The sequence below is a fragment of the Desmodus rotundus genome, chromosome 9, assembly GCF_022682495.2.
Source record: "Desmodus rotundus isolate HL8 chromosome 9, HLdesRot8A.1, whole genome shotgun sequence".
NCBI classification, from domain to species: Eukaryota; Metazoa; Chordata; class Mammalia; order Chiroptera; family Phyllostomidae; genus Desmodus; species Desmodus rotundus.
In genome coordinates this window covers 101190699-101327814 of record NC_071395.1, presented here as the reverse complement: position 1 = coordinate 101327814, position 137116 = coordinate 101190699, and the positions used below count along the sequence as shown (strand labels likewise).

At 55.3% G+C, this 137116-nt stretch overlaps 6 protein-coding genes across 10 annotated transcripts; 3 read left to right on the top strand and 3 right to left on the bottom strand.

Moving 5' to 3' along the window:
• The first annotated feature begins 22541 nt into the window (after window positions 1–22541).
• ITGA3 (integrin subunit alpha 3) lies at window positions 22542–51534 on the top strand. 2 transcript variants are annotated; one of them, XM_045182371.3, is made up of 26 exons: window positions 22542–23166; window positions 30183–30310; window positions 30636–30715; window positions 32929–33178; window positions 34493–34579; window positions 34937–35144; window positions 35603–35799; window positions 37422–37510; window positions 37639–37775; window positions 37940–38026; window positions 39131–39198; window positions 39275–39411; window positions 39988–40137; window positions 40234–40331; window positions 40700–40847; window positions 41065–41133; window positions 41732–41811; window positions 41925–42002; window positions 42537–42639; window positions 42794–42976; window positions 43175–43297; window positions 44021–44134; window positions 45354–45452; window positions 48847–48972; window positions 49336–49477; window positions 50179–51534. In XM_045182371.3, the coding sequence occupies exons 1-25, from the start codon at window positions 22961–22963 to the stop codon at window positions 49444–49446; spliced, it is 3156 nt and encodes a 1051-aa protein (XP_045038306.2). In that variant the 5' UTR covers window positions 22542–22960; the 3' UTR covers window positions 49447–49477; window positions 50179–51534. The 2 variants fall into 2 exon arrangements, with proteins under 2 accessions (XP_045038306.2, XP_053766993.1); XM_053911018.2 differs by lacking the exon at window positions 22542–23166 and adding an exon at window positions 23220–23281.
• A 3718-nt stretch (window positions 51535–55252) lies between these two features.
• Window positions 55253–71803, top strand: PDK2 (pyruvate dehydrogenase kinase 2). The gene is made up of 11 exons (XM_024572874.4): window positions 55253–55518; window positions 57313–57454; window positions 66852–66923; window positions 67306–67490; window positions 67761–67850; window positions 68014–68091; window positions 68893–68969; window positions 69083–69181; window positions 69370–69477; window positions 70095–70208; window positions 70733–71803. The coding sequence occupies exons 1-11, from the start codon at window positions 55401–55403 to the stop codon at window positions 70871–70873; spliced, it is 1224 nt and encodes a 407-aa protein (XP_024428642.1). The 5' UTR covers window positions 55253–55400; the 3' UTR covers window positions 70874–71803.
• Window positions 71804–73381: 1578 nt separating this feature from the next.
• Window positions 73382–88112, bottom strand: SAMD14 (sterile alpha motif domain containing 14). Of its 3 annotated transcripts, none has more exons than XM_024572876.3 (10): window positions 87459–88112; window positions 84032–84086; window positions 77520–77686; window positions 76742–77030; window positions 75911–75998; window positions 75731–75805; window positions 75467–75626; window positions 74809–74928; window positions 74567–74722; window positions 73382–73755 (listed from the first exon to the last, which is right to left on the bottom strand). In XM_024572876.3, exons 2-10 carry the CDS (start codon window positions 84072–84074, stop codon window positions 73600–73602), a joined length of 1254 nt encoding a protein of 417 aa, XP_024428644.1. In that variant the 5' UTR covers window positions 84075–84086; window positions 87459–88112; the 3' UTR covers window positions 73382–73599. The 3 variants fall into 3 exon arrangements, with proteins under 3 accessions (XP_024428644.1, XP_045038061.1, XP_045038060.1); XM_045182125.3 differs by having other exon boundaries at window positions 73599–73768; XM_045182126.3 differs by lacking the exon at window positions 77520–77686 and having other exon boundaries at window positions 87459–87927.
• A 2914-nt stretch (window positions 88113–91026) lies between these two features.
• PPP1R9B (protein phosphatase 1 regulatory subunit 9B) lies at window positions 91027–107574 on the bottom strand. The gene is made up of 10 exons (XM_045182124.3): window positions 105686–107574; window positions 101587–101719; window positions 100189–100309; window positions 98197–98301; window positions 97019–97154; window positions 96300–96452; window positions 96139–96192; window positions 93212–93441; window positions 92801–92897; window positions 91027–92626 (listed from the first exon to the last, which is right to left on the bottom strand). The coding sequence occupies exons 1-10, from the start codon at window positions 107057–107059 to the stop codon at window positions 92573–92575; spliced, it is 2457 nt and encodes an 818-aa protein (XP_045038059.2). The 5' UTR covers window positions 107060–107574; the 3' UTR covers window positions 91027–92572.
• Window positions 107575–119888: 12314 nt separating this feature from the next.
• Window positions 119889–129997, top strand: SGCA (sarcoglycan alpha). 2 transcript variants are annotated; one of them, XM_024573271.4, is made up of 10 exons: window positions 119889–120047; window positions 120870–120989; window positions 121093–121247; window positions 121427–121499; window positions 121805–122003; window positions 123319–123481; window positions 124302–124510; window positions 124732–124758; window positions 129348–129540; window positions 129805–129997. In XM_024573271.4, exons 1-9 carry the CDS (start codon window positions 120011–120013, stop codon window positions 129526–129528), a joined length of 1164 nt encoding a protein of 387 aa, XP_024429039.2. In that variant the 5' UTR covers window positions 119889–120010; the 3' UTR covers window positions 129529–129540; window positions 129805–129997. The 2 variants fall into 2 exon arrangements, with proteins under 2 accessions (XP_024429039.2, XP_053767946.1); XM_053911971.1 differs by lacking the exon at window positions 119889–120047 and adding an exon at window positions 120098–120148.
• LOC112316407 (histone H1.9-like) lies at window positions 125066–126140 on the bottom strand. Its single transcript, XM_045182576.2, has one exon. The coding sequence runs from the start codon at window positions 125972–125974 to the stop codon at window positions 125447–125449; it is 528 nt and encodes a 175-aa protein (XP_045038511.1). The 5' UTR covers window positions 125975–126140; the 3' UTR covers window positions 125066–125446.
• Window positions 129998–137116: the final 7119 nt, after the last annotated feature.

Here is a 137116-nt window from a genome sequence, read left to right as displayed (position 1 = left end):
TCATATGGAAAAAGTTGTCTTGATCCCTACTTCACACCATGCCAAAAATAAATTTCAGATCAATTAAGATTTAAATAAAAATGATAAAACCACTAGATGAAAATGTAGACTATCTTTATGACTTTGACATAAGCAAAGATTTCTTAAACAGAACACCAAAAGTACTAACCATAAAGGGAAAAAAATGTGATGAATTATTCTTCATTAAAATGAAGAACTTCTGCTTTTCAAAAGTCATCATTAAGAAAGTAAAAGGGGATGTTGGCTTCCAGCCAAGGTGGAGGTGTAAGTAGATACGCTTTGCCTCCTCACACAACCAAAAGAGGACAACAACAAATTTAAAAACAAAAAAACAACCAGGACTGCCAGGAAATTGAACTGTACGGAAGTCTGACAACCAAGGAGTTAAAGAAGAAACATCCATCCAGACTGGTAGGAGGGGCAGAGATGGGCAGCTGGGGCCAGAGAGGACATGCAGCAAGGTGGTGGGCCAGGCAGGTGAGGTGGCAGCTGGCACTCCCACATTTGTCTGTGGATAAGCTGGGGAGCGAGACAGATTGCACAACCCAGGGTTCCAGCATGGGAAACTAAAGTCTCAAAACCTCTGGCTATAAAAACTGTGGGGGTTGTGGTGGTGGAAGAAACTCCCAGCCTCATAGGAGAGTTTGTTGGAGAGACCCACAGGGTCCTACAACATACACAAACCCACCCACTGGGGAATCAGCACCAAAAGGGACCAACTCACTTGTGGGTAGCAGGGGAAGTGATTGAAAGTAGGGCAAGAGCCCAGCAAGTGCCAGTGTTCCTTTTTGGACCCCTCCCCCCTCCCACAGCACCACAATGCAGCGACATGGTTACCCCACCCTGGTGAACACCTAAGGCTCTGTTCCTTACAATGTAACAGGTGCACCGAGACAAAGAAAAAATGGCCCAAATGAAAGAACAGATTAAAACTCCAGAAAAAGAACTAAGTGACAAGGAGATAGCCAAACTATCAGATGCAGAGTTCAAAACACTGGTAATCAGGATGTTCACAGAAATGACTGAGTATGGACGCAAAATAGAGGAAGAAATGAAGGCTGTGCAAATTGAAATAAAGAAAAATATACAGGGAACCAACAGTTCAAATCAATGGTTTGGAACACAATGAAGAAACAAGAATTCAAAAAAGTAAGGAGAGGCTTAGGAACCTCTGGGATGACTTTAATCATTCCAACATCTGAATTGTAGGGGTGCCAGAAGGAGAAGAAGAAGAGCAAGAAATTGAAAACTTATTTGAAAAAATAATGAAGGAAAAATTTCCCAATCTGATGAAGGAAATAGATTTCTAGGAAGTCCAGGAATCTCAGAGAGTCCCAAAAAACTGGACTCGAGGAGGAACACACCAAGACACATCATAATTACATTAGCCAAGATTAAAGATAAAGAGAGAATCTTAAAAGCAGCAAGAGAAAAGGAAATGGTTACCTACAAAGGAGTTCCCATAAGACTATCAGCTAATTTCCCAAAAGAAACATTACAGGCAAGAAGGGGCTGGAAAGAACTATTCAAAGTCATGAAAAGCTAGTATCCAAGATTACTCTGTCCAGTAAAGCTATCATTTAGAATGGGAGGGCAGATAAAATGCTTCCCAGATAAGATAAAGTTAAAGAGTTCATCATCACTGAGCCCTTATTATGTGAAATGTTAAAAGGACTTATCTAAGAAAAAGAAGGTCAAAATTATGAACAGTAAAATGACAACAAACTCACAACTATCAACAGCTGAACCTAAAAAACAAAAATGAAAACAAACTAATCAAGCAACTAGAACAGAAACAGAATCACAGAAATGGAGATCACTTGGAGTGTTATCAGTGGGGTGGGGACGGGGGGAGAATGGGAGAAAAGATACAGGGAACAAGAAGCATAAATGGTAGGTACAAAATAGACAAGGGGAGGTTAAGAATAGTATGGGAAACGGAGAAGCCAAAGAACTTATATGTACAACCCATGGACATGAACCAAGTGGGGGAATGCTGGTGGGAGGGGTGGTGCAAGGCGGAGGGGGATAAAGGGGAGAAAAAATGGGGCAATTGTAATAGCATAATCAATAAAATATACTTTAAAAGATTAAAAAATACTAAATAAGATAAAGGAGAAAAGAGAAAGTAAAAGGTGCCTTGACTGGTGTGGCTTAATTGGCTGGGTGTCGTCCCTGCAAAGTGAAAGAATGTCGGTTCAATTTCTGGTCAGGGAACATATCTAGGTTGCAGGTCTGGGGACAAGAGGCAACCAATCGATGTTTCTCTCCCTCTCTTCTTCCCTCTCTTCCCCTCTCCCAATGAATAAATAAATAAATAAATATTTAAAAAGAAAGTAAAAGGCAAGATACAGAGTTGGTGATGATATTAGAAATACAAAGAGCTTGTATCCAGAATATATAAATAACCCTTACAGATCAATAGGAACAAAATGGACAATCCGACAGAAAACAGGGGAGAGACTTGAACAGACATTTCACAGATAAGGCTTTCCAAACAACCTGCCAACATATGGGAAGATATGTGATATCATCAGTCACCAAGGAAATGCAAAACCCGCGTGAGCTAAAATGAAAAAGACTGACACCACTAAATGTTGGCAGGAGTGTGAAGCTTGTAACACTCTTGGACCCAGCTGGTGGGAGTGTAAGTTGGTACAACTGACTTTGGAAAACTTGATGACAACATCACCTAAAACTGAACATATTCGATACCCATGCCCCAGCAATTCTACATCATCTGGGCATGCATCCAACAGGAAAGCAGACATTGTGCTCCAAAGACACGCATGAGAGTGTCCGCCATGGCATTGTGGTCGGCAGCCCCAAACGGAAAGGAATCGGTGTCCATCAGCAGTAGAACAGATAAATAAAGGGAGGCCCAGTCACATGTCAATATACTGTACAGCGATGGGAAGGAGCAGACAGCAGCTACCAGAACAGCACAGATGGATCTCACAAGCTTAATGCAAATACGAAAGAACACGTATTATATGATTCTGTTGATAGAAAGTTCAAAAACAGGCAAAACTACTCTATGTTGGGAGAAGTCAGAATGGTAGTTACCTTCGGGGAAAGCAGAGATTGGGAGGAGGCCCAAGGGAATTTGGGGAGCACTGGAAATATTTTGTTTTTCAGTCTGGATCTGGTTATACAAATATGTGTGTTTTGTGAAAACCCACCCACTCCTCTGTCTGCATGTGACATTTCAATAAAACCTTCATAGCACAATAAAATAAAATAAAATAAAATAAAGTAAAATAGTGGTCCAGAGAGACTCATTAACTTGCCTAGAGTCTGACACAGCTCTTAGACAGGCAGTTAAAAGTCCCAGATTCTTATTCCTGCTTTGTCCCTCACTCTGTAAGGCCCTTGGCAAGTCATTTTCGCTTTGGGGGCTCAGTTTTCCCATCTAAGTGGAGTGGGAAGAATAAAAAATCACATTTGCTATTGTAAGAGCTGGCAGCAGAATTCCTCTGGGGGAGCAAGCTCTGCCTGGGAAAATACTTTGCTGGGCTCTCTCTGGATTTGAAATGAAGAGAAGTGTGTCTCCAGCTAATAGCCTGGGAGCACTCTGGGTTTCAGGAGAGAGTTCTTGGTGAAAGATGTGGGAGGACAGAGAGTGGAGTGTGAAGAAGAGTCAGACAGAGAGAGAGAGAGGGAGAGAGAGAGGGAGAGATGCTGAGGACCGACAAGGTGACAAGATGGTAAGCAACCTGGGTGAGATGAAAACATGTCCCTGAGAGGGCAGGGTGCTGTGGTACTCGAAGATCAGTGGTATCTTCTATTCAGTAGGCCTCCTCCCTCCTCCATCACCCCCACCCCTCAGGAATGGTCCTCTAGCCTCACTACCTTGGGTGAACAGTATTTAGGGAGGAATTAAAAGGGGGAGGTTGCATTCCACACTTGGGCTGACAAAGCACAGAGCCAACAGCCCACAGGAGAGAGGCAGAGACTTGGAGAATTCAGCAAAAGCCAAAACCAGAGGGAGAGGGGAGCACCCAGGGCCCTCAGTGTGGGGGGCTCAAGCTTAAAACCACATATGGTTTGAATACAAGAGGGGAAGGGTAAGCCTGGAAGTTTGGAGAATTCAAGGTTCTGGGTGACTGACCCTTGGGTTTCATGTAAAGTGAGCAGGGGAGATTAGACACAGTGGAGGGCCAGTCCCTGTCAGTGAACTTCCCTCAAGCCCCTTCCTGCACTGGTGCAGGCTGCAGAAGCTCAGCCCCTCTCAGCCAGCCAGACACAGATATGTGGCCAAAGGCCAATGTCATTGGAGGAGGCCACAGAGATTCACCTCACTGATATCCAAAGGCTGGAAGGAGAGATTGTTAGGGTGGTGGGTGACACAGGCTGTGAAAGAATTCACAAAGAGAAGAAAGTGCAGAGAGCGAAGTTCTTTAATTTTTACTTTCCCAAGGGAGGGAAAGGGCTAGGTGTGGAGATGTGCACCAGCACCAGCACTGAGGGGTTAGGGCTTTGAGTTTTTATCAGGTAATGATGTTTCCATTAGGCTGCACCTTGTTTCGATGTTATCTTTGGGTGCAGGGTTTGGTGGTCATTGCGGCCTGGTGTGCCCTGCTTCAGGGGTTCCCAGAGCCTTGGCACCTTCCGGGCACTTCCAGTAAATTTCTAGTCCTGAGCATAAAGGCCCATAAAACAACTAGGGTCAGTCATGCTTTATGGGGTTCAGCCAGCACTGGGAAAGAGGACCTGAAAAGGAGGCTTATGTCCTATTATTCCCTCCTCTGGTTTTTGAGATGAATTTATTCTTAATGACCTACACCTGCTCTGGTTGTGGGGAGTAGGGCTGAAAGTCCTTTCTTCTAGGACTACTTCCTGCGGATCATGGATGTAGAGTTGTCCCTGCCTGTGGATCCAGGTATGGGTCATTAAGAGAGAGAGGGTGTTAAAGAGTCAGGTGAAGAGGCAGAAAAGCAGCTTGAGTTTAACATGCCACTTTTTTTCTCTGCATTGTGAGGCAGGTCCAATTTTTCCCAGGATTGAGCAGCTCCCAGGTCTCCAGGGAGGGAAGTCAGAGTGTTTTACAGTCTTGGAGGGGGAGGGTTAGAGTGAAGCAAATTTGAACAAGAGGCATAGCTAGGAGAAAGAGGCCTGGAATCCTTGGAATCCCTGCTGAAGGTTAGAATCTTGTCTGCTCTTGAGAATAAAACCAAAGTACGGGGTCAAGACAGCAACAGTAAAGGTCAATTTGGAGGATAGTATTAGAGTGAAGAAATCCGTTCCTGGGCCAGACCTCCTGGTCACCCAGTTTGTGGGAGGCCAGGCAATGTTGCAAAAGAAAATCAGGTGCTTGGGCTTCAGGGCAGTAAGTCCCAGAGCCTTCAAGTTCTTAAGCAGACATTCCATTGGGGAGTCCTTGGGTGGGGCTGACTGAGTGTTGCCCACGGTGAGAACTACAGGAAAGAAAAGGGGAGGATATCTCAGGGATGAGAACAACCAAGTGGAGGGGGAGAGGTTTGAGAAAGGCATCCCCAACTCAAATGACCTAGAGGTCTGTGGCCAGAGCTGAGTGTGCTCGAGGCTGAGGGCAGATCAAACATGAGGTTCTGCCACAGAGACAGGCGTCTCTGGGCCCCAAGAGCAGACAGAAACTACAGGGAGATGGTTGGAGGTGTCCCTCCCAGCCGAAACCCTGCGAAAGTGATAGTCCCAGTACCGGGGTTTAAGACGACAAGAAAAGGGGATAAGCTATCCCTTTGACAGGATGTTTTCATCCTATCAAATCTCTATCAGTTCTCCTGAGATTCAGAGAGACTTACCGACAGCTGGCTGTGAAGATGGGTGAGGAGGAGGAGGTCTGCAGAGTCTGGAGAGATGGAGAAGGATTAAAATCCTCTCTCTGAACCTCACAGAGACAGGGTTGGGGGTTATGTCCTATTTGAGACCACCTTCTCAACCCCCTTCCCAGGCCTGTCCTTGGGGGAAAGGATTCAGATCCCAAAGAAACAAGGGTTTAAATGCCCTCCAGGAGAGAGTCAGCCCTGAAGTGCTAGGAATAGTGACCTTGACCTTGGGGGCAGCTGGTGATGGGGAGCTGAGACAGAAGGACAGGTGTCCTCAGCTCCCCTAGGATCAGTGGGGAGAAGGACATTTACATACATTTTCCTCTCACAAATTGGAATTCCCAACCCTCTGCTGTCTTTGCTTCATCGCTATGGGCCCAGTGTCTCCGGAGGGGTTACATTAAGCAGGCCTCACCTCTCACGGAGCTGTCGGCAGCATGACCCCAGTGCATCAGTAGGAAGACCGTGAGAGGCGGTGTTTTACTCTATTGCACAGATGAGGCTTGAGAGGTTCCATCACGTACTCCAGGTGCACGGCTGGGAGGCACGGTGCAGGAGGTAGGGGCTGCAGAGAACAGCCAGTGCCCTGGATGAGCTGGCAGGAGGGGGTGGAGCATGCTTTGCTCCCAGTGGTTAAGGAGGCTTCAGGTCAGTATGGGAGTGAGGGGCCACCAGGGGTGGACCTAGACGCCAAGAGAGAGGTTCCTCCTCATCAAGGCCCATCTCCAAAAGCCACCTCCTTTAGCAAGCCATCCCAGATGCCTTCCTCCAAGAGGCTGTCCCTCTTTTCATCCCCACCCCCCCAGCCTCCCAGATAACAGGCCACACCACCCCCACCTTGAGGGGGGGCCTGTTCTGCCTTGTCTCCCCACTTAATACTGACTGACATCTGAGCTACAGAGGTGGGGGCCCCTCTGGGTTTCCCCCAAGGTGCCCAGTGCAGGCTTGCCCAGAGTAGGTGCTCACCAGCATTTTGTGAGTCATCCAGAGAGGGGTCAGCTCCTCCTGGAAGACTTCCTGAGGGGGTGGGGAGCCTTTGGGTTCAGGAGAGGTGGGAGGATCTTCTAGAGGTTGGGGAAGAAGAAAGGAGAAAAGAGGGTGCTTAGCCTAGGCCAGAGTGGCTTGGTGGAGTGTCATCCAGTAAACCAAAAGGTCTCAGGTTCGATTCCCTGTCAGAGCACATGCCTAGGTTGCAGGTTCGGTCCCTGGTTGGTCAGGGCACCTGCAAGAGGCAAATCATCAATGTTTCCCTCTCTCTCTCCCTCCCTTCCCCTCTCTCTAAAATCAATAAGCAGGTCCTCAGGTGAGAATAAAAACATAAAAATAACTTTGAAAAAATTTTTACAATGAAAGAAAAGAGGCGGCTTGGTGCTGGGAAGAAGTACTCCGCTCTCCAATGAGAGCCACATTTCCCCCCACACACCCTGTTTCTAAGGTGGACCTGCCCTTGCTACCCTGGGCTGGGAGCCCCCAAAAAGGTGTAGAAGGACCAGCCCGCTCTGCTGACCAGTCCCAGCCAGGGAAAGCCAGGTCTGGGAAAGGAGAGGCCTGATGGGGGAAAGCCAGGTCTGGGAAAGGAGAGGCCTGATGGGGGTCTAAAGGAGGGTCCACCCTTTACTGGACACCTTCACCCCACCCTCCACCCCGACCCTAGGGTCTGGAGTCTCTCAGGCCAACAGCCCCTCCTCACACTGGCTGTGAGCAGAGAGAAGTCTGCAGGAGATAGGAGGGGCAGCCTCCCTCACAGTCCTCAGGGGAACTTGTTGGGAAGTGTGGCCTTGGGAGAGAGGGGAGCAGATGTTTACCTGGCTGGGAGAGGCTTGGCTGAAGTTCAAGCTTAGCTGCTTAAACCACACCAAGAGGGAGAGAAATGCGGTTTGTTCCTATGTTGCCGCCCCAAACCCTCAGGGCGCGGGCGAGGACTGGAGGGAACAGAGAAGGCTGATGGTCTGGGCTCTCAATAATATAGGAGGACCACAACCACTTCTCCCGGCCTAGACCCCCTCCTCCCACCAAACCCCTTCTAGGTGGGCAGCACCTGGATTCCTTCCTGTCCCAGCCTGTCTGTTCACAGATGAAAGATAAGGGGAGAGAGGACAGAGAGACAGAGGGAGACAGGACAAGTGGGCAGAAGTGGGGTGATGGGAGCAGAGGGCCCTGGGAGTGGGGCAGTCTGCCTGTGTCCTGCTCCAGAGGGAGGGAGCTACACAGGGTGTCCCCTGTAGGTTGCTCGGACAGTATCTTAACTCTATGCCCACGGGTAGTCCTGGGTGTGTGTCTAAGAGCTGCTGTGTGTGTGACGCGATGGTGTGCTCTGGGAGGTGGCTGCTTGTCAAGCGAGGGAGTGACAGGCCCAGGGCAGAACCCCCACCCCTGTCAAGCTTCTTGATTATTTTTTCCTGTCGGCCCTGCCTCCAGGGACTGCTTCCCGCCCAGGATGTCAGGCAGGCCACAGCTTGTCTGACCCAGCCTGGACCTGGGGCAGTCCAGCTCTTGGGGGGCTGGATAATCTGAGCCAGGGGAGGAAAGACGAGCGACTGCTCCCACCCCCATCCTGGGCGCCTGGGAGGGCTCCTCCCTGCCTCCAGTTTCTCAGCCTCCCCTCTGAGAGCAGACTTGAGCCTTTGGGATATAGCCAGATTCCTGCCAGGCGGGTGGGCTGTGGGAGGGATCAGCAGGCAACGGCTACTGTTCTGCATCGCCCATCCCCCAAGCAGGGTGAGCCAGGCTCCCGCCTCCTCCCGCCTCCCCTCCCTGTGTCCAGGGCCTGCTTGCCTGAGTGAGACAAGAGTAATGGATGCAGTCAGGGCCTGACCCCAGGGCCTTGGCTGTAGGCCCAGTGCTAGGAACACAGTCCGTAAATATTTGGGGAGTGAATGGTGCCCACCCCTCCGTACACAGCCGACTCTTTCCTGCAGGCGCAGAAGGCTCGCAGGGGGTGGAGAGGGGAAGGAGGCCATGACGTCCATCCCTTCGCCACTGAGCTGGGATCAGCATCAAAGATCCTGGGGTCCAGCTTGCTGGGCCCTCAGCCAGGCCAGCCGCCGACCAGAACACCGTTTCTTCATTGCCCAGGGCAGCTCCGCTTTAGCCACCCCCCTACCTCTAGTGTCAGCCTGGGGACCTCAAGCGTTGTCTTTCAGGCACAGAACCGATCCTCAGGGAAGTTCTTTCTGCAACGTAGCTTCTGTCCCGGCGGGAGCCCTGTATTTGGCATTGAGATGGAAACAAACCCTGTCTGGCTTTCGGAAAATTAACAGTGGCCCTCACCCTGCTCTTCTGGAGCGTTGTCCACGGCTGTCACCAGTTCTGAAGCACTCAGCTTGGGGGTTCACTTCCATGTCCCACCAGGAGCCTGGAGGAGGACACACAGCCCTTAACCTTCCCTGATTTTTCCACTCTCCTACGGGCTCAGATTGAGACAAGGGCATCTTTTGAGGAAGTCTGAACAGCTCGCACACCAGGGAGCTGGGAATCTGAGGGAACCACCAGCTGCCTGCTGCAGGGGGATGGCTGAAGTAGCCTTCTGCCCCCCTTCCTAGGGCCTTGAGAGAGGCTGTGGAGCAGGGAAGCCAGGGCTGGGGCTGGGAACCACTTCTCGAACCCTGCTCCCTGCTCTACAACTGGATATCTGATCTCTTTTCATGAGAGTCCTGTGGCTTGTTGTGTAATATCAGGGCAAGTTATTGCAATCTTCTGGGGCTCAGTTTCCTCATCTGTAAAGTGGGAATAATAACAGTACCCAGTGCACACGATTGTTTGAAGGATTGGATGGGATGATGCACGCGAGGCACTTAGCATGGGATAAAGCAGAGAGTAAGTGCTCAATAAATGTTAGCCTTATGGCGAAGACCTTTAAGACTTAAAGGTCAAGTTTTCCAAGTTCTCTTGGCCCTGAACTCTGAGTGTGTTTCTCAGTGCCTGCGGGAAGGAAGGATGTATGGGAATAATGTGCTTTGGGACCAGATAGATCCTGCTTCAACCTGCCTGGCCCTGATCAGGCCAACCTGCTCCCATCCTCTGTTACCCTCCCCACTGGGTTCTCATGGGCCCACCCCGCTTCCTCCAGCCTGGCCAGGCTGGTGCCCATCCCACTTCCAGGAAGAGGGAAATAAACACAACGCACACAGCTTGGATGGACGAAAGCCCGCAGCATCCTCTCCGGAAGCACCAGGGTGGTCAGGGCTGCTGTCTGGGTTGGGGACAGAGGCTGGGAGTTCCTGGGTCTTAGGTCACAGAGCCCAGGGAGTGGGGAAGCCCCCTGCTAGAAGCTGTGGTTGGAGGGGGCAGGGTGGTAACCTTGAAGTCCATGCCCAGACCCCTGCCATCCCTGCCTGCATACCTGGTGCATATGAAGCGATCTCACTGTGGTTTTGATTTGCATTTCCCTGATGACTAAAGATGCTGACCATCTTTTTAAGTGCTTATGGGCCATTTATATATCTTCTCCGGAGAAACGTTTATTCAAATGCTTTTTAACCACCTTGCTGAAATCAAAGCACTGGGCCGCCCCCCCCCCCCCACTTCATTCTCCCCGCAGCAGCTTGTCTTCCCTCTGAGTGCAGCTGCGGCCAGGCCCTTCCCCTGCTCAAGCCCCCAGTGGCTCCCACGGCTTGCGGCCAAACCTGCCCAATTGGGCTCCGTGGACAATGTGCTGTGAGAGGTTAAGAGAGGTTCCTCTGAAGATGGTTCCATGGTCAAACGACGGTCAAGGTTTGGGGAAATACTGCATGTTCTAGTGCACTCCAGGAGTTTGTCATTGCGTGTAGGCCCAGAGAAGTCCCCCCCCCAAAACAATCCCCTCTATAACCCAGCATTTCCCAAATGAACGTGATGATAAAGTCATACCCCTCCCCCTGTATCTGCTTTTGCACAGCTTTATTGAGATATAAATCACATATCAACAATAGACTCATTTATGGTGTACAGTTCAATGGTCTACGGTATATTGGGAGTCAGGCAACCATCCCTGCAAGCGATTTTAGAACATTTTCATCATCCCCTACCCCCAGACTCCACACCCTGTAGCTACCATTTCCAACCTGTGCCCCCTCCTGCCTCCCTTTCAGCCCCAGGCAACTACTAACCTGCTTTCTGTTTGTATTTGCTTGTCCTGGACATTTCTCATCAATGGAATCATACTATAGGCAGTCTTTTGGGAATGGCTTCTTTCACTCAGCAAAACGCTTTCACCGTTCATCCATATAGTAACGTGTACCAGTGCTTCATCCCTTGTTTATGGCCAAATAATAGTCCATTGTGTGAATCGGCTACATTTTGTTCATCTGTTCATCAGCTGGTGGACATTTGGTTGGTTTTACTTTTGGACTATTGTGAATAATGTTGCTATAAATATTCATGTATGAGTTTCTGTGTGGTTACATGTTTTCATTCTTTTGGGTGTACACCTGGGAGTGGAATTGCTGGGTCACACAGTGACTCTGTATTTAGCCCTTTGAGGAAATTCCAGGCTATTTTTTTTAAAGCAATTGCATCATTTTACGTTCCCACCCGCAGTCAACGAGGGCTTCAGTTTCTCCCGCCTTCACGTATCTGACTGCTTGGTTCCAGTCATCCTGGTGGCTGCAAGGGGTATCTCACCGTGGTTTTGATTTGCCCTAAAGATTAGTGGTGTTGAGCATTTTTTGTGACCTTATTGGCCATTTGTATGTCTTCTTTGGAGAAATCTCTATTCAGATCCTTTGCCCATTTTTAAATTGGGTTTTGTTTGTCTTTTTATTATTGAATTGTAAGAGTTTTTTTAATGTATTTTAGACACAAATCCCTTATCAGAGGTATGGCCTATAAATATTTCATTCCCGTCTATGGGTTATCTTGGAGCTTTTTTGGAGGTGTCCTTTGAAGCACAAAAGTTTGTGTTTTTTTTTAAGCACGATAGTTTTAAATTTCAATGGAGTTCAAGGTCTTAATTCATTCAGGCTGCTATAAAAACTATAGCTTATAAACAACAGAAATGTACATCTCACAGTTCTGGGGGCTGGAAGTACAAGATCAAGGTGCTGGCAGGGCTGGGTGAGAGCCTTCTTCTGGGCCTCGAACTTGAAAATTATATACATATAAATATATATATAATTTTTTTGCTTAATCCTTTCACCTTTTATCCAGTCCCCCAACGCTCTTCCCCTCTGACAGCTGTCAGTCTGTCCCACGTATTCACGCCTCTGTTTCTATTTTGCTCATTAGACTCCACAGCACCAACCCCAATCCCTAGGGCCTTGCTCTCATGATCGCATAACCTCCCACAGGCCCCATCTCTCAAAACCATTACCTTGGGGATGAGGACTTCAACATGTGAATTTGGAGGGGACACAAACATTCAGACCATAGCGTTCAGTTTATCTATTTTTTCTTTTGTTGCTTATGCTTTTGGTATCATATCTAAGAATCCATTGCCAAATCTGAAACCACAAAGATTTAGCTCTATCCCTGGCCAGGTAGCTCAGTTGGTTAGAGCATCAACCCAATACACCAAGGTTGTAAGTTCGATCCCCAGTCAGGACACATACAAGAATCAACCAATGAATGCATACGTACGTGGAACAACAAATTGATGTTTGTCTTTCTCTTCCTTCCTCTCTCTCTCTCAAATCAATAAATACAAATTTTTAAAAATTAGCCCTATGTTTTCTTTAAAGAGTTTTATAGGTCCAGTTCTTGTATTTAGGTGCATTTTGAGCTCATTCCTGTATGTGATCTGAGGGAGAGAACCAAGTTTATTGTTGTGCACGTGGGTAGTCCTCCCCGCACCGCCCTTGTATGGTTACAAACCTCCAGTAGCATCTCATGGAACACCAGCTGGAAAACACCAACCAACAAGATCAGGCCCAGGTTTTTGGTCTAAGCATGGCCTCTCAAGATCTGTCCCCAACCATCCTTTTCCCAGTTTGTCTGGACAGGCTTCTTGGTGTTCCGTAGACTTGCCTTGTTCCCTTGCTCCTTACCCCTACCCCCGCCCCGCCCCCGCTGCCATCACCCGCCTTCGCTTGATGAAATCCACTATCTTCCAATGACTAATAATAGTTTTCTATGTATCAGACATTTTCATAAGCACTGTATTTGTATTATCTCATTTAGTTCTTATGCTAACCCAGGTGTTATGTTCTCCTATTACCCCCATTTTACAGATGAGGAAGTTGAAGTTCAACATGGTTAAGTAACTTGTTCAAGGTCACACAGTTAGCAAGTAATGGAGGGAGCATTTGACGCCAGTGTCCCTGCTCTTAACAAATCCCTACCCTCCAGTCAACATTTGCTTTTCACCACCACCCTGCTCACCACTTCATTGGTAGCAAAATATATTTACTGAGCTCTACGGTGTGTTTCACTGAAATAACAAGTTAGCAAGTGAGTAAAAGAATTAATAGAACTGCATTGTTGGGGCTGGAAAGGACCCAAGCAGAGGCACATTCCAGGGTAACAGCTCAATCTGATGCATAGGGAGGCTCTGTGACTTCTCTAGGGTCGCGAGGTGGTGCGGGGACCATGTCAGGGCCGGGTTTCTCCTCCTGCCTGGCGGTTCTGACACCCCGCCTGCTGCATCTCCATTCAACTCACATTTATTAAGTAGCTTCTCTGTGCCAGGCCCCAATCTAAGCTCCATCTGAGGCAAACAGAACAAGAACCCTGGAACTCTGCCCTGTCTCTCTCTTTAGGGACAGTAGGCTTAGGCCTGGCAGGATCCTCCTGGCCTACAAGACCTTCCTGATTTGTCCCCCATGCAGGGCCATCCTCTGGGCTCCAGGGACATCACTGTTCCCTTGGAAGGAGCACTGGGAATGGGAGGCAGCCAGCAGCCGGCCAGGGGCACAGGGCGGGCCTGGAGGAAGGGCCCTGGGTAGGGTTCATTTCCTGGCACCCTTGTTTGCCGCGTGCCCCTGGCTTCTGGTGGCTGTTTCCGCCCCGCCCACAGCCTCCCTGGCTGAGTGGGCAGCTGGCCTAGGACTGGAATTCCCCACCATCCTCAGTTTTAGCTGCCTCTCAGCTGGGCCCTCTCCCTGGAACCCAACAGACCTGGGTGAGAATGCTCTCCCCACCAGCAGCTGTGTGACCTTGGGCATGTCCCTTTGCCAGGCTGGGCCTTTCTTTCCTCTTTAGAAAGGGGGTAATAGACTGACCTCCCAGGCTTGTCATGAGGAATAAAGGGCATAATTTATATAAAAGGCTTGGCACAAGGAGACTCCCCATATAAACGTTATCCTTTTTCTCAGCCTAGCTCTCCCCATTTTCCTCCTTCAGGAAGTCTTCCAGGATGCGCATTTTCCCCTCTCTCCCCATTCCTGTGTTGGGTCCCAGTGTGAGCGCTGGGGGACACCTGTGATGGAGATGATATAATGGGATTCCCCAGGTGCCGATACTTCCCCTAGCGCTTGGGTGTCCATTTCCCTGACATAGACATGCCATGTCCCATGGTGAATGGGACCGAAGGGGACCCTCAAGGACCCTCAATGGACCAGATTCAATTTGATGCATGACACTGCCCTCCACTCCAAGCAGAGCACTGTAATGGGAGCTATTGGCAGAGTGGAGAGAGGGGGTCTGAGCTTGCTCTTCCTGGAGAACAGGGCTGTGGAGGCTGTCTCTGTAGCCACTGCCACCCCCACCCGCCCTCCAGTAAAAAATAACAGTGATTGCGCTATTGCTATGTGGCAGGCACTGTGCAACTTCTCCTTTACTCTCCACAATGACTCTATGATTAGGGTACAATTAAAAAAATTAAAAAAAAATCCTTATCCGAGAATATGTTTGTTGATTCTAGAGAGAGAGGAAGGGGAGAGAGAGAGGGAGAGAGTGAAACATGGATGTGAGAGAGAAGCGTCCATTGGTTTCCTCTCATATGTGCCCCAACTGGGGAGTGAGCCCACAACCTAAGTACGCGCCCTGACCTAGGTATGTGCTGCAATATTTTGGGTGTACGGGGTAATGCTCCAAGTAGGTGAACCACCTGGCCAGGGCTGGGGTACAATTTTTAACTCACGTTTAAAGATAGAGAAACGGAGGCACCGAGAGCTTAAGCAACTTTGCTGGAGCTAAAAAGTGGCATCTGGCCAAATGTGACAAATGTCCTATCAGAGGGAGACGCAGGGTTATGCAGGAGCAAAAAGCACCTGTTGAGACCGGACACCTGGGAAGAGGGAAGAGGAGCTGTCAATGGACAGGAAGAAGCTCGAGCGTTGTTTGCAGGCAAAGATCTGGAGAAAGGGGCCAGCAGACATTTGGGGGATGATGGCCCACCCCGTGGCTGTAGGGGGAGGATGCGGGTGTGGTGGCAAGGGCCGAAGGTAAGCAGACAGTCACGGAGGACCTCAAGCCGTGCACTAAGGAGCTGGCCAAGGCATGCAAGGTTGGGTTTCGGGTGGAGTCAGATCAGAGGCAAGCAGGAGAGCCTCCTGGGGCCAGGCGACGATGGTCTCAGGGAAGACAGGGAAGGGCACGGTGTGCAGCCTGGTGCCTGCTGCTTCCTCATACCATCTCAGTTAACCTTCCAGCAGTTCTCAGGGTTGGGCACCATCATCACTGCCTTACAAATAAAGAAACTGGGGCTCAGATCTGACCAGAGGTGAGTTGGAGTCATTGAGGTGGGAGGACCCCACTGTCTGGAGTGGGGTCAGGGCCCAAGCCATGCTTGCACACTGGCATCGAAGGTGATCATACAGTGCTATGAGGTCCTCTCAGTGCATCTGTGGCTGCAGAGAGGAGGGTAGGCATGGGGTGAATGAAGTGGGGCCCCTGGGGCTATATCCAGATCACCAAAAAAGCTAGGGCAACAAGGGTGCTGAAATGAAGGAGGGAAGGAAGGAAGGAAGTGAGGGAAGGAAGGAGGGGAGGAGGGAGGGAGGGAGGAAGGAAGGAAAGAAGGAAGGAGGGGAGGAAGGGCAGAGCTGAGGGGCTAGAGCCCAGGTTCAGGTGGTGGGCAGCCCATGGGAGTTGGGGCCCTGGGGGCTATCTTGGGTGAGCCTGCTGTGGGTCCAGCTGGATCTGGGGGCAGGCTGGTGTGTTCTGGTTGACATTAAAGCCAAGGCTGGTGCTCCTGCTTGTGGGTTAGGGGGGCATCACCTTGGGATCCCTCCTGGGCTCTGGCCTCCTTATCTATCACCACCCTTGTCCTGGGGCCTCGGGCAGTTTACCACCCAGACTTGCACCTCCACCCCGGAGGCCCTAGAAGTCCCAAGACTTACCAGGATGCTCACCTGTCCCCTGCATCCAACAGCCACCAGCTCCTGCCCCCAGCCCTCTCCCACATACCTCTCAAGTCCATCTATAGCTCTACAACAGGGCAGACCTCCCTCCTTCTCATTTGCATCCCTGGATCAGTCCCCAGATGGGTCTCCTTGACTCCAAGGGAAAGCTTTTGAGCCCACACAGCCTATCAGCTCACTCTTGGGTGTGAACCCACAGTTCCCTCTGTTCCAAGGCCAGCAGGCTGAAGCCCTAACTCCTGGCCCTAGGGCTTTCCTGAGCTGTTCTGCACCGCTGGCTGCGCTGTGATTGCTGCCCCACTGCCCTCGCATCTCATTGCCCCCTCGTGCCCTCAGTGTATCTGGCTGTCCCCTCTCGCTCTGGAGTTCCCTTCTCAGCAGCAGAGGTGGGCTGCACCCTCACTCTGCCTCGCTGCCGTGCCTGTCCTGGGCTACCCAGAGCAGTCTGCCACTGAAGGAATGGCCTGACACCCCCAGCCCCCTGACTCCTTCCCTTAGAGGAACCCCTGATGTACAGGACAAGCTGGGGGAAGGGGACCCCCAGAGGGAACAGGCCAAGACCCTGGGGGTTTGTTTCACAGGAAAGTGGAATGTCCTTCATGTCACACCCATCACGCTCACAGGGAACCGTGCAGGGCCAGAGGCCTGTCTGGACCCCTGCCCGCCCCACCCACCTGCACTAAGTCATTCTTCGGCCAGCTCCTCCCTCAGCACCCTTTCTGTCCCCGCCCCCACCTTCACATCTGCCTGAGTCATTTATACCTCAGGGCCCTGGCTTCTATGGGTGATGCTGTTATAGTCTCCCCACCCCTGCCAGGTAGGGCTGCCTGCGTTTCAATAGGAACATTCTGGAGAGGAAGCCTTAACCTTTGGAGGGCTGGCCAACCATGAGAATTTCTGTGGTTCTGGCAGGAAAGGAAGGGGTAACTACTGCTGTCCCCCCAAGATCAAATTCCAGAAGGGTGCCCTGCTTGCTCATCAGAGAGTGGAGCTGGTACCTCCCCACCTGCCCTGTAAATTACTGCTCAGCTCACGAGCAGGTTTCAAATTGGTGGTAACTGGCTTTACTCCCCTTCTGCTGCTGGTGCCTCAGAGGGGACATCTGCAGAGAAGGGGGGGGGCCAGGATGAGGAGCAAGGGTAGAGAGGAAGCTACAACCTGTGTTACTCAGGGCCCTGGCCCGTCCGTCCGGAGCGGGTGGGGAGGAGGAAGTGAGTCAGTGGGCACAGCAATTCATGCCTCAGAACCCTGACTTTCCTTTTCAACCCACTGAGCCAAGACATTTGTCCCAACAGGATCCCATGGGGGGCAGGGGGATGGGAGCAAGAAGCTATTACAAGGCAGAGGTGGCCTCCCACTCACCCACTGCATTCCCCTTTTTAGGAGTATAAAGGGTATGTGGCCAACTGAATTCAGCTGGACACACAGTAGTTGCAGACCTACTGTGCAGGAGGGCATGTCACAGCTGCTGGAAATACAGGTGTAATCAACCCTGAGCATAACTACGGGGTCCCAGTTCTCTTTCTCAACATACCTGTAGTCTGCCATCTTTAGGCCCAATCTACAGTGAGGAAACAGAGGCTAAGAGAGGTGAAGGGACTTGTCCAAGGTCACAGACCTGCCAGTCTACAATCACACTAAAAGCCCAGGTTACAAGTTAGTGCAAGGCCTGGAATATTCAAGAGACACTCCGTGCAAAGGGTAGGAGTGGGGGAGTGCAGGTGATGTGGGGGGTCAGGAGTGCGGGAGGAATATGAAAACTCATGAGAGTTTTCAGAGAACAAGTGGATATTTCCCAAGTACACGAGGGGGTAAAGGGCACTCTAGGCAGAGGGACCAACATGTGCAAAGATCATGTGACATGACTGGCCCAGGTGTGTTCATGGAATCCTGCTGGAGACGAGGTGCCGCTATCGGAGAGGAGCCTTTGGGGACAAGGAGGAGATGCTGAGCCCGTTCTAGACACTCAGAATCTGAGGAGCCTGCAGGTGACAAGTCAAGTGGCTGGTGAGAGCTGAACATCAAGGCTGGATCCTGGCTCTGGCCGGGTAGCTCAGTCGATTAGATCATTGTCCCGATATGCCAAGGTTACAGGTTTGATCCCTGGTCAGGGCACATAAAAGAATTAACCAGTAAATGCATGAATAATTGGAACAACTCAGCTATTGGCTGGCAGGGAAGTTTACTGATATTTGGAGCCTGCACACCAGGTCACTGTCACTGCCTATTTACTCCCAGAACCCCTCTGTTCTTTCCCTCTCCCACCCCCTACATGCCCTACCACACCTATACCTGAAGTCCAAGTCAAATCTGACCTGGGGCCTTCTCACGTACACTCTCTCCCTTCACCACTTGCCCGAGTTATTACAGCAGCCCCTTCCTGCTGGCTCAGTCTCTCTTGGCACTGCTAACTACGTGCTGTAGTCAAAATGTTCTTTCTAGCATCATCCATTGCCCCACCAGCACTAGCCCTAAAATACAATGTAACGTGGGTCTAGCTCCTTTAAACTTGAGAGCTTTCAGAATGTGAGGCCAGGATGACACCCCAGCCTCTGGAACATGCTCTGGTTCATCTCTGACGTCCCTGGGAGTCCCCAGCTCCTTGTTGGTAGATAGTAGCTTGTCAGTGAGTGTTTGAGGTTGACAGATTCTGAGCAGGGAAGTTGCCAGGACTAGACACCTGCCCCACCCACCCCGGGCCTGTATCTGGGTCACTGGAAAGAGGAAATCTGATAAACCCATTCAAGCTTCACACTCCTCCTTATCTCTTCAGTTATTTGCATTTTCAATTCAAGTCGGAGATAGAGACCCGAGTCTTAGTTCAATAGAACTTATTTGGTCCACTTAGTTCAACAAATACAAGGGGACTTGGAACACAAAGGCACCGTTAGAGAAATAATGAAAAAATGTCTCTAGCCCTTTCCTTTCACTGATGAGAAAATCGAGGCCTAGAGGAGGAAGGCAACCTGCCCAAGGTGAGAGGGCAGAAGGTAGCCCGCATTTGACCTCCACGGCGCCACAATTCCACACTGTCACTATCTGTTTGCTAACTGCCTGTGCACATCGCATCCACGCCCTGGCCTTCCTGTGAGAAGTGAGTGAGCAAGTGTCATGGCCTGGGCTCTGGGAGAGCGAAATGGGGTATATGGGGGAGGCAGGCAGAGGCAGGCTGGTGTGAACACGGCAAACACTGAAGAAACAAAGGTGCCTTTATGGGATTTTGACGTTGTTGTTGCAACTGGGAAAACTTCACCCCAAACAAGGCCCCAGCTCCTCTGGTTTCTTCTTTCCTGTGGCTCCCTCTTGCTGGTCCTTTCCTTCTCCCTTGTCCAGATACTCCCCCTCCAGGAAGCCTCCCTGACCCCACAGCAGAATCCACAGTTGCATGTTGCCGTGCTCACCTGCAGAGGTAGATAGAGCCCATCCAAGATTTGGTTCAATGTCAAGACTGATGACGCCACATACATACCAAGAGCGTATGACAAGTTTTATTTACATAACTGAGGTCTCTGGGGGAGCAGGGCCAGCCTCTCCAGCAGGTCTTAAGTGGCTGGACAGAGCCAAGAAAGGAGATTGGCCCAGGATTTTTGTTGTGGTTAGGGAATGAGGTCAGGGTGAGCATTTGTGTGGGAAGGGCTTGCAGGGTTCTAACCTCCCATGGATGCCAAAGGAGGGAGCACAGCACCCAGGCCCCATCAGCTTTGCCAGGTGTGGGGCACAAGGGGAAGAGGGAGAGGCGATGGCTTAAAAGCCGTCAGCAGTCAAACATCAAAAACTGGACTGATACTTCTCATTACATGTGTTATTCACGTGCCTTTATTTCTCTGTGTGTGTGTGTGTGTGTCTACATTTCTAGGTGAGTCCCCCGTCTGTGGGGAAGAGTTGACAGGATGAAGACACTGAGGGATGACATGAGGGATGAGATTCAGGATGATGTCACTGAAACCAGAGCACTTTGGGTGTTTGGCACGAACTCTCCAGACCAGAGGCCTTTCCAGTCTCGAAGTCTCCCTCCGCCATCCCATCTCCCTCAGATTGGTCCGATGCTCCCCCACATTCCTTAGCTCCGGCCCTCCCCCTACCAGGCGCCTGAGCTCCCGCTCCCACATTCCCTCTGGACACTCCCCTGGAGTGGAAAAACCATCCCTCATCCCTTTCCTGCTCCCGGCCCTGGGATCGGACATGCTGGCCATTCCTGTTGAGGATGGCCAAAGAGATAAGGCTTGGCATGGAGCCCTTCGTGTCATCACAGGACTCGCAAGGCTGTGTCAGGCAGGACCCCTGCCCACACTGAGTGTCCACCCTGGCCCCCGAGCTCCTGGCCCTGGCTAACTCCCTTTCTCCTGGGACAAGGTGGAGGACCCGGCAGCCAGCCAGAAGGAGAGCAAATTAACTTTTCAGCTTCCAGCCAAGTCAGCTTCCTGTTCCTTGACCCTCAATATCTCCCAGCTCCTGGAGGCCCAGCCACAGGTGGACAGTGGAGAAAGGCTGGGTGCTTCTGGGAGTCACAGCTTGGGGACAAAAGCTCTCTTAAGGGCAGAAAGGGACCTCAAAGCCACAGAGAACACTTAACAGCTGCTTTTGTTCAGGCATATCTGGCTGTCTGATCAACATCTGCCTGGAGTTTGCCCCTTGAAGACACAGCTGTGGAAAGTGGCTTCCCGCCCTAACTGCCTCCCAGGAGCCTCGTGATCTTGGACGTCTAGGTTGCCTCGTAAATCACGTGAGGATGATAATCCTGACTTCACAGGGAGGCCGGGAGGATGAAAAGAGAGTCTGCGTGTGAAATGAGTCATCACATTGGGCCCTAGCCCTTCCTGAGCTCCGAATCTAATTTTGTACTCTTAATTCTTTATTCTTTTCTTTAGAGAGGGCTCCAAATTGTACAAGCCCTGAGTATTATACAAAAACGTTAATTATTAGCTTAAGTGGTTGAGAGAAGCTCTGGGGTCAGATAACACGGGATTAAAATCTGGGCCATGTGGCCTTCAGCAAGTTGCTTAACCTCCCTGAGCCTCAGTGTGCTCCCCCTACAACAGAGATAACACCTAAGCAGTTGCTGTGAGGAATTCATTTAGTCCTATTTGTAAAGCAGTTGGCATAGTTCCGGCTGCATAGGACACCACATGGGAGTTTCTCTCTCTTTTTATTTTGAAAGTATTTTTTAAAAAGATTTATTTATTTATTTTCAGAGAGAGGGGAAGAGAGGGAGAGAAACATTGATATGTGAGAGAAACATCAGTCAGTTGCCTGTCGCACACTCCCAGCTGGGGACCTGGCCCTGCAACCCAGGCCTGTGCCCTGCCAGGGAGTTGAACCAGAGGCCCTTCAGTGTGCTGGCCGGCGCTCAGTCCACTGAGGCACACCAGTCAGGGCGGCGTTTTTCTTATGATTGTAAACTCTCAGAGATAGGGGTACTAAACTGAATTTGAAGGGAATGAGCGTGGAGGGCTGAACTCCTGGACCAAAATAAGGCAGCTCCTTTAGCGTAGTGCAAAGAATGCCCCCGGGAAATGGGTCTTCGCGCTGCGATAAGGGAAATCTGAGTTAGACCACACGGTGACCGTTTCAAGTTCCCTTTCCGTTGATTCTTCGGTGAATAACCTTTAGGCCCTGCCCACCTAACTCCAACTGGCACCACCCACTGCACACCTGTCGGGGCTGGCATCCCGGCCTAATCTCCACTCAGTCTGAGCCCCGGTGGGAGAAAGGCAGCTTTGGGATTCTGCTGGGCTAGTCTCTGGAGGCAGGGGTGGTTGAGAAATGGCTGCAGTCTGGGTCCAGCTCCCTGGCCACGCAGGGCACTCTTAGGAGAAAGGATTCATTTCCACACCGATAGGCTTACAGGGATGCCAGAAAGCGGGGTCCTTTGGAGGAAACGCTGTCTTGTTACTAACACTAGGAATGCTTGGTTATTTACTACTGCTAAATATCAGTCTGGCTTTGCTGAGGGACCGTTCCCAGCTGGGATCAGGGTGGATGGGGGCGGGTGGGAAAAAGAAAAAAAATCTCGACGAGGACAGAGAAGGGGCTGCGTGCTAGAAAGAATGCCCAGAGACCGCCAGCCGCCTCTCAGGGACTCACAGCGCGGCAGAGGCGAGTCGGGCATTCTAGGCAGCGGTGCGCGGAGCTCAGTTCGCCCGCGCTCTCCAGCCAGGCGGGCAGAGGTGGCCGCGCCTGGAACAGCCTTTGCAGCAGCAGTAGCTGCCGCAGCAAACCGTCTGGATAAATACCAATCCCAGCCCCGCCCGTCCAATCCATCTTGCTCAAAAATGCCACGCTTCTCGGGAGACGCAAGGGGCGGGGAGAGGAAATCCTAGCCTTTGGGGGCCCTGGACAGGTGTTTGGGGGAGAGGGCGGAGCCCTTTGGGGGAGGATGAGAAGGGAGGGGCAGTGCTGCCCCTTTAAGAGGCGGCGGCGGAGCCGGGACCTTTTCTCTTTCCCCGGAAGGAGAGCGGAGCCGCGGCTGGGCGCGCAAGGTGGGGAGGTGCGGAGCTGGGCGTGGAAAGGCGGGGCGGGAGCGGGGCACCCCTCCCTCCCGCCCTCCTTGCGGTCTACCGGTCTGCCCGCCTAGCCAGATCCGCCACCGAGCCAGGATCGAAGGCGACAGTGCAGCCAAGGGGGCGCGGCCGGGACAAGCTGTGGGGCAGGGTGTCCGGGGCGGGGGCGCGGTGACTCGACGCAGGGCTGGCGGGAGAATAGATCCGCGGATCTCGGAGGGGAATCTGAGAGCGCAGACCTTGAGCGGACGTGAAACCGACCAGGGCTGAGTGCCAGAAACTATCAGCGTTACGGGGCTTAACGACGCGGCGGGCCAGAGTGTTTTCCAGTAGTGCCGAGAGCAGGTGAACAGGTCCTCACTCCCGCTCCACGTCCTCACGCTCTCTCGCCCCAGCTCCGCTCCCGCTCGCAGCCATGGGCCCCAGTCCCCGCGGCACCATCCGCGTCCTGCGCCCGATGCTCTGCGCGCTCGCCTTGATGGTGGCCCCTGGCGGTCACGTCGCCTCCGCCTTCAACCTGGACACCCGATTCCTGGTGGTGAAGGAGGCCAGGAACCCGGGCAGCCTCTTCGGCTACTCGGTCGCCCTCCATCGGCAGACGGAGCAGGAGCTGCGCTACCTGTGAGTGAGGCTGGAGGGGGTGGGGTGAGAGAAAGAGACAGAGACAGAGAGAGAGAGACAGGGAGAGAGACAGAGAGAGCGAGCGAGCTAGCGAGCGCTGGGTGCCGATGCGGAGGTGAGTCGCGGGCTGCCGGCTTCTGTGAGCGAGGATTAAGGGGGCGGGGACCTGGGCGCCCTCCTGTTGCCGAGGCTTGGCGAGAAGTGGAGTGATTACGCGTGGGAGGAGGAGGCGGGGGGCAGTAATCATTGGCAAGTGCTGACCCAGCCAGAACCTGCCTAGACTCAGCCCCTCTGGAGAGCAGCACTGGGGTCCCGCTTTCCCGAGCCCCCTTCCATTTTCTGAACTGAGTACCTCTTCTCTCCAGGGATGGGAGCTGGGGGAAACTGCAAGATAGACACATAGTGGCTCCCCCTTACCCGTTTCCCGGGAAGAACCTATGGGCACGTGCATTTAAGCTCTCTCCCTTTACACCTCGCATTTAGTCTGCGGCCACGTCAGCCACACCCTTTGCAGAGGCAGACTGGAGGGGTTCTCAGCCCTTGGCGGTTGGAGGGTGAGGTGATGAGTCTGGGTGTTTGGAGCTGTCCAGGGGCTCCCTCGGATCCCGGGGGCAGGGGAATAGAAGAGAGAGGAGGGGCTGTCCCAAATCCTGCTAGTCTCCTGCCCCTCCAACCCAGCAGTGACACCTCCCACCAGATAGCTTTCCTGCATTCCACAGATTCATGTTGGATCTTCAACCCTGAGTGTGTTTGTTTGGTTTGAAGAGGGAAATGGTGTTTTTCTTCTGTTCTCCTTCCCCAACAGCTGCACGAAGGAGGGGAAGAGCTAGGCATAGGGGAGCGAGGGGAAGGTGACTGCATCCAGCTGCTTGTGTCCCCTGCCCCCGACTGCCATCGGGCACACTTACGCCTGGAGGGGTATGTCCAGGTGTCAGACGTTCTGTGCCGTAGACTCATGAGATCAGCAGTCCGGGAGAAAGACAGCTGGGGGAGGTGACGCTGTCCCTGGAGGGAAGGTGGTTAGGACAGGTCAGGCAGGCCCTGTCACTTTGAGCTGGGTGACCTGCCAGCTGTCTGCCCCCAACTGATGTCTGACCCCCGCTGAGCAAGAGGACATGGTCAGAAAATGGTGTGTTGAAACCTCTCCCGACTCCGGCTGGGGCCTACAGAAACTTGAGGAAGGTTGGAATGCCCAAAGTCCAAACTTGGCTCCTGCTCTGCTGGCCCAGCCCTGCCCAGTCTACCTACCTGAACTTGGCTTCAATTCCATCCAGCTTCTGCAGAGACTAGGGCCACCACACCCTTCCCAGCTTGGCCCCAGGAGCTTCCGTCTGGCCTTGACCAATCCTCCATCTTTTGGAGGCTCTAAGTAACCATCAACACAAGTTCCTATATTCGTGCTCTTTCTGCGCCCTTCCAGAAAAAGATGTTCCCTGCTAAGGCAACATAGTGTAAAGAGAAGATCAGGAAAGGAAGAGGAAGGGGGGGAGGGTTGGTTTTGCTATGTGACCTTGAGCAAGATACTTCTCTTCTCTGGGCCAGTTTTCCCCAAAGAGGGGTTGGACCTGGGTCTATACGCTCCTTCCTGCCTCAGTTGCCCTATAAGGGGCAACTTGGCATTGTGGAGAGAGAAGAAGCTTCAGCGCTCCATTGCCAATTGTCACTAATACCTGAGCCTTAATTTCCTCACATGCCAGGGCAAGGGGAACAACACGCCTTCTGCATGGGGCGATGGTGGGGCTGCAGTGAAATAATGTGTATAAAACGCTCTGCATATGCCAAGGCACAGCAGAGGGCTCTTGTGCCAAAGCCAGGACCTGGATGTACCCTCACGACCCATGGGCCTCGCCCAAGACGGCTGAGCAGAGAAGTCCTGCTTTTCTTCCTGGGCAGCCAGAAATGGCATTCGGCCTGATAAGAGCCCAGAGGTTCTGAAACTGAGGAAACTCAGAGAGGCAGGCAGTTCTAGACAGACTTCTTCTGGGTCACTCTCCTCGGTATCCTCAGTCTTTCCCAGGGGCGGTTCTAGACTTTGGCTCACTTCCTCGTCTCACTGAATTCTGCTCCGTGGCCCTTTGGGAGAGCCAACTGGCCCAGCTGGGCTTCGCTGCAGCCAGCTGCATAGCCAGATGTGAACAGCTGCCTGAGTGCACAGCTTAGGGGAACCAGCAACTCAGGTCGCAGTCGGATACCTCTTAGCCTCAGAGTCCCCTTTGGGGAAAAGGGCGAGGATTCACAGCCCGGAACACACTCTTAGCCTGGGGCTCACAGGGGGTTTTCTGGCTGCGTAGGGACCCCTGAAAGCATAGGTAAAATCGTGTGTGTCTGTGCATGTTCCGGGGGCGGGAGCAGGGGAGAGCAGAGCTTTCAACATGTTCTCAAAGAAGGCCTCATTCCAGAAATGCTTAAAAGCCCACGTGTGGGCCTCGTTTGTTCCCCATCACCCCCATCTCTGCACTGGGGTTCCCTGCCCACAATATCAGAGGCTTACCCCACCCCAGGCTACAATTTCTCTGTCTGTTGACATGAAGGATGGCGAGTTGGGCTTCTCGGTGAGATGCACGAGGACCCCTGGGGAAGCAGAGGGTCTGCTCCCCAGGGAGATGGCTACTCACTGACTCCTGCACCCCCAGGACCTGCTCTTTATTCCCTCCTGGAAATCCAGGTGCCCTGGTCTGGCCTGACCTTGCTGTGAGAGAAGCCTCTGGGGCCCTCTCTCCCTTTCACCCTGGCCTGGCCATGAGGGTTTCTGGGAAGTCTGCGGTGGGGGGTGGCTGGGGCTCCTGGAAGATGAGGTCATACCCGAGGGAGGCAGGAACCAGGATTACCTGTGCTCTCCTAAAACATGTTTCCCTGGGCGGAGTAGCCACCTGGCAGCCTCCAGGGCTTGCGTCTAAGGAAATGGGCACAGTAGCTGTGGCTGCAGGCAGAAGGCCTACAATCATAGTGGCCTTTTCCTCTGACACTCTCCAATGACCAGTCCAGGCCAAGGGGCTTTAAATTGGGCGGGAGGCAGGGGAAGCCTGATCTTGTAGAAAAAGAAAGGGGCTTGGTCAGAGCTAAACAAAGGAGGAAGAGGGTGTCCATTGCAGCAAGAGGAATTGAGGTTAGATGACATGAAGAATGCCCTAAGGGATCAAAAATGGAAAAAATACTAAGGAGCAAGGGAGAGGGAGAAGCAGTGAGAAAAACAGCCTTGTTCTTTTTTATCTGAGGCTTCGGCCAAGGCCTCTTTCTCCTGTTCTCTCTCATTCTATCACTTTCTCCAGCTTGTTGCTCTGGTTCTAGGGCTGAGTCACCAGAGGGGAGAGGGGGCTGGGTGGGCAGCATGAGAAGTAGGGGGAGGACAGAAAGGGCTGCAGTTTCAGCTACCACAGGAGCAGCCTCTGGGGAGATGGCTAATTTGGGCAGCAAGATTGGCACAGAGCTGGGATCCAGGCATCTGGGAACTGCCACCACCCCACCCCTGGGCTCTGAGCTGGGGTAGCCCCTTCCCCAACCTGCTCCGTATCCTGAGGTGGAAGGGAATCCTGAAGAGTAAGGCATGGGGGCCCATTGGCCTGAGTGCTGGACCCTCTGGGCCTCTCTAGGTTAACTGGAATCTTCCCACTGGAGCCTCACCAGTGCCCCCTGTAGGTTAGGAGTCTGGGAGGTTAACTCTTACAGGCTGTTTCTCTGAGCATCACCCCACCCCTGTGCCCCCAGGGGTCCTTCTGCTCTTTGGGGTGAACCAGCCTGCTGCCCTGACCCCCACGGGCCTTGTACCTCAGCCCCTTCCCCTTCTACTGCTTTCTACATGGCTGTTACATTAACCTTGAACTGAGTGATGGGGCCGGGGAGAGGAGGTGCTTTTCCAGAACCTGGAGCTCAGTGGGCCCCCCAAAGGCCAGGAGGCGCTGTCTGGCTGGACTCAAAGGAGAGGGTGATGAGGCAGCTGGCAGTTTGAAAGCCCTTAAGAAGTCATTTTACCCATCCACCTACTTCCCACAGGGGCTCCCTGCCCACCTCCCCGGCCCTGCAGCTCAGCCTGACTCCAGGAGAGGTTTGGTCTGATCTTTCTTCCTTGCTCCAAGAGCTGGGCAAAGCCTCCCACCTAGCCGCCATACTTCTGACTGCTGCTGGGAGGCTGGGCTCAGTGGTGGTCTAGAACAGGTCAGCTTTTGGATTCTCTGATCTGGACCAGATCTGACAGCAAGCAGGCTCGTTTGCATATTAATTTTCATGTCAGTAAGGTCTCTCCCACCCTCTGGGTTCTCCCCACACCTGGCTGTGGCTAGAGGCAGCTGGACCTGACCCTCCACACACCCATCTTCCCCCATTCACTCCTAGCCCTCTGGCTATAGACCCATTGGATCCTGGGCTGGGAGCCAAAGGGCCTTAAAGGGCCTCTGAGCAGGCCCAGTCGGAGCTAAAAATACTCCAGGAGGGTGGAGGGGGGCACTCCCTGTGGAATCTCTGGGGAGGGAAGGGCTTAGGTTGGGGGCCTGGGATTAGGGCATCGGCCCTGCCCACTGCCCATCAGCAGGCACAAGGCAGGGGCGGGGTGGGTTGTAGACGGTAAGGGAGTTTATTTCAATCCAGTTGCCATTTGTGCCCAGCTCTGTCTGCTTGGTTCCCCAGGAAGCTAAGAGGAGGGGTCCCTCAGCCCACACCCTCAGACATCTTGGGCAGGCGGCAGTGGGAGCAGCAACACTTCCATTTCATTGCCTGCCCTGGGAAGCAGCCTGGGCGCCTCTCGCCCTCTGAGGCCTGGACCCGCCCCTTCACGGTCACGGCAGCAAGCCTCTAGCCTCTACCTCCAGCCAACGCGCAGCTCTCCCTGTAGAATGACTCTAGCTGCCCGGGCCCCACGCTCACCTTAGTGACTGCCTGGTCTCCTCTCCTTAGGCATTGGAAGTGCTACCGTGTCCCATGCCCTGCTCCATCTAAATAACCAGACTAGTCTGCTGTTTGCCCTCTGCTTCAGGCCCCCTAACCTGGTGGGGCAGAAATTCCTGGGTGGCTGGAGGGGGACCCAGGGCTGTGCTTAGGGCTGGTCCTGGTGTCACAGGAATCAGAGTGACAGTGCTCATGTTGACCATGACTTTTTGTCACAAAGCCCTTTCAAAGAAAGAACCCATCTGCCCCACAACGGCCCTGTAGATTGTAGGGACAGCTGCTAGTCCCACGTTACAGAAGAGGCACTCAGGGCTCGGAGAGGGAAAGGAAAGGGCCCCTTGAGGCAGAACAAACCTTACAACCAGGTCCTTAGGCTTCCAGGCTGAAATGTTTCTTTCCTAGGTCTTCCCTCTCTCCCCTGTCAGGCTCCCCAGGGGTGGCTGTCCATGGCTGGTCAGGCAACCACTCACCAGGCACCCTCCTGAGCCTCGAAGAGGGTGACTACCTGGGCCTGGCTGCCACACTGGCCCCCTGCCAGTCTTTCTGCCTAGCAATGCCTAGCACCTCCCCAGGCCTAGAGTGAGGTCTGAGCAGAGGTGTAAGGTACAGGCAGAGGTCCCGCCCCCTTCCCTGCACCCCCAGGCCGTGCATTCCTGACACCCAGTGGGCGGAGGCACCCAGGCCCTGGCATGCCTAGGCCCCCGCCCTGCCCACTCCCTGCAACCTTCACTCCCAGGTCCCAGGCAGGAGCAGCAGGCGGGGTATGGCTCGGCACTTCCAGACTCTGGCAGGCAGCCTGGAGCCCGAGTTCTGAGCTGGGAGCCTCATGGTGATAGCGTTCCTGGGGCCAGAGGGAGGGGTTCTTAGGAGGTGCCTGCCACCAGGAGGCTGGGTCCTGCAGGATCAAGGAGGAGGTCCTGGCAGAAGGTCCAGAGGCTGCCAAGAGAGGATACGATGCTGGGAGAGCAAGGAGTGGTAGACCTGGGATCTCAAACTGGGTGTGCCTGCTAAAAATGCAGGTGTCAGAGCTCCACCCATATTCCATTTAGATGGCCTGTAATGGGCTGAAGACTTTGCCTTTTTAACACATATCCCAAGGATTCCTGATGCTGGTGGTCTAAGGACTCTCTAGAGATATTATTCCAAGGCCAGCCCCCTTTCTGTCCTCTGACCACCTCTCTGGTATGGGATGGGTTGCCAGGACCCTAAGCACCCTTGTAGGAACTTGCAGCCAATGTCTCTAAAGATGGGCAGGCTGGGGACAAGGTGATAGTCCTTGCCCATCCCCTCTCTCACACCCACCTTCCAAGAACACTGCCTTGGGGCCACATTGTCCAAAATGTCGGGCACCCAGTCCCACCCAATACCTATGTGCCTGTCTTAAGGTATCAGTGTGGGGGGTAAACATCACCCAGGTCACTCAGGGGTCCATGTCTCCTAGATATAAGTCCTCAGGTGGCTTAGGGTGGAAGGACCCAGGTTCCCAAGAACACCCCTGCCCATCCCTCATATGTCGTCCCCTCTGGCCGCCTAGAAGTTGAACCCTGTGCCAGGATTCTTCCAGTCTCACTCTATTTCGGTCTACCTTCATCTCAGAGACCAAAGCATTCCTTCCAAAACCCAGATCTGACCATATCGTACCCTTGCATAATATCCCTTCAAGGCTCCCCCGAGGCCCTTCCTGCCCTGCCCTCTTATCCCTCCCCATGTTCCTGGATTCCAGCTGTATCCGGGCCCTGCAGATCCCTAAGTCACCCTGCTTACTCACGCTTTCTGGCCCTTGCTCATGCCATCCATGAGCCCTAAGTGCCCTTCCTCCCCTTTTAACCCAGTGGACCCTGGTCATCAGACTCAGGCCAGGTCCCCTCTTCCTTGACTGCTCCTTATGCAGGGGCTGGGCTGGTTGGTTCTCTGCTTTCCTCTCAGGAGGCACTGACTACGGAGGTCTGCTTCCTTGCTGGCCTTCCCCTACCTCGGTGCTCCTGGAGAGCCGCAGCTGGGATCCGTTTACCTCCCAACCCCAGAGCCTGGCACAAAGCCTGGCAGAGCAGATGCTCAGTAAGTGCATGTTAAACAGCAAGTCGTTTGAAGTGGGCTTTGGGAATCTGAGCCCTGCCCCCTACCTCCTTGCCCCCCAGGCTCCTGGTTGGTGCCCCCCGGGACCTCGCTGTGCCTGATGGCTATACCAACCGGACCGGCGCTGTGTACCTGTGCCCGCTCACTGGCCACAAGGATGACTGTGAGAGGATGGACATCACGGAGACAAGTGAGGGGAAGGGGCTGGGGATCACTGACAGATCAGGAGCCTGGGGCATGCAGGTAGTCGAGAGAGAAAGGACCGGGAGGGGATAAAAGGCTCCCCCCCCCCCCGGGGCAGTTTCTACTCACTTCTTGAACAAATGGGAAGAGGGGGTCCTGGAGGAGAGGGGGACTCTATGGGGTTTGTGGAGCTCAGACTATGAGGGGCTGGAGAAGGGGAGTAGGGTCGGCTGCAGTGCTGAAGGGGAGGGTCCAAGAGGGACCAACCCCTGCCCTCTGGAGGCTTTAGGCACTGTGGGGATGGGTGCCCTGGCTCATGATCCCTCCCACAGGTGACCCTGACCATCACATAATTGAGGACATGTGGCTTGGGGTGACTGTGGCCAGCCAGGGCCCTGCAGGCAGAGTCCTGGTAAGTGGGCGCTCAAGTTGTCCCCCTGCCCTGCTCCAGCCCTCTCCTCCATCTCCCTGGGGCTGGGGGGAAAGCGGAGGACAGAGGGGGTCCTTGGTGCATGAGCGAGGGTTTTGCAAATGTCCATTTCTGTGGCTGTCTGTGTTCCTCAATCCTGCCTTCATGGCGGGGGGGTGGAGGGTGGGGGTTCTGGCACTCTGTGAAGACCCAGCATGGCGTGGGTCCTGCCTGAATCACACTTCCTCGCTGCCCCACCCCTGCTACCCGTTGAGTTGTCACCCTTCGTTGGAAGGAGCTGAGCTGAGCTGCTGGATCTGCAAGAGTAAAGGGCAGATCAGGCCCCGGGCTGTGTGGCCTGATTTCACCCCTTTCTGGGAGGCTGGCCGGCGGAAGAGGCACAATCCTGCTGACCCCAGCTCACTTGGATTGGGTTTGAGGGCCACTTCCAGTCATCAGTTGTCACCTCCTGCCCACATTTTTCAGTGCTGGCCCCTGGGGGGGAGTCTCAATTTCTGAGTCCCAGATAGACAATTTTTAAAAATTGATGTAAAATTTACATACAGCGAAATGTACAGATTTTAGGTTTCAGTGAGTTTTGAAAAGTATACACCTGTGTGACCAAGATCCATGAAAGAAATAGCATATTTACATCACTCTAGAAAGTGTGCCCCTTTCAATCAATCGTCACTCCCGTAGCCATCGCTGCTCTGCTCTGTCGCATTCGAACACTTTTAAGTTCCGGGTTTGCATCGATTCACTCAGATACCTTTTCAGGCCGCTGTTATGGATGGTGTACGTCTAGGACCCATTGAAGGCAGTTCTAGATACTGGGTCCTTCAGCATTGTCAGCTCATTCCTTCACAAGTTGCTTTTTTAAAATTTTTTAAAAGATTGATTGATTGATTTTTAGACAAGGGAAAGGAGGGAGATAGAGAGGGAGAGAACCATCAATGTGTGGTTGCCTCTCAAGTGCCCCCTACTGAGGACCTGGCCCGCAACCCAGTCATGTGCCGTGACTGGGAATTGAACCAGTGACCCTTTTGTTTGCAGGCTGGTGCTCAATCCACTGAGCCACACTACCCAGGGCTCTTCAACAAGTTTTTAGTGAGCATCTACTATGTGCTATGCTCGGTACCAGCACTAGGGACTTAGTGGTGATGGGTCGGGCTCGGCTGCTGGGAGTGAAGGTCACAGTTGGAAGGGACAGAAGAAGTAAGCCAGCAAGAACTAGGCCTGGTTCGGGATTTCTGCTTGGCCCTTGGCTGTTTTATAAACATTCTATTCTGACCGATTTGCACAACAATGATTTATCAAGCTCCTCCAGCGTGCAGGGAAAAGTGCGAGACAGGCAGCCCAGCCCAGTGCTGAACAGCTTAGACTTCAGAGCCAGGCGGCCTTGGTTTGAACATTCTCTGCCTCTCTCTAGAGGTGAGATCTTAGGCAGACTTATTCTCTGTGCCTCATTTTCCCTGTCCAAAATGGAGAAAGTAATCATCTGTAGTCCATAGTGTTGTTAGGAAGCTTAAAAGGGTTAATATGTGAAGAGTTTAGCATTGTGCCTTGCATGTAGTAAGCACTCAGTTTTAGCTGCTGCTGTTGCTGCTGTTGTTGTTGTTGTTGTTGTTGTTGTTGTTAGTGGTCCTTTCATTAAGAGGGCAGAGTTACGGCCCCGCTGGTGTGGCTTAGTGCGCTGAGCACCAGCCTGCGAACTGAAAGGTTGCTGGTTTGATTCCTGATCAGGGCACATGTCTGGGTTACGGGCCAGGTCCCCAGAGGCAACCAATTTCTCTCCCTCTCTTCCTCTCTCTCTAAAAAATAAAATCTTAAAACAAACAAACAAAAAAATAGGGCAAGGTTATTGGGAGACAGCAGAGAAGCAAGTTCCTTAATTCGTGGGGTATCCAGTTCCTTTTAGACCAGAGAGCCTGGACCCACGTTCCCTCATCCGTTCCCATTTTGTTTCGCCAAGATCTCCGAGCCCCTCTCCAATCCAGTAACTTCTGTCCTCCCAAAAGGTGTTTCCAACTCTCAGAGCAGATTTCTAAATTCTGGAAAGGAGATGCAGGTCCAGGCATCACTGTGGGAAGACAGAAAAGCTAGGAGGCACCTTTCAACGCCTCTCCCACAAAGCCAGAGGTGCCCAGGGCCCAGGAGACAGCTGGCCCTGCGTCCCTGCTGCGGGCTCAGGCTGCCTGTTGGGGTGGGGCCCCCAGGTCTGCGCCCACCGCTACACCCAGGTGCTGTGGTCGGGGTCGGAGGACCAGCGGCGCATGGTGGGCAAGTGCTATGTGCGGGGCAACAACCTGGAGCTGGACGCCACCGACGACTGGCAGACCTACCACAACGAGATGTGCAACAGCAACACCGACTACCTGGAGACTGGCATGTGCCAGCTGGGCGCCAGCGGCGGCTTCACCCAGAACACCGTGTACTTCGGTGCTCCCGGGGCCTACAACTGGAAAGGTGAGGACCGTGGGGGAAGAGGAGGAGCAGAGACTGCCTACCCCAGCTGGCCACTGGAGCAGCTGGCCGAGACTCTCCACACCAGGGGCAAAGGAGACGGGACCCTCTTGCCAATGTCAGCAAGCACCACGACTTCTATGACTTGAAAGCACTTAATCGGTGCCAGAGGCTTTACACGTATCATCTTATTAATCTTAAAATACTCTATGAGGCAGGTATTAGTATACCCATTTTGCAGAAAACTGAGCCTCAGAGAAGGGAAGTAAATTGCTCAAGCCAAGAGCAAGTTGTGAAACGTGAGTTAGAACGCAAGCCCACCTGACTCCAGGGGAACCACTAGAAACTGATGTAGAGGGTGAAACTCGCTCCTGTAGGACTGAGGTAGGATGTGGTGAGATAAAGCATAAAAGTGCCCCTCTTCTCACCCTTGCCTTCTCCCTCCCATCTCCACTGTCCCATCTTCCAGTGTGTGTTGTATCTTGTGGCTCATCCAGAACTTCCTTTAGAATACACAGGGACCTTTAAACACACACACAGAGAGTCACGCAGGACGTGCTGTTCTCCTACTTTCTCTTTTCACTTTTCAATAAACCGTGGGCCTTTTTTTCACGTCAATGCTTACAGGGCAGTCTTTGGGGAGCTGCGAAGTATTTCCTTGTATCAAGACCCATGCTTTTTGTAACAACCACAGCACACGCACCTGAGGGCCCTCGCCCCTCCGTCTCTGCCTCTCTCCACCACACAGGTTGTAGCCACAGCAACCCCTTACTGCACTCTGTTGTAGAATCAACAGGTAGAGGGAGCCCAGAGCCTCGCCCTCTTGGTGTAATCACAGCTCTGGGTTCACTTGAGGCTGAGGCCTCTGCTCGCTCCAGTGTCCTGCCTCCCGCCCCGGCCCTTTAGAACCTTGGCAGAGTGGCAGGTACTCTACAGCAGCAGCCCCGGGGAGCAGGGGCAGCTAGGAGGCGGCCCGAGTGTGGGGGCATGTCCAGGAGATAATGGCCTGAAGTCTGGCCTCAGTGTCTAGAGTAGGGTAAGTGTCATCTAGCACCCAGGAGCCTGGGTGACCAGATTCCAGCCGTGTCTCTACAGCTAGCTCCCCCATCCCTAGGCCTCACTTTTCTCATCTGCAAAATAAGGGCCATGATTCTACCTCACCAAATTGTTAAAGGAAAGAGGAAGTGATTTGCACATGGCAAAGTGCTCACAAATATTTAAAGAGGACATTAATATCCTCCTCTGGGGGGAGGGGCCTGGACATGGTGGAGGAAAGGGATGGTGACTGACACTCCCTCTCCCCAAATCCTTGTGAAGGGAACAGCTACATGATTCAGCGGAAGGACTGGGATTTATCTGAATTCAGTTACAAGGACCCGGAGGACCAGGGAAACCTCTATATTGGTGAGTCCAGTTGTGGTGGCCCAATGGGTGGAAGAGGAGGGGGTGCTCAGTCCCTGGCATGCTGGCTCCCTCACCGTCGGTGCCTGGTGGAATAGTGAGGCCAGGGGGGCAAGTGTGAATAGCGGTGTTTAGTTCAACTAGCACTTAATGAGCATCAGGATGCAAAGTCCTTACCCTCATGGAGCTCACAGGCCAGTGTGCAGAGAGGACTGGGGATGGGCATCCAGAAGTCACTCTTTACCCAACTTAGAATGGAGGAGAAGAGGATAAGGGGGTGGTGACCTCAGGGGCAGGTCCAGAGGAGAAAGCAACAAAGTTCACTAGCGCCTTGATTGACTGCCTTTCCCCCCATCCCAGGGTACACGGTGCAGGTGGGAAGCGCCATCCTGCACCCTACAGACATCACCATTGTGACGGGTGCCCCGCGGCACCAACATATAGGTGCAGTCTTCTTGCTGAGCCAGGAGGTAGGCGGAGACCTGCGGAGGAGGCAGGTGCTGGAGGGCACACAGGTGGGCGCCTATTTTGGCAGCGCCATCGCCCTGGCAGACCTGAACAATGATGGGTGAGAATCCAGGCACGTTCTCTGGGGCCAGGGAGAATGGTGAGGGGGGCAGGCTTGCCAAGGCTGAGATAAGGAGGCTTGCGTTAGTGCATTTGTTTGCATGCTATTGCAGGGATTTGCAAATCAGTTGTGCTTGTTGATTTGCCTTCAGACTCTATGGGATTCTGGATATTTGCATGTCGATTGCATGACACCTGCATCTCTGTCTCTGTCTGTCATTTCCGTGGCCCTAGTGGATGGGGGCTGTTTGGGTGTGATCTGTACCTGCATGGTTTCCCCCCTGCGTTTTCTATCAGATGGTTATGTCGGCATTTCCTTGGCTTTCCCGAGACCTGTGGCCAGAGGTGCCGTCTGTACAGCCGTGTGCCCCGGCACAATTGTACCTGCTAAATAAGAGTTGTGCTGCCTGTTGCAGGCTCAGCTCACGCTCCCATTTCCCCTCCTCCTCTCCTGTGCAGGTGGCAGGACCTCCTGGTGGGTGCCCCCTACTACTTTGAGCGAAAGAAGGAGGTAGGGGGCGCCATCTACGTCTTCATGAACCAGGCAGGCACCTCCTTCCCTGCCCACCCCTCCCTCCTTCTTCATGGCCCCAGTCGCTCCGCCTTTGGCTTCTCCGTGGCCAGCATTGGTGACATCAACCAGGATGGATTCCAGGGTATGAGTTAGCACTCCTTCCCCAACACCCCCCTCCACTGAGTGCCCGCTGCATTCCAGGCTTGACAAGGCCCCGAGAGGAGAGGAGATGGGACGGGGCCCAGGCCCGGGAGCTCACAGCAGTGTTAGAGAGAGGAGGATGTGTAGAGGGAGCCCCCACAGGCGAGGAGTGAAGCTACTGCTGGGCCTCAAAGGCCGGGCTGAGTGTGCACAATGGAGGGGAGCAGGAGGGGCACGATATGAGGGTGGGGTCCTTGCCCGGTGTGCCAAAATCTAGCGAGTGTGGGGTGTTCACTTCAGAGATGAGGCTAGAGAGGGAGTGTGGGGGTGGGGTGGATGTTTTTGAAAGCCAGGCAGGGGAACTGGGGCTTTCTATTTGGGTAATGGTAGAGGGGTGTCCAGAGACGGTTTGGGGGCGAGGATGTGATATGATACCTTGGTGTGCTGTGGTACACTGAAAGATCATTCTGGAAGGAGTTGTGGGATGGATGGGGGGAGCAAGGCTGGAGTGGTAAAATCAAGGATATAGGTGGGGGAAGTTACGAGCTGGGACAAGGTGGGAGCCCTGGATATAGAGGAAGTCATCAGAACTCTGCAGCACTTAGGGACCAATCAGAGAGAGGGACAGACCAAGGGGTCGGGACTGGTTGCCAGGCGAGCACCTGGCTTATCGGGAAGTCACTTCTCTGGCATCCTCAATTTCCCGGAACGTAGTGGAAAACCGAAGGGAGGCAGCGGATCCGCTGAAGAGTCAAAACAGGTGACAGAGTTTAGTTCATGAAGCACCTTCTGCCCCAGCGTCATCCAGTTTCCACTCGGGACCTGCCTGTTCTTCCCAAACATACTTTTCTAACAAGCTTGGCATTCTGGTTATTTAGGCCTTATCAGATCAAAAGCAGCAAACGAAGAGTTGAGTAAAGTTCAAGAAGCTAAAACATTTTGGATTTATGTGCGAAAATAATGGTTAGAATTGTAGAAGTCTGGACATTTTAACCAGTAAAGTTCCCTATAGTGTTTTGATTAAAATCGCAGCCCCCCATGTTCGACAGACAGGGGTCTCAGGAGCCTGTCCTCTTACTCACTAGCTGTGTGACTTTGGGACTTCCGAGTTGTTGCCTCACCCATAAAGTGGGGGCGGCAGTACCTACCGCCAGCACTCTTGTGAGGGTTAAACGGGAGGGGTACTAGACAGCTACCTGGCAAAGTCACCAATGGGGAACACCTGCTTTTGTGCCCCTGCTGGTATAGGACACTGGGAGAAACAGGTGTTTGGAGAGGAGATTGGTTGGGGAGATGGCAGGTACTATAATAAGAAAACAAACACCAGCCAGTGGTTAGGAATCTGGAGTGGAGGCTGCCTGACACATTAACCTGCTGTGTGACTGGGTCACTTCCCTCTCCTGGACCTACTTTCCCACATATAAAAGGAGGCATTTGGGTGCCCGATGGTCCCAGTTTTAATCTGAGCCATAAAACTCTGTTCCCTGATGGTGTGAGTACTGCCTGGCATGGTGAGGTCAAGGGTGTGCTGGGCTTTGTGGCTGGAGCACAGGGTTTGGGGAGACGGGGCCCATAGTCCCCAGTGGTCCATAGTGGTGACCCCCTTCTGCCTCTCCTCCCCAGACATTGCTGTGGGAGCTCCATTTGAGGGCTTGGGCACAGTGTACATCTACCACAGCAGCTCCAGGGGTCTCCTCCGACAGCCCCAGCAGGTATGAATGGACAGGAACTGGGGGCCTCCCCTCTTTTGGCTCACTTACCCCCTCCTTCTTCCCTATGGGCCTTATTCCCCAGAGCTGCCCTAGAGCCTGTCTTCAGTGCTTCCCCCCCACCCACCCAGGTAATCCACGGAGAGGACCTAAGACTACCTGGCTTGGCCTCCTTTGGCTACTCCCTGAGCGGAAAGATGGATGTGGATGAGAACTTCTACCCAGACCTGCTAGTAGGGAGCCTGTCAGACCGCATCGTGCTGCTGCGGTGAGCCAAGGCGACGGTGAATAGGGGCCGTTCTCTCTTCCAGCCCTGCCTGCGTGGAGCCCCATCTCTGTCCACCTTCGTCACCAGGTCCATGCAAGCCTGAGCCCTAGCCTTGCCTGGCCTGGGGCAGGCAGGAGGTGCTGATATGTGTGTTTTCTCTGCAGGGCCAGGCCTGTCATCAACATCCTGCACAGGACCTTGGAGGCCAGGCCATCTGTGCTGGACCCTGCGCTCTGCACAGCCACCTCCTGGTGAGACTCTCAGTCCTTCCTTTGCCCACCCATTCCTCCTTATGTATGGACAGGCCAGGAGGCGCCCTGGCTCCCAAACCTCTCCCCTGGCAACTCCTGGTACCCCACCATTAGGGGGTTGGTTCTTGGGGTAAGCATTGTCCAGCCTACCCAACCTCATTGAAAAGCAAAATTCCTTGCAGGAGGTAATGGATGAATGGGGGGAGGGCATGGCGGTTAGGAGTGGGAGCTCTGGACCTCCTGCTGTGCCCACTGTACAGGTACGGGTGGGCTGTGGGGAGTGAGATCCCAGGGGAGGAGGAACAAGGGAGACCCTTAGGATGTAGGGAAGAAGAGAGCCACTTTTAGCAAATGATTAATCTTTCTGAGTCTCAGATTCTTTTTCTTTTTTTAAAGATTTCATTTATTTTTAGAGAGAGGGGAAGGGAGGGAGAGAGGGAGAGAAACATCAGTGTGTGGTTGCCTCCCATGTGCCCCCTACTGGGAACCTGGCCTGCAACCCAGGCCTGTGCCCTGACTGGGAATCGAACCAGTGACCCTTTGGTTCGCAGGCTGGCTTTCAATCCTCTGAGCCACACTAGCCAGGGCAAATACTGTGCCTATAAAACAAAGTTAATAATAACCAACTTGAAGGACTGTTTTGGTAATTAAATGAGATAATGTACCAAAAGCCCTTAGCATGGCACCCTGTATACCTTAAATGCTCGAAATGTGTTGGTTGCTAAGATGATGACTCAAAGCCTCTGTGCGAATGAGGATACTGGACTAGAAGGCAGAGGGAGACAGAGCGGTGGGGTGGTAAGAGGAGATCTGGACTGGAGATCCAGGCTGGGCCACAACTTCAGGCAACTCCTTCTGCTCTCAGGGCCTTGGTTTCCCCGCTGGTGACCTCTGTCCCTATTTTCTATGGCTCTAATGGGAGTGGGGAGGGAAGAAGCCAGGGACACCCCAGACCAGTTCTGTGGACTCCCCAGTTTTGCCCCTGCCTTTCCCCTGAAAGGCCCTGTTTCCCCTTGCCCAGGAAAGGGAGTAAGAGCTAGGGGCTGGATATCTGAGTCCCACTGTGACCAGGTCCTCCTGTATGTCCCCTGTCCTCCCCAACAGTGTGCAGGTGGAGCTGTGCTTTGCTTACAGACAGAGTGCCGGGAACCCCAACTACAGGCGAAACATCAGTGAGTGCCGGGGTGCAGGGTGAGGGGGGGCATGCTTACCTGCTCACTTGCTGACCACCCTGTCCTCCACCTGCAGCCCTGGCTTACACTCTGGAGGCCGACCGGGACCGCCGCCCACCCCGGCTTCGCTTTGTGCAGAGCCAGTCAGCTGTTTTCCACGGCTTCTTCTCCATGCCTGAGATGCGCTGCCAGAAGCTAGAGCTGCTCCTGATGGTGAGTGAGCCATCCCTCCTAGACAGCCAGCATCCCCCCAGGTCAAGGATGAGGGACTGGATGGAGTCTCCCCAGGGGGAGCGATGGGGGAGGTTGCCTGGAAGGCCATAGATCTCAAGGGGGAACAGTGCATAGCATCCAGCATGTGGTAGAGGAGAGGCAGAGACCCTTGGAGGGGGGATGGGGCCAAAGGGCTCCTCGCCTCTGAGAAGAGTGAGGGTTGTGAGACTCAGCTCAGCTCTGGGGGAAAAGGGTCCACAAGTGGGGGCAAGCTTAGCCACTCTGGGACATCAGAGTGGAAAGGGAAAGTTCAACGTGGGGATCCCTGGGATGCAGGGAGACTCAAACCTCCCCAGAAAGATCTTTGGGGAGGACCGGCCCCATCTCCTCACTTGTAGATCAAGGTGATGGGAAGGGTGTCAATTTGGTAATAGGACAAGAGGAGGTTCAGCCATACTGGGGGGCTTTCAAGGTGGAGGGGTCCTAAGCTCTTCCCTGGGGGCTCAGGATGGTATGAGGATTCAACTGGACAGGGAGGGCAGGGCAGAGATGGGCTCAGCTTGCCGTCTTTTCCAGGACAACATCCGTGACAAACTCCATCCCATCGTTATCTCCATGAACTACTCTTTACCTCTGCATTTTCCGGAGCGCCCCCGGCTGGGGATGCGGTCCCTGGACGCCTACCCTGTCCTCAACCAGGCACAGGCTCTGGAGAACCACACCGAAGTGGGTGGGGCGGGGACCGGCAGGACGGGGCTGGAAGGGCGGTAGGAGGAGGAGGTACTGTGGGTGGTGCGCTCCTCACACCTCTGGCCACCCCAGGTCCAGTTCCAGAAGGAGTGCGGGCAGGACAACAAGTGCGACAGCAACTTGCAGATGCAGGCAGCCTTCGTGTCGGAGCAGGGGCAGCAGATGAGCAGGTGCACTCCGGGCCGCACCGATTGGCCAAGGGTGGGACGGCCTTCATTGGCTAATGGGAATTGAGGGGTGGAGATCTGAGGGGTGGGGCTTCATTGGTCAGGGGCGGGGCCTCAGAAAGAGGCGAGTCTAAGAGGTTGGACTTTAATTGATCTGGTAGGATGTGTAAGGCTGACCTTCACTGACTAGAAAAAGGTGTTTTGATTTTTGTTTGTTTGTTTGTTTTTTACCAGCTGAGACTTGAGGGCGAGGCCTGGGTGTCCGGAGAAGGGGCTTTCCTGACCTAGTAGACCCGAGGGGTGGGACCTAATTGATCCTGGTGGGTCCGGGGCGGGGCTTTGGGCTCAGTCCTTGGCTCCTCTCTTTCCAGACTCCAGTACAGTAAAGACCTCAGGAGACTGCTCCTGAGCATCAACGTGACCAACGCTCCAAGCAGGGAGCGGGCCGGGGAAGATGCCCACGAGGCGCTGCTCACCCTGGCAGTTCCTCCCGCCCTGCTGCTGTCCTCAGTGCGCCCTGTGAGTGCCCAGCTGGGCTCCGCCGCCTATTTGCATCCTTGTCTGCGTGTCATTTGCATGTGTTGTCATGTGTCTTGTGTCCCCTCTTCTCTGGCCTGGGCCCCTCAGGTGCCTACAGCATCAAGCCTCTAGGGCTTCCTACAGACACTGAACCAAAGGGAAGGGGAGGGTCAAGCCCTACTCTGACCACCCAGACCTGATTATCTTCTTTCCTCAGGCTGGAGCTTGCCAGGCCAATGAGACCATCCTTTGTGAGCTGGGGAATCCCTTCAAACAGAACCAGAGGGTAAGCCCTGGCCACACCCGCTCAGACTAATTCTTCTTGCTCTGCCTGCCTGCTTCCTGGCCTCCCTTAAAACAAAGAGTCAGAGTGGGAGGGAGAGGAGGAGGACTTAAAGTAAGGGGTGGGGAGAGATCCAGAGAGTGGGAAAAGTGCAGCCGCTAGGAAGCAATACACAAAACGAGAGGAGGTGGAGGTGGGGAACCAATTTTGCTGAACACCTACTATATGCCACGCCCCAAGCCCAGCACTTTGCTTCTTCTATATGATATGATTCTCACAACCTTCTTAGGTGGTAGGTGCTGTTTAACAGAAAGTAAACACAGGCTTAGAAAGTTTTAGTAACTTGCTTGAGGTCATGCAACTCAAAAGTAGTAGAGATGTTATTGACAGAGAAAGGGGAGAGGGAAGGTAAGATGAGACCGGGGAGGTAAAATAGTGGAGATGGGTGGGAAGGTGGAGACCCCTCACCCAGAATGAGGAGGGGGGGAAGAGGAGGCCAGAGAACCAACTCTCTAGCATAGTATTCAGCGCCCCCTGCCCCATGGCATCACCCCTGCCTGGCCCCAAACTCCCCTCCCGACCTCACTGGCCCTCATGGCAGATGGAGCTGCTCATCGCCTTTGAGGTCATTGGGGTGACCCTGCACACAAGGGAACTCCAGGCGCAGCTGCAGCTCTCCACGTAAGTGACTTTGCAAAGCCAGTCTGTGTTGGGGCTGAGGTGTCCTGGGGCCTCCTCCAGTCCCAGCCTCAGCTGCCACATCTCCTTACCTACTCCCTGCGCTTCCTTCCCAGGTCAAGTCACCAGGACAACCTGTGGCCCATGACCCTAACTCTGCTGGTGGACTACACGCTCCAGGCCTCACTCAGCATGTGGGTACCACCCCCACCCCCAGCCCACCAGTCTGCTCTTCCTGAGCTAGGGCCTCCCTGTCCTCAAGGTATCTCCCAAGCTTCTCTGACACACCTCTCTTGGCCTGGTATCCTTACTCTTCCACTTCCCCTGGGTCATGCCTCCCCCGAAAGCCAACCATCACTGTCATTATTGTTATTATTGTTCCCCCTGTAAAGCTGGCAGCAGTGGAGGAATCGGCTGCTCTGGGGAACGAGGTGTTAGTGTGGACCTACCGTCTCTTGACAGCTCATTGTGCTAAGGGTTTCACATACATCCTTTCCTTGACTTTTCACAACAGCCCACAATATAGCAATGATTATTAAATCCCTTTTACAGAGAGGAAACTGAGGCTCAGAAAGGATAAATAACTTGCTTGGGGCCGCACAGCTATGGCGGGGCTGGGATGTATCTCAGGTCTGCCTGATATCAGATGTAGTTAACCAACTGTGGCACCCACCCCTCTGCCAGAGCCCCTCCTGCTTCCTATGACTCCCGCGTCTTTCTTACTGTAGGGTGAGTCACCGGCTACAAAGCTACTTTGGTGGAACAGTGATGGGTGAGTCTGGCATGAAAACTGTGGAGGACGTGGGAAGCCCTCTCAAGTATGAGTTCCAGGTAAGGGGACCTCTGGAGGCCTGGGCTGGAGACTCCTGGGAAGGGTGATGGGGCATTCTTTCTGGGCTGGGGTCTTAGGTTGTAAGGTTGGGGGTTGGTGAGATGGAGGTGGTTTTCGATGAGACAGTAGCCTTGACACCCCTTGTGCCCACAGGTGGGCCCAATGGGAGACGGGCTGGCATCCCTGGGGACCCTGGTCCTGGGGCTGGAGTGGCCCTATGAAGTCGCCAATGGCAAGTGGCTGCTGTACCCCACGGAGATCACCATCCAAGGCAATGGGTCCTGGCCCTGCCGACCACCAGGAGACCTTATTAACCCTCTCAACCTCACTCTCTCTGTAAGGACACCACAGGGATCTTTCATTTGCATCTCATTTGCATTGTGTCTCATTTGCATGCTGCAGAGCAGAAAGGCCAGTGTCTTCCATCCCTCCCCTCAAGCCCCTAGGGAGCCTGCCTCTCCCTTTGCCCTTTCTTTCACTTCTCACCTCTGCTCTCATTCCCTCCTCCCAGCAAAGCTCCTCTCCCCTCTTCAGGTCCCTGGGGACAGACGGCCATCTCCACAGCGCAGGCGGCGACAGCTGGACCCAGGGGGAGGCCAGGGTCCCCCACCTGTTACTCTGGCTGCTGCCAAAAAAGCCAAGTCTGAGACCCAATTGGTGAGTGGCCAGGTTGGAGAGGATTACGTCCACACACTCAGGAGGCACACAAAGCAAGGGGATTAGGGACTACTCATCAAAAGACCCCAATCTGATGAGTGGGTGTGCCTCCTGCCCTCAGGGACCCCCAGCCAGAGTGGGCAGGCTCATTTCCTGCCCTCAGAGGGCACCTCAGTGCCCTTGCCCTTGGGGAGCAGTCAATACAATGGACCAAAGGAAGAGACACCGGCTCTGTTCCCAACAGGAGCCCCAACCTGTTGGGGTGATGTAGCTGTTCAAAGCCTTGGACATGAGGGCTGGGGAATGGGGAAGAGTAGGCAAAGTGAGAGAGGAAGAGGCCTGGGAAGTAAGTTGAGGCCTAGCTGGGTGGAGAGGTAGGAGTCAGACAGTATCCTAGGTGGAGGGAGCTGGCATGAACATGGACCAGTCGGGGAGGGGACTGGGAAGGGGATGTTGCAGATTGGGCCCCATTCTGTGAGCAGGGGTCAGATTTTATGTTATCCATGTTCCTGGCATCTGTATGTACTTGGCCCAAAGAATGTGCCTCACATGTATAAGTATGGGGGGGAGGGACATGTGGCTGAGCTGAAGGGATGAGGTCAGGCTCCCTGGGGTCAGCCATGGGTGAGACAAAGCCAGGGGAGGAATTGAAGGCAAGGGGCAAAGCGTGAAGAATCTGGAGGCCCAGCCTGTCTCATGTGCTGTGCTCCCCGCCTGCCTCAGAGCTGCAGCAGTGTGCACGCCCGCTGCGTGTGGCTGGAGTGCCCCATCCCCGATGCCCCCGTCATCACCAATGTGACAGTGCAGGCTCGAGTGTGGAACAGCACCTTCATCGAGGTCAGTGCCCGGGTCGGGAGGTCTCCCCCGCCACCACCTGCGTGCAGAGAACAGCGGGGAGAGGGGAGGCCAGGGTCGCAGCATGGTCTCATGCATGTGTGTGTGTATGTGTGTGTGAGGGACAGCATTGTGTTTTATGCATGACAGGTTACACACCTGTCACTTGTGCTTTGCTAGTTTGTGTGCCTGTGTGCAGACGTGACATGTTTGTCTCCAGCCAAAATGGCCTTCTCCCATGTGTCCATCGTTCTGATGTGTCCACGACTTTCCCACCCCTGTGCCTTTGACATGCTGCTCCTTCCCCCTAGAATGCTAGATCCCCCTCTCTTATCTCTCCATGTAAACTCCTATTCGGTTTCTTTTAAAAAAGATATTTATTTACTTTTAGAGAGAGGGGAAGGGAGAGGAAAGAGAGGGAGAGAAACATCAATGTGTGGTTGCCTCTCGCATGCCCCCAACTGGGGACCTGGCCCACAACTCAGGCATGTGTCCTGACTGGGAATTGAACGTGCAACCCTTTGGTTCACAGGCTGGTTCTCAGTCCACTGAGCCACACCAGCTGGGGCTCCTATTCAGCGTTAAATGTCCCCCTGAGGTGCTTCACCACCAGTGAGGTCTTTTCTAGCTGAAAATGATCTCTCCTCCTAGATTATAAATCTTTTCAGCTTTGTGGGCTGTACAGTTTCGGTTGCAACTGCGCTGTTCTGCCATTGTAGCACAGAGCTGCCATAGACCATAGTCAATGATTGGGCATGGTTGTGTGCCCAAAATACTTTATTTACAAAAGGAGGTGGACCCTGGCCTGGTAGCTCAGTTGGTTAGGGCATCATCCCAACATGCCAAGGTTTCGGGTTCAATCCCTCATCTGGCATATACAAGTATCAACCAATGAATGCATATGTAAGTGGAACAGCAAATCACTGTTTTTTCTCTCTCAAGTCAATAAATTAAAAAAAAAAAAAAAGCAGACGGTACGCCAGATTTAGCCCACCAACCTGACCTAGACTGTGACCTTCATTGTCTCTGTTGTCCTCAGCATCCAACATAAGATCCAATGTGCAAATGAATGAATGTTGTGCATTTGTGTGTGGGGAGGTGGGGAGGTCTGGCTGTCAGATCTTTTGGGATGCTGCTTAAGGATGCTGTGTGGTGGGAGGGTACCCTGAGGGTCAGGAGGGAGGCTCAGCTGCTTCTTTTGACCCACCCCTTTTCCCTCCAGGATTACAGAGACTTTGACCGAGTCAGGGTAGCCAGCTGGGCCACCCTGTTCCTCCGAACCAGCATCCCCACCATCAACATGGAGAACAAGACCGTGCCGGTGAGTGAGCGTGTCAACTGGCCAGGGCAAGGGAGCGCAGGGTGTCTGTTCAGAGCGCCATCACACACTTCAGCTATGTGGTTCTCAGTCTCGGCAGCACATTGGAGTCCCCTGGAGGACTTCTGGTGTCTAGACCACAACCCGGAGTGATGAAATCTGAGTCTGTGGAGCTGGGACCCAGTACTGTTGGCTTGTTTCAGAGCTTCCCTTACTCCGATTCTAACGGGCAGCCGTGGTTGAGAACCTCTGCTTGAGCCTATTTGATCCACACGACATCTTCATGAAGATGTCCCGTCTCCAAGGCAACTTGGAAAAAACCTTCCCAAACTTGATTCTGAGTCATATCTGGAAGAATAAATATGAACAAAGTTGCTAATAATTTGTTGTGAAAAGGATGTAAATGTAGATACATAGGAAATATATATAGAGGATGAATGGAAGGTTGGTTAAATATGTTATGGTACATTTCCTAAAATAAGGTACTGGAAGAAGGGCCAGAAAAATTGATGGAACAGCAGAGAAATTAATTTTATTATACAGGTGGCATTTTTTAAAAATTTTATTTATTTGTTTTTAGAGAGAGGGGAAGGGAGGGAGAAATAGAGGGAGAGAAACATCAGTGTGTGGTTGCCTCTCATGTGTGCCCCCAACCCAGGACCTGGCCCACAATCCAGGCATGTGCGCCCCAGCTGGGAATCGGACTAGCGACCCTTTAGTTCACAGCCGGCACTCAATCCACTGAGCCACACCATCCAGGGCTACAGATGGCATTTTTAATCAGTAGAGAAAGGTAGATTGTTAAGTCGTGTTAGGAGAACACATTTGAAAGGTAAAGACAAACCCCTACCTCACACCGTAAACAAAACTATATTTGAATTAGCTTAAATATTTAAAATAGGAAGTGAAACCTAATATACCAGAAGAAAATTCAGAAGACAATTTAATGATAATCTTTAATTATGTGGAGAGAGGGTTCTTTTACTAAACCCAGAAGTCCCAAAGGAAAAATTTGAAAAATGAGACTATATGAAATTCTCACGCTCTATACAGACATACCTTGGAGACATTGCAGGTTTGGTTCCAGACCACCTCAATAAAGCCACTGTCACGATAAAGTGAGTCACGTGAATATTTTGGCTTCCCAGTACATATAAAAGTTATGTTTACACTATTCTGTAATCTATTCAGGGTGCAATAGCATTATACCTAAAAACCCAGTGTACATACCTTAATGAAAAACTACTTTACTGCTAAAAATGCTAGCTATTTTCTGAGCCTGTTGTAAGAATGGTGCTGGGAGACTTCTTGATGCAGGGCTGCCACAAACCTTCAATTTGTAAAAACTCAGTACCTGCCAAGTACAGGAACATGAAGCGCGAGCAAACCAAGTGTGCCTGTGTAGCACGGAGATGGTAAGGAGACTCCCAGGGCAAGTGATGTTGCTTTTTAAAAAACCTCCAGCACATATGACAAAGTACGGATACATATTTAACACACAAAGGGCAACCTGAAAATAAACAGGCATCGCACCTGTTGTAAAACACAAGTGTTTAACTCAATAGTAAAGAAATAAAAATGGCAGCAACAGGGCGATTTTATCCTATCAGGCTGGCAAATGTGAGAGAGAGTGATGCCGTCTGGTGCTGATGAGGTGGAAAGAAATGTTTTTCATTGGAGCGGAAATTGACAGATTCTTTTTGGAGATGAATTTGTCAATATCTATTAAAATTTCAGATGCCCATTTCCTTTGACCAGCACATGACAATGTATCTTAAGGAGCTAATAGGACAAGTATGTGAATATAAACATAAATACATGGGGATATTTTAAAATATTGTTTATAATGGCATAAAATTGGAAACAATATAAGTGTCTTTCAGTGGGTTGGTTCAATAAATTATGGTACATATCTAAATGACTATGCAGATATCAGAAGAGATTAGATTGATCCTTATTAATTGGCATCAAAAGATAATGATATTAAGTGAAAAGGGAAGCAGGTTGCAGAAGAGTGTATACAGTATATATAAATCCCATTTATGTGGAAGAAAAACATATGTATTTAACATGTGCATTAAAAATACGGAGAGAGCCCTGGCTGGTGTGGCTTACTGGATTGAGCGCCAGCCTGTGAACCAAAGGGTCATTGGTTTGATTCCCAGTCCAGGCACAGGCCTGGGTTGCAGGCCAGGTCCCCAGTTGGGAACATGTGAGAGGCAGCTGATTGATTCAATATTTCTTTCTCTCTCTTTCTCCCTCCCTTCCCCTGTCTAAAAATAAAATAAATAAAATGTTTTCAAAAAATATGGAGAGAGATTCACTAAAATGTTGAAGGTAGTTATTTCTCAGGACTAAAATTACCAGCAATCTGATTTTCTTTAATGCATCTGTATTTTAGTGCTGGCTGGTGTGGCTCTGTGGATTGAGTAATGGCCTGTGAACCAAAGGGTCACTGGTTCAATTCCAAAGGGCCTCTCATGCACCACCTACCGGGGACCTGGCCCACAATCCAGGCATGTGCCCTGACGGGGAATTGAACCAGCGACCCTTTGGTTTGCAGGCCGGCGCTCAATCCACTGAGCCACACCAGCCAGGGCAAGCATCTGTATTTTAAAAAATAGCAATCAAAATAATTTTTAAAGAAATAATCGTGAATAGTCAGAAAAAACTTTCTATGTATATATAAAGGACATCATAGTATATGTAATATGTAAATATATTTCATGTATACCCCCAGTGTAGAGGAAGAAAAAAAGTAGTGCCTATGCTGTGCGTTCTTTCTCTTCTTGTAAATATTTATGGACTGCTTTGCTGTGTACCAGGTATTGCTCAAAGCAGTTTACTCATATTAAATGCATTTAATCCTCCCAGCAACCTATTAGGTAGGTATTATTATCCTAATCCCCCTTTCACAGATGAACAGAGAGGTTAAGCAACTTACCCAAGGAAACACAGCTAGTGAATAGCACAGCTGAGACCTGAACACAGATAGTCTGGCTCCAGAACACATGCTTTTGGCCACTCGGTTATATATTATGAAGCAGGCATTATGATTCCCTTATCAGAGACCACGAAGTGGAGATTCAGAGAGGTGAAATTACTTGTTCAAGGTCACACAGCTAGTCAGGGATGGAGCTGGTACCCAATCCTAGAGGTCTGGGTCACAAACCCAGGCTCCAGGCTGCCTCTCAGGTCTGAGGCTGCTCCTTCAGAGAAGCAAGAGGGTAGATTAATCTACTGCTGTCAGTGGTCAGATGAGCTTTTTCCAGTTCCTGGGTACCCCCTACTGGCAGTAGGTCAAACAGCAGTGTTGGGGACCAAGCTGGGACAGGAAGGAAGAGCATGGGGTCTAAGGCAGCAGACACAGGGCTGAGCCCCTTCTCACCCCCTCCAGTTCTCGGTGGACATTGATTCTGAGCTGGTGGAGGAGCTGCCAGCTGAGATCGAGCTGTGGCTGGTGCTTGTGTCTGTGGGTGCCGGGCTGCTGCTGCTGGGGATCATCATCCTCCTGCTGTGGAAGGTCAGGACCCAGCCCCCCACCTGACCTTCTGCCAGCAGACCCTCAGCAACTCTCCATCCCATTCCTCATATCCATCCCACCCTACCCTTCTCCCATGTCCTCCCGCTCTCTCCCCGGCTTTTAGTCTCACCCCCTGCCCATTGTCACCTCACCCACTGGGATGCTTCTGCCTGGGTTGAAGGGGGTCCTGCAAGCTGGAAAGGGGAATTCAAGAACTCTGGCTCCTGGCCACACCTCCCAGCTGGGGCTGGAACCCAGGCCTCCAGGTTCCCCAGCCCTAAGCCCCAGTCCATGAGTGTTGCTGGCAAGGACCCCCCCAGCAGCTCCCCCTGATGGCCCCTCCCCACCTCCTCCCCTCCGTAGTGCGGCTTCTTCAAGCGAGCCCGCACTCGCGCCCTGTATGAAGCTAAGAGGCAGAAGGCGGAGATGAAGAGCCAGCCGTCAGAGACAGAGAGGCTGACCGAAGACTACTGAGGGGGGCAGCCCCTGCCCCCATCCCACCTGGGTAACTTGGCCTCTGGGCCCTCTTCCCTGAGCCCCCCAGCTGGCTGGGGCCTCTGACTGTCCTGTATGCTCCTCCTCTTTTATGAGACCTCTCTGTACCTCACTCTGTCCCCAGTACCACCCCAGAGAGCAGGCCACTCTGTCTGCTTCCCCTCCACACCCTAAGAGCTAGGGGTGTCTTCTCTTAGCCTCCCCACTGAGCTCCTCCAAGACTTAGGACCCCAAGAGGCAGCCATAAAAGCCTCCCCGTGCTTTCTGGGAATGGGAAAAGTGTCAGGACCGAGGCTAGACCCCATCTCTGTAGTTCAGAAGGCAAATTTCCAGAGTGCTTCCACACCCCCACTCCCACCTCTAGAGAAGGAGGGGACTAGTAGAGTCCTTCCTCCTGGGAGCCCCCACCAGGGTGAAACGGACCCCTCCCCACACTGGTCAGGATAGATCACTGCCCACCCTAGCCATCCCATCAGCAACCTCAGCGGCTGCCCCCTACCTCCATCTGCCTCTCCCTCTCCTCTTGGCCTTCCTCAACTCCTCCTTCCTCTGGGGACTGGGGTGCGGAACCTTGTCCTCCCTGTCTCAGGCATGTGTGTGCATCAGGGGTCCTGGCTTTGAGGGCCTCTGGGTTGGGGAGGAAGGAGCTGGGCACATCTTCCCACTGGCTCCAGAGCCAGATGCTGATGTCTTTTCTCCCCCCAACTGCAGTGTGACTTCTTTAAGCGGACCCGCTATTACCAGATCATGCCCAAGTACCACGCGGTGCGGATCCGGGAGGAGGAACGCTACCCACCTCCAGGGGGGACCCTGCCCACCAAGAAGCACTGGGTGACCAGCTGGCAGACATGGGATCAATACTACTGACGTCCTTCCAGATCCCACCCCTGCGCCCCCAGTGTCTCCTTCTTCTGTTTCTCATAAGTTATGCCCCGACAGTCCACAGGGGCCACTGCCTTTGGCTGGCACCAGTAAGTTCTGGCATACACACCTCTTCGAGTACACGCACATGCCCCCTGGCCACGGGCGTCCCCCCGCAGGAGGGCTGGGGCCGTGGCCCTTGCCGTGCCGCGCACACCGCAGCCCTGTGTGCTGGACACGTGTGGACAAATGTGGGTCCCAGTCTTTGTGGACTATGCTTGTGCACCACAGGTGGTGTGTGGACACGCGTGTCCTCGCCGTGGCCTATGCCAAGACCAAGCCAAAGGGCCTCTGCCAGAGCCAGGAGGAAAAGGCCTCCAAAGTGGCGACACCTCCCCCATTTACACTGGCCCCGTCTTGAGCCATAGTCACTGGATGGACTCTGCTCTCGGGAGGGAACTACTGACGCAGAAGAGCCCTCCAGGCCTCCAGAGAACAGGGGTAGGGGTCTGCCTGCGTCTGTCCAGGACCTGGCCTGCTCAGACTCGAGAGCAGGATGAACTAGAAAGAAGGCCCCCAGGGGGGCTTTGTTTCATGGATCGCTGTGAAGCCTCTGTCCTCAGCCACACCATGCACTAGTGGGGAATGCAGCCTAAAGGAACAAAGAGGGACAAACCGCTAGACAGCCGGGACATGCCGCCCTGGGACCGCCCTGGGAGCACAGTGGAATCCTCACCAGAGGAGGGTACTGGTCCTGGGCCAAGGAGATGTTGGAAGGATACAGCGGAATACCACTGCTCACCTACCACTGTCATCCTGGCCTCTGTAGGGCCTGGAGAGACCCCCAGGAGATCACAGAGGGAGCGACACTTGAATGTAGGACAGGGAGGGAGCCCTGTCCCTGCCCTATTGGCCAAACTCCACTCTTTCCCCACCGACCACGGGTTAGAAGCCTAGAAGCAGGATTCTTGGCTGTCCTTGGCTTTCATCACCCATCGCCTCTGCCTTCTCCCCAATGGGCAGAGTCCTGAGGCCCATTCTAGAATTTGAAGCTGGTTCCAGAAACCCTCTCCTGCCCGCTGCCTGCTGGCGGGCCTCCTACCCCTTCCACGGTACTGTAGCAGGGGAGCTCCCCCACCCTCGTGCCTTCTTTGTATATAGGCTTCTCACCTCAACCAATAAACAGCTCCCAGTTTGTACACACTGCATCTGCCTGCACCCCTGCGCCCCTCACCAACCTCATTCATTCTGATGGATAATGACATCTGGCTGACCCCCAGGTGGACAAAGCCTGATGCAGGGGCTTAGAGGTTGGGAGGGTGAAGATCTATGGAGGAGGTACCGGCCCCTGCTCTTGGGGATGCCCCAGTCTAAGGGCTGGTAGTAGACAGGGAACATAAGATGAGGGGAGAGGCCTGAGTAGACTGGATGGAATCAAAAGTGGTTTCTTGGTGGCCAGTGAGCTGGCTCTGGGGAAGGAGGAGGGGAGAGGGTGATATGAAGGTCGGGAAGAGGCAGGGAGCTACTTGCTGTAGAAACAGGGAGTTCTGCATAGTGGTGGAGGAAGACTGGGTGCAGGGGTGGGGAGCCAAGAGTCCCGGGCTGGTGGCTGAATTCTGGTGAGAACTGACTTTTCTGCCTCAAAATTTCCACCACCACCTACAGGTATGGTGAGTAGACAGTTAATCATAAGGTGACCAAGTGCCTCTGCAGCTGGAAGGACTGAAAGGTCACAGTTCCATTCCCCAGCCTCCAGGCCGGAGTGCCTCGAGCCCTAGTCTCTGGGAAACTCCCGCAGGGGAGCTTCAGTTCTGAGCTGACGGAGTCCCCCACAGCATTGGATCAAGCCTTCCATTTCCTCCTCTGTGCTGAGGTTGTCCCCTCCAGGCCTAGGGAATGGGGCAAGGCTGCTACTCCCATGACTTCATCCTAAATAGTGGCACAGGTCCTTCTGTTAATTGTCCCCAAGGCTGGGACCTTTGGCAAGATTTTATTACCCAGAGATGTCTAGAGGCAGCTCTTCAATTAAGCTCCTCCGAGAGAGCCTGCAGACCCAGACCAGTCTCCCGGAAGCTGCTCTTGATGTCTGCCCGGGTATCTCCCAGCCCGCCTCAACGTGGCCGCTGCCTGCACTCCGGCCCCTCCAGAAGAGCCCACGTCACACAGAGTCGTAGGCCCAGCGCCCCACTCCTCTTGCCGTGCTGGGATCCGCTCCTCCCCAGGTTGGCTGACAGTGGAACGCCCAGTTCCTCTAGGAAAGGAAAACCTCAGCCCCAACCCAGAGCTCTCAAAACCAGTCATAGGAGGTCTCAGTCTGTTTTCCAGAATCTGTGTTACTCATTTGGTCAGCAATAACCCTCCATGTAGGTCATCAAAGTCCAACTCTGGCTGAGCCAGCTCAGTCCAGTTCTTCGCAGCCACCTTCTCTTAAGAAAAAGGTGAGATCTATATATATCCCTCCGGCCAGACTCAGAGGTCCGGCCCCAGTCTCCTGTGAGCAGCTGTTTGGATGAGAACACACTGTCGCACGCGTACACATACCCTCTCGTGAGAATAAGTATTCATTTTCAGATTTGGTGCCGCTAGGCTTTTATGCCAAAAACATAATGGAAGACGTGCAACCATGCCCACTTCCTACAAGGACCCTCTGTGACGCCAAGCTTGTTGAGCCCCTTGGAGCTGCAGCACCGCCCCGCTGTTCCAGAAGAGAGTCTTGGCTCTTGTATCACTAAAAGGCCTGTGCTGAGATAAATCTTCTGTCAGTCTGAGTCCCAGCCCACGTTGTACACGTAGTCGGGAATTTGGGGTTGCGGAGGTGATGCTGGTTACCTCAGCATCACCTAGCCCAACTGACCCACCCACCACACCACACCACACCACTTCCGTTAGCACCCTGCAGCAATCTGCAGAAGGAATTGTGATCCAAGCACAGGGCCCACCCACATCGTGGGAGTCTAGCTCTAAGGGGAGGATCATGGGAAACCTCTTTCCCTCTCCTACACCTGGCCTCAGCGATTACTGCCTTTTCCTTGTCACTTTAGTTTTGACAATAATAGTAATAACTGCCATTTATTGATTGTTTACTATGAGCCAAGCACAGGGCTGGGCTTTTTATATATAGTGTCCCATCTACTCTTCAGGGCATCTTCAAGACTGCACTCACTGACATCATCGATGACCAAATTGCTAGCTGGAGGGATGGTTGGTGGTCCTTCTGATACCTCTGTGGCATGTCTCCATGGTGACCCCAACTTTTTTTTCCACCGTCTTTGTCCTTCTATGTGCTAGGTGCAGTGCCCGATGCTGGAGACAGTGCAGTGAACAAGACAGACACAGCCCTGCCCTCCCGGAGCTTAAAGTCTAGTGGGGCAGACAGATCAGTTGGCAGATGATTACAATTCAGTGTAATGAGATCTAAAACGGTGCTAAGAGGTCTAAGGATCCCTTGGAGGGAGCCCATAACCCAGGCCAGTAGGGTCAGGGACCTGAAGAGTGGGAAGCTGAAGGCGAGAAAAAAGAATGATCCAGAAAGGAGAGACAGCATTTTGCAATAGCTTGGAGGTTGGAGGCTGACTCAAGGCAGTAGAGAAGTATAGCCTGGATCTGAGCAGGGGAATGTGGAGAAATGAGGCCGGAGAGTTAAGCCGAAGCAGATCATGTGAGAAATTGAAAGGCTCCAGTAAAAAGTGGAGAGAGAGAGAGAGAGAGAGAGAGAGAGGGAAAGGGGGAGAGGAATCATTGAAAGGCTGTCAGCAATGGAAACTAACAAGTTCGGATTTGCTGTTTACTGAAGCCTCACTTCCCTCATCTATAAAACGGAGATACTAATAGCACAGTAAAGCTGCCTGGGGAATTAAATGAGAAAATGCACCAGTGCCTGGCATATAGGTTATTACTCATTCAGTTAGAGTCTCTTCCCTGTGAAGCCTTGAACATAGCTCAGTGTTGTCTATAATCACATTCTGTTATAAGTATTCGTCTAATAATTCACTTATGCAGCTATTTCCAAAATGAGAAATGACAGGATCGAAAGAAGAGACCGTGTCTTAATCCTGTATGTATTTACTGTTCCCAGCACAAAGCCTAGCACGCGCTAGGATCTTGGCAAGTGCCCGCGGAGGACTCAACAGTGAAACAGCAAAAACAGCAAAAGGGAGTCAGAGGACGAGACATGCCACGTCCTACCGCAAGAGGGCGCACGACGTTCCTACCAGAGAGCAGGTGCGGCTGGGGAAAGGGGGACTCCCAGGCCATCCGCACAAATCACCTTTTAGGACCTTTCTCCAAAGGAGCCCAGTGCGGAGAAGGTAGTTTTCTCAGGTCAAGTGAGCTAGGGAATAATAAAACGTGTTTGGAAACTGCACTCGTAGCACTGATGGTACAGGCTCGCTCCACCTTCCTTTGTGAGTGGATCTTGTGGACTGAGTGGGCTGAGAGTCTATATGAGAGAGTACATGGGCTTGCATCCTGATCATGAAGTTAGAAACATTTATAGTCAACTGTCATTCGTACTGGGAACCCACTGAAGGAGAGCAGGTAGAGGACCAGGACAGGTGACACAGGACCCTCTGGGAGCACAGGGATTCTTTGAAAGATACAGGATGATTTAAGGGAAGGCAAGTGATGGAGATTCGGGGAGGGAGCGAGGAAAGGAAGAAGTGTAAAAGGAGGAGGAATAATAATAGGCTTCTGGAAGGGAGGGGTTAACCCGGTTAGACCCTAGGCTGGGGTGGGGGGGAAGAGGGCGGAGTGAGCCGAGGGGGGCGGGGCTCTCCGCTTGGTCTCAAGAAAACAACAGGCCTCCCGGAGCCAACCCCGGTTAAGGGGGCGGGCCCCAGGAAGCCACGTGCCGGAGCGGGAGGCTATAGGCTGTCCCAGAGTTGTTTGTGAGCGGCCATTGGCGGTGTCAGGGAGCCACCTCCAGCCGATTGGCCAGGTCTTGGAGGACGGCCAGGGCCTGGAGGGGAGGAGGCGGTGGAACCGCTAGGCCGGGCGAGGCTGGGCCGAGCCGAGCGCGAGAGCCACCCGCGCGGGCACCCGGACCCCGAACCCGAGCGCGCGGTTCCGCAGCCATGCGCTGGATCCGCGCGCTGTTGAAGAATGCGTCCCTGGCAGGGGCGCCCAAGTACATCGAGCACTTCAGCAAGTTCTCCCCCTCCCCGCTGTCCATGAAGCAGTTTCTGGACTTCGGTATGGAGTGGGCAGGGGGCGTATGGACGCTGGGACCCACGGGGGCTTGGGTGGGGCGAATGTAGGGATCTCGGCCGAGAAGGATGAACGCGGAAGTCACAAGGAAGGGTTGCTTGGAGGGGAACAGGCAGGAAAGGGTTAACTGGGAAGAAAGGATCCCCGGGCCTGAAACGGTTTGGGGTACCCCGGCTGGAGAAACTCTCCACTAGACTATTAATGGGAAGTGAGGAGCATTGCATAGGAGTATTCCGAGGTGTCTTCCTGGGCTTTGTGAGGGGTCTTGAGAGTGAGGGGCCGCGAAGTGGTGATACTAAGGGCAGGAAGGGAGTAGGACGTGTCCAGGCATGACGGGTCCGGTGGACTCTAAGAGTGGGAGACCCAGGACGTAGGGGGATTGCTGATGGGAGTAACAAGGCAGCCTTGGGGGTGCAGCCACCTGGAAGGAGACCTGGGCTGGGCCCCCAAAGGGTCAGTTGGGGAAAATGCACCCAGGAGAGAGGCCCTGACCAGGACAACTCCACCCATTGAAGGAGTCGGCCCCCAGCTGTCACAGTGGGCAAGGACACTTGAAGATCAAATTCCCTCAGTCCTGACTGCTTGTCCTCAGCTGGGCAGGGGCCCAGGGCACCATGAGATAGAGTCAGGTGGCTCATACCCACCCTTGACTGCCCCTGGGCTCCTGGGGCGGGACCACCCACCGTCAGCGTCTTGGGGGTGGCTCTGGAGCAGGAGCAAGGCTGTGCCAGTGTGGTGACTGACACAGACATTGTGTGCGCCCTGTCTGTCCACATGGCATTTTCGTAGTGCCACCTGGGGATTAGGAGGGGGTGCCCAGGACTCTCCAGAGTTGAGGAGACAGTGTCTGGCTCAGGTTACAGCTACGTCATTGATGGGAGGGGGCAGGGAGGCAGCAGCCGGGACACAGAGTACCTGTTTCCCTGGACTTGGCTGCCTGCCTCTTCCCTCTTTGAGCTGCCCCCATGTAGGAAAGCCTCTTGTGCCCACTCCCAGCAGCTGGTTAGTCCAGATTGGATGGGCCCCAGTTATAGAAATGTCACAGTTGGGAGGGGCTCACAGTAGAGTTTGGTCCACTTGTAGTACAGTGGGAGATACTGAGACCTTTAGAAGGATAGTGACATGTCCTGGGTGACAGAGTTGGAAGCAGAACCTGGGCTAGAACCTAAGTGTCCTGACCCTGGCCTGTGGCCTCATTCAATCCATCACCCTCTTCATCCTGAAGCCAGGCTGAGGGTTACCATCCTTTGGCCCTGTCTGCCTCACAGGTGGGTGGGTATTAATACAGGGTGGGCAGCTCACCATGGGCATCAAGACCAGCCTGGATGAAGATGGGCTGGGCCAGAGATGATGCTGAGAGCCTGCAGCTGCAGTGGTCCAGGGCTTAGCCCCTCAACCAGCACTCAGCCCTGGGGAGGGATGGATTTCCCAGGCTGCTCTGCTCTCCTGGATGACCTCGCCCAAAGGGGATGTCTACTAGGTGGGAAACAAAGAGAAATAAGGTAACTTAGGGCCTGGGAGTGGCCCTGCCCCCTAGGGCTGCAGGAAAGTGGGGTTCAGCTGGGAGTGAGGAGAGGATGCAGCTCCCCAAAGGGTTAGACTGGGTGGTGGGGAGGTCAGAACACTGTAGGGTATAGCTGCCTGCTCTGTGCCCCGGTCACTTCTCCTCTGAACCCTCAGGAAATGAAGGATTTAATCAACCTGACCCCTGAGATGTCCTCTGGCTTTGATGGTTTGCAGCTATGTGGGCTCACCCCTCTCCCCCCTCCCCCCCACCAGGGTCCAGTAACGCCTGTGAGAAAACCTCGTTCACCTTCCTCCGGCAAGAGCTGCCTGTGCGCCTGGCCAACATCATGAAAGAGATCAACCTGCTTCCTGACCGGGTGCTGAGCACACCCTCAGTGCAGCTGGTGCAGAGCTGGTGAGACCCCTGGCTAGGGCCCCCCACCTCCCACTCCATCGCCAGATGCCCTGGGCTCAGAGATGGAGTCTTCATGCTCCCAGCAGCTTTGACAGAGGCAGGGACAGAGGGGAGGCCCAGGACTTCGTGGGGCTTGACTCAAAGTCAAGCAAAATGCCAGGCCAGAGCAGGGACGAAGATCATGCTCTTTGCCTTGTGTCTGGGGGACGGCCCCATACTCACCACCCTCCTTTCTGTGAAAACTCTGGATCCACCTAGAAAAGTGTTCTCACAGCCAAAACCCCAGAGCAGCCTCGTGTCAGCACATTCGCCCCCAGTGCTGGTCCTGAAAACCCAGCTCCTGCGGGGTAGTATTTACCTGAGGCCACTTTGTGGGGAACAGAGAGGCAGGAAGAAGCCAATCTTCAAACGTTACAATCCTGCCTATGGGTCAGACTGTTTTGGATGTTAGAAAGCACTCAGACAGACAGAGGACCCACGCCCAAAGAGTTTCCGAGGGCAAAGATCAAAAGTTTATTGCACACAGCGGCAGTAGTGGAGGAAAATTCTCAGTAAAGCTCACTCCAAAACTCTGTCCAGGGTTAAGTAACTGGATGACATTAGCCCGTGCCAGTCACGTGAAAAATAAACACGTTTACTCTGTAACTGGGCGTGCTAGTGGCTAATCATGGTGGGGCCGTAGTGGCACCTGTGCGGAAACCTTTTCCTGGTTCTGGCTGTCGTGGGTGTGTCCTGGCTGGGTTTCATTCTGGACTCAGGACGCCACACCACCTCTGAGCCCAAGGGCAGACTGGGGGAGCCCGCGGTCTCTGAGGAAGAGTAAAAGAAGGTGAATTAAGTGCTACGTGGACAGTGGTAGGAGCAGTGAGCTGTTGAAGAGTTAGTTTTATTTAAATTGAGAATGAAAGTATTATTTAAAAGTAACATTGATTGGGGATTTTCCTCCTCATTGAGGAAGCGTAACACGTTCGCTTTGACATTTGGAAAACACAGAAAAGCAGATAGAAGAGAATGCCAACACTACCAGCCAAACACTGTTAAGGCTCCGTAAGGTTTTGTTGGTGCCCTTCCAGCATGTTTTCTATGCATGGGTCTGTACGCGCACGGCATGCTAATTAAATGAGATATGGGAAGGAGAGAGTTTTGCGTGCAGTGAATGCGAGCTGAACCAGAAAGTTGTGGGGAAGCTGAAACGGATGTGAAATACAGAGGGGAGGCGATGTGTCCCTGGGACTGACGGGGTGCCTCGGTGAGCATAGACCGGGAAGGAAGGGAAGGGCATTCCAGGCCAAAGGAACTGCTTGTGCAGAGGTGTGGAGGCAGGAAAGTGCCCAGCCAGGGCATCGGAGAAACTACTTTGTGGATGACAGCTGTGAAGGTGGGGTAGGGGGCAGAGATGATTTTCATGTAGACCACCCAGGTCACCCCTTGCTGAGCCCTGCCCCTCACAGGTGCAAGACCTCCGCACTAACCAGCTTTCCCCACCGTGGGGCGGTGCGGCAGTCGTGGGAAGGAGACAGAAGGTGCCATCTGTTCTCCCTACCCCTTCTCTGGCTTTGTCTGGCTGATTGACGTGGCTGCCTCTCCAGCTGGTCCCTGACTCCAGGACATGGCTTCTCAGGCTCCTCCGCGGACACTGTGTTCCTGGGAGAACCAGGGGACTGCGGGGAGGGTGGGGCAGGGAGCTGCCAAACTGCCCATGATGTCCCTCAGCCCCCACAAAGTCCCTTCCTGAAAATGTTACACGTGTGGGGGCTCGGCCTGACTTATTCCTCTCTCAGTAATGTCAGCCAGCAGCAGGAGGGAGTGAAGTTAGACAAGAGAGAACACTTCCCAGTGGGAGACTCTACTTGGAGGAGAGCAGGAGAAGGGATTGCTGGAGTGTCCGACCCGCTGAAGAGACAGCCAGCCGACATTGTTTCCAGAATGGGCATCAGCTGCAGCCAGAGAGACTGAGGTGTGAGGGAAGGAGGGACTGCCTGACAGGGACGAGGCAGTTGCCCTGAGAGAGTGCAGACCTCCTTCTCCGGGAGAACGCCCTGCCAGCTTGGGTGATGGAGGCAGTGGAGGTGGGCAGAGTGTGCATTTGAGAGGGGGGATGACCTACTCGGGAGTCTGGCAAGAGGGCCACTTGGCTCAGAGTCCGATGAATAAGGAACAAAACCTCCCCTTTGGAGAATGGGAAAGTCCTATGCGACTGCCAGTAGTAGTGGTGGTTAGTAGTCAGGATGGGTAATAGCTCCTGCCGTTCCTGCTCAGCTGGGGCGGGGCGCTAGGCGGGAGCCACTGCAAGCAGGTGGAGAATTCCTGGGTGTAAAGGAACCTGATATGTTATCTCAGCGGGCAAACTTGGTGTAGGGGGACCCTCCTTTAGAAGTGACTGGAAGGTGGTGGAGAGCCCTGGGTGTGGCATCAGCATGTTTGACTTTGAGGCTTGGCTTTGCTGCTTGGACACTAAATCCCTGGCCAACCACGTGGCCTCTGTGAGCCTTGGTCTGTAAAATGGGGATCCAGGCTGTTTCCAAGGGCCAAACACCACCGCTCGATGTGAAAGTGTCGGGAAGTCTGTAAACACAAGTGATGTCCCCAGCAGCACCTCCAGGCCAGAGATGACGTGGTCGAGCAGAAGTTGCCTTCCACGATGCAGTAATAACGACGATGACGAGGACACAAGCAAACATACCTGCAGGGCCTGCTGCGCATCAGGAACTGTCCCAAGTGTGGCCACATATTAACTGTTTCACCTTCACAACAGCCTGATGGAGCAGGCCTCGCTATTATCCCTGTTTATAGATCAGTGACTGGTTCGGAGAGATTAAGAGCCTTGTCTGAGATCACTCAGAGAGCCGGCAGGGGGCCGGGATTCCAACCCGGGCTGTGTGAGCCGGAGGGCAAGGCAGAGCACTGCATGCTGGGCCAGTGGCCTGGAGTCAGTCACCCCAAGTCACAGGTCCGTGGGAAAGTAGGATTCACGTTACAGAATTTCGTGTGGTGGCTGGTGTCTCTGGGGCATGAAGGGGGTGACTTTGACTCCTCCTAGGAGAGAGAGACAGCCTCGGGGAGGGTGTGGACTCGGTGGGGATGTGCTTCTAAAAGGTGGATGGCTGAGGGAGAGTTGCAGAGTAGAACCCAGTGACAGCGAGTCACTCCTGTCACTAATAAGAGTCTCTGCAGGGGTTGTAGGGAGAGGGTGGGGGGCCATATCACATGGTGGGTACCTTCTTAGGAACCTTCTTTGCCTGCCTGCAAGATGTATGGACCCCAAGCCCCACCGAGGGAGGACCCTCACCCCACCCTGCAGGAACGAGTCCTTGCCCTGAGAAAGAATAACCACCATCAGCACACAGGCTCCCAGCATCCAGAGCTTGCTCCGCCAGGCACAGAGCTGGGGTTTCAGCCAAACCCTCCCATTGGCTCCCTCAGCCACTCCTTACATAATCAGAGTGGAGCCTGGCAACGTGCATCGTCTCCGCTGAGCGCCGACTGCTGTGGACCCCATTTTACACATGGGGACCTGAGTGGCTCAGGGGCCTCTTCCGGGCCCAGTCAGCTGTGGGGCACAAGTGTGCCCGGCTCAGGGTCCCCTTCTTCCCTTCTACACCACCCTTCTACAGTGTGGCTTCCAGATGCAGGACACATCTGTCCCCTTCTTGCACAGCCATCGCCTCGTCCACATCCTTGTCCCGGTGGCCGTGGACACTAGTGCATGGTGCACACATACTCACATACACCTGCGGGCACACAGCTTACGCACATTCCCCCAGTTACTCATTGCTCCCTCCTGCTTCCATACAAACCTCTGCACACCTCCTCCCTGCAGTCATACTCATTCCAACATTCCTACACACACACAACACACACACACACATACACACGCTCCCTCCTCCTCCTCCTCCTTCCTGGAATTTCACCCCTCCTGCCTCCCCAGTCCAGGGCTCTGGACTGGCTCAAAAGCCTCAAAAGGCAGGGTTTAGGGGGTGGGCTGGGAGGAAGCTCCAGACCTCACCAAGGGAGTCTTGGGTGGCCTTGCTCACTACCAGGTTGGCAGGCCCAGGCCTTCCCCACGCACACTCATTGTTATGGCCCCACTGCCTGCTCTGCCTGCCCAGGGCGAGTAAGCTTGAAGTGACTCATCTGTCATCGCGCCACTGCCCTCAGGCCTCCCGTGTCCGAGTGCTGTTCTTCCTCTGGCCCTCAGCAGGCCACGCTGCCCAGTCAGTAGGGCTCCAGCCCCAGTGTCTCTCCCCTTACGACCAAGACCTGGCCCTCATCCTGGGGTGTGCCAGGCCCATGGCGGGGCTTCGGGCCAGGACTGGGGTCCCCTGGGAAAATCCTTCTCATCCTCTGCTCCCCTTTCCAAGAGGACACCCAGAACTACTCCCATCAGGAATGGCCCTGTGAGGGAGGTAGGCTAGGATCCTAAACCCTGCTTCACAGTCCAGGAGCCCAAGGCCTGAGGCTGGCAGCTCTCCCCATACCTGCACTGGTAGGCACTGCCCGTTGCCAGTCCACCCTGGTGCCTTTTGCTATACTTCACTGGCCATGTGACCAGGCCCTGTTTCTGTCCTCTTGGGTTCATTAGGCAGACACGGAGGGGCGGTGCTAGCAGCTAGAGCAATTACTCACACACAACCTTGGGCGCTGGGACTTCGACCCCGCCCTGCTCCCTGCACATGGCCAAGCACCAACAAGCTGGTCAGGGCCTCCTAGCTCCCTCCCCTCTCTCTCTGCCTGCCCTCTGGGTCTTAGGAAGGGGTTCCAGGACCCCCACTCTCCAGTTGGTGTGTTCCCCTTTCTTTCCGTACTTGCCTTCAGCATTGCACACTTGCAATTCCTCTCCCCAAACCCCCTCTCCCTCCAAGAGTCACGGGAGCACAAGCTTTATCCTGGGCACGATTAGGGAACAAGGCATTGGAGCCACACATGCCTGAGGGAGAGAATCCTCACTTTCCAGGGTAACATCCTCATCTGTAAACTGGGGCTAGCCATAGCACCCACCTCGCAGGGTAGTGGGGGAGCAGGGGAGCATGGAGCAGAGCCCTGACACAAGGCCAGCGCCCAGTAAACGCTGCCTGCCATGACCATCGACATCAGCATCACTGTTAGGACCAGTGCAGATGGCCACGTGGCTGTAGACTTGACATCAGACCGACCTGGGTTTGAATTCCAGCACACGGCTGCTTACTGTGTGGCCTGGGGCATATCACCTGCCCTCTCTGAGCTGGTTTCCTTGTCTGCAGAAAGGGGGACATACTGCAGGTCTTCAAAAACCATTGCTTCATTCTATATCATTTCATTATAACATTGATGAGATGCTGTAGGAATTTAACTCTTGTTTATGTCAGTTAGCATGTGGTAAAATTGGTTTTGCTCTCACATTTTGCTTAAAGTCACAGACAATGTAACCACATTAAGTGAAGACTTACTGTACTGTACGCTCATCAAGACTACCCGGAACCCTGGCTGGTGTGGCTCAATATATTGAGCGCTGGCCTGCAAACCAAAGGGTTGCTGGTTCGATTCCCAGTCAGGGCACATGCCTGGATTGCAGACCAGGTCCCCAGTAGAGGGAACCACACATTGATGTTTCTCTCCCTCTCTTTCCTTCCTCCTTCTCCCTCTAAAAATAAATAAAATCTTTAAAAAAAAAAAAAAAAAAAAAAAAAGAAGAAGACTACCCGGAGATAAGCGGCCCAGGGCAGCTTCTGAGACGGGGGGCACTAATGGGCGCTAGATAAGTGTTGGCTGTTACTATTCTCCAGGGACACGAGGTGAGGCTCTCGGAGTGCCACTCTGTCTGCTGGGGCTGCAGGGAAGGTGAGGGGTGCCGAGGGGAACCTGATCTCTTCTGCTGTCTGGGCTTCCCCCCGTCAGTGCCTCTGCAGCCCCCTGTGAAGCACAGGGTGCACCAGGCCTGGGACAGCGCCATTCCTGACATCGATGGCTGTCCAGAGCTTGACGGATTAAAACATGGTGTGATTCACTGGTCAAGTAGGAGGCGTAGGTAGACAGGTGCTTCACCTCCTTGCACAACCATAGAAAGAATTACAACTAGATCTCAAAACAAATAACACCCAGAACCATCAGAATATTGAGCTGTATGGAAGTCCAAACACAGCCAAGGATTTAAGGAAGACACATTCATCCACATGGGTAGGAGGGGTGGAGTCATGGAGATGGGCAGAGGGGTGTGGAGGCCCCGTGTGGCGGAGAGAGGCAGAGGCGGAACGGATGATCCCACATGCACGTGTGGTGGGTGAATATCAGGAGAGATACCTTGGGAACGAGCAGTCTCAGCCCCAGGCCAGAAGAAGAAGCTGACAGATTTTCAGGAGACTCAGCTTAAAGAGCCCGCACAGGCTTAGAACATATGCAAACCCACCCACTCTGGGATTCACCACCAGGGCAACAGCTGGAAGTGTGCCAGTCGCATATGGAAAGTGGGTGAAGTGACTGGAAACGGAGTGAGTGCCGGGCAAACCTCCAGAAGCCAGGCAGCGGCACTGTCCCCTCTCCAAGTCCTCCCCCTACACAGAGCCATAAAGTGATGAAGCGGGTTGCTCTGCCCTGGTGATTACCTAAGGCTCTGCCCCACACAATTTACAGGTCCCTTTTCTACAATAGGCCACGCTACTCAGACAGGGAGTCAAAGCAGCTCTACCTAATAACACACAGAAACAAACAGGGAGGCTGCCAAATTGAGGACACAAAGAAATATGGCCCAAATGAAAGAATAGAACAAAGCCCCAGGAAAAAGAACTGAACAAAATGGAGCTAACCAACCTGCAGATGCAGAGTTCCAAACACTGGCGATCAGGAAGCTCAAAGACCTCACTGAGTACGGCAACAACATAGAGGAAGAAATGCAGGTTACACTAAGTGACATAAAGAAAAATCTACAGGGAAACATCAGGGGAGGGGAGGAAGCAGAGAGTCAAATCAGTGATTTGGAACATAAGGAAGACATAAGCATTCAACTGGAACAGCAAGGAGACAAAAGATTTTTTTAAAAAACGAGGATGGTATGAGGACCCTCTGGGACATTTCCAAACATACCAACTTCTGAATCATAGGGATGCCAGGAGAAGAGGAAGAGCAAGAAATTGAAAACATATTGGGAAAAATAATGAAAGAAAACTTCCCTAATTTGGTGAAGGAAATAGACATACAAGTCCAGGAAATACAGAGAGTCCCAAACAAATTGGGCCCAAAGAGGATCACACCAAGACACATCATAATTAAAATGCCAAAGCTTAAAGGTAAAGAGAGAATCTTAAGAGCAGCAAGAGAAAAGCAGAGAGTTACTGACAAAGGAGTTCTCGTAAGATTGTCAGCTGATTTCTCAAAAGAAACTTTGCAGGCAAGAAGGGACTGGCAAGAAGTATTCAAAGTGATGAAAAGCTGGGACCTACAACCTAGATCACTCTGTCCAGCAAAGCTCTCATTTAGAATGGAAGGGCAGAGAAAGTTCTTCCAGGACAAAGTAAAGCCGAAGGAGTTCACCATCACCAAGCCCTTATCATATGAAATGTTAAAGGGACTAATTTAAGAATTCTTTAGAAGATCAAAACTATGAACATTAAAATGGCAACAAATTCACAGCTATCAACAACTGAATCTAAAAAAACAAACTAAGCAAGCATCCAGAACAGGAACAGAATCACAGAAATGGAGATCATTTGGAGGTTTATCAGCTGGGAGGGGGAAAGGGGAGAGTGGGAGAAAAGGTACAGGGAATAAGAAGCATAAATGGTAGGTACAAAATAGACAGGGGGATGTTAAGAACAGTGTAGGAAATGAAGAAGCCAAAAAACTAATATGCATGACCCATGGACATGAACTACAGGGGGCGGGGATTGCTGGAGGGAAGGGGGGGGTACCAGGTGGAGGGAGGCAAAGGGGGAAAAATTGGGACAACTGTAATAGCCTAATCAATAAATATGTTAGAAAAGAATAAAACATGGTGTGATTCAGAGCCTATGCCCAGTACAAGCAGGAGGAGGGTGTCACATGCCACATGGGGACTTGGAGGATGCACTCGGCTATTAACGATGTTTGAACCACACCATTCATAACAAGAGCAAACATTTAGAGAGTGCTCACTATGTACTAGGCACTGTGCTGCTGATCACATTCAGTCCTCACCAAAAAGCAGTGATAACAGTAAGTCTAAAACCCTCCTTTTTCCTGATGAGGAAACAGGCCCAGCGAGGTTCCATGACTTACCCAGGGCCACACAGCTCAAGGTGGAAGAGCCAGGACTAGGACCCAGCAGAGCCAGCTCCAAAATGAGCTCTCTCACCCTCTTCTCTCCTGTCTTAAGCAAGAGAGGGTAGGGCCTTTTCCAGAGAGACTGGTAAACCCCAGGGGCCCGCCCTGCTCAGGGCTGCAGGCAGCCGCTCCTTCCTATTGTCTGGAAGTGTTTCTGCCAGAGAGGCTCAGCTCTCTGGCCTTCCGCAGTAGATCAAGCTGCAAGCTGGGCATATTAGCAGGGAAAACTGGGTGTCCTGGCTCAGGAGGGCAGGGGACAATGGCTCCAGGTTGTCACCACCAGCTGCTATGGGTAGGCCTGACTCCCTTGCAGAAGGTAGCTTCCTGCTGTCCATGAGTCAGGGCTTCCTAACACTCCCTTTGGTTAGCCAGCTCTTTTCTAGATCCTGGGGAAACTGGCCTCCTGACCAGGCCTACCGAAGGAGGGGCGCAGGGGCCATGCCTATTCTCGCTGGGTCCTTTGGAGTAGAGTGAGCCCTCCGGCCTGTCAGGGCTGGGCCTGCCCACCCCACCTCCTGTTCTTCCTGCCTACCATTTAACCCAGTGCCCTAGGCAGACGGCACGACTCGGGTGCCCAGCCCAAACCCGCCCAGTCCAGAGTCAGGGGTGTGGTCTGCCATCCTCCTCCCTAAGCCTCTGCTCTGGGGGAGCCCTGGGCTGGCCACTCCGCCCACTGTGCCCATGGCATGCAACAGCCTGTGGGACAGATGGTGAGATCTGTCTCCCTGACGGGGAGCAGGGAGCTAGAGTGACTGGCCTTGGCCTTCTCTCACTGCCAGCCCTCGGTCAAGTGTCCCCTGCCCCATCTGGACCTGTCTGCTACTCCCTGAGACTCCATGGTTGGGATGGTCTGCAAGGCCCTTCCTTCTAAGATGCCCATTCTGGGATTCCAAAGCAAGGGCACTGTAAGGGGATGAGCACATTGGAAGTTTTCTTGCCTACCTCGCTGTGTTGTCAGGGGAACCCACATACAGATGACACGGAGAGAGAATTTGTGTGCAGCCTGTGATCAGCTGGTGCAGCTCTGGGTGGTGCCCACAGGAGGGGCACAGCCAGAGCGAGGGCAGCCCAGTCAGGTGGGCAGGGGCCCGCTCAGAGCTGAGGTGATGTCTCCCTCTGCCCCTAGGTATGTCCAGAGTCTCCTGGACATCATGGAGTTTCTGGACAAGGACCCAGAGGACCGTCATATCCTGAACAAGTGAGTGAGGGCCCTGCTTGGGGACGGGAGAGCAGGTGTAGGCGAGTGGCATCTGCGATCACGGTCCCAGGGGCAGAAGTGCCAGCAGGATGAAAGAAATGACCCCTGCCCTCAGAGATACCCAGTCTGATGGGGCAGACAGCTCCTGTCCTCGGTGTGCCCTGCATGGGATAGGGGATCCAGGCCCTGCCCCTGGGGAGCCCCCAGCCTGTCAGGCAGGCAGTGGGAGAGTCAAGGTGGACTTGGGGGGGAGTGGGGTGGGCGCTGTGTGATCATCTTTGGTCGGGAAGGGTTGAGTGGGTGAAGACACTGTGCAGAGGGGGTCCGAAGTGGAAGAGAGTTTGAGGGGTGCCCCCGGACCAACATCTGCTCTCCCCCGCAGGTTCACTGAGGCCCTGATTACCATCCGGAACCGCCACAATGACGTGGTGCCCACCATGGCACAGGGTGTGCTGGAGTACAAGGACGCCTATGGCGACGACCCCGTGTCCAACCAGAACATCCAGTACTTCCTGGACCGCTTCTACCTCAGCCGCATCTCCATCCGCATGCTCATCAACCAGCACAGTGAGCTGGGCAGGCAGTCTCGAAATTCACTGTTTTCACTGTTTTCACAGAATGCAAAACTGTGTCACCTCTTTAAAAAGTGTTCAGTGTGGTGGTCATAAAACTCTCATTGGAGGGGTCAGGGTTGGAGGAGAGAGTAGGAGGGCAGGGAGGGGGTGTCACTTGGGGTCAGAGGCGTTAGAAATGGAGGTGGACAGGGTAGAGCCCCGGGGCAGAGGGAGAGTGGGGTGGGCTCTGCAGCCCTGGCAGAGCACCTCCTTCCCACCGCAGCCCTGATCTTCGACGGGAGCACCAACCCAGCCCACCCCAAACACATCGGCAGCATTGACCCCAACTGCAACATCTCGGAGGTGGTGAAAGGTCAGCCGTCCCGGGTGTGCCTGGCCAGGAGGTGGCCCATTCTTCAGTGGGTGGGGGCCTTGTCCCCATGGGCTTAGTGTTGGTGATGCCTAGTGGTGGTGCCCAGAGGACTGCCTGCTGGGTGGGCTACCCCATTCCCTGAGTGGCCTCTTTCTCCTCTTAGATGCCTACGACATGGCTAAGCTCCTGTGTGACAATTACTACATGGCCTCCCCTGACCTGGAGATCCAGGAGATCAGTGGTGAGTGAGCAAGGCTCTGTGTGTGTGTGTGTGTGTGTGTGCTCGTTGACACAGTTAGACAGGTAGGGCCCCCTGTCCCAGGTGCACCTCTGTATTGCACTGTTGGAATTACAAGGGACCAAGACTGAAGGGCAGAGAGAGGCCACTTTCTAGACTTGAATTTCTAAGAGGGTAGGGCTGAATTTTGTTGCCTTTATGTCCCGCCCAGCACCCCTGTGATTCTGTCACTCACTGATCGGTGGCACATGTACTGAGCTCCTGCTGCCTCCAAAGCTCTGTGCCAGACACCAGGAAGAAACAGTCTCTAACACGAAGAAACTCCAGGCTAGACTGATTCCTGGGGAGCAGGAGCCTGGGGTCAGAATTCCTTGCGCAGTACCCGTGCCCTCTCCCCTCAGGGTGCAAAAGCTCTCCAGGGGATTCTATTGCCCAGGCGGACGCTAGGAGGCTGCATATAGTATATTGGGATGTATAATGAATGGACATTGGATGGTTGAATGGACACTGGATAGGTAGGTAGAGGAGTTAATGGATGTGGAATGGACATGACGGGCGGATGGATGGACAGACGGACACACAGATGGACATTGTATAATGGATAATGGACATTGTATAATGGATAGATGGTTGGTGGACCCCGAGTGAGTGCATAAGTGGGCGAGTGAATGCCGGGTGGATGGGATGAGCCGATGGATAGCTAATAGATGGTGGTTGAGTGCTGGGTGCTAGATGCTGAGTGAGCGAAGGTTCATTGGTGACCTCTTGCCAATTTCCTGATCATTGGTCTTGACTTCCCGGCAGCGTCCAACTCCAAACAGCCAATTCACATGGTTTATGTCCCATCCCACCTCTACCACATGCTTTTTGAACTCTTCAAGGTGAGGAGGCTGGGGGGTGGTGCTTAGTGGTGGGGGGCAGGGTGGGGCAGGGTGGGGGCGGGGCAGTCAGGGTGGGGCTTCTGTCACTCCTCTCTTACCCCTTCCCTCCACAGAATGCCATGCGAGCAACTGTGGAAAGCCATGAGTCCAGCCTCGTTCTCCCGCCTGTCAAGGTCATGGTGGCCTTGGGCGATGAAGATCTCTCCATCAAAGTATGTGGCCTTTGACTTCAGGGGCCAGAGAGAAATAGGGTGCGGGGGTGGGGGGTCTTCCCTCCTGCCAGGAGATGGACTCAGAAAGACCCTGGGGGTTTGGAAACCCAGGAGAAGGTCAAGGGTTGAGGGGTAGAGCTATGTGGAACCCAGAGATGAGAGCCCCTGATGCATCTCCTCTCCACCAGATGAGTGACCGCGGCGGGGGTGTCCCCTTGAGGAAGATTGAACAGCTCTTCAGCTACATGTACTCCACAGCACCCACCCCCCAGCCTGGCACCGGGGGAACCCCACTGGTGAGGTGGCTTCCTTCCAACTCCCTTCCTGCCTCCTAAAGGGTGCCCGCCTGTCTCTTCATCTCTTCTTTTCAAATTGTCACTCTTCCCTGTCTCTTGCTTCCTTATCTCCTGTGGTCTCTCCATTCTCATGTGGCTGTGTGATGTCAGTCACCTCTCCCCAGCTGGGCCTCCCTGCTCCTCCTAGCCTCTGCCCAACCCGCCCCACCTGTCTGTGGGGGTCTGTCTCTGACCTTTCCTTAGCTCTCCCTCTCCCCTCTCTCCCCAAAGTCACTAATAGTTGTTCATTAACACCTCCCTGTCTGTTCCCTGTGGAGTAAGCAGAGCTGGGTCTGGGAGCTTGAGACTCAGAGGAGCTTGTGACCCTCCCGCCCGCCCGGATGCCCTCTCCCTGCCCTACTAATGCCCCCCACCCCCACTGTGCCTCCTCAGCTGGCCTCCCTCCCCCAGACTGACCTCCCTTACCCCACAGCTCCTGTCTTGACTCAGAGCCTTCCCTTCTTGTGTCCTCTCCCCCCGCCCCGCCCAGTTCTGGGAACCCCCCCTGCACTCCATTCAGCGTATCCATCACTGCAGCGCCAGCCTCCTCATCACACTCTCTTCCTGTCCCCCTGCAGGCTGGCTTCGGGTACGGGCTCCCCATTTCCCGCCTCTATGCCAAGTACTTCCAGGGGGACCTGCAGCTCTTCTCCATGGAGGGCTTCGGGACGGACGCTGTCATCTATCTTAAGGTGAGGGGCCCTGCCTGCAGCCAGTGCCGTTTGTTAACAGGTCAGGCAGGGTCAGCCTGCGGGCGGATTTCCTTTCCAGCCCTCCGGCCCCTTCCCAACTCTAGACTAAGACTCAGAGCAGAGCTACAGTCCCCAACCTCCAGAGGTTGGCAGGCAACTTTGGGGAGTTCACAGTCCATGACTCAGGCCCCTGTTCTGGGGACCCAGAAGGAAGGGGGAACCACGGAGAATTTGTCACTTGGCTCAGGAGGAGATAGAGGTGCAGCGTTGGTGACCTTCAGGAACACACCACCCGGCCTCCTTGCTTTCCCTCCTTGACCCTGTAAGTGAGCAGCCGCCCTGAGCGGGCGGGAGCAAGACTCAGAGGGCCAGGGTTGGTAGTCTCAGCCAGGGCCTCGCACTTGGTTGGGCTGCCATATGGGCCACAGTCAGTGGCTGCCACAGCCCACCTGGGGGCCAGGAAGCGTGCTGAGGAGTGGGCAAAGCACAGGGCCGTGGGCGAGGCTGAGCCTGGTGCTCCACAGGCCCTGTCCACGGACTCGGTGGAGCGCCTGCCCGTCTACAACAAGTCAGCCTGGCGCCACTACCAGACCATCCAGGAGGCGGGCGACTGGTGTGTGCCCAGCACGGAGCCCAAGAACACGTCCACGTACCGTGCCAGTTAGGAGTCGTTCCACTCTTCTGCAGCTGAGAGGATGGACTGCTTGCTGTCCCTGGGACCAGCCACCACGGTTACCCTCCCCACCCCACCCCAGGTGGGGAGACTCCCCCTGATGACCAGCGTCTGTCTGTATGGAAATCACTGCAGTGACCAGTCTGTGGTGGCCCCTAAGTGCCAATCTGTGTCTCTGTGGAGATCCTTAGGTGGTCTCCCCAGTGTCCAGTCTCTGTGAGCAATCCCTGAGGACTCGGGGATGTCTCCACCCTGCCGCGGTGTCCCAGAGATGTGTTCCCATGGCAGTCCCCCTCTCTGAGACCAGCGCTGCCACTTTTCTGCCAGGGGTCCTGGGTCCCCCTCACTGCCTTCCACATCCTGGCCTTCCAAACAGATGCCCCTACTTGCCTTACTCCCTCAGTGTGCCCAGGCACCCCAGCCCTGGTCCCGTGTCAGAGTCAGTTAGGGAGGGCTCGGCAGGTGGGGAAAGGCATTGCACCCTTGGACCCCAGGCAGGGACCTGGTGCGCCAGCCTCTCCCTCCACTCTGAGCTTCAGGCCGAGATTAGGAGGGAGGGAGTTCTTACTAGGACCTCACCCCTACAGTGGAGGAACCTGGGAGGGCCCGGAGGTACGTGCCCAGCCAGGCTGCTTGCAGTGATTCCTCAGCCTCCCAAGCCCTTCCGAGAACGTCCTAACGTGCACACACCCACCTCACAGCCCGGCTGTCCGCCTGAACTCCAGACCCCAACTCCCACCGTGCCCAGACACATGCACGCGTGGGGTGGCTTTCTCCCTAGAATGCTCTGTGTACATAGCTAGTTTTATAGCCCCGAATGCCCCCACCCTCCCCTTAGCACACGGGGTGGAAGTTGTGTGCCCCTCCCAGTGGCTGTGATGGTGACAGTGACATCCACAGTAAAGAGGAGAGCCAATGAGAATTTGGCCTGGCTGCCTTCCTGGGGGGAGGGAGATGCACAACAGAAGACCAACGAAAGCAGACCACAGTCCCTGCGACCAGCCCATGACACGTGTGCGCTTGGGACACCCAGAACAGCACAGGGTGTGACTCAGAGTGCCTCGAGTGCGACAGCAGCACAGCCGTCCATTCAGGACACCCGACAGCACAGTCCCCCCACTCCCCACTCGGGGACAGCACAGCCCCGACCCAGGCCGCCCCAGCCTAGGACAGACAGGCAGGTCACTGGCACATCGTAAGTGTTTATTGAAATAAACTCAGTACTGCCTCCCCCCTTCACATGCACGTGGGCACCCGTTGGCTCCCAGTAGTTTCAAGGACCTGGGTGCCCTCCAGCCTTACCTCCAGCCCCTCCACCGGGCCCAGGTCGTGCTGGTGCCCCCATATCTCAGTTTCCCTCTATCTCAGTTCCCCTCAAAAGTCCCTCTCCCAGCCCAGACAGCAAAGAAGAAGAAAGGGCTGGGTGTCAGGGGCAGGGGTGACCCTCAAGCCACAGGCCCTGGGCAGGAATGAGGGGAGTCAGCATGCACTGGGTCCTGTCCACCGCTCCGGGCCAGTGGGAGGACGTGAAGGGGGACTTCTAATCAGAGGCCCCATTGGTAACATCAGCCAGCGCTCCAGAAGCCGGGCTAGCTGCTGGCCAGCACCATACCTGATGTACCCTCCCTACAAAGACAGATGCCACCCACAGGCTGTTGGGATACACTCCATGCCCACAGGAACGGGGGCTGGCTCCACCCCTCCTTGTAGTCAGAGCTTGCACCTTCTTCCAGTTCTGGAGCTCACTGAGACCCCACTGGGACCAGGGCATGTGGGGAAGGGCTGGCAAACCCTTCCTGGATTTGCCTCTGCCTGACTCGGGGAAGGATTCACCAGTTCAGTCCCACATAGGCATCGGTGCATTGGTAGAAGGATGCCTTCATCTCTACCAGCTCCTAAGTTTGTTCTGTGCCCAGGGAGGGCTCAGGTACCCTCTGAGGGCAGCAAGAGGAGAAATGGGCCAAAGCGCAGACCTGACGGGGCCCCAGGAGGGGCACACCCGTAGGGATGTTGTCTCACTATTGGGACCACAGGACAGGGAAGGGGAAAAGAAGGAGGGTTTCACCCTCCCTTCTCCTGAAGTCCTACAAAGACCACGTGGGATAATCATGCTGCTTCCTCTGCTGTCCTGTTGAGGCAGATCGGGAGTCTACTCTGAGTGCAGCTTGCTGCCGTGCCCACCAGCCTCCCTGGGAACAGAGCAGAGCTCTCCCCACACACAGCCACCTTGGAGAGCTGGAGAACAACTCCATCTGCCTACTCCTGCTGAGATGCTCAGCCACGTCCCTGAGCCCTGGGTCCCTGGCCCCATGTCAGGGCCTCTGGAAGGCAAACAGGCAAGCATCCCAGCTCACTGCCAGCCCCCCACACCACTGTGACCCCAGAACAGAGTGTCAGACTAACCCAGGCGCCTCTGGGCTCCCAGACTGGCTTCAGCCCTAGCCTCCCTGCCCTCTTCCCATAATCTGCTACCTTCCCCGGGAACTCTGTGCCGAACGAGTCCTTGAAATTGATTTATTACTGGGCCCTGTCCCTGGGGTCTCCCTTTCTGGGGGATCTTGGTCCAGAGTGACAAGGTGAGAGAGGGCAAGTACCCCTGAGAGTGTGGGGCCAGGCCAGCCCAAACTTGGCGCCCAGGCCCTGCTTCCCTGGGGAGGCCTGTGCCCGCCGAACCCGGCGGCTGCCCATGCCTGGGTGCCATGCCCGCCTCACTCTCCTCTAGCTCTTCTTGGCCTCCTGCTCCCTGCGCCGGAGCTTCTCGCGCTGCCGCGCAGCCTTCTCCTGGGCCTTGCGCTCCTTCTCAGCAGCTGCTGCCAGTTCCTTCACCTTCCGCTTCACCAGTGCCCGATCATGCGAGCTGCTGAGCCCCAGGCTCTGGGGGAGGAATCTGAGGGTGAGGGAAAGCACCCCAGAAGCACCTCCGGGCCCTCTGTGCCCCAGCGGTACCCTCTCTGGAGCTCCACCTGTCCTCTCCTCCCAGACTTGCCAGTGGATCAGAACCCTCAGAGCAAGAATTTTGAATGGGAGGAGTTGGGGGAGATGAGGGTAGAGAGTTCCAGGCCCTTTACCACCACCGCCTACCATCCCCCACTTCCCATAATCCTTAGCTCCCATTCCTCTACTCATTTCAGTTTGGGCATACCGGGCCAACCCCCTGATGCTCAGAGATGGGGAGCAACTTGCCCAAGGTCACACAGCCGGTCAGTTGGTGAGGCCCCTCCCCACTCCAGAGACTTCTTGGGGGACTCTCCTCTCTACTCCTTCCCCAAGCAACCCAGCAGAGTGTGGAAACAGACCAGAAACCTTCCAGCGTAGAGACCAGGAGCCCTTCCTGATCTCCCCCTGCTATCACCCACCTCCAAGACTGAGAATCAGATAAGGTGATCAAGGGAGAGGCCTGCTTCCCATGATACCAGAGGACTCATCAGAGTCAAGAGTCAGATCATATGAAGTCCTAGAGGTCAAGGTCTGGAGCTTGAAGGTCAAACTGAAGAATTGGGCTTGAGTTTTAAATCAGATTGAGGACCCATGCTGGAGGACAAAGATTAGGCCAAGGACCTTGCCCAGAGGCCAGAGGTCAGGGGCAGTGGCCTCAGAGGAGTGACAAGGTCAGGCTGTGGGGATCCCAATCCGTGAAGGCTGCCTCGGGCTCCGGCTGGGCTGGGGCCCTCTTACTCTGACCCACCTTCAGTTTGCTTCCATCCAGCTGCAGCAGCTGTGGCCCGTCCACCTGCCGCGCGGCAAACTCGGCGGCGTACTGCTCCAGGTTGAGGCTGTGCAGCCACTGGCCCACCTGCTGACTGGTCCAGTGGTGGATGGTGGGGAGAGGCTCATCCAGGAACTGGGGAGGAGGCCAAGGAGGGTGAGAGGGATGATGCAGCCTGTGGCTTACACACCGGGCAGAGAAGGAGGCCAGAGCTCGCTCACCTCATCCGAAGACTGGGACAGCGTGTGATAGGGGTAGGAACACTTGGCCTCCTGCCGGGGGCCGCTCGGGATCTTGGGGCTGCTGCTGGGGGGTGTGGAGTCATCACTCAGGGTGGATTCCTAGACAGGAGGGAGTGCGTGCTGCTGAGGAGAAAGCTTGCCCCCAGCCCAAGGGGGTACCCCCAACCCACCCACCCCCATCTGGATGGAGATGAGGTGCTGGATTAGGGCACCAGCAGTTGCTCAGTGCCCCTTAGGCGCGAGCCAGGAGCTGGGCGGGCACATATGACAGGGCGATCGTGTGAAGCATCAGGATCTGAGGCCTCGGGGAGGACAAGGGGCTAGGACGGAGCCGGGCAGAAAAGTGAGCGGGAACGCAGGAGACCTCTGGCTGGGTACACAGCAGGGGAATCACAGTGTTCAGTGACATGTGTTCAGTGGATGAAGCAATGAACGAATCACCAAATTACCCACTCAGATCATGACGTGTGAACAAGCGGATGCACAAACTCAGAGATGGGCAAGTGAATGAATCACTGAATGGCTCAGCGGACGCACTCTCGGAACGCCTGGGTGCCAGCCCGAACCGGGGTGGAGTACGCCCTCATGTCACCTGAGCCTAAGAGCCACTATGGGGGCAAGAAGGCCACGGACTTACCTGAGAAGCTGACTTCTTAGGGCTGAAGCTCTCATGTTTAGGCGAGCAGGCAGGGGAGGTGGTGCTGCCAGAGGACGCCGAGCCCTTGCCACTGTCCGTGAACCAGGAAAAGGGCAGGAACGGGGAGCCCCCTGGCCTGCCGGACCCCTCCACCGACTCCCTGTGGAGAGAGCGCCCTGCATGGGTGTGGTCACTGAGGGGAGGGCCAGGCCCGCGGGGACTTATGGGCAGAAGCTGGGCTGAGGTGCTGAGTACACCTCTTACCTGCTGCCCATGGACAGGCGGTTGCTGCCCTTCTCCTTCCGGCTCTTGCTAGTGGATGCTCGGCGTAAGGTGACCCTGTGGGGAGGGAAGGGGGTAGTGGGGCAGTGCTGCCCACTATGCTACCCTGTACCCCTCCCCCCACAGCTCCAAGCTTTTGGTTCTGGCCCCTCCTGCACTCACCCCAGGTCCAGGAACTTCCGGCGAGTCTTCTTATCCAGGCCAATGGTGGGGCTGGCAGGCTCAGGTGGGCTGGCATCTCGGCTGTCATCTTTTGGGGAAGGGGAAAGGAAATAGCCTGTGAAATAGTCTCCTTCAGCTGCCAGTGTGGGGTGGGAGAAATTCTCTTCACTTGGAATCACGCAACCTGGCGCTGGTGCCCTTCACTAGCTGTGTGACCTAGAACAAGTCACTTTAACTCTCTGCGCTTCCTTCACTTCAAATACGGGCATAAGAACACCTGCCCCTTTCACGGGACCTAATGGGGTGTTGATGAAAGCCTTAAACAAACCACAAACCACTCTGAAAAGGTAGGGACCACCACTACTGAGTGTTAATTTTATCTTGGCCAACTTCTAACCAGCCTTCCAATCTTTTGTCACATGTCACTTCCTCAGAGAAGCCTTCCAGGATGCTCCCAACCAGGTCTTTTCACCCTTACATGTGCTCTCCCACCACCGTGCTCTTTTCTCACATTGCACTTATTACAGCTTGTAACTACGTTTAATTAAGGGATGCTTTGATTGCTTCCCCCCACCCCATTATAAGGAATTATTTCATTGTTTCTCCCCGGAACTACAAGCCCCCTGAGAATGAGAACTGCATCTGTTTGCTCGCTTATGTGCCGAGTGCCCAGCAGTGCCTGGCACATCGTAGGCGCTCAGTGGATGAATGAATGAAGCGTGGTGTTAACTCCCCGTAAGCCGTCACGTCCCGCTTGGTCCCGCCCTGAGCTTCAGTGCCGCTGCAGTCCCCGCGCGCACCAGCAGGGGGCACCGGGCGGGCCTTGCTCACCTTCGCTGTGCGGCTCTGCGCGCAGGTGGCGGCGCACAAAGCTGGGCGAGCTGTCAGAGGAGGGCGCGGAGCGAGGCGGCGAGCTAGAGGCGGCGGCCAGGCCCTCGTGCGAAGCGGCGTTGTGCAGGGGCCGGTAGCGGGTGAGTGGCGAGGGTGGTGGCTCGTCCTCGTCCAGGCTGCGCCGCAACCCCGGAGGCTCCAGGCAGAACGAGCCCACAGCTGGAGACCCCGGACCCGAGTGCAAAGGCGAGCGTAGCCGGTGCAGGGGGCTCCCGCAGCCGTCGGTCACCTGCGGGAGGGGGCAGCCGCTCACTGCAATCCCTTCTCCCCGCTTCCCGGAGGGGCTGGGAGCCCGGTTCACCCAGTAAGCTGCAAGGAGCCTCCGGAGCCGTGGAGCCCAGACTCCTGGGTCTTTCTGGGAACTGGAGAGAGGGTTTCCCCATGCGGGGTAGAGTGGTGGCTGGGCAGTGAAAGGTGGGAAAACCAGGGGCTTTCAGCCACAGAGGCTGGGATTGAATCCCACCTCTTTTACTGTGTGGCTTTGTTTACGGAACCTCTAAGCCTCAGTTTTCTCATCTGTAAAATGGGAATGCTAATCCCTTCTTTGAGAGGATGAAATGAGCCAGAAGTGAATGCACCTGAAGTGTGTGAGCATTATCATGTGCGAAGCCTGTGGGAGGGGTGGTGGGGGTGGTTTCCCTGGAAGAGCTGTTTGGAAGGACTATCCAGGGGCAAGAAGAGTGGCTGGGGTATATTTGATTGCGTGGGTTGCCCCAACCTTGCCTCCGGGCCCATCCGAGCCTTCGCCATCCTCCGCAGAGCTGGCACTGTCCCGAAGCCTGGAGCGGGAAGGCCGATGTCTACGGCCCTTGGCCAGCAGTTGGGCCCGGGCTTTGTGTAAACTGCTGTCCAGTCTGACGGTCTCTGGCACAGCCAAGTCCAGGTCTACGAACCGGGTGAAGGGGGCAGAGAACAGACACATGAGGTCAGCAAGCCCAGAGGCCCATCTCAGGTGGCCACGTGCACGCACACCCCAGACAGTCACCGAATGTTGGGAGTGCAGCTGAAATGGGAAGCAGGGTCTCTTGGGCTCCGGGGGAGCCGGACATGTCAGCATATAGATACAGCAGTGTGATGGGGCCTCTCACAGGCCCAGAGGGGGACATGACTGCCCTGTTTTGATGGGTCAGAGGAGGACACACCAAGGTTGGGTCTTAAGGTCTGGGTGGGAGTTTATGAGAGAGGAGGTTAGCAAGCCTGGGAAGTAGGGAAGTGGGGCAAAGGGGGCACCTCCAGGGCAATTGAAGGGTAGGTTTGTGGAGAAAAGGGCTGGGGGATGAGGCTGGAGAGATCACAGAAATAATGGCTACCACTGAAGAAGTGCCTACTATGCTCCAGACAATGTGTATATATCATCACCTTGTCTACTCAAAACCCAGCAGACTAGGGACAGTTACGCATATTTGAGAGCTGAGCAAACTGAAGCTCAGAGAGGTTAAGCCTCTTGACTAAAGCCGCCAGCTAGCAATGGTCTGGGATTTGAGCTTGGCTAGTCTGGCTCCAGGGACTGGTCCTGCTGGGGACACTGGCTTGCTGTGCCATGCTCACATGCCCGGGGTCACACTCAAGAGAAACACTATTGAGCACCTGGAGGGCCTTCCATTGAACGGAGCAGAGGGATTCCCACCCCCTACCCCTGCCATACACACACCCACACCCAGGCCAGTGGCAGCGGCAGGGAGGAAAACCCTCAATCCCCTGAAGCCTGTCTCTCCTGTCCTGAGGACCGCGGCCCAGGGCAAGATCCTGGATGAGGACATGGAGGAAGAGTGGGCAAACCCAATGGATCATGCACAAACCCCACTGCTCCTAGTTTCCTAAGCCCTCACTGTGCACGGGGGTCTTCAGGAAGAAAAGGTTCTTCCCGGACTTCAGGTTGGGTTAAGACAAAGCTGGGCGAGCTGTCAGAGGTCTTCCTTCCCCACTCCACCCCCAGCGATCTCAGAGACCCCCACCCCATCATCCATGCCTGTTCTGTGTTGCCTGCTCCTCCTCTCATCTGCAGATACCCTCTAAGCGCCCCAGTGGCTCTCCTGGCTTAACTATTGTCTATGTTTATTTCCAGCCCCGACCCCTCCCCTGAATTCCAAGCCCGGCACCTCAACACCTGCCAGGGAACTTGTCATATCAAGGCACCAGAACCTAAAACTCAACCCATCCAAACGAACCCACCACCTTGCCTTAAACTGGCTTCTTCTCTGTTCCCTGCCTCAGTGAAAGACCCCATCCTCCACCCAGTCACCCCATTCAGACAGCTCCAAGCTGCCCTGCCCCCTTGGCTCCAGACCCTGTTGGTCATTCATGTGTCCAGCTGCCTACTTGACATCTCCACTTAGGTATCCAACAGGCATCTTCAACGTGCATGGCAAAGCTGGACTCCCCACCCCCAGCTGCTCTCCCAGTCTGCCCAGCTCAGCAAATGGCAGCTTCATCCTTGCAGATGCCCAGACCAAACCCCTGGAGTCATCGCTGGCTCCTCTTTCTCCCTCCCACCCGACAGGCCGATCCATCCACAGTTCCTGTTAGCTCTACTGTTGAAATATATCTAGACGTACTGAAATATTTATGGTGAAATGACAAGATGTTTTGGATTAGGTTCAAAATAATCCAGGGGAAGAGAGGTGAGCGTGCCAGGGAATAGAGACGGGACAAGACTATGCATGAGCTGACGACAGTTGAGGCTGAGCGACGATGACATGTGTATGACGGAGGGCAAGTGCCACTCTCCCCACTTCTGATTTCCCACAAGAAAATATTGTTTTTTGTGTGTCTGTGTTATACTCACACATGAATATGTATGGGAGGAAGAGGAGAGAGAGTGTGCAGGAGAGTAGGAGAGAACGGGGAGAGGAGAGAAGAAGGAAGGTGGGGAGAAGAGTAGAGAGGAGGGGAGGGGAGGGGACATGAGAAAGAACTCACAGCCTGTCTAGGTCACCATGGCCTCTTGCCTCGCAGCTGGTATTCCCTCCTCCTCCTTTTTCCCATTTACAGTCTATTTTCATCACAGCTGCCAGAGTGATCCTGATAAAACCTGTCAGCCCAGGTCATTCCTCGAGTCAGAACCCTCCAGTGACTTCCATCTCACTCAGAGTAAGCACCAAAGTCTCCCAGTGGCCTCCAGATTGAGTCTGGGCCACCTTCTGCGCTTCTGCTGCTCTTCCGCTCCCTCTACTCCAACCATCCCAGCCTCCTGGCTCTTCCTCCTGCAAGCCTGACTGTGCCTCAGGGCCTTTGCTCTTCCTCCTCCTGTCCTGCAAGACTCCAGCCACAGATTTCTGCGTGGTTCTCCCCCTACCTCCTTCAGGTGTTGGCTGAAATAGTTTCATTGATGACTTCCCTGACCAACCAACTTATAATACCCCCAGAACCTGCACACCTATTTTTCCTGTCATTTATCATTCCTTAGTTCATGAGCTATTTTACTTACTTAGTGTATTATCTATCTCTCTTCCGCCCTTTAGAATGTCAGCTCCACTATGGCAGATGGTTCTAGTTTGTTCTCCGCTCTGACACAGGCACAGAGTAGTGCCTGGTACACAGTGGTTCGTAAACATTATTTTAGTGAAAGAACAGATTTGCCTCCTCACACCCCTGGAACCTGGCCTTGTCTCTTCAATAGGACTGAATTGCCTTAGCTCATTCACCAGCTGCCCACGCCCACCTCACCCTCCACCCCCCCCCACCCCCCAATCACCGCAGAGCATGGCCTCAGCTCAGTCCATTCTTAGGTCCCTGCTCCCAGTGTGTGCCAGGCTCTGTTCTGCCTCCCTACCCACTTTCCACAAGCTAGAAGAAACTTCCTAAAGCACATTTCTGACTGTGTCTCATACTCTCTGGCTTTTCAGCCCCCCAGCAGAGGGTCAGGGGTCAGGGGTTAGGGGTGGTGAGTGGTCATCCCAATGTCAAGTTCGTGCCCCCCAGCCCTCCATTCAAGTCCTGAGGGGACCAGCCCACACCCTCACGTGTTGCCCACATCCCCTCCTCTGCACAGCACGCTCTTAGCTGAGGGCCTCGGTTAAGAGCAGAAGCCCTGGAACCAGATGGCCTGGGCTGAATCCAGTTCTGCCACTTGCTGGCTGGGTGGCCCTGAACAAGTGACTTACATGTAGCTAACAGCTTCCTTATCTATAAAGTGGGGTCCTAATAGCAGTATTGTCCTTACGGGGTTGTTCCGAGCACTAAAAAACATAATCCACATAAAGTGCTTCGCCACCATGCCTGTGACTTGGTAAGCGCGCCCAGGCACTGGCTGCTGGTGGTGACGGCAGAATAGAATGGAACCGCTTGTACTGATGCCTAGACACCCGCCGCTACCTTCGTTCCCGCCTCCATCCCTGTGTCCCTGCTGCTCCCTCTGCTCCACCGCTCTCCACCCCTTGTCCGGCCCCCAACTCCAACAGGTTACCTCCCCCTACTCTGGACAGCCACACTTCTTTGGGCTTGCCCCTGTGATCTGGCTGGGAATGAGTGTCCCATGCCAGTCTACACAGCAGAGGGTGACACCCTTGACTGTCCACCGTGTCCCCCGAGAGCCTGGCGCAGGGCCTGGCAGAGGGTAGGTGCTCGGTAGGTGCTTGACAAAGTGAAGCAAAGCCACACTTCTGCGGACCGCACAGGGTTAGTCAGACATGGGCTCCAGACACACGCGCGTGCCTGTTGAGGGTCACGATGAGCACGTGCCAACGTCCCGTCCCATCCCACATTCTCCTCCTTGGCACAGCACTCCTCCCGTCTAATATTTTCCTTGCTTAGTCATAAGTGCCGTACTATTGGCCCCCTACTTGCCCCTGTGCTAGAATTCAAGCTCCAGGAGGGCAGCGACTTTGCCTGGCTCGTTTTGTGCTGTCTCCCCAGGGCCTAGAACAGAGGGGCACACATCAGCTCTGATATTTGTCGAATGGATGAAGAAGGCAGGGAGTGACTGGGGCAGCTACTGTTACAGATGAGGTAGCCAGGCTGAGGTCTGGGTGACAGTAAGGAGTCAAGGGTGTAGAAAGAACAAGAGGGGACCATGTGGTGTTAGGCTGGGAGTGTGGAGGGTCAGCAGGGGCCAGTGCCACCAGCAAGGAGAGGGGACCGGCCTGGCTGACAGGGAGGGTGGCCAGACAGGGAGTTGCCCAGGTAGTGGCGTGGAGAGGGGAGCGGTTCTGTCAGAGAACGGCTATCTTGGACTCCGGGTTTGACACCACTGCTCTGGTCCCTCAGCGGCCCCTGCTTCGCTCCTGGTGTTTCCAGGCCCTGGAGCTGAGCCGGGGAGGGGCGCCTTCTGTCCCCTGACACAGAATCTCCAGGCACTGCCTGGAAGCAGCGAAGACTGAGGGCTGACGACAGAATAATGGCTATCGCTTCCTCAGTTCTCACTGTGCTGGACGCCAGTCGAAGTGCTTCACAAGTGCTAGCTCACTCAAACCTGCCCACGGCCCGGGGAGGAAGACACTCCAGGAACCCCCAGGCAGCCGCGAGGTGGCTGGTGAAGAGTGGGCCGGGGTTGCAGGCAGCCTGGCTGCAGAGGCTCAGCTTGTAACTTCCAAGCCCCCTCTACTTCCTCTCGAGTCCCAGGGAGGGGTGACCTCTGAGTCCAAATCCTCATTTTACAGGTGGGATAACTGAGGCTGGGAGAGGAAAGGTTTGACCCAGGGTGCAGAGGTCATGAGGCAGTGTTCTTGCTGCTCTGGGGGTGGGGGCGCGAGGACCAAGCTGGTGCCCAGCCACCCTGAGGTACACGGTGGAGTGCACAGTGGTAGTCTCTCTGTGATTTCCAACAATGAAATATCATTCCTATGTGTCTGCGTTCCACAGACTCACATATATGCGTACGTATGGGGAGAAAGAGGAGGGCCAGGGAGAAGGGCCCTTTTCTCCTGACTCTGGGCCACATTGGGACCGTGGTCATCTAACCTCGGAGCACCTAGGGAGCAAGGTGGGGCCAGTCTCTCTCCAGTCACCTGGTCTACCAGGCCCCCATCACCTACTTCTGTCCTTCCCTGCGGACCCCTCCTCCCCACTCCCACAGGGAGTTACTCTGTCCCAGGGCAGTGGGAAATCTTGAATATTTAATTGCCTTTCTCATCAGGAAGCAGGCAGGGCTGGCACTACCTCAGCAGGTCAGGGAGGAGGAAAACAGGAAGGGTTGGGGCAGGAGGAGGGGGAGTGGAGGCCAAAAAGCCCCACAAAGGGGAGCTCATCTCTGTCAGGCCAGAGGTCAGGCCTGGCCTGGGTGGAGATGGAACGGCTCAGAGCCTGAGGCTCAGCAGCAGTTCAAGCCTGGGGGAGTCCCAGAGGCAAGCCCTGCACTCCGCAGGCCCCAGGGAGGGCAAGTGGAAAGCAGCGATCCCCAGGAGCCGGGAGGCAGCAGTTCGTGGCATTGCCAGGGCACGTGGTGGTGCCAGGGGAGAATGAGGTGAGCAGGGGAGGGGGAGGAGGAAAGGGGAAGAAAGGTGGAGGTGAAGACAGGGGAGGAGAAGCTGGGACGCCCTGTGGCTTCCCACACCCAGGAGCCCCTCAAGGTCATGCACACAAACGTAAGTTCTGAAAGCTGCACACACATTACAGGCTTTAGGCGCTTCTTTCTGTCTCCTCCAAGGTCCTCCATGTTGCTTTGCTCACTGACTCCTGCACCAAATCCAGCTGGGAAACCGCCTCTCTACCCCACTGCATGCTGGGAACTATGCCCGGCCCGGTGGTTTTTCTCCAATCCACGGTGCAGGCAGGTGTGTGCCTGCACCTCAGCGTGTGCTGAGGCTGGTGAGTGTTATGTACTTGATTTCTGTGCACATCCATGCCGAGGGAGGTCCCTTATTTATGCAACTTAAAAGTAACTGTCGCGTGTGCTGAGGGACACAGGTGAACAGCACAGAGGCTGAGAGCAGGGAGTCCGGCAGTCTGTGGAGTCCCAGCTCTGCCACTCGCCTGCCGTGTGGTCTTTGAATCAAGTCACCATGCCAGCACTTGGTGCCCTCGGCTCCTTGCCTGTGAAGCGGGCACGCTTCTTCACATTACTGTGGGGACTCGATGGGACAGTGCATGTGAGGTGGGGGTGCAGCCTAGTGCCTGGCACGAGACGAGCGCCTAATAAATGGGGATTCTTACTAACATCGCTGCTGTTGTCACTGTCCTGTCACTCAGACAGTTGTGACAGAGAATCAGGCTGTAAGACCCCAACACACACGCACACTAAAGTCCCCAAGGGACTCCCGCCTCCCCCCACCGCCAGCACCAAACAGAACTTACCAAAAACCTCATCGGTGGGTTCTCGGAGCTTTGAAGAAGCCATGACTCAGAAGAGCTGGGAAGGACAAGGTGGAGAGAGAGAGAGAGAGAGAGAGAGAGAGAGAGAGAGAGAGAGAGAGAAAGAGAGAGCAGGTGAGAGGTTCAGGTGGGTGAGGCCAGGAGCAGGTCCCGGCCTCTGGCCCCTCACCTTCCCTCAGAACTCTTCCTCCCGCCCCAGGAGAGACTTTATCCGAACCGTAGCCCAGATCGAGGTGGCTGCAGCAGGAGGCAGGAGCAGAAGGCAGGGTCAGAGGCAGGTCCAGGGTGTGGACCCAGGCTGAGTCCTGCAGCCTGGTCCCCTCTGCTGTGCTGTGTGCCTCCATGTGGGTCACTGACCTGTTCCCAGTCACTCTCCTGGGCCTTTCTGTTCCCGAAGAATTTTTAATCATCATACACTGTCCCACAGAAAATGGGGGAGAATTCTGGGAATTTAGTAAATCCAATCCTCTTGTTTCACAAATAAAGAAATGTGAGGATGACTGGCTCAAGATCACACAACAAGTTAATGGCCATAACAGGACCAGGACTCAGGTTCTTACCTCCTTCCATCTTCACTACTGCTTATCCATCCATCCACTTGGGCATTCATCCATCTATTATCCACCCACCCATCCATCTATCCATCCACCCATCCATCCACCCATCCAACCACTCACCCATCCACCCATCCATCCACCCATCCATCAGTTCATACCATCCACCCACCCACCCACCTCTTGGTCCATCACCCAGTCGTGCTCCCCCTACGCCCATCACTGGTGTGCTCACCACTTGCTTTCCTGAACACCGAGCTGTTCAGGAAGCTGGCGCCATCAGTGACAGAGCCACTGTTCCTGACAAACTCACTGTTCTAGACACTCACAGATGCCGGAGGGTATGAGGTGTACTCACAGCACAACAGTGGACAGCCAAATCTCTGTGATGCATCAGGGATGTTCTCGGAAGAAGTGTGGGTGGGTAGGAGGGTTGGTTTTGTGTTTTTGGTGGGAAGCAAGAAGGAGGGCAGGTGGGGAAGCGGGACACGTGCAGCTGACACAGTTGGGGGCAGGCTTCCTAGCAGATATAGGATTGTAGCAGCTGAAACCAAGGCCTGGGTGTCTGTGGGGCAGGGGAATACCTGGTGAAGAGAGAGCAAGGATGCTCAGGGGCAGGGACACACTGCGTTGCTGGGACATGGTCTTCAGTTAGGCCTAACACTCAGGTTTGCATGCAAAGGGCAGGGCAGTGGGTGGACCATGCAATTGCCTGGCCGTGTAGGAAAGCCACGTGCCTGTTGGGGTCTGTTCCAGCCCTTCTGTTATGATACGGACATCATCTCCAGATACTAAGGGTTCTCAGTATCCCCCCTTTACAGAAGGGGAACCAAGATGAAGGAGATAATTGGTAGAACTCAATGGTGACCCCAGTCTCCTGCCCCTCAGCCTTATCTGGGGTGATGATCTGCACTTTTGGTGGGTGCTTATAAGGAGAAGACACTGAGTGGAGAAAGGGAGAGGGTGAGGAGCTGGTCCATGCTGGCTAGACCTGGGAAAAGCAGGCTGCATGGATTCTTGGAGCTAAAATTAGGAAATGAGGTGTCAGAAGGGCCCAGGGACATGGGTCCTTCGAGAACCCTGCTGCCATTTTTGAACTCTGGGTGTTAGTAGCAAAGAAGTTTTAGAACCCCTCTTCCTGTCCTGAAGGGCCAGATGGGAAAGGAGCCTGCCCCTAAGAATAAACCAAATTGCCTCATTCAATCACAAAGCTTCATCTGACCAGGACATAGCTGCCACCACCTCCAGAAAGCTGTCCTAGATAGCCTCTCATGTGTCTTCATAATTTCTAAACCCACCCTTCCCCACACACTGGGAAATGAGGAATTTTTCATGCTTTATCGATTCCCTAACTGGGTCAGGTCTCTCTGATATCATATGGGAGCTCCCCGAGGAGGGGAGGGGCAGTGTTCCCCACCAGACTGGGGACTCTCTGAAGATAAGGGCGGAAGCTCCCTGAGGGCAGCTGTGGTGCCTCCTCTCTTAGACAACATGGAAAACCTATGTGTCCTTTATTCAAGGTTCTGTCCAGGGTGGAGACCCTCTTGTGGAAGGAGTCCTCTTTCAGGTGCCCTCTGGGGCGGGCTGGGGCCTCGCGCTCACACCTGCGCCCAGTCCACCCTGATTCAGCACAAACTGCTTTCTTTCCCTCCCTTCAACAACTACCTCCCTGGGGTGTGTGGGGGGGACCCTCCTTACTTGACTTCCAGGAGATCACCAGGTCCCTCCCACCCAATCCCCTCATCCCCAAACTGAGCCATCACACTCCTGCACACACACACAACACACACACACACAACCAGGTAACTGCCATGGGTGGAAATGAACCTGTCCCTCCGCACGAAGTCTGGGCCCTGATTCTGCTGGGCCACTCCTTCCAATGCCCAGAGGAGGACCACCAATGACCTTTGACCCTTCTCTGGGAGAAAGGGAGACAGGGGAACTCAAAGCTTCCTGGAACCCAGGAGGAGAAAGAGAGAAAGGGGCACAACCCTGGAGAGAGAATGGGTAGCAGAAACAGAGACAGGTTGGGGGTGGGCAGGGGGGTGTCAATTCACAGAGACGCAGAGAAAAGGAAGAAAGGGCACCGAGGAGATGAGACGGAGAGTGGGGCCAGGGAAAGCAAGAGTGGAGAGGGCCACCAGCAGCGCCGAGTGAGGCCGGAGGGAGGGTGCGAAGAGAGAGGGAGACTGCTGCCTGGAGAGGGGCGGCCCCCAGAGAGGCAGACTGGAGGAAAGGAGCTCTGAAAGAGCGGAAAGGGACCAAGAGAGAAGTGCAGCTGGGAAAGGCTGGGAAAGAATGGCCGGGAGGGGGGCTCGGGGTAGGGGGAGGCAGTTGTGCAGCTAGAGAAAGCGGAGCCCCTCTCCCATAGGCCCCGGCTTGGTCGGGGCTTCCGGCCAGCGCCGGTTTCCCCACCCCCATCTACCCCTCTGCCCAGCGCCGCTGGACAAGGGGTGGGGTGGAAGGCAGGGCACCTACTGCACTCCCAGGGCCACTATGCCCCCACCCCCAAGCCATCAGAGCCTCACGGCCAGTTTCTTTCCAATCCATCAGTCCAACTCCGCGCTGGGCAAGAAACAGTTAAGCCCTCTCCCCCTCCTCCCACACCAGTTTTTTAAATTAATTTATCCGGGTGGCGGGCGGGAGGGAGAGGATTAGGGACACAAATCCTACCTCCGCCCCCTCCCCTGAGAGCCCAGCACCCTAGCTCCCCGCAGCCCCTAAGGGATGGGGGAAGAAAGGCCCCAGTCGCTTCACTCCATCCAACCTCACTCAGGGTCCCACAGCGAGCCCGAGTAAGCTCCGGGCTCCGCTTCCCAGTCCACCTCGGGGTCCTTGAGGTCCCGGCCCCTCACCTCCAGCATCAGTCATCTTCAGCGTCCGGCACCTAGGGAAACCCTCGGGCCCATGGTGCTCCGGGCGGGGGCCGGGCGAGAGAGGGGCGGGGGCCGTCACCCCGGCCGCGGGGGACTCCGGGCTGGCTCGATCCGCTCCATCCTGAGAGTGGGGTGGGGGTTGGCAAGGAGGGTCCAGGAGCTGGAGGGAGGGGGGCGTTGTGTGGGAGAGATGGAGGTTTGTAGGAAGCAGGAGGCGCGGGAGGGGCTGGACCAGAAGACCTGACGGGAGGATGCTCCGTGCGTGTGCGTGAGTGTTGTGTGCGTGTGTTGTGTGCGCGCGTGTGTGTGTGAGAGAGAGGGAGAGGGAGAGAGAGGGAGAGAGAGCGCGCCACCTCCCCGCCCCGCCCCCTAGGCCCCGCCGGACGCAGGTCCCCGCCTCGCAGGCCACTGCGCGTCGCGTTTCGTCGGCGGGGGTCCTCGGGGGTCCCCCGGAAGGGGCGATGCGGGGGCGCGTGGCGGGGAGGCCGGGAGCCCGGGAGACAAAGAGAGGGAGGAGAGGGCAGCGGGGGAGGGGGCGGAGGCAGAGCTCGCAGAGGGGCGGAAGCGCCCGCATCCCGGTTGGGCGAGGGGATTCCGAGTTGTTGCCACTTCTCAGCCCGCTGGAGTCGGGGCTGGGGGAGCGGCCCCTCCCTAGAGCCCACGGGGCTTCCACCTCCTCTGCCAGGCCCGTGAGGGCTCCTGGTTCAACCACTCAACAGACATTCACCGAGTGGTCGTTTGCGCGGAGGCCCGGGGGGACGGCAGGGAACAGAACCCACCCGGTCTGGCCACCGGGGCTTGGGGCTCGCGGAGTAGTCACGGGGAAAGACGGGTGGGGAGGTCCTCACAAGCCCGGGGCTACGAGGCCTAGTTCACAGAGGAAACCTCAGCGCTGGGAGAGCACACGGGATGGGGGGCGGTGGGGGCAGAGGGGGCGCTGCGCCTGACCAGGGGGCGGGGGAGGGGGTGCAGGTGGTCCGGAAGGGTTCCTGGAGGAGAGGTTGTGGCGGCTACACCTGCAGGCCAGGGCGGGGTGGAAGTGCTAGTGGGGCGTGGGGGGGAGGTAGGGAGAGAGACGATGAGTGGGACTGCAGAGATGGGGGTGCAGGGGTGGACAGAGGGCTTGCACTTTATCCTCAGCCTTAGGGACAAAAGTAACAGAGAGAGGAGCTCAGACCTGCATTTTAGCTGGAACGCCAGGCTCCTCTGTGGAGAGGGGACCAGCGAGGGCAGCCTGAAGGCAGGGACATCCCTCGTGAGGCTGTGGAGGAAGGATGACAGTGCCATTCAGGACGCAGAAGTGAAGAGACTGACGGCACGTGGGGACTGGCTGGCCACTGAGGGAGGAGGAAGGGTCTGGGAGGACTGCAGGCCTTGGCCCTGGAGTGGAGCTGACAGGGGTGAGGGGGTGAGAGGGATGAAGTCAGACTTGGACCTGGTGAGCTGGAGGTGGAGGCAGGCCAGCAGGGAGAGATAATGTAAAAATCAACAACTAGCTACCATGCTGTGATGGCTTGGGGGGGGCTCGGCCGGCACTGTGCTCAGCACTTTCCTCAGATTAAAAATGAGACGGGTGTTCCTACCACCCCCGAGTGAAGAGGGGAAAACAGAAGTGGTGAGTCTGGATTGGAGTCCACGACTCAGGAGAAGGGTGTGGCCCGTGGGAAGAGTTCCCCAGTGGCCAGTGTCTCTGCAGTCTCAGGTCTCCGAGGGGCAGTGAGAGATGGCATGCTGAACCAGGACAGTAAGGACAAAATTAATAACTTTAGGGGCTGAAGGTATCTAAGGAGATCTGTGGGAGCTTGTAGGGGGTGTCTCTGGGTATCTTCAGAATGTGCTGGCAGCCTTGTGGTGCTGGTTAGATTGTGGAGATCTGGGGAGGGGGTGGTGACTCTGGTGACAGCCTATCAGGGCTACCCCGGGGTCTTTATAGAGGGCATGGCTTGCAGGGATCTGGTGAGATGTGGGTGTTAGGCTGGAGTGGGGAGACTGATTACACTGCCCCTGTGGGAAGTGGGGAGATGATGAGTATGTAATGTCAGTACTGGGGGTAGGGGCAGGTTCTGTGGGAAGGGGTCTGCCAGGCCATGGGGCCTGGGAGGACCCCCTATTCCTAGTAATGCCTGAGCTTCTGGGAGTTAAGAAAATCCTTATCTGATTTCATGCCCTTGTGGCAAATGGTGGAGTTGTGGCAAACCTGCCCTACCTCCTAAGAACTAGGCAGGTGACAGGGTGGACAGGTGACAGTGACCATAGCCACTTGTTGACACACAGCCCTAAACAGGGACATACCTCACGGGCAAGTCACATCTCAGGCCTGAGAAATCAGCAAAGTCACACCCCGCACCCTCAGCCACACATCACACTTAGGCTCAGACATTGGTTGAGGGTGCTCCTTAGCCCACCTTTTGGAAGTTATAACATGCAGGCCCCTCTCCTAATACACAGGACAGGTGAGGGCAGCGAGATCCCAGTGGCAGGATGCTCAACCCCAGTTAGATCAGCAGAAGGCCTCACCACAACCCCCAGATCTGCCTCCCCACCCAGCGAGGTCCAGCCACTTCATGTCTTGGGACTTCCTGGTTTCCTGAGCAGGGCCCCAGTGACCTCTAACTCTGGAGCCAACACCTGTGGCCTTGTGGTTTGGTGGCCTCTGAACTTGGGATTCAGTCACCTGGATCTGTCTTCCCAGAAGTGTTCCAAGGATGATCCACTTGGAGAAGACGCCTTGAGAGGCATGGTCATCAACCTCAGGTTTCCAGGTGACCCGCCGGTGGGTGGCAGGGCTGGATGGGTTCTATATGGCCCTGAGGTGTGGAACTGGGATGTTTGCGAGGAAGCTATGGGAAACTAGAATTTGGTGACATGAGGGAGACTTGTGTGACAGCTATCCACAAGGATGATTCAGGAGTTGACTGTCACTGGGAGTTACGGTGGAGGCCACTCGTCTCAGGTGTTGTTAGGGACCCACCAAGGTGGCCTTTGAAGGGTCCTGATGTTGGGACTTCCATTACATGAGCATCCCCTTGGCGGTCAGGCCACTGAACAAAGTGCCTTGTGCTTTAGTTCTCACATGTGTGCACACCAGCGTGCAAAGGAGAGGCTCGTGCTGGGAATGGCCACGCTTGCCCTTGCTCTCACCTCTTTGGGACTTCACCAAGGCTTGTCCCCCAGCTGCCACCTCCTAGAAACCTTAGGTTCTTCAGGGTGTCTTATAAGAGTGGGGGCTGGGTTTCCCCATCAGGTTAGAGGATTTCTCCATGTTAGGATTTGGGGTTCATCTTACCACATCTAACCCATCCTGGAATTCCATCAGAGGCCTTGCAAAAAGAGAAAGGTAGTGCACCTAAGAACTCTAGAAACCCCAGCGTTAGCTAGTTGGGATGGATAACGCATGGGTGCTGATGGAGGCAATGGCAGCAGAGAGGGGGTGTTCAGGAACCGGGATCTGAGAATCACTGGAGGTGGCAGGGCACCACTGGGCACAGACTGGCATCTGCCCCTCCCTCCATCCCCCTCCCGCGAATCAAGAAACTAGGCAGCGAGGCTCTGGGGGCTGCTTTTATGGGGACGACCTGACAGAGGGCATGGTCCGTACAAAACCGGGAACAATACATACATATATATATATTATATACAGAGACGCAGTCCTGCGGAGGGCGGGACAGGGATAGCCACCAGCCTGAGAAACCGGAAGCGCCCGCGGCCCCACCCACCTGGCCCCGCCCCCTCCATCTGCCAGGGCATAGAAGTGCGTGGGCAGGGGCACTGAGACAGCCAGCTCTTTCACGGGGTAGGGAAACGGCTGGGGACAGGAAGGGGGGAGGGAAGAAATACTGATCGATGGCATGGCCTATTTATAGGGGACGAGGAGAAGCCAAACGGATGGGACAGGGGTTGTCTGTTTAAAAAAATGAACAAAACCCAGGCTGGGGCAAGGGCATCAGAAAGGGGCAAAATTAGAGATGGATTCTGAAAGGGGAGGGGACCTGGGCAGGGGTCTCACCTCCCTTGGTCCAAGCCCCAATTTGGGGTTAAAGTGAGGAAACGAGTCAATTCCACTTAGAAAGCAGGCTGTCAGCAGGGCAGCCTTGGTCTCCAAAAAGTTTAGTAGTAAAATGTTGCCCTCCAGTCAACACGTTGGAAGGGTGCGGTTGTGGGTGGGGTGAGGCTGAATCTCTGTGGTGTTAGTACAAGGCTTTCACGTGTGGCCCCGGGCAGGGCAGGGCAGGGCAGGGCCTGGCTCTCAGTAAGAAATGCTCTTTGCCTAATACCAGGTTCTCTGCAACCAGGCCCTCTAAGCTGACCACCTCTCCTCCCTGGCATTCCCAGGCTTAGCCAGCAAAGTGGATGCCAGAGAGGCTACAGAACAGTTCCAGGAAGAGGTTATGGCTATTTGGCACCAGGGAAGGGCAAGGGGGAGGCACAAGGAGAAATTGAAGGCTGCTGCCCCCCTTTTTCTACTTACTCCCCTTTCCCCAAAGGATATATGAGAAATCAGTGCAGGGCCGGGCCCAGCCTCCAGGCTCTGGGGTGGACTCCACCCCTCCTGGGAGGGGAGACAGGGATGGGAGGAGGTGTGGAGGCAACCCCTCCCAGCAGGAGGATCAGAATGAAACAGAGACAGCACAATGATGGGGGAGCAGGAAGGGCCAGGAAGGTAGAATCTCAAGTCAAGGAGCCCTGTGGGCAGGGAGCAGCCTCCAGGTGGTGAAATGCTGGGAGAGCCCCCAGCCCCATTCCAGTCCAGAGACAAAGGCTGGAGGTTGTAAAGTCTGGCAGTTTGGTCTGCAGGTCCTTGTGTCTGTTCATCCACCACCCAGGCCAGCCCTCAGCATCCCTCGACCTCTGTGCCTCAGCCCCATAGGGTAAGAAGGAGGCCATCCTTCCAGCCACCTGTCTGCCTGGGGCCACCATAACGGGGCCTGTGCTATGGGCCCTCTGGTCCCTGAAGCTGGGGGAGGTGGGGCAGAGGGGTGGGGGAGTCGGGGCACCTGTCCCCAGGCTGGTTGGGGGTGGGGTGGAATATTGAGGATGGGGAGGGAGGACAATGGGAGGGGATTAATTATTGTCTGGTCAAGGAAAGATTCCTGTTAAGTAGAATTGGAATTCCTCAGTGTTTGCAGGTTTCCTTCCAGTTCTGAGATCTAGAAAACAAGGGGAGAGGCGGTCAGGCCTGGGCGCTAGGCTTGGGCCCTGCCCCTTCTGTCCCATATGGCCCTGAGCTCTCGGCCAGCAGCATGACCCCCCTGCTACCCTCCAGGACCCAGAGTGGGCGCTGCTCCCTCCACAGCCCTGCTCCCAGGCATCACTGGGCCTACCTTGTCCAGGAGCTTATCCATCTCCTCCTTCCTAGCCAGCTCCGACTCCTCCAGAACTCGGCGCTGTGCAGTCTCCTTTTTCAGGAATTCAATCTCCCTGATGACCAGTGAGGGACAGATGGCGGGTAAGGGGGTGTGACCTGGCCTCCATCCAGGAAGTATCAGGATCCTCAACCCTGCCCTCAGCTCTAACAGCCCTGCCCTCTCCCTGTTCCCAAGTCAGGGTTGCCCAGGTGTTCCCAACACCTCTGTGGCCTGGTCATCCTGGGCCCAGGCACCACCACCACCGGGCTCTTCCAGCCTCTGTGCGTTCACCTCCCTACTCAGCTGGGGGTGGGAGGGACTGCCACCAAAGGCCCCTCAGCCTCCCTGGGTCCAGAACCCCTAGCCCCCAACCCCATGGCCACATACTTCTGCTGGTAGTCCTTGATGAGGCGCTTGGCCTTGCTGTACTTGCGCTCCAGGGCCTGGTACTGGGCCTGGGTCTCCCGCAGGTGCTCATCCACAGCTTGGCACAGGCTCTGAGCCTCGCCCCAGTAGCCCTCCAGCTTCTCCATGCGTTCCTTGTTCTCCTCCACACTCTGCTCCAGCTGGGCCTTCTCCACCCGCCACCGGCCCTTCTCCTGCTCCAGGCTCTGCAGCTGAGAGAGGAAGAGTGGCCCCTGGTTGGTGGGGGCCAGCGGGAGCCCAGGTGCACCCTCATCCTGCACTGGCGCCAGAGCCTCTGGATGATTCCTGCAGACACGGAGCCCACTGCTCCCCAACTACTAACTCTTACTTGGCTGAGCTGGAGACCTGAAACTGGAGAGGGATGAGGTGGGACCTCAGCCTCAGAGCTCCAAGTCAGAATCCGCAACACTGTACCGCACTCCTAGATGGTAGCAGGCCTGGGTTAGTTGCTGACTGACTCTGAGACTGAAGACAACCTCTGTCTTCAGTCTCAGTCCTCCGATCTGTAGAACAGGAGTGACTCCTGCCTTGCCACGCTCACAAGGGCCTCCTCAGTGAGGTGGCAGATGTGAAAGAGCTGGGCAGGTGAAGGTTGCCACAGCCCTCTGTCCCCTTTCTGCACCTCTGGCCCTACCGACCAGTCCCTGCTTCTGTAGCGTCTTCAATAATTAGCCTGGCTCCTCTCCCAGCTCCCAGGCTACCCCAGTGCCGCTGCAGCAGCAACAGCTCAGTCCTGGGGGCCTGTTCTCTCTCCCCTCCCACACCCCATTGTGCACTCAGAGCCCTGAGCTCCAGACCAACATCACTTCCGCCTCCTCATGGGCACCATGCCCCGGTCCCATCCCCACCCACAGAAACGCATCCCCCCTTTCCTGTCTAGCCCACCTCTGTTCAAAGGTGCCATCATCTCACCGCCACCCCAGCCTCAAGCCCCTGCCTGATCGTCCAACCCTGTTGGCTGCAAATGCCACTTGCTCCCTATGCCCCAGCCACACAAGCTTTCCTACAGACCCTCAGGCTTGCCAGGTTCCCTCCTGGCACATAGCATTTGCCTGTGCTCCTCCCTCGGCCTGGAGTGCTCCCATGTCCCCTCCCTCTTGCCTCATCATTTCCCACTAACTCACCCTTGGGTCACCTGCTCAGAGTCTCACTTCCCCAGAGAAGCCTCTTGTGAGTACCTCCAACTGCACAGTTCCCCGCCCCCTGCCCCCGCCCCCCAGCCCGGACCAGGTCTTGCTGCTCCAGGAGCTCTGTAACCCTGCCCTCTCCTACGAAGCCCCATGTCAGTCTGTAACGATACAGCCATCGGCATGCAGACTCTCAGCTGCACGAGGGCAAGCATCTGCTTTTGCCCATCACAGCGGCTGGAGTAGTGCTGGGCACCTAGAAGGCACCCGACAGATATTTACTGATGGAAGCAGGAACAGACCTTTGACGTCCCCATCCCCTTCATGCTCTGCATCCACCCAGGAACCTGGCCTGTCTTCTCGGTCTCAGCAATGAAGCTCCAACCCACCCTTCCCTTCCATACCCTCTGCCATACTCTCTGGGCAGCCCTGGCCCACACATGCCTCCAAGTTTCCTGGCCTCCAAGTCCTTCCCACCTACTCTCGTGACCTCTCACTTCAGAGGCAGTGACCTTCCCCCTTATGGCCCTCAGGTGGCCATAGGTCCAAGGCTAGAGTCCTTAGGAGGAAGTCGGGACACTGCAGCTACAGCCCACCCCAGCAACCCAGTTCTGCTCCCACCTCTCTCCTAGAGGAACGGCTGCACCAGCCCACGGGCCTCCTCCCAAAGCCAGCCTCCAAGCTCGAGCTTGTCTCCTGCCAGCGATGCCTTTCCTCTGCCTCCCTCGTCTAAACCCTGCCCTGCCCCCAAGGCTCAGCCTCGTGTTCTCCTCTCCCCATGCACAGTGGGTGTAAACCCGCATGTGGGCGTGCACACACACGTGTACCTGGTTTGCTGTGTTCACAGGGCTCCGCGTACCCCTGCCTCTCCCCACCACTCTGGGAGCCCCATGGGAGCTGGGACTCCTAATGTCCAGGCCCAGCAGGGGCCCAACACAGATTTTTATATGAATTCTGTGCATCTCCATGCTGGCGAGCACTAGCTTCCAACATGCTCATGTGAGTGGGTGTGCATGGTGCATGTGCGTGATTGTGCATGTCGTGTGCGTGTCACCATCTGGGCGCATCAGTGTCTCTGTGAGAAGGCACACGTCCTGTGACAATCTTCCTGCGTGATGGCCATGCCTTGTGCGTCTTACATCAGAGCAGAGTGTCTACACATCCAGGCCAGTACACCTGGGTGTGACGTCACATGAAGCAAGGGTGCGGCATCTCCGTGTCCTGTCTACGTAGGGCAGGTGCCTGGGTGGATGGCTCAGGGGGTGCTATGGGCCTGGGGCCTGGGCTGGTGTGTGCCTGTGTGTGTCTCTGGGCAGTCTGTGTGTACCGCTGGCCCTGTATGTAGAAGACACGTGTGGGACAACACGGACACGAAGACATCTAGCGTGTAAGTTAGTACGCTTCAGTATAACACTGTAGCTAACTGAGCAGCCTTTGGTCGAGCACCTGTGATGTGTCAGACGCCGTACTAAGGACTTCCCGTGTATTATCTCATTTAACTGTCACAACGATCCTGTGGTGTGGGAGGTATTATTACCCCATTTTTACCAGTGAGGAGACTGAGACACAGCAGTAAGTGACTGGCGGAGCTGATGGGCCCAGAGCTCAAGCTCCTATTGCTGCCCTCCCTTGCCTCAGAACAGCTTGCCCTCCAGTGCTTGTGGGTGGGGATGGCAGGTAGGTGTCAGTGTGTGCAGGTGTGTGCAGGGGTCGTCCCTCCAGCTCTCAGACCCCGTTCCTCCCCGCTCCACACCCCCTCACCTTTCTTTTCAGCTGCTGGATCTCCGCCTCAGTCACAGCATGCTTGATTTGGAGCTGTGGGGAGAGGGGCAGGTGCTCAGAGCTTGCTGGGGTAGGCAGTGCAGCAAGGGGGGTGCTGGCCTGCCTTTACCCTCCACCACCCAGCGACCCTCTCCTCCCACCTCCTTGAACTTGTGCACCAGCTTCTCAGGCTCCATGTCGACAGGGGACAAGGCATCCTCATTCTCTGCCAACTCAAACACCTCGATGGCCATCTCGCCGCCTGGGAACGTGGGGCTCAGCTCCTCATCCTCGTCAGTGGCATACTCTCCTGTCTGCGAAGGAGGGAGGAGGCCATGCACCCTGCTTGTCCCAGCCTCCCTCGGGCCTGACGCCCAGAGCCTAGACTGGCAGCAGGCTGCCCACGTCAGCCTGGGAGCTACTTAGGGGGGTTGGTTCAAGCCTCCCTGGTCAGATTGGGGCCGTACCAGGGGCCTGGTCTATGTCTTCTCCTGAGGGCATGGGTAATTTCCCCCTAAGACTGAGACCTCAGAAAAAACAGCCTGTGCCTTCCCCCTCACACTGTGGGTTCCCTGAGGACTGGAGCTGTCTCCTCCCTCAGATTATATCCCCTGAGGTTAGGGACTATGCCTTCCCCTCAGAGTGGGGGCTCTTTGAAGAACTATATTTTCCTTGTAGGACTAGGAAGGCTCTTTGTCGAGGTCCCTGGAGGGAAGGGTCTGCATCACCTCTCTGAGACTGGGGGCTCCCCTAGGATAGGGAGTGGTGCTCTGGGCTTCTTCACAAGGCCTGGGGAAGGGGTAGAGGCAGAGGATGGCTGTAAACCTCCACCCAGCCACCAGGGGGCGATAAGGCTGGCAGCCAGGCCAGGAGTCCCTACCTCCTCATCATCCTCCCCATACTGGGCGTATCTCTGCTCCATCATCTCCCGCTGCCATCGCTCCTGTTCCAGGGTCTGCTGTATTAGCTGAGCCACCTCGCTCTGCTCGCCAGGCCGCTCCCGGCCAATCATAAACCTGCGGGGGCACCAGTGTCATCCCCTTTGCCTCTGAACTCAGCTGGGTAATGCCACCATCCTCCCCGCTGGTGCTCCTCTCTCCGCACCCAGGCCCTCCCAGGGGAGGTGAAATGAGAGGGCTGAGTCCAGAGGCTGCAGAATGTTAATAATAAATGGAGGAGCTGGGGGGCCCTTATTGGGTTTCCTTCCCAGGAGAGGCAAAGGCCCACTAGCCTTCCTGGCCAGTTTTGGGGGAGGGGTGATGTCAGCCAAAATTCAGGCTGGGCTGCAGGGGCCATAAGTTCAGGAGCTGCCAGCGCAGGGGTTCTGACCCCACCACGTGGGAGGAAACTAGAGGGGGGATGTGAAGCTGACCCACCCCGGGAGGGCAGGGGCTGTAGAGGGGTGTCTTGTATAGGCTCCAAGGCCCTGAGCTTCAGGAAGGGGCGGGATGATGGTGACGGGAGATTAGGATGGAGAGGAAATAGTGGAACTTCCAGGCACCAGCCCCTCCTCTCCGTGGCCACCCACATCCTGTTTCTCTCCACCACCCTTTCCTGGTGGCAGTGCCCCTCTTGCAGGGGGGCAGGGAATGATCCCTAAATGTTTTTCCAGAGAGGGACACAGGAATCCCCTTAATTGCCAGGCCCAGGGAGGAAAGTGCCCCCAGGATTACATGGAGCAGGCGAGGAGGACGGGTTGAAATGCCCAGGGGATGGACCTCCGTTTGCATGGCATTCTCCCTGTACATCTCAGTTCTTCAACAAATGAGTCAGGACAGGCAGGGGGAAGAATGAGCCCAGGAGGACAGTTTGGAGGTGCAGTGGACAGTGGGCCTTGGTGGCCACAGCAGTCAAGGGCCTAGGATGGGAAGGCAGGCTTGAGGCAAGGGATGTGGGCACAGCAATTCCTTCAGGCAGGGAGGCAATGGGGCCTCCTCTATAAGCTGGGCCACCTGGAAACTTAATTGTGTGTGTTGGGCAAGTGGGCAGAGTGGCCGAATGAGGGCCGAGCCTCCTGCCTGCTCCCACTCCCACCCACCCCATCCTCCTGGCCCTCACCGCACTCGGCCCTTGGTGTTCCGGAGCACAGAGGCTGCAAAGCTCTGGGTCACTCCCACCAGACTGGTTCCATCCACCTCCACCAGGAGGTCGTTCACCTGGATCCTAGGGGAGGTGACATTGGTTAGGGGGATCAGGAGGGGAGCTGTGGTGCTGCAGTAGAAGTGGCCCCCTTCCCATCAGAAACTCAAGGCTCAGTCCCCCCAGGGACCTGGTACTTTGTCTACCTGCATAAAATGCATGAGGCCTGAGGATCAGGTACCAGCCAGACTCCCCTGTGGGCAGTGAGACCTGGGCAAGCAAAGCACACTTAGGTGTCCAGGACCAGGAGCAGGGGCAAGTTCCCTTCCCATGACAATCACACTCTTGTCCCCTCCTCCATCACACCTGACAGAGCAGTGTGATGGCCACAAGCTCATCACCACCACTCACACCTGTGAGAGCCCAATGACCTCTTACACACACACGTCTGCTCAGACCTGAGTCTAAAGAGTTCCTTCCAAACCTTTAAGATGTGCATAACATACTCGTGTTCACATTCTGTCCCACAGGGTCACCTCACCCTGACACAGGTGCACAGCAACAGCCCCCAACGCGTTCCAGCTGTGGTGCTGGAAGCCCTTGTTCTCCACATAAGAAGGAGGGGGTGGAGGTGGCCCAGCCTGGCCTGCTGAGGTGGATGAAGGAGTGAGGGGACCCTTGACCCCTCCCTCCTCCACTCCCACCTTCCCTGGAGCTCCAGGCCTTCTCTTAGTGCTCCCCTGGGGAAACGGAGGAAAGAGCCCACTGTAAACACTTCACCGCCACATGCCCCATGAGTGAGCACGAGCTCGTGGACATACTCTCTACTTGCACACACACTCCTCAAACCGCCAACCAGACGGCCGTGGGAAAGGTTCTGGAAAGCCCAAATGAGGTGGGGGTAAGGGAAAGAGCAGGGGTTCCCATCTTCCTTTTCACTGTCCCTTGTCCCTGTCCCATGCTTCTGAATGAGGCAACCCCACCTCCAGTAACATGGCCCCAAAGTCACCCAGCCCCCACAGGGATACTCCCTCACCCCTCTGTCACAAGGAAGGGGCCTGGGGTTGGAGGTGACACCACAAGGCACCTGATGTCAACCTCCAACTTATAACAACCCTGAGGTGCCCTAAAGCCCTTCCCACTTCCCTGCTGCAATGCACACACAGCGGGGCCGTCCACGGAGGGGTCCCTGGGCTTCCCAGGACTCTGGCAGGCCCTCCCAGAACATTATGGCCCAGACACTCCCTCCGGCCTCATATGCCAAAACACACGCACACACGCAAGTGGAGGTTCCTCTCCAGGCACAGGCCCGCCAGTTCTAGCCAGACTGTACACCTGGATCCCGTTGCTCTCCAGGCTCCAGCCATAACTGCCTGCAACCTCCTGCACAAAATACTCCTTTAAGCTAGCTAACTGCTGTTCTCCTTCAGGTCTCAGCTCCTATGTCACTTCCTCCCAGAAGCCTTCCCTGATACCCAGAGAAGTCAAGCCCTCCTTTTTGTGCCTTCAAGGCACCCTGTATTTTTCCTCCATTTCACCATTTTCTGGGTGTCCACTTGAATGTCTGTCTCACCACATGACATGCTTCACAAGGGCAAGGTCCTCATTACTGACTCCCCAGAGCCTGGCACCAGCCCTAGGACACAGTCAGGGACTGGCTGTTTGCTGAATGCAGGAAAGAACGCTCAGATGCACTCCACCAGACACACAGCCTCCACGCTCATGCTTTCACGATCACAGCCCACCACCACCCCCCAGCCCCAAACCAGCCCCCGTCTCCAGCCCCGGAGAATGCCAGTGCCATGAGAGCGGGGCTTCCACCTGTGCTGTTCACTGCTGCAGCCCCGGGCCTAGGCCAGCACCGGGCACAGGATGGCTCCACCAACATCCGAGCCCCGCACAGGGAGTGGCTCGTCCTGGCCCAGCGGCCCACCCTACAGGCAGTGGCTACCGGGAAAGGGAGAGGTGTACCTGCCGTCCCGATGGGCTGCGCCGCCCTCAGTGACAGTCTTGACGAAGATGCCCAGCTTCTCCAGGCCCATGTCTGCCCCGGCCCCCATGCCGATGATGCTGATGCCCAGGCCCTCAGAGTCTGTGGAGCAGAGGAGGGTGAGAAGGTGGTGGGGGCATGGAGAAGGGAGGCACAAGGAACTCTAGCTCCAGGCTTGTAGGAGACAGAGTGAGACAGGTCCCCTCACCCTCAACCCCCCAACCTTCACTTTGGGACATGGCCCTAACCTCAGGAACAGTCCCCCATGCTTAGGAGTGTCCCGCCACTGCGTAAGGGGTGCGGTTTTGTCTACCCCCTCTGCCTAGTTAGCTAGGATGCTCTTGGGCCCCTCCGCCCCTTGTCTACCCAAAGAACTGACCGGCAGCAGGGCCTGCCAAGGGCCCCCACCGAGGGAGGGCCAGAGACTGCCGTGTGTGCAGCCCAGAGTGTGTGGAGGGAGGGGGGTGGGTGCACGGCTCCTCTTCTCCGTGGGAGCTGTCTCAACCACACTCACAGCCTCAATGGCCGAAGCTTCCACTCTTCTTGTCCCTGAGGCCCGCTCCCCTCTCTCCAGCTGCCCCAACCCTGGTCCCATGGGCCTCTGACATCCAAACTCATGATCCTCCCCCACAGACAGGCTCTTCCCGTCCGCCACTCCCTCACGGGGCCTGGGAGTCACCTGGATTCCTCCCTGCCCCCACCACAGCCTTTGCCCAAGCCAAGTCACCGCCAGGCCCTGCCTGTGCTACCTCTCCAGGGCCTCACAAGGCCGCCCGCTTCCCGCACGAACATCATCTTGTCCACACCACAGTGCTCTTGGCACCTTTCTCCCATATCACAGCCTGGCGTGGTCTTTCTAGAATACGTCTCCCACACCTCGAAAAGGCTTCCAGTCCATCTTGGACAAAAGCATCCTTTGCATGGTCTCCGAGGCCTTGTTAGCGCCCCCTTCTTCTCCTCACTACCCAAACCCAGCCAGCCTGCCCTCTCTTCCCTGCACACTCTCCTGAATGTCTCTTCAGAGCTCAACTCAAGCACCACTTCCTTGGGGAACCCCCACCCCCCGAGTCGGGTCAGGTCTCCTGTAAAATGCTGCCATTTTGGCCCCTCTGAGCCTCCCCAGCAGCCATTACGGTGCATAAGGACGTAGCTGCACGTGACTGTTCCGTCCATGTCTGCTGCCCCCATAGGTCTCCCCTCACGTCTGGCCAACCCAGCCTAGGCGAGCCCACAGGGCCCTTAGGAACCTGGCCACTGTGGGAGCACCCAGCACCGGTGGTGGGAGCTGGGGGCAGGGCTGGCTGTGGGGTGCTGACAGAGGCCCGGGGCAGAAGCTGGAACCAGAGAGAAACCCACATGGCCCGGCCCCAGCCTCTCACCCTTCTCCAGCTCCACAGGGAACAGCTCCAGCCTCTCCACCCGCTTCTCCAGTTCATACTCCGCAGAGGCCGCCATGGGATCCACATCCTCGTTTCGACGATCGTAGTCCTCGTTGGAGTAGGTGCTGAACACCTGGGGAAGGGTCACTTGTCAGAGGGCAAGGGCAGAACAGGCTTGGGGAGGCCAACAGGGCAGGCTGTGCCACCCGCCGATGCTCCCCTGCTACCATAGGCTGCCTCCACCCCCCGGACGGGTGGAGATAAGGCCTCCCCAAGCCCCTCGATAACCCCAGCTGGGAGTGAAGGTCCTTCTAGTTCTGGTGCCCACGGAGTAAGAGAGAAAGGGACACAGCCTTGTCCAATCCAGTTATTCTCTTGTGCCACCCAGACGGCATGGGCAGGCCTGTGGCAGGAGGACAGAAAGGGCTGAGCTGGAGGAAGTGCCAGACTCAGGGACCCAGGACCCCAGGTCGGAGAAAGACAAATGGACAGGGGCGAACAGAAAGTGAGAGATGAGGCTCTGGCCAGGTAGCTTGGTTGGTTAGAGCATCGTTCCGATACCCCAAGGTTGCGGGCTCGACCTCTGGTCAGGACACATGCAAGAATCAACCAATGAATGCATACATAAGGGAACAACAAATCAATGTCTCTCTCTCTAAAATCAATAAACTTAAAAAAAAAAAAAAAAGAGTGAGAGATGAGGGAGAACCAGGCCGAGGCGCGGGTGGACAAAGACAGAGGTGGACACAGACGGCAGAATAGTGGAAGGGACAGGCTGAGCAGGAGGAGAGGGAAGAGGAGGGGAGAAAGAATGGAGATGCTGAGGATGCCAGATGGGGAGAGAGGAGGGAGCGGGTGTGAGACACAGGGAGGGGGTGGGGAGCAGGGGAGACAGGGATGGAGGGGCAGAAGGGCACCCAGGACCCAGCTGACATGAACCTGAAGTTGAGGCTGGGGTTGGGGAGACAGGAAGGACCGTGCCCCTCAGGTGGCAGGAGCGGGAAAGAACCCCACAGCCTTGCCTGCCAGGCCAGGCCTCAGTCTCCCTCCAGGCCCGCAGCTCAGCTCTCAGAGGTTGGCCCCTACCCCCAGTGCACTGGGCCCTGGTGAGCCAAGGACATGCAGGAGGTGGCGGCCTCTCTGACACTCTCCGCAGGGAACCCAGCCTTCGTGGTGGCTCCAAGGCCAGCTCTGCCTTGTTGTCCCCTGTGCCCCTCTGCTGTCACACATTTCCCATGTCTCTCAGCCAAAAGGGGCTTCCCCAGCCCAACCCTCCCCCAAAGAACAGAGAAGTCAGGGCAGGGCTCTGTGGAAGTGCCTGATTCTGGGCCTGGGCAGTGGGCCCCAGTGGGAGGTTAACGAGCACCATTTGGGGTGCCATGCTTCATTGCCTGCAGCTAGGACGGTTGGCTAAATGGGGGTGAGGAGCAGCTCTGTCAGGTGACTGGACCCAGACCTGAGGAGCTGGAGTGGGCACTGTCTGCCCCGAGGCCCTGGCTGGGGCCCCCTCTCCTCCAAGGTCCCATGGCAGGCGGTGGTACTCCTGTGTCCCAGCCTCAGCGTGGGCTCCTCTGTGTCCTCTCCCTCAGCCCTGGATGCTCCCTCCCAGGGTGATGTTCACAGGACTAGAGGTGCGGCTGGGGGAGGGGGTCATGTGGCCACTAAACTCACTGTCCTCCATTTCACAGCATCAGAGAGACGTGAGCTCAGACCCTGAAAGCTCATCACCAGCTGTGCAGCAGCAGCTGGACGGCCCTCCTGACACCTGGCCGGCAGCCTCCCAGCCCCTGGGGGAGGGCCGCCCGTGCGCACACGGTGCAAGATGCCCGGCCCGCTGCCCTGGGGTGGCCTGCAGAAGGGCAGGATGAGACTGCGCCCAGCTGGGCCCTGGCGGTTGGGTCACCTGCGACTTTGTCCCCGTTGTACACGTGCCCTAGGCCCTATGACAAGAGCTGGTGTGACCCTGGACAAGGCCTCAGTCTTTTTGGTGGCCCAGGTCACCGCACCCCTCCCCCCGCACATGTGTGCTCATGTGTGCACACACTAACGCACACAGAGTGACCTCTAAAACACCCTCACGGCCTGTCCCTGGTTTTGCCCCCTGGTTTTTTTTAAATCCTGCCGCTTTGCAGGAAACCCAGGCCTTGGGCTCAGAGGCCCCAGAGCGCCGTTCACATTGCCCACCATGATGGGCCCAGCCCCCTGCCCTCAACCCCCCATAACAATCTGGAATTTGGCTTTCTGTCCCCAGCAGAAGCCTCCATAAAGGCAGTAACTGGGTCATCAGCAGGACACACTGCCCTGGACTCACTATGGTGCAGGGTGGGGGCAGGGAGAGGGGAAAGTGGGGACTGCTGCCCAGGCTGGAGAGGAAGAAATCCCAGCAAGGTCAAAAGTCAGGCACGATACGGCCGCTCCACATGCCCCTGCTCCCACACTCAGGCCAGCAACAGTCACCAGGGAGTCAGGAGCACTGCTCCAAATCATGCGCTATTTTTTACCTAAAAATCAGGGTACGGTGTCAAATATAGACAGTCAGAGGCCCAGGACTGACGGACCAAATGCCACCTCCGAGGGGATCAGGGGGCTCAGAGAAGCGGTGGTGCAGTTGGTGATGAGGCCCTCACTTCCTCAGTGGTCCCTGCCGCCTTCCTTAGGTCCCCAAAACCACCATAATCCTCAGTTCCCTCCAGGATCTGGTCACTTCAGGAGGAGAGAAGGGCTGGGAAAGGACTTGTAGGGTCGGGTGGGCAGGACTCTTGATGAGAGGGACAGGTTACTACACTCTGGCTGGTGGGTGAGAGGAAGCTGGGACAGCTTTCGTGTCCAGGAGCAGTTATGGAAACTGAGAGGAAACAGCTGAGGGCTTGACCAAGGAGGGGTGAAGGCAGGATTCAGGCCAAGGCAAGTCCAGGGGCCTGGCCCTCCCACCTGGCAGACCTGGCCACTGAACCAGAGGAGATGAGAACGGGCCATCTGGGCTGAGAGTGCCAGTCAAAAATGGAAGGGTGGGAGGAAGTAGGGGGGTGGCCTGGGGTTCTTCAGTCTCCCCAGGGGATGCCTCCACCCCTCCCCCCACCCAGCACCGTCCTGAGGAACTCAGGGCACTGGCGCCCGATCTACAGTCACCAAGAGTGGTGGTGGGGACGGAAGAGGGCAAACACCTCCCAGAAGGGGCAGCCTCCATCCCTCTTCCAGAGGATGTGACAAGGGCACTAGGGGCCTGCCCAGGCCACGGAGTCTGTCCTAGTGAGCAGTCAGAGCAAAGGCGCGCAGGCTGCTGCCGGTGCCCTGGGGGTTTCCCAGCCCCACCCTCTCCTCCCTGACCTGCTGAAGGCCTGGCCCCCTGGAGGGCCACACAGAGTGCCTACTCCCCCTAGAACCCAACACTTCCCCCTGCCCCACACAGACCCCAAGAACCGCCGCAGCCCTGGCCTTCCCCCACCCCCAGTCACACGGCCCCAGGCCAGCTCATCTTCAAAGAACTGCTTCCCTGTTTCACTTCTGCAAAGTTGGAGTGGGGGCTACAGACAGGGTGGCGGAAGGACTACCTGTACCTTGGTTTTGGGAAGTTCCTGGCTCCTCCCTCCCACACCCTTTACAATTCCTATATAGGGAAACGCAGGGAGTGATTCTGGGCTCCCCCGGCCGCCCCCCTGCCCGGAGCCGGGTAAAGACCATTGTGGGAGGCTCTCCTGACGACACACACGGACACGCGCACACGCACACCTTCCCACCACCCAAGCCTTTGCCTCTGGCACCTCTGGAGGAAGAACGGCTGGGAGAGAAAGGGAAAGCAGGTGTCTCAGGACCCTTGGTGCGGGGAGGCAGGGCTTGTGAGGCGTGAGCGCTGGGTGGGGCAGCAGGCAGAGGAACCTAAGGGCAGGTTGGAGCGGGCCACCCCCGTCTCAGGCCTGAAAATTATCCCTTTCTGACAAACAGCTGGAACTCCCCCACGCCCCCCTCAGGGTGGTAACTTGTGGAAAGGGGGCTGAGTGGCAGGGGCTGACTCAGCCTGCCAAACCCCGCTGGCGAGGTGGGGGGTGACAGCGTGCACTTGGCAGGGGGGGCGCGGGGGCGGGGAGAGGGGCTCACTCACTTGGATGGGCGCTGTGCTGAAATGGATCTTCCGGCTCGGGGCCGGGTCCTCTTCTTCAGACAGCCCCGGGATCTCCACGCACCCCGACTCGGGCTCGTAGGGAGGCTCCCCATCCTCCTCGTCGTCTTCATCGTCTTCCTCCAGGGCACTGCCCCCAGAGTCCTCCCCCAGCCCACTGTAGGCGCTCACGTCCACCAAGTCTGCCTCCGAGAAGTCCTCCTTCTTGGACTCATCCGCCTCCTCCCGGGCCACATCCGGGGCCCGGGCATTGCCCACCGCTCTCTCAGGCGCCGCCACTGTCGCCGCCTCTTTCTCGGGGGCCGCTTGGGCCTTCTGCCCTTCGGGTGCGGGGCTGGCTGTGGTTGCCAAGGTGCTGCCATTCTCCAGGGCCGCGTGGACCGTCACCTCCGCCTGGATCACTTCCCCGGGCGCCGCCTCGGCCTCCGACTCCCCGCTCTCCTCCACCTCCACCGGCTTAATCTTGCGCACCTCCCGGGGCTTGGGGGGCGGCCGGGTGGGAGCCACTCGGTGCTGCGGGGGCTGCTGCCCTCCGGGGCCGCGCTCTTTCTCGGCCGGGGCATCCCCCGACGGGGCGGGCGGTGGAGGAGGCGGCTGGAACACCCGGGACCTCTTACTGACCAGCTTCGAGTTGACCTGGGCAGCCCCGGTGGCCACGGCCCTAGGGAGCCCGGGTCCGCGGTGGAGGCCGGTTCTCGAGTCGGCCTTCTCAAAAACGGCGCTGAGCTGGCTGACCGTCGGCGACACGGCGTCGGCGTCCAGCTTGTCCAGAGCCTCAGTGCTCCCGTTAAAGCGCACCACGACGTCCAGCTTCCGGTCCTGCAGGCCCGCGCGCTCCTGCCTCAGCAGCCGCCGCGCCGCCGCCTCCTTGTCGCCGCCCGCGGCCGCCGGGACGCTCCGTTCGAACAGCTTCCGCGTCTCCTGCAGCCGGGACGGCGGGTGCGGCGGCGGCGCGGGCTGCGCGGAGGGCGCGGGCTTGGAGTCGAAGCGGCTCACGCGCTCGGACACGCTGGTGCCCAGCTTGAGCAGGGCGCTGTGGTCCACGTTCTCGTTCAGGCTGCTGGCCCTGGGTAGCGACAGGCGCACGCCGCGCTCCGACGCCCGCGGGGCCTCGGTGGGGCCCGCGCCGCCGCCCGCCTCGCCCGGCGGCCCCGCCGTGGTGCCCATCTGCAGGAACATACTTTTGATGCGGTGGACGTTGGAGCCATATTTCTTGTGGTGGGTTGCCTTGGGTGCATCGTCGGGCCCGGGCGCGTCGGTCGGCTTGAGCGCCTGGATGCCTGCCTCATAGGCGCTGCGGTGCGGCGAGGCGCTCCGGAGGGGACCCCCGGGCCCCCGCGGCTCCGTCTTCATCATCGTGGGGGGAGCCGGGTTCGCATGCCCCCGCTTCCCGCTCCCCCCCTCCAACAGGCGGCTGGCCAAGTCGGGACCACCGCCCCCTCCCCCCGAGAAAAGAAACCCCGAAAGGCCTTTTATAGGCTCCCCCCAAAAGCAAGCTGCCAAAGACAGTTAAGGCCGCTTAAAAAAAAAAAAAAGGGTAAAAAAACCTCCAAGCGCCCTGTGTGGGTCGCCTCCCCCAATCAAGCTGCCAAAGACAGCCAGCCCCTCTTCCAAAGCCCCAGCGGCCTGGTCCGGTCGCCCCCAACCAAATTAGAAAAGCGGCGGCGGGGCCGGTGGGACCGCGCGCCCTGCCCGCGAAGCAGCGGCAGAGGCGCCGGCTCACATCGTCCGAGGCGGTGTCAGCGGGGCTGGCAGCCTAGGCGCCCCCCACCCCGGCCAGGGACCTTGGCTCTCGGGGGGCCCGGCACCCCGGCACCCATGGCTGCTCGGCCGTCCCGGGCCGTTCCGCCGCCGCTCCACCCTCCCTCCCTCCCTCCCCCCCGTGCCCCGAGCCTCGGTCTTTCTCTGGCTCTGCCCGAGCGGCGGCAGCCGGAGACCGAGCGGCTGCCCTTCTCGCCGCCGCCGCTGGGGAACTGGCACCTCTGGGTCCTAGAGGGATCGGATTTCCGGGGCCGGCGTTTGTAAGCCCTCCCCTTCCCCTCCACCCGACAGTATCCCCTCCCGGTCTCTCGCTGGTCCCTCGCCGACAGCCTTCCGCTGACCCCAAACTCTGGCCAGTACTTTTCACCGCATCCATCCCAACCTCTGACTGCGGCTCTTCACAGACCACATAACCGCACCCCTACTATGTACTGAGGAGAGGCAATCCATCCACAGTGGTCTCAGTGCCGCCCCTTTTCACCACAAAAGTGAAGGCAGATTAGTGGGGAGAGGCAAAGGATTATTTCCTTGAGGGTCTTTGATTCCCTAGCATGTTTCAAGGCCATCAGCGTCAAAATCGCTCCAGGATTTAAAATTTTAAAAGTTCTATTATGTGGGCCCTCCCCAAACTTTGGGAAGCAGAATCTCAGCGTGGCGGCTCAAGAATCTGCATTTTTGACAATTTCCCACGGGGAGCCGTTTGCACCCACCCTCTAAGGTGTGAAACCTTGACCCCAGTGTTGCTGGCCTTGTGGCGGAGGAGGAAGGGACCTGGAGAAAGGAAATGGTTCTCATCACCCAAGCTGGCCTTCTTCCCGTCGGAAGTCTGAAGAGGGTGTACTGTCACTTGGCTGCTTTGCACCTAGGCTAACAGGGAGGGGGCAGATCCCTGTCTTCGTGTCCCTCCTAGAATCTTGCCTCTCAAACAGGAAGAGGGAGTTTGGGAGGCCTGGGGCCAAAGTTTTACCAGTGAGGGCTCAAGGTCAGGTCTCTGATCTAGAGGATTCTGGCCACTCTGTGCCAGGGTGTGCAGGGGGAAAGGGCTAGGTGGCAGCATCCTCTGTCTTGGCAACCCAGAAAGCTGTTTGGATGCTCCCCCCAGCCCCCACGCACACAGGGGCCTGGGGTTGCCCTCTGCCCCTCCCCAGCTCCCTCCTGGGAGTGGAGGTCCACCCTCTAACCATGGCAGGTCCAGATGCACTGCTTCACTCCACAGATCCTAGAAAATGATGAACACTGTGGACCCTAGGACCCAGAGAATAACTCAGGCACAAAGCCTCCCCCCCCCCCCCACTCCCAGCTGCTTCCTGCATTTTAGGCCTTCCTGCGGCCTCTGCCTCCTCCCCCCGCCCTCTTCCCTTCCATCCTCTTCCTCTTCCCAATCTCCCACTCTCTCCACCCCTTGCCTAGAAGGGCTGTCAAAGGGAACCCTCCCAACCCTCTCTGTAGGAGTGTGTGTGGGTTTTGTGGGATATAAACCAGTTAGCACGTGTAAAAGAGCATGGGGGATGGTGTGGGAAGCCGCCTGGGAACCCTGAATATTGGGACAGGGAGGGGCCCGGAATCACAGGACCGAATCTTGAGGCTGGTGAGCCTGAGGCTAAGCGAGAGGGAAGATTTGGGTTCTGAGCTGGAGCTGGAAATGAACCCAGACCTGAGGCTTTCCAAGGCCACCTGCTTCTTTGCCCAGCTGCTCAAGAAACTTCCCCCTCCCCAATTTTACACTCTGGCACTGGGGCAGAATGAAGAAGCCAACTTCAATCTCCCCTCCCTCCTAATCTGTCTTGAAAGACTGCTTTCAGGAACAAACTTTGGTACTTGTGTTTCCAAGCTCAAGTCTGGGGCTTGACTGGTCCCCCACAGCCCCCAACCCAGCTGTGGCTGTGGGTGAGACAGAAATCTCACTTCCCTGGGGGTTGGGGGTTTGGGCCCAGTATCCTCAGAAGCTCTATGTGTATTGGAAGAGGGTGCAGGGCCTTGGGTGTTCTGCCCAGAATCTCCCACACCCTTCGGTGAGTCATCTTAACTGGTCCCAGCCCAAGGGGTCTGTGCCCACGCTTCTGGCCAGGTGGGAAAGACGGCTCCTAAGGGTGGGGGAAGGAGCCAAGAGCCAGCTTTCAGGCCCAGGGACTCTAGGATCCCCAACAACATCTTCAGCAGCACCTCGACCGAACTAGAATCCTTGGGATGCGTGGGTCTCCCTTGTCCTGAGACTTCCAAAAGTGAAACCCCTTTAAGGGCTCTGGGATACAGGAGGGTGGAGCCAGCCAAGAACTTGGATGACTGAGTCTAATGAGTGGGATTATTTTTTTCACAGGCTCCTGGTTAGCTCACTGACACCCCCAGCCAAAATTCCTGAAGAAGCTTTACCGTCACTCCTTCCCTGGAGTCAGGCACCAAGCCGGCTGGCCTGGGAGATGCCTGGGGAATGGAGTTGTCTCCATCACCTCCCTGCCTGCCTGAAGTCGTACATTTTTGGCCACACCTCCCACGCATGTGATGAGGAGGAGGACTATTATTTTAGGGAAGATTACCATCCAAATTGGAGGGTTTAAATCTAATTTTTATTCCTCAAGCTGTGATCTTCACCTGTATCCTCGAGTTGACTAACCCCAGGGTAATTTAACTTTCCTTTTCCATTGTCCTTTGTGGAGGAGGCCTTGATGGCCAAGTTGCCTAGTGGTCTTTGAATGAAAGTTCCTTCCTTACCTTTGCCCTGGAATGGAGGGTGGAGGGGTTCCCCAGGCTGACCCAGGAGCTAGGCTGTCAGAGTTCAAATCCTGGCTTCACCGTTCACTAGCTGTGTGACCATGAACAAGTCACTTACCCTCTCTGTGCTCTGAGAAGATACACGGAGCTGAAAGTGGCTAGAACACAGATGACCGGCTGTGTGGGGAAGGAAACACCTTTCACAGTCCTTGCCAAAAAGCCTGGAGGCTTAAATAGGGACAGGTCATCTACCCTCACCCCGCCTTGATAAAGCCCCTTCCTGGTTTCCCAAATCTGATGAGGACCCTCCGACCTGTTCCTTGAGGCTTGCTAGTTTTAAACATTAGGCATAACTGTAAAGATGGGTGACGATGCCAGGGAGAGATCTGATTTGTGTTAAGTCCCAGACCCTCAGCACCCTGAATTCAGGCCCCAGCTGGATGCCAAGGCCGCTTCTCCTCCCAGCCCTGGGCCCTTGAGACTCAGCCTGGGAAAGTGGTGCTTCCCTGCCCCAACTGCTCGCTCTCCTGTGTCTGTCCTACTCTGCTAGGGGCTTGAAGGCTAGGAAGGTGTGTGTAGTGTAGTGCATTGTATACTGCACTCAAATCCAGGAAGCCAGTGTTGGAGGGCCTTTAATGGCCCTTGGCTGACCCCTTCCCAAGGAGAACGAGGAAGGCTGAGGTGTGGAGAGAAAAGTGACTTACCCAGTTTTGGAGGAAAGAGACTAGGCAAGGGTTCAGAGGTTGGAGTTGAATCCTAGCTCCACTCATTTGCTGGGTGACCTGGGACTAGTCATTTCTACTCTCAAAGCCCCTATTTCCTCAAAAGGCCTAATTTGGATGTCTGCGTGTGTCTCCTGATTGTAGGCGAGGCTGGACCTTCCCCTCTCAGTGTGGAGGGGAGCAGAACAAGGGCTTTGAAGCCAGATCGTCTTAATTAGAATCCCCCACCTGCCACTTCCCAATTAAGGGACTTCAAATTCCGCACTTTCAAATTGAGATAATATACTGACCTCATGGGGTTATCAGGATTAAATGAGTTCAAAACGCATAAGGCATTTACAAGAGCTCCCGGCACAAACCGGGAGCTTGTTGTTGGCTATCATTGATGGCATGTGCATCTGAACATGTATGAGTGTGTGCATACATGTGCTCATGTATGGGGTGGCATGGCTGAAAGTAGATCAGTGTGTGTCTCTCTTTGTGTGTCTTCGAGGGCCTTGTTTCCTTTTAAGACACAGGTGGCAAACACAAGGCCCGTGGGCGGAATCCGGCCCTCCACCGTGTTTTATCTGGCCCGGCCCCTTGTTTCTACCTGGCAGCAGTGCCAAGCTCCTTGCCCCAGGTTAAGGAGTAGTTACATTTATACAGTCCTACAATTGCATTCGGCCCTTTGAAGGCAGCCGCAAGGCTGATGGGGCCTCCTGTGAAAATGAGTTTGACACTCTTGTTTTAAGAGCTATTATAGGAGATTCTGCAACATAAGCAGCCCCTGCCTGCAGCACTTCCAAATCTTCGGGAATCATCTTTCGGAGTGAGGGTGACCTCCTTCTTTACCTTCCAAAGGGTTTGGCATTTCTGCTTCTTGGTTCCTTAGTCCCCCGTTGCACCTTTGGGGTTCCTTGGGGTTGTCCCACAGCTGGGAGACTTCCTCGCTGCCTATGTCCCTCTGTCTTGCCCCCCTCCCTTCCACTCACCCTCCACACTTCACCCCAGTGCCACTGGGAAAGTTTGGATGCATCTTGGAATCTAGCAGGGAGACCAAGAAGGAGTGTGCGTGTGTGTTGGGGGGCAAGGGAGGGGTGGGGCAGAGGAAAGATTTCTCTAAATCATCAGTTGCTTTAAAAGAAAGCCTATATTTAGCCGGACTTAGAAGGCCTGCAAATATGTATTTTGCAACCCAGACAGTCAGAGCTGTGGGAGCTCCAGAGATATGCAGGAAGGTCAAAGAAAAAAATCAGCCGGAAAGATTGGGCAATACATTTTGTCATCAGCAGATTCGAAGAATTCTCCCTACTGCCTGCTCCTACTGTCAATAACACATTCCTTGAGTTTTGATGTGGCTTCTATTTTTCATCTGCTCTCTGGATCTCTTGCAGTGGGTGCAGAGGAGGAGGCTGGCTTTCAAAGTCACCTTCCTCCGCCAGCTTTTGCCTCACTGCCCTGGGTCAAGGGAAAGAGCATCCTGCCCCTGCTAGCTCCCCGCTTGCCAGGCTCTTCTAGGCTGGGCCAGTGCCTGGCACAGGCGTAGCCTCCGTAAGTCCAGCTCTCCAGTCTCCTGTACTCACCCCCTTGCACTTCACGTGGTCTTGGGGACAAATCCTGCCACCTCAGAACTCTCTTTTCAAGACAAATTATTTTTACTTTTTTTTTTGCTTTTAGTTTGGAAAGTTTCTTTAAAAATAAGAAAAGTTTTGAGAATCACATCACAAACCAAATGTACAAATCTAGCATTGTGTTATTTTTGCTTCAGGTTCTATCATATAAAAGAAATAGAATGTGAGAGTTTGAGCTGAAGATCCCCTCTCTCCCCAGCCCCGTGGCCTGCCCTGCTCGCTTTCACTAATTGGGAATGCATCCTTTAGAGCCCGTGCTTTTAAAATTATTACTATTCGTGGTAAAATATACATAACATGGCATTACTATTTTCACTTAAGGTGTATAGTTCAGTGGCATTAAGCACATTCACGGGATTGTGCAATTGTCACCACCGCCCACACCCAGAACTTTTTCCATCTTCCCAAATGAAACTTTGTATCCATTAAATGATAACTCGCTCTGTCTCCCCCTCCCAGCTCCTGACAACGACCGTCCTACTTCCTGTCTCTATGAACTTGACTCTCTAGGCACCCCACGTAAGTGGAACCATAGCATTTGTCCTTTTGTATTTGACTTATTTTGCTCAGCACAGTGCCTTCAAGGTTCATCTCTGTTGTAGCGTGTGCCAGAATTTCCTTCCTCCTTACGTCTAGCCACAATTTCGTATTTTCCCTACATAATTAAGTATCCAGAAAGTAACACATAGTAATGTTTTCTGTGTTATTAAAATGTATTCACATATAACAACCATCATACTGTGTGTATCGTTTGTGGGTTTCTTTTCCCACTTGACATATTTTTCACAGTGTAGCCAGGTTGATACGTGTCTTTGGTTCCTTCATTTCAACTCGTGCGTTTTATTTCATCATGTAAATACACCACAATTTATTTGTCACCTCCTCCATTGTACTTGTCCGAACCGTCTTTAGAATATATGTATATATATACCTAGGAGCAGAAAGCCAGGGTTGTAGGGTGGGCACGCATTCAGCTTGACTGTGAAATTGCTGTCCACAGTGCCCGAACGGATTTATGTTCTCACTACGAGCGTTTGTACAAGACGTCTGCCTGGCTACATTCTTGCCAACATCTGCTCTTGTTAGACTTTATTTTTGCCAGTCTGATGGGCGTGAAGTGGTATCTCATTTGCATCTTTATGTCTTGTCTATGAGGTCAGGCATCTTATCATGCTCATGGGCCATCTGGGTTTCCTCAGGGCAAATTGCTTATGTCCGTATCCTCGGATACCTATTGCAGCCTTTGCTACAAGAAAGCCCAACTAGATGTGATTTAAGCCGAAAAGGAATTTAACTATCTCACGTCACAAGAAGTACTAGGGTTGGTTCATTCAGAGGCTCATGGACCAGGTTCTTTCCATCTTCCCATCATACCCTCCCCCTACGTGGGCTAGCCTCTTAGATTGGCCCCTCACGGTCCAAGATGGCAAGCTCGGCTTCCAGTGTCTCTCCAGGACAACAATGTCTAGGGGCAGAAGAAAGTGAATGGTTGTCTAGTGTCTCTTCCCCCGCAGGAGACCTCCCTTTCAGTCTTGGTGAAGACAGCTGCACATACGTCCACACCTAAACCAATCATTAGTCAGATGGACGGAATCATCCTGCTATTTAAACCAATCACTGTCTACCTGGTGGGGATGGGACAGGCCCACCCTCCGGCAAAGCCTAGACCCCTGACTCCTGAGCCACACCACCGGGTTTTATTAGCAAGGAAGAGGGGAATGAATGCCATTGGGGTGGAACTCAAAAGGTCTGTGCTTTCCTTATTGATTTGTAGGAGGTCTTTATATCCTGGATACTAACCGTTACCTGTTTTATGTGCTGCTAACATTACCACCCAGGCTGTTGCTATCTTTTAACTTTGTTTATAATGTCATTTTCATAGCAGAACGCTTGTTTTTATTTTTATTTTTGGTAATGTAGTAAAATTGATCAGATTTTTGTGAGTTATGGTTTTTTTTTTGTCTAAGAAATTTTTTTTTTTTTGTCTAAGAAACCCTGAGATCTCCTACGTTTTCTTCTAATTGTTTTAAAGTCTTATTTTTTGCTTGTAGGTCTTTAATCCATCTGGAATTAATCTTTCCGGATGGTGTGAAGATTCTTCCTATGAAAAGCCGAATGCCACCCCGCTTTTTTATTGGATAGCTTATTCTCTCTCACTGAACTGCAATGCCACTGGCACCATAAATCAAATCCCCACACACGCTTGGAACTGTTTCTGGGCACTCTGCTCTATTGATCCCTTTGTCTAGCCCTGCACTGGTACCACATTGTTTTAATTACTATCGCTTTCAAATAAGTCTTGGTCTCTCTTAGGGACTTACTCTTCTTCAGAACTATGTAGTCTCTTCTTGGTCCTTTGCTCTTCCACATGAATTTTAGAATCAGTTTGCCTCGCTCTCTGAAAAAATCCTCGAGGACCGTTTAGTAGACTTGCATTAAATCAGTAGATTAATATGGAGAAATTGTCTTTATGACATTGGGGCTTCTCATTCCTAAAATTAATACATCTCTCCATCTCTCAATTGATTCCTTTTATAGCCTGCAGTTTTTCTTCACAAATATCTTTCAGTGTCTTTCCCAAGACATTTCTCGGGTCTGTACAAGTTTGATTTTACTGTGAATTTCTTTTTAAAAAGATATTGTCGTTTCAAATAAATTATTGCTCATGTATATAAACACTGTTGAATTTTGTATTTTGTTGGATGTTCATTTTTGTCCAGCAGCCTTGCTGATCTCTCTTAATAACTCAATAACATGCATGCAGAATCTTAGATTTTCTATATAAATAATCATACCATCTGCAAAAATATGTCAGAGACATATTTTTTGACATTTTAAAGACATTTTCTTTATTTTATTTTCCTAATCCTTCTATTACTGAGCGGTGGCTTCTACATGTGACTTGTCTCAGCTCTCAGGCTGTACCAGTGGGCTGGCCCTGGGCAGATCGCCTTGCACTGTCAGTTATAAATAAATCAAAGGCCCCTTACTTTCTCCAGAGCTTTACAGTTTACAAAGCACTTTTGCTTCCATTATTTCATCGACCCTTATTGGCCCCTTTTTACAGAGAGAAAGTGTCTCAGTGGAAAGGGCTCTGGGCTTGCCATCCACAGTCCCGGCTGTGCAGGATACTGGTCTGTAGGACCTCGGACGGCCCCTCCCCTTCTCTGTAAATTAACAAGTTTGGCCAGGGATGGTCTCGGACAGTCTCAGACACACGACGGACCACGTTGGGCGGCCACAGGGCTCAAGGAATACCTTTGAGGGCTGAAGTCCACTAATAAGAAGGGAGAAGGCTGGGTATACTTAGGCCGTCAGGCAGGTGCCCCCAAATGTCGAAGGTGGGCGGGGTGGAGGGGGCGGTGACTGGGGAAATACAGAAATGTCCTTGGAAGTCCGAGGGTTGATACAAATGATGAGGAGGGTGAGGGAGAGGGCATTGTGTCCAGCCTCCTGACTCCATGCGGGTCCTCTTCCCCGTTTGGAAGAACATCCTCTGGACCCGGAAGGGGAGGAAGAGGCACAGCTAGAGGCGTGGGTCCCCTCCTCCGTCACTCCCTCTAGTCGCCGCGTTCTGACGCGCATCCCCCACCCGGGGCCGGGCGCTCGGCAACCACCCAGTCTCTCCACTCCCAGCCCGCTGCCAACCCTGCGATCCGTCCTGAAGTCGCGCAGGCGCAAGTCCGGGCTGGAGCCGGCGGGTGCGCCCTCTCGTGGCGAGCCGACAGATTGCACCCCTTTGTTGTTGCGCTGGGAGCGGCGAAGAGACTGGCTGAGAAGGATGTGGGTGGAGTCTGGGAAGCAGAAGCAACTACCAGATCACAATGACGGGAATCTCTTTCCTTTGTCCCTCTTGACAACATATAATCCCCCGTTTTAGACACAGCCGAAGAAAATATGGCCCTCAGAGAGCAAGAGACAGGTTCATAAAGACAGAAGTGGGATGTGACAAAATTGGGGAGAAGATGCATTCATTCAATCAATCTTTATTCATTCATTCATCCCATTCACTGGGATGGGGAGAGAGAGGTACAAAGGACCAGAGGGAGTAACTGAGACACTGAAGGGCCAAGATCCGGCAGAAATCTGGGGAGACAGGTGCAGATGGCAAAGTCGCAGGGACAGAGACCCAGCTAGCTGAGGGCAGGACGAGCTTATGGGGACAAGGCTGAGAGAGGCAGAGAGGGACAGACCTGACCCTCCAGTACCCGAAACGGATGCTGCACCTGGTGAGGACCAAATCGGCAGCTGAAGACGGGACAATTTAGCACCAAGATAGACACTAGTCACAACGGATTGAAGCAATCGAATACGTTTAAAGCCATAAATTCATAATTATACTACTAATTTTAAAAAGCTAATTGGTCACGGTTTAGAGGATGCTAGGGAACCAACTCATTATTTGGAAATTGGTAAACAGGAATAGAGTCAAGCATTTATCCTGTCCTTCCTATATGAGCTGTGTATCATTCCATAACCAACTAGTAAGTGAGGGGCAGTTTTTCAGTCTAGAATGGTTCCAGCTAATCAAGGAGTGATTGAGTTTGAATTTCACCATTTTGTTAAAAAAAAAAAAAAAAGAGCAGGTGGCTGAGGCACCGAGATCAATGGCTGCTGTGCCTCTGGGTGGAAGAAGCGGTGTGGCCAAAGAAAAGAGAACCTACACCTGATCGGGACTCTTGCCCCAGTTACAGTTTATGAAAAGTAACGATGTGCAGGAAATACAATTTACAAGAAGTACAGAGGTCAGAGGAACATGGGAAAGAACACCACAGAGATGCAATCAGCAAAACTCAGACTGTGGAAAATTACGCAACAAATAACCTGGCTCCCTGAAGGAAAACGAGAAAAAGGGAGAGAGAGAGGAAGAGAGAGAGGGAGGGAGCAGGAACCTATAAGGAGATTTACGCCCTGTCAAGCAGTTTCAGTGCATGCACTGTATTTGAATCCTGATCCAAAAACATCGTGAAAAAAAAAAAGACATGATAAATTGGAAATTTGAACTCTATAGATCTGATATTAAGGAATTATTAACTTTGAGGTCTAATCATGTGATTAGATATAATAATTGTGATTATGTTAAAAATTATTCTCTTCCAAAGATACATACTGATATATTGACAGAGGCAATTAAATGGGAGGGGGAAATCGGGAGGGGTACAGATGAAACCAGATGGGCCAAGAATTGACTGTTGAAGCTGGGTGATGGCTATGGGGGGCTCATTATGTGACTCTTTATATTTGTTTTATTTAAACATGTCTAAAATATGTTGATAGACGCTGTGACTCTTCTCCCTACCTACAGGCCCCAGCAAAGAGAAGGTGTCGAGTGTCATAGCAGCAGACTGCTGTGAGGAGGGGAGGCCCCCTCCTGGGCCAGGGGAGACTTTCAGGGAACTTCCAGCTGGGCCCTGACACAGTCCCTGGCTCCCCTGGTTTTGGGGAGGGGGAGAAGCATCAGTAAGGAAGGCTGGCTTCTCTGGGCCAGGTGGTGCTGAGTTCGGGCACTGCCACCTTAAGACAGCTGAGGGTATGAGTGGGTGACTCCAAAAATAGCAAAGGAGGCAGTAGGGGGAGGGAGGGAGTCATGTGGTACTGCTGAGGGGCTGGGGCCTGGGCAGCGGGCCGGGCTCTGGCACCTCTGCCTGCTCCCCCAGCACCCTCGGACTCTCCCTCTGCCTCCAGAACCCTTCTGCCTCTTGCCCTCCATCTCTGAGAGGGCAGAGAGGTGCCAAGGTGACTCTGGGTCAGACACCTCCCTGCCCGAGAGCCTGTGTGGACACTGACTCTGGAATTTGCTGGCTCTCCAGAGAGGTGGGACAGTCAAATGAAGAGTGAGGAAGGGAAAAGAACCAAGTCACCTGCTCACCAGGCACCCCAGTCTGCAGGCCACCCCCCCGCCCCCCCCTGCCGCCCCCCGCCGCCTCTTCAGGCCCTATGCAGGGCAGAGTCCATATATCCTTACCTGGGCCTTCGATCATGGGGGTGAGGTAGTGACGCCCTTTCCCCAAGGTCAGAGGGATGCTCCAATAGGCACCAAGAATTTTGGAACTTTGGCATCCATGAGCCCCTGCCTCCTTCTCAGGGCAGCTGGGGGGGGTGGTACATCCCTTGCCTGCTCTGAGTGGGAAGCCCCCAGAAGGAAGGTATCCCCCTTCACACCCACACTGGGGTCTTCTAGCAGATGCAGAAAGAAGGGGAAGAAGTTGCATGGATTGTGTCAGGCATGGGCTGAGTGCTTTACACGCACTCAGCTGCTCAGCGGTGTGGTGTCGGGGAGGTAGTGCCCTCCCTGTGCCTCAGTTTTCTCATCTGTGAATGGGAACAACAATAATTCCTACCTCGTGGAACTGCTGTGAGGTGCAGTGAGTTACTCTACGTAAATATACGTCAAACCTGCAGCACGGAACAGGCAGCGGTTGGCTGGCACTGCCCACCAGCACGCTAGCCCCACACAGTCACAGTCTGCTCCTCTGCCTCCTCGGGGCCTGTTCCATAGTAGCTTTTCTGCGAACTCATGCTGAATTCGTGATTTTGTAGATTCTTCACAAGGACACCGAGAGGAGGGCACTATTCTTGCCAGTTTGTCGTTGTGGAAACAATGTCTAGGGAGAGCGACCTCTTTCAAGGCCACATCTCCAGGAAGCGGTCAAGGTGATTCATGTCCAGGCCCACGGGCCTCTAAGCCCGTGTCCCGTGCCCCTGCCTCTTCCTGGCCGGTCCCGTCTAGGCACCTCTCTCTTTTCAGACCTGGGGGACACGTCGGAGGTGCTTGGACTGGGGCTGAGAGCTGGGTGAGCAGGCACCTCGCGTGCTGTGGAGGAAGCTGTCCCCAGGTCCTGGCACCTGCTAGTTGCCAGGGCCTGGACCAGGATCCAAAGAAAATAGGCACTTCACCCCAAAAAGCTGTGTGGTTGGGCAGTCACAGGGGGTAAGGGGCCCTCTGGCTGGTTGTAAGGGAGAACAGAAAGGTTCAGGGAAGAGGGGATGCCGGTGCGGAGTCCTCACAGGTGAGTGGAGGTTTGCCTGATGGAGGAGGGCAGGAAGGGAACCCGGGCAGAGGGCACAGTGCGGGCTAAGTGTGCAGACCGAGGACAGCGTCTCAGATTGGAGGGCGACAGAGTGAGATTGGGCAGAAGCCTGGGGTGGGGGTAGAGGAGGGGATTCTAGACAGGATGGCCAGGGACAGGCAGGGCCTGAAGGCCACCAGCAGCTAGGGAACTCGGGGCAAGGGGAGCCATTAAGGTTTTAAGTGGGGGAATGTGGGTAGGAAACACACTCTGTCTGCCAGGAGGGGGTGATTCAGGGGAGCTTGTCATGTGACGAGGGTGTCAACCCTAGATTCAGCTCTGGGTGGGGAAGGGGAGGGCTCCACTGGCTGAACTGGGGCCCAGCTGCTCTGGGACACCTCCCGTCCCTCCCCCAGCCCTGCTCCAGGCTCCTGTCTCCGTCACTCACAGGGTGACTATCTCCGGCACTTGGGGCCCCTGGCTGGGGCAGCCATGGCCGCAGCGCTGGTCTGGACTCCTCTCCTTGTGGGCAAGTTGGGGCCTCCTTCAGGGTGAGGCCCAGGGTGGCGGGATGGAATTTAGCGGTGATGACAGGGAAACAGGGAAGTTCCTCCAAGGAGGCTTCTTGGGGTGAGGCAGGGGTCAGTAGTTCTGTGCGGGGCGGTGCTGGTGGGAGGCCACCAGGGAACTGGAGCTAGGAGCTAGGATGTGGGGGCTGGTAGCTCTGAGGGGTGGGGTGCCCGAAGCCAGGGTGGGCCTGAGAGCACAGGCCCGGAGAGTCATGGGCCCTTTAACAGGCTGCCTGGCCGGCTTCTCTCTCGGCCCAGGCTAAATTTGGCCCTGGGAGTGTGTGGGGCCTGCTGGACACCTTTCCCTCAGCTCCTATTCGCCTCCAGTGGGGGCCTGTCCCCCTGTATGTGAGAGGAGGTAGGTGAGGGTCCAAGAATGACCGCCCTCCTCCCCCAAAGGCTCCTTCTCTCTCCTGCCCCACCACCCCCAGACTCTCAGACATTCAGCGTGGGGCTCTTTTCCAAGTGCCCTAACCACACACACACACACACCCCACCCCCCTCCCAGCCAAACATCCGTCTCCACTCACTGTGACCCCCAACAAGGGCCTCACATTAGAATCGGGGGCTCCACGAATTCAAATGAAACTGAGCTCTGGTCTCATCACTGGTTAAGTGTGTGGCACCGCCAGGGCCCTACTTTGTCCTTTCCCGGGAGCCAGCAAAGGAGCCCCCTCCTCTCACACACTAGTCTGGTTCCTTAGGGGTGCCAGGATCATGGTGGGGAAGGGAAGTCCCAGGCTAAGACCGAGACCAGTTTGGGGGTTGTGGGGTCCCCACAGGTCTCCTGGCAGGGCTGGGGGGCGCCGAGGCCCAGCAGACCACTCTACACCCAGTTGTAGGCCGTATCTTCGTGCACACCTTGGACCATGGAGCCTTCTTCCGCCTCCCTGAGCACGGCGGTGAGTGGGGCCTCATGGGCACTGGGATGGGCTGGGGATACCTGGCCCGTGGCTAGTGAAGGCTCATGTCATGTCTCCAATGCCCTCTCCTCCCTTCCACCAGCTGTCCCACCCACTGTCTCTGTCACCTACCACGCCCACCTCCAGGGTCACCCAGACCTGCCTCGGTGGCTTCGCTATACCCAGCGCAGCCCCCGCCACCCTGGCTTCCTCTACGGTAGCCCCACCCCAGAAGATCGCGGACACCAGGTCATTGAGGTACCAGCAGGGACCCCAGTGGACTATGTCACCCGTTGCGGTTCATTCGTGTTCATTTACATTATTTACGCGCCTCTAACTTGGGAGTGGCTCAGCCCTTTCCTGCCAGGCCCTAGCTGCACCGCTTTTCTCCACCTCCACTAACCCCACCCCTTGGGCCTCGTCCCCGCCCCCTGCAGGTCGTAGCCTACAACCGGGACAGCTTCGACACCACCCAGCAGAGGCTGGAGCTGTTGATTGGGGACCCAGAAGGTACTACCTACCCCGCTCCACCCACACCCCACCAGCAACAATCTTGAAGCATCTCCCCTGGAGGGGGTGTGTGGAAGGGAAGCCTTAGATAGGAGGGGGGAGCAGGGCATCTTGGAAAGCCTCTGGAGTTGTAGTCTCGGCTGCTCTGCCGTCAGCCTGTGGATGTGGGGGAAGGGCGTTTGGGGTCTGTGGTCGATGGGGTATCAGAGAGGAAGGAAGGAGTCTGAGGGGATATAGGGAGGGAGGCTTGGGAAGGATCTCTGTAGGGCTGAGTGCAGCCTGAGGTGCTGATCTGACACTTCCAGGCCCCCTGCTGCCCTACCAGGCTGAGTTCTTGGTGCGCAGCCATGATGTGGAGGAGGTGCTGCCCTCAACACCTGCCAGCCGCTTCCTCACAGTCTTGGGGGGACTCTGGGAGCCAGGAGAGCTCCAGCTGCTCAACATCACCTCTGCCTTGGACCGTGGGGGTCGTGTCCCACTTCCCATCGAGGGACGCAAGGAAGGGTAGGCATGCAACCTAGGAGGGCTTCCTGAAGGAAGAGGCAGTTTGCCTTCTGTCTGGGTGGTAGGCATAGAACATGGGTGTCCCTAATTTCCAGGTGGGGCTTTCCCCACCTTTGGGACCCCTCACCATGGTTCTATGTAGTTTCCCATAAACATCTTTGCCGCAAGCATTTTGGCCACGAGCATTTTTGCTGCAAACATTTTCCCTGCATAACTAATTGGCCATGGGGCAATTTTGCTATAAAAGATAAAAGAACAAAAAATAAAAAAGGGACATTAAAAAAGACATAATGAAACATGAAAAATTAATAACAAAATAAAGGACTTTGCTGCAAAAAATGAAAATGCATTGTTTTTGGAGTCTCCTTCATAGTATTATACATTACTTTTACTTGTTGATTAGTCTCATTTGGCATTGCATTTTTTCTGTCCTGCTAAAATTTCTTCCTTTATTAAGAGAGGTATCCGCCCTGGTTGGTGTAGCTCAGTGGATTGAGCGTGGGCCTGAAAACCGAAGGGTCACCTGTTCAATTCCCAGTCAGAGCACATGCCTGGGTTGTGGGCCAGGTCCCCAGGAGAGGATGCGTGAGAGGCAACTACACATTGATGTTTCTTTCCCTTCTTTCTCCTTCCCTTCCCCTCTCTCTAAAAATAAGTGAATAAAATCTTAAAAAAAAAAAGAGGCATCAGTTTCCAACTAAAGAATCAATAATGCTCTTAAAGACCTGTGAATTAGCGGTGCCTCTTTTATATTTGCATAGCTGGGTAAACGGTTGGTTCTGAGAGGTGGGAAGGACGACTGTGATCACCGAAGGATTTGCAAACTGCGATGTGGTCACTTTCCAGTAGAGTACACAGTCTAGCTTTGCACGGACCTTTGCGGCCTGGCTCCACAGGTAGTTGTTATTACCCGCTGTCTTCAGCCCACCACGTGTACTTGGCACTGTACGGACCATTAGGAGGACTAAGATTTATATCAAAATGGGAATTCTGGGAGAACTTTGTCAGTGGAGAAATAAAACCAAACTGACAAAGTGCATTAGGTCTGCTGGAGTAAACCAAACTGCCAAACAGTCCAATCGCCTTAGTCAATTAGTTCACAGAGAATATGCTCGTGGCAAAGATGCTTACTAGGAAACTTTCGGACATGCCTCCCTAGGCCCGTCTACACCTCCCAGTTTCACTCCACTGTCCACCTCCTTCCAGCCACCCCCGCATCTCCCTCTTTTCCTTCCTGCACCCAAGCCCGTGTTACCTTGAACTCCACCCTCCTGTGCCCTCCCTATTTGCTAACAGCGCTTCTCTCTGGGCCCAGGGTATACATCAAGGTGGGCTCTGCCTCACCATTTTCCACCTGCCTGAAGATGGTGGCCTCTCCCGACAGCCATGCTCGCTGTGCCCAGGGCCAGCCTCCACTTCTGTCCTGCTATGACACCTTGGCATCTCACTTCCGAGTGGACTGGTGCAATGTGTCCCTGGTGAGGAGAGACCCTGGCTCCCGGTGGGGATTCGACACGGCTCCATCACCGTCCGATCCCTCCCCTCTTCCCATCTCTCTGATTCTCCTTTCTCTCTCTCTCTCTCCGCCTCCCTCCCCCCCACCACACACACACACTCTTCCACCATCTACCACAAGAGGGCGACAGAGTCCACAACCCAGGGCTCTCTGGCTCCTGAAGTCCCTTAACAATCACTCCCACAATGCGGTTCCAAAACCCTTACCCCACCAAAAGCAAACAGCTGTCTGCTTCCTTCTAAGGTGTCATTGAGCAAATCTGCCTGCGGCCCATCTTATAAATCAGAGACGCTCACCACTGTTCTTCGGTTGTTGAGCGGAGGTATCTGAGGTCCCTAGTGCTCTCTGTCTTCCTGGGAACTGACCAATAGCGCCGCCAGGGGCTGGTAACTGGCTAGGTGCTGGGTGGGCTCTAGCATTCCACCCGTTTTATTCTTACAAGTACCCCAGGAGACAGGTACCAGTAGTGTTCCAACTGTACAGGTTAGGACGCTGAAGCACCTTCAGGAGTAAGCACTTGTCTGAGTTGGGATTCAACCCCAGACAGTCGGACCCTGGAGCTGTGCTCCGACCACCGCGTGGTCCTGCCTCTGAAACTCTCTCTCCTGGCTCCCAGTCCAGTGCTTGTCTTGCTGGGTCACCTGAGCTGGGAGAGGCAGGCAGGAAACCTGTTGCATGGGGTAGTTGGTAGTGGCACCCCAAATCCCTGCCCTGGTCCCCTGGGTGGGGGGTCTCTGTGTCCAGCCAGCTGCTCCTGGGTCAGCCCTGGGCTCTCTGAGCAGGTGGATAAGTCGGTGCCAGAGCCCGCAGACGAGGTGCCCACCCCAGGCGATGGGATCCTGGAACGTGACCCCTTCTTCTGCCCGCCCACTGAGGCCACAGCCAGGGACTTCCTGACCGATGCCCTGGTCACCCTCCTGGTGCCTCTGCTGGTGGCCCTGCTGCTCACCCTGCTGCTGGCCTATGTCATGTGCTGCCGACGGGAGGGACGGTGAGTGCTGGGGCAGAGGGCAGGGAGGGCACTAAGGCTGGCGCTTGGTCTTGGAGTCCTGGTGGCTCTTGTACTGTGTGGGGACCCAGACTGCCCAGGGAGTGGGGTACTCAGCCAGAAAAGGAGGGGAGCCCTTTCTAGGTGACTCAGGGCTCAGGTCCTGCCTGGCACCAGGAGGGGGGTGTGGATAACAGGTAATCTCTTTCCCTGCTTTTCCACAGGCTGAAGAGAGACCTGGCCACCTCTGAGTGAGTAAGGGTGGAAGCTGGGGGCTGGTCGGGAGCCTCTGACCCCGCCAGGAGGGACCCACCAGCCTCCATGAGTAGCACAGACAGACCAGATTATTGGGAGGTGGGGGCCACCCTTGGCCTCTGAAATCTGGTGCTGGGCTGGGTGGATGCTGGGCCTCACTTATCCTGGCTTGGTCTTCTGATGTTTTCGGTCTCCACAGAAGAGCCTAACAGGGGATGGGGCAGGGGAGGGGACCTTGTCAGGCTTGCGGGGGGGGGGGGGTCTCCTGCCACTCTGGGGGAAAAGATTGGAAAAGCAGCTTGAGGGACTTTCGGCACACTCACACTTACACCCACTTGGCTGTGGGTCCGACGCTTGGGCTCCAGCCCGGGTTCTGCCGCACAAGTACTGTGACCCTTTCTGGCCTCAGTTGCTTCGCCTGTGGTGTGGTGAGACCAGCTCATGCTTCTGGGTGTTTCCCATTCACGCAGCCCTTCCCAAATCCATCTCGCCCTTAATTTGCCCAGGTTTCCCCTCCCTGGGGCCTCACCCCGCCTCCATGCCCCAGCGCTCTTCCTTCCCCACTCCCTCGAGCCCCAGAGACTCCAGGAGGCAGGAGTTAAATAAGTTAGGCTCCTTTTATTGCCACTGCTCTGAGCCTGCGGCGGGCTTGGCCCCTCTGCTTGTTTCTCTGGGCCTGCCTCACTAATTGCGGCGGCATTTGGCCGCCCTGCGAGCCCCCTTGATTAGCCGCCTGTGTCCCTGTTTGGAGCTCAGTAGAAACCTTTGCTGCCCAGACCGGCGCTGCCCAGACCGGCACTGCTTCTGCTGCCCCCGTCCTTTGGCCTCGAGCTTGAACTTGGAGGCCTGCTTCTTGTTCATGCGGAAGGAGCCTGAGGTCCCCTTGCTGGTCACCTGCTTGAGGATGCCCTTGTCCACCAGCCTCTTGAGCACTTTCTTGAAGCGCCAGGCGTTGCGGGTCATGTCGTAGCCTGTGGTGATGAGAGCTTTCTTCAGGGTGGCCAGCGACACGCGGCTGCGTCCCCCCTTGTCTGCCATAACCTCCAGGATCACCGTGCATATGCTGGGCTTTCTGCAGGCTTTGGGGCAGGCACGGTGCACAGTCTCGTTCTTGCTAGGGGCTCCCGACACACTGGCCTGCTGGCCTGCACCGAGGGCACTGTTTGAGGCCGAGGGCACAGAGGAAGGTGGCATCAAAGTGTCTTTCTGCATCTCTTCCTCGGGTGGCTGAAGGGGACTGGGCGCGAGGACCTCCAGGATGGCGGCTGGAAAACTGCAAAAGCTGGCTCCTCTGTGGGTGAGATGCGGCCCAGTCTCTGTTTCCCTCAGAGGCTTCCTCCTAGGGCTCCCGCTCAAGCCTTCCTCTGAGTGGCCAGGAGGAGGGCCAAGGGTGAGCACCCACGGTTGGCCTCAGCAGACTTGTGCCTCGGGAGCAGGGGGTGGGAAGCTTATCTGTGTGGTGACCTCAGGGGGACATTATGAGGCTACCAGAATCCTGTGAGGGTCACAATGGCCCCACTGATCCCCCCTGGGAGGGGAGGACAGGAGGTGCCAGGTGCCCTGGGTGGAGGGCTGTGGACCCACACCTGTGCGCATGCACATGCACAGTTTCAGGGCGTCCTGAGATCCCAGTTTTAAACCCACCATTTCCACTCCCATCTCGCCCCACTGGGTTGAGAAATACAAACATTTTTAGTTCAGAATTATACCAACATTTATGAATTTTTATGAATTTTTACTCTGGAATACATTTCCAGAGTAAAATAATTCCGTGATCTACCTCAGTTGATTTAATTCCTTGATCAACTTTCTATACAAAGGAATGAACAGGTTATTTTTTTTTGTTTTCATTTTTAATTGATAGAATTTCTTCTCCCATGGAGATCAGTGATTTTTCTACGTCAGTTTTACAAGGGAGATTTTGTTCCTTTTTTTTTTTGGCCTGGGCCAACTTTGATATTTGATCGATTACATCTTCTGCCGTTGTGATGGTGGATATTCTCTTCTGACCGGGTATTTCCACCACGTCCAGCTTTTCTGGGTTAGTGTTTCAAAAATTAACTTTTTAATTTTTTAAATTATGTGTTGATTTGAGAGCGAGAGAGAAACATCGACTTGCTGGGCTTGCTGTTCCACCTCTTCATGCATTCATTGGTTGGTTCTTGTGTGCGCCCCGACTGGGCATGGAACCTGCAACCTTGGCCCATGGGGACAACACTCCACCAGCTAAACTGCCTGCGCAGGGCCCGGGGCAGCTTCGCAGCTCGGATGGCATCTAGATCTGTTTCTTCCTCCGATTTCGAGTCAATAACCAATTTCACCACGTGCGATATTAGCCCTGGTTGGCTTGGATTTTCTGATTTATTTCTACGAAATCATTTTTTTTTTTTGCTTGAACAATGACTACTACTTTTCAAATTATCCACAAACAATTGTGATTCTGCTGCTTGCTTTTCACCCAGGTCAGATTTACTACTGGTCGGAGAGTCCCGTGGTCTCCGCAACCCTCTCCTGCGGCCCAGGGGGCGGAGCGGGGCAGGGCGGGGCTGGCGGTGTGCCGGAGGGGTGCGCGTGTGTAGGAAGTCTGCTCCTTTGTTTCTTCATCCGCCCAAGTGCTGATGCAGGAGGACTGTGGGGAAAGGCACCTCGGCTCTGGCTTCTGCTCCTGCTATGGAAAAACATCCCCAGAACATTTTCCCACCTGTGTGTGTTGCCAAAGTAATGAGACCCAGATGTGGGGCTGCGCGTGGGGAGGGGGCCCATTAACTGCAGCCCTTCCCCCACCGCGGCACTGCCTGCCTGGCTGCCTCCAGCCCTCAGCATCCATGCGCTTCTTTGCTCCCTTTCCCCCATAGCCTTTCCTTGCCTGGGAATGGAAAATTGTGTTTTGAATAACTCCACTTGCCAAATTCCAGACTCAAGAGCTCATTTTGACCCTCCCCTAGCCTTAGAGGGTGACTCCACCTCCTCCCGTTGGCCAGCAGGACTATGCCCTCCTCTCTCCAGGAGTGCGGCCCGGTGGGCAGGAAGCTGGCAAGTCCTTCCTGGAGTCTAATCTGTCAGGCTCTAGCTGGAGCCTGTGTCCACTAACTGAGGCTTGGACATGAGTGGGCGTCACTTGTCCTCCTCTGGTGGATCGGTCACAGCAGGCAGGGCTGCTTCTGCCCTGCCTGGGGCCCCACCCCTTTAAGGAAACCAACACTTATATTGCTTGTAATGAAAAGCCCAGGCTGTCTGTCTGTCCTGGCAACGAGGCAGTCAAGGAAGATCTCTCCAGGCCGGGCCCCACAAATGCGGGTGGGTTTGTGTAGAAGGGATTGGAATCATTCCTCCACTGAAGGCCAAGTGTATCAGGCCTCCCTTCACTAGAGGACAAGTGTGTTGCCGTGATAAAATAACGCCAATGATCATAGCCGCAACCGAAGCGTCCCTGTGATAATAGCTACCACCTGCTGATCGGGAGACATTGTTTTCCTGTGTTAACTCATTTAATTGCGTTACAGTCGTGGAAACAGTGGCACAGAGAGGTTAAGTAATTTGCTCAAGGTCGCACAGCCAGTAGGCAGTGGAACTCACATTCAAACCCAAAGCAAGCTTCATGCCTGACCACGGTGCTGCCCTGCTTGTCGGGATGAAGGAAAGCGTGCCCTGGACAGCAGGAAGTAAGCCCGTGAGATGTCAAGCCCGTGACAAGGAGGCTGAGCCTTCTGAGAAGAAATTGGACCCAGGGCTCAGGGAGGACTGTCCAAGGGGTATGGCCGCCAGCCCACTCAGGCCTGTGGAGGGTGGAGCCTGGTGCAGGCCTCAGGAAGCCTTGGTTTGAAACAAGGACAGGGAGACGAGACTCAGTGTCCGGGGCTAGTTCGTGCTGGGGGCTGACTGGGGTGGCGTGGGAGAGGCCAACGCACAAAGGGAGAGGAGGACAGGTCTGAGGAGCCAAAAGAACACGGTCAAGGCCTGGCAGGACTCGGGGAGCCAGCTTGGACAGAAGCTAGGAGGTGGGAAAAGGTGGAGGGTGCAGGTTTGCCAGGTCAGACAGGGGTGGGGGAGGGCAGGAGGACTGGGGTTCAGTGGTGGGAGAGAGAATTAGGCGAGGGAGCTGAGTGCTAGAAGGGACCTAGAGGATCATCAGACTATAAAGACAGAAAACAAAGCTCAGTACCTGCCGGCCTGTGGAAATGCAGGCCCACTGTGGGTGTCCATGTCTTGGCGTCTTAGAAGCTCTGACCAGACACCAGGCAGTTTCCCGAACACATTGAATCCTACAGCCAGCCTGGGGGGAGGCTCTGTTGTTAGACCCATGCATGTTACAGGTGAGGAGACGCAGAGGGGCGAAGCACCTTGTGAAGGACACATAGCTTTGAATCCAGGCTGCCTATACCCAGAGCCCGTGCCTCAGCCACCAGCACAGAGCTGGCACCATAGAACTTCCTGTTTGCCCACCCCCCATCACATGTGTCAGTCTCTCCCCACAGAACAACGGGTAGGGAGACTGTAGCGGGGCTCAGAGGCAGTGCCAGGCTGGGCCCCAAGCTTGGGGGGCTGGTTCCCAGAGCCGATGCCTCTGCCGGTCCTGTGCCCCCAGCATCCAGATGGTGCACCACTGCAGCATCCGCGGGAACACAGAGGAGCTGCGACAGATGGCGGCCAGCCGAGACGTGCCCAGGCCGCTCTCCACGCTGCCCATGTTCAACGTGCGCACGGGCGAGCGGCTGCCTCCCCGGGTGGACAGCGCCCAGGTGCCTCTCATCCTGGACCAGCACTGAGGGCCTGCCTAGGTGGGTGCAGCACTGGGCAGTGCCGGCCTTATTTCTGGGAACAAGGTGGCCTCTGCCTCAAGGCTGGGGCAGGTGGTGGGGGATGTGGGAGGCCCAGGGGGGCACATAGACCTGCTGCCCCACCGAGGCAGCAGTGAGGGGCTGTTCAGCAGTGCCAGGGCTATGCTCCGGGATGCCAAGTCCTGGGGCCAGAGTGTCAGGGTGCAGAAGTCAGGAGAACCAGGGCCTGGGCCTCACAGCCCCCACTCTCCCCTCTTGTTCCAGCTCCAGCCTTGGCCTCATCCTCCCTTCTCCCCTGACTACAGAGAAGCCACCACCCAGGGCCGCATCCTTCCTCCTGATTCTGGCGCCTGGCCTGAGGGACTCCATGCTTGGAACAAGGAGAGAGATGGAAGTGGGGTGGGGTAAGGGTGTCTGGGGTCAGGACCCCCAGAATAAACACCTGCAGCTCTGCTCACCTATTGTTGCCGCGGTTTCTTCTCAGCAGCCTCCCCCTAGCCCTTATTGCTCATTTCCCTCTCTTCCTCCTGGGAGCCCTCAGAGGTAGCCAGGGGCTGCCAGCCTGCGCTCTGCACTCAGCATGTGGCTGTTTTCTCAAATTCTCTGGCGCCGGCCTTAATCCTCACAGAACCTCACAACGAGGAATTACTGGATCATTTATAGACAAGGAAACTGAGGCCCAGGGAGAGTGAGTGACTCACCCAAGGTCACAGAGCAAGCAAGCGTCAGAGCTTGGATTCAAACCAGGCGCATCTGTCTTCACGCTGCCTCCTGGAGGGAGGGCTGAGAGGTGCTGGAAGCAGGAGATCCAGGCTCTCACCTGCCCGGATCCCTGGAGGGAGAGCGAGCCCCTTTGGAAGTCATGTGGGGAAAGAATCCGATCTAGACATGGAACGAGATGCTGGGACGCAGGACCCTCACTGCCCAGACCCGATGCCCCTGGCCTGGGGGCTCCTCCAGGGGCTTGGTGCGGTCTCCGCATGCACCCGGAGAGCTCAGCTGGCTGGGAGAAAACCTGCGCTTGTTTTTCCCAGGGGGCTACAGCCAAAGCAGACTGCCGACCGGGCCACCAGTCTCAAATGTGACTGCTGCCTTGGGAGGACAGACCCGAGAGGGGCTCAGAGAAAGGATGCAGAGCGGAAGATCAAGGACCGTCGCCCAGGCTCTGGCTCCAGGTGGCAGCTCCAAGAGAACCCAAACTAGGGCAGGACATCAGCCGGATGCCCCTGTGCCTCTAAATCCCCTTTTGAGATTGTGTGCCACCATGGTGGATCCGTGGGACCCACCACTGTTCTGGAGCCGACTCTCAGTCATTCCTCTCCACCCTCTCTCCACCCACCCCTCCCCGCTCCCCCCTCTCCCCAGGAGTGGTGAGCAGGGCGATGGAGATGCAGCGGAGCTCCCCCTCACCTGAGACAGGCCCAGGCTTGGGCTGGTGGGTTGGGTGGACCACATGGGGCAGTCTGCAATCTAATGGAGGCGGCTCCCGGCCAAGGCTTCCTGAGGAGGGCAGAGTCTCCGAATACTGTGTCCCAGTGTTCAGAAATGGATAGGCAAGGGGGGTCACAAGAGCCCCCAAATTGTCCTTGGACCCCCTTCTCCTTTCTCTCCCCAGAATCCCTATCTTCAGAATATGTCCCGAATCCATCCCTCCCATGGCCTCCAATCTAACTTTCCCAGTCCCTCACCAGGGTCTCTCGCCTCTGGACCCCAGGCAACCAACCCCCTTGTCCTCCCTGCCTCCTCCCTGCCCACCAGTCTCCTCTCTAACAGCAGCTGGCCCCGTCCTTTAAAATGGAAAATCGGGGGTCTTACCCTGGGCTCTCAACTCTGACCAGGCACACAGGCCTGTCCACCTCCCTGATCTCTGCACCCCACTGTCCCTCCACTCTCCGGCTCCAGCCGCACTGCCCTGCCTGCTAATGCACATTTCAGGCCTTGGCCTCTGCCCTTCCCCCTGGCAGGAACCCATGGTCCCCTCCAGCCCACACAATGAACAACCTCCCCATTGCAAATGTCAGATCCTCAGAGAGGCTGTCCCCCTCCACAGAGAGCCCCCTCCAGCCTGGCCTCGGGACATCAAGCTCTCTGAGAAGGTCTGTTCTGTTTGGTGCCTTGTGGGGGTCTTAAGCTCCAGGAGGGCAGGATTCTGTGTGACCCCAGGGGCGCAGTGCCTGCACACAGTAGGCACTCTGGAAAGATGTTCTGAAGGAAGGAGGTCTGGGTTGCTCCTCACTGGGCAAAGAGGGTGAGCAAAGCCATGGCTAACGCTTCCAACGCTATGTTCTGCGCCCCGCCCCGCGGGGCACCCCATACCCAGTAGTTAGTTAATCCCATGAGCATCTGTGGAGGCTGGCAGCGGCTCAGTGTGTAGGCACCCAGTGCCGCACAGATGTTTATTGAAGAAACGGTTCTTTGGGTGTCCACCCCCAAGCACATGGGTTCTCTGGCAAGCAGGTGCCTCTCATTTGCAATTTCCTCCTTTCTCTGGCGGCCTCTCCTCTGACTGAAAACCAAGAGTCGCACAGAACCTGCTCAGACTGGACTCTCGAGCAGCCGGCCTGCAGTCTGGGGCAGCTCCTCCCTGAATTCTGCCCCCCTGAGGAGGGGGCAGCCCTTTGTGCCCCCACCTCGGGCCTCTGCCCTCTTCCTGTACCAGCCAGGACTGGAAGAGTTCAAGGCCAGCCCCTCACTTCCCTCTGCTTCCCTGCTCTGGCTTGGGATCTTGGCAGCGCCTTCCCCCATGCCCCCCGCCCCCCCCTCCCCAGCTCCATGCAGCACACGGGAGCCTGGCTGCCGGTCTGGGAGGAAGTGGCCCAGACAAGTAGTGGAGAGGATGGCGTGACTTCAGGGGACACAAGCCATGCTGGTCACACATGCACGCATGCACGCACACCCAGCCACCCCTGGCAGCACGGGGCGGGACATGGGCACACTCAGCACCCTTCTACGCACTGAAGGCTGAGATTCCACTGGCAGTCATACCCTGTCCCTCCCTCCACACAGCAAAGGACAAAAAGCCACAGTGTCCCCTCACCTCCGCCCTGAGATTCAACCTCCCCCTGATGCTTTAACCTTACGCCTTGCTCCACCCTCAGCTCCTGCAATCCCTCAGCTGACACCCCCCCACCCATGACCCTGCGAGCTGCCTCTGCCTTCCCCCTAAACGGCCCCTATTCTGTACCCTGTGGATAGTTCAAGCTCTGCCTGTGAGCATGGATCTGCAGCCCAGCACTGTGCTGTCTGCCGCAGCAGCTGCTGGACCCCCCTGGCCGCCCAGCCCTGGAAATGTGGCCAGTCCCAACTGAGAAGGGCTGCCGGTGGAGTGAAAATGATAATCTTGGGGGATAGATTGGATTAAAGAAAATAAATTATTACAATTAATTTCACCTGTTTCCTTTCATAGTTTTATTATGGCTACTGGAAAATTAAAGTTACTTACGCGGCTTGCGTTATATTTTTATCGGGCAGCGTGGGTTTCATGGCTCTTTATCTCCACTCCAGATTCACCCAAACCCAGAACTCAGCCCCCTCCCATGCGTCCTCCAGACCTCTGTGCCTGTATCAGTTTTCCAAAGCCTTGGGGACTGCGACGGGGTTCCCCACAGCAGTGAAGCCACCTACTACTTGATTATGTGGCGTCCTTGTTCTAAAATGTGTTTTGACCACCACTCCACCCCATCTTCCTCTTCCACCGCCTCATACAGAGAAAACCCCACTTTCTCCAGCACCTGCGTGCCCCAAACTCACCTCCCTCCGGGCCTTGCTGCATGCGTCCGCTGCAAAGTACTGGAATCTCCGTGTGTAATGGTCAATTACCCTCCTTGACAAAGGCCGGCCTTCTTCCAAGGTCTCACCTCCTCCTCAGTCTCAGGACATCACTCTGCTTTACTTGGTTTCCTCAGGGCACACCCCAGGAAGGGGACCCGGGGACACAGAGACAGCCGCTCAGCAGCACTTGTCCTGGGACTATAGGATGGTGGTCCTCCCTGACGCCCAGCCTCCCCTAATTTTCCCCACACCCCCCCTTCTCCGCTCGCCCCCATTCATCCTCATCACGCAGACAGACCCTCCCGTGCCCTCTGCCATGCCTGTGCACACACGTTCCAAATGCTAGACCCATGCGTCCTCGGGTCACACAGGGTCTCTTCTGCCGCCATGTGTGTGGGGAAGCTGTCCCCATGTATGCAGACCCCTCACTCCTTCCCAACACGCGTGCAGGGCCCCTGTGAACACAGACAACCTGCTCACAGGTGGGAGGGCACCCAGAGAGTGAGGCACGTTCCCACCCACATGGGGACGGCTGGATTGGACTTCTCACACACACCTCACAGCCACCATGCAGCCCGCCCTGTGGGTCCTGGCTCCCCCACCCCGCACACTCCACAAGCCCCTCACCCAAAGCACCTGCACTCCAGCCAGGAAGCCCCCCCCCCCCCGGCCAGCTCTCTTCTTCCAAACCTCACCCAGCTCCGCCCAGGAGAGTCTTAAAAGCACCTGGAAAGCTGAGGGTTAAGGAGATGGGGAGAAAAGGAAAGAAAATCCAGCATATTTCCATCTTAGAAAATCCTGCCAGGAGGTGGGCCCGCCTCACAAAAGGGACCCAGGATTCTGCGAGAGCAGAAAAAAATAAAAAATCCAAACAAAGCCTTTTTCCTTTCTAGAATTTCCCATCTGCATCTGACTGAAAAGTCATCCACAGGAACGTGGCCCATCTCCGTCCTCACAGAGAAGCGAAGGGAGTCCCTCCGAGCAGCACTGGGACCGGGGTGGGGGCGCAGTGCCACCAGGAGGGGGCAGCAGGGTCTGGGGGAGCCGGTCAGCGCGGCTGTATTTAGGGCAGCTGTGATGTCAGCGGAAAGGAGGGCTTGAGCTGGGAACGTGGCACAAAGGCCCCTCTGTCCCCTCCTCGCGTGCTGCACACACGCTGGAGCCACACACACTCTGCCCTCGCACCACGTGGTGCAGGCACGGCCACCACCACAGCCCTGACACCAGCATCGCCCCTGGTAGGGACGTGCACGCGCATGCTCGTGCACCCTTGGGCAGATCGGTATTCACGCACGTGGAGTGAGAGGCGTATTCACTCCTCTGCCTAGGGCTGCCCCGCCTCGCGCGGTAGCCGCTGGCCACAGGTAGCTCTTAAAATGAATCACAGGGAAATGCAACTTAAAATCGAGTCCCTCAGTCGCACTATCCACGCGTCCAGTGCTCCACAGCCACGTGGGGCTGTGGCCGCATTGTGGACGGCACTGTGGGACTGCACTTCCCTCGCCACCGTCGGCTCGCACTCGCACTCGGGGCTGGTTGGCGCTTGCTCTTCAGCTCGCACGTGCTCGCTCCCGTGCAGGGAGGCGCACACAGCTCCACCTTCTCACCCAGAAGGCTTGCCTCACTCTCCTCTCCTCTCTAGGCTTCCGGTGTCTGTGCACGACCCCGGCCCCGGTGCCAGCCCCACACCTCAGCGCCTCTGGCCTCGGTCAGCTCTGCTTGGCCTGGAGAGAGTAACAGGGTGAACGCGTGGCAGCGGACAGCGACCACGCCTGGTATTCCGGCTCAGGTGCATTTTGTAGACGGCGGAGGGCTTCGGGAAGTCGGCAGGGGCAAGCTTGGCCTGGGTGGGGCAGGAGAGCGAGGGGACACGAGACATTTGAGTGGGGCCTGGAGAGTTGGGGGTGAGCCAAAGCACAGATGAAGGAAGTCACTTCCAGAGAGGGAGAGAAGTCAGGGCCTGGCGGTGGGAAGTGTGGTGCATTTGCGGGGATTTCCATCACCCTTTTTGGCTGGCGTGCAGGTGTGGATAGGGGAAGGGACAGGGAGAATGGGCAGGTGGGTAGCGCCCAGAAAGAGCCTTGGATGCCAGGCTCAGGATGCTTCTGGATGCCCCAGAGGGCAGATGGGGATGAGGTGAGGCAGCCAAGGGCCCCAGGGGGCTGGAGGTCCAGGAAAACGGGGATTACCTAGGCAAGTGCCAGGCGGGATCACCAAAGGACCAATCCATCACCCCAACACCAGGTAATTTGCCCGTGAATAAATCTTCCTTTACTTGCCATGATTTCTTACCCTCTTTAAACCAATTCCTTTTCAACACTGTCCTCATTGTGGCAGAAGTGCTAATGATGAATTATTCAAGGCCGTAATGAATAGCTCACAGTGACTGCGTAATGACAGCCATGGAATAAGCCTTGAAGGGCATGTTCTCTGCACACTTTTGCATCTCTCTGGAGACCTGCGGGAGGAACATGGGCCAGTCCTGCCTCTGAGCTTGAGGCCCTAAGGCCTTGGGTGGGAGGTAGGGACAAATGTCACCTTCTCTCTGTCTCCAGGTCTCTGGGCACCTGGTCAGCTCCAGGCTTCTGAGCCTCTGCATCCTCTGTGTCCCCACTGACTGCACACCTCTGTCCCCCTTCCCTGAGATTGGGGAGCTGACCAGTCGCCCCCCTCGCCCCCCCGTGGAGGCTCAGGGTCTCAGGCAGGCAGGGAGGAGGCCAGCTGAGGGGAAGGGAGACGGGAGGGGAGGGAGAAGCAAGAGGAAGAGGCAAGGAGTTTTACAAGGATAAGGAATAGGCAGAGAGCTGGGGCTGGGCAAAATGACCTCTCCAGGCCACCCCACACCCAAGTCATGTTCTGGATCATGTTCTGGGGACTTAGAAGGCCAAGAGGGATCCAGCATATGCTCAGCAGGGCCAGGGCCTGCCACCTTCCAGGTAGCAGCCATCCGCAAGGGCCTTGGCTGCAGCTCTTCAAGGCCACTGGACTGACCACCCCCCTCCCCTGGGAGCCCAGGAGGGTGAGTAAACAGGAGGCGGTCCTCCTTCCTGGTCTCCTCGCAGCCCTCAGCGCAGCATCGAACCTCCTGCCTGTGCTGTACTGCTGGGTGCTTCTTTGGGGGAGCTCAGAGAGGGCAGGGAGGGAAGAGGCCAGATGACTGTCCCTGCATCCCAGGGAGAGGCCTTGTGGACGGCTTCCAGGGACCCTCCGTGGCCCCAGCTCCCTCACCCAGGCATGGGCTCCCAGCACCCTTGGGCAGTGCCTCCCCAGATCCCCTGACCCTGCAAAGTGCCCGCAGCAGTGGAGAGGGCAGCAGGGTTGATGGCTTTGATGGGAGAGTGGGCCTGAGGTTTGGGCAGCTGAGGGTCTGGAGGGAGGCCTGTGTGTGTGTGTGTGTGTGTGTGTGTGGTGTTGCTGCGTATGTGCCTTGCCTGTGTGCCCTGTAAGGGAGAGGAGGGGCTTGGGGAGATGTGCAACAAAGGTTGCATGAGGAAGGGAAGAGAATGGGTGAAGGCATAATAAAGGCAAGAGGAGAGGAGAGGGACCGCAGAGGGTGCTAGATGGGGAGGAAGAGGAGGAGAGGGGTAAGGAAAGGAAGTAGAGCCCACACCCTCCCACTCCAATGCCCCCTCCCCAGGTCTCTCCTCCCCCTTCCCCACCCCCAACTCCAAGGAAGGAAATTAGAAGGCCACTGCAGATATATTTGGGTCATTTCCACATGCTTTATTCCAGCAATCAAAATAATTAAAAACATCTCAAATTATTATACACATACAAAATAGGTACAGAGTCTCTTGGTTCCTCC

What these genes read in the sequence shown, in the direction of transcription:
- SGCA (XM_053911971.1), top strand. Translation starts at nt 120,106, where the DNA reads ATGACAGGGAAACAGGGAAGTTCCTCCAAGGAGGCTTCTTGGG. An exon ending in GCGGACACCAGGTCATTGAG is followed by an intron (nt 121,248 to 121,426) that starts GTACCAGCAGGG and finishes CGCCCCCTGCAG; the next exon opens with GTCGTAGCCTACAACCGGGA. An exon ending in AGAGACCTGGCCACCTCTGA is followed by an intron (nt 124,759 to 129,347) that starts GTGAGTAAGGGT and finishes CTGTGCCCCCAG; the next exon opens with CATCCAGATGGTGCACCACT.
- LOC112316407 (XM_045182576.2), bottom strand. Translation starts at nt 125,974, where the DNA reads ATGCAGAAAGACACTTTGATGCCACCTTCCTCTGTGCCCTCGGCCTCA.
- SAMD14 (XM_024572876.3), bottom strand. Translation starts at nt 84,074, where the DNA reads ATGGCTTCTTCAAAGCTCCGAGAACCCACCGATGAGGTTTTTG. An exon ending in CGGATGGGCCCGGAGGCAAG is followed by an intron (nt 77,031 to 77,519) that starts GTTGGGGCAACC and finishes CCCCTCCCGCAG; the next exon opens with GTGACCGACGGCTGCGGGAG. An exon ending in TGGATGGAAGCAAACTGAAG is followed by an intron (nt 73,756 to 74,566) that starts GTGGGTCAGAGT and finishes TTCCTCCCCCAG; the next exon opens with AGCCTGGGGCTCAGCAGCTC.
- ITGA3 (XM_045182371.3), top strand. Translation starts at nt 22,961, where the DNA reads ATGGGCCCCAGTCCCCGCGGCACCATCCGCGTCCTGCGCCCGATGCTC. An exon ending in CAACTACAGGCGAAACATCA is followed by an intron (nt 39,199 to 39,274) that starts GTGAGTGCCGGG and finishes CTCCACCTGCAG; the next exon opens with CCCTGGCTTACACTCTGGAG. An exon ending in CTCTGGAGAACCACACCGAA is followed by an intron (nt 40,138 to 40,233) that starts GTGGGTGGGGCG and finishes TGGCCACCCCAG; the next exon opens with GTCCAGTTCCAGAAGGAGTG.
- PPP1R9B (XM_045182124.3), bottom strand. Translation starts at nt 107,059, where the DNA reads ATGATGAAGACGGAGCCGCGGGGGCCCGGGGGTCCCCTCCGGAGCGCC. An exon ending in CCCTGTGGAGCTGGAGAAGG is followed by an intron (nt 100,310 to 101,586) that starts GTGAGAGGCTGG and finishes TCTGCTCCACAG; the next exon opens with ACTCTGAGGGCCTGGGCATC. An exon ending in TGGTGCACAAGTTCAAGGAG is followed by an intron (nt 96,193 to 96,299) that starts GTGGGAGGAGAG and finishes CTCTCCCCACAG; the next exon opens with CTCCAAATCAAGCATGCTGT.
- PDK2 (XM_024572874.4), top strand. Translation starts at nt 55,401, where the DNA reads ATGCGCTGGATCCGCGCGCTGTTGAAGAATGCGTCCCTGGCAGGGGCG. An exon ending in GGAGATCCAGGAGATCAGTG is followed by an intron (nt 68,092 to 68,892) that starts GTGAGTGAGCAA and finishes ACTTCCCGGCAG; the next exon opens with CGTCCAACTCCAAACAGCCA. An exon ending in ATGAAGATCTCTCCATCAAA is followed by an intron (nt 69,182 to 69,369) that starts GTATGTGGCCTT and finishes CCTCTCCACCAG; the next exon opens with ATGAGTGACCGCGGCGGGGG.